The 126,310-nt window shown below is 43.4% G+C and overlaps 1 protein-coding gene and 1 non-coding gene across 2 annotated transcripts; one reads left to right on the forward strand and one right to left on the reverse strand.

The window, feature by feature from the left end:
• Positions 1-5,274: 5,274 nt before the first annotated feature.
• Positions 5,275-113,787, reverse strand: Arhgap31 (Rho GTPase activating protein 31). Its single transcript, XM_090345903.1, has 12 exons — positions 113,688-113,787; positions 38,411-38,513; positions 35,517-35,661; positions 28,028-28,110; positions 26,795-26,902; positions 25,804-25,946; positions 20,395-20,587; positions 17,090-17,214; positions 14,536-14,598; positions 11,734-12,309; positions 10,432-10,703; positions 5,275-8,510 (listed from the first exon to the last, which is right to left on the reverse strand). Exons 1-12 carry the CDS (start codon positions 113,785-113,787, stop codon positions 6,120-6,122), a joined length of 4,302 nt encoding a protein of 1,433 aa, XP_090202029.1. The 3' UTR covers positions 5,275-6,119.
• A 3,752-nt stretch (positions 113,788-117,539) lies between these two features.
• Positions 117,540-117,685, forward strand: LOC150069300 (small nucleolar RNA SNORA12). Its single transcript, XR_016538590.1, has one exon. It is a non-coding gene; the product is annotated as a small nucleolar RNA SNORA12 (small nucleolar RNA).
• The last annotated feature ends 8,625 nt before the right edge of the window (positions 117,686-126,310 follow it).

Raw genomic sequence — 126,310 nt, forward strand, 5'->3', positions numbered from 1 at the left:
GGCTTGAACTCGGCCTGGGTGCTGTCCCTGAGCTCTTCAGTTTAAGGCTACTGTCTTACTCCTGTGCCTTGAGACTCATTTCCAATTGACCACCAGAAAACTGGAAGTGATGCTGTGGCTCAAGTGGTAGGACAGTAGCCTTGAGCAGAAGAGCTTAGGGACAGTGCCCACACCCAGTATTCAAGCCCCAAGACAGGGAAAAAGTAGACTATAGTCATAAACACAGTCCCCCTGTTGGTTGAATTCTAGAATAGCAGGTGCAGGCCTAGTGCTGGCTGTTGGAATAGCAGAACACTTGCCCCTTTATATCTGGATGTGGAAGTATTGGGCATTGGAATCCTTCAGTTTGTCATGCTGCTACCAGTTCTTGTCTTTTGAAGGTGTTAGAAGAGGAGAGGGGAAGTGCCAGCTGCTTGGGTTAGCAGGCTGTGTAAGGGAGGCACTCCTTAGTGATGGTAGGAAAAGCATGGACCCTCAAGAATGCTTTTGTGGGTTGCGGTGGGAGTGTATTTGAATGGAAAGGAAGATGTACCAGGTGATCAGTTGGATGAGCCTGGGAAAAGGATTTCCCCCGTTGTGTGTGTGGCCTACAGGGAGTCGACGTCTGGAAGTAGAGACGTGGTTCCCAGGAACGAACATCATGGGAATGCTCCCCGATATCTTGCTTTCCCCCCACTTCCCAATCATCACCACCATTGTGGTCTCTTCCCCTCTGTCTTGCTCACTGGATAGTTAAGTGTCACATACTACTGGTGCTAGAGATAGGGATATTTAGAGTTCACTTGCTACTGGGAAGCAGATCGATCAGTTATCCTAGGAATGATAACATGATAATCCTTTAGGAAGGACCTATGGGACACTGGTGACAGAAAAGGGGTTACTACCTGCAACTCATTGTGGGTTCAAGCAAGTGGAGACAAATTGCTACCAATGATTTGGAAATATGGGATGTTGATTACTTTGTGGCAACAAAACATATGGTAAGAGTTAAAAACTATGCAGAAGCGGAAGTGAACTGGAATGTATTGTGACCCTTTATAGAAGCATACAAGAATGCAGCCTTGAGGGCTGGGAATGTGGATTTGTAGTAGAGTGCTTGCCTAGCATGAATGAAGCCCTAAGTTCTATTCCCTAGTACCACATAAACAGAAAAAGCCAGGGGTGGTGCAATGGTTCAAATGGTAGAGTGCTAGCCTTGAGCATAGAGAGGCTCAGGGACAGGGCCCAGGCCATGAGTTCCAGCCCAGGACTGGCAAAAATAAAAATAAAATTCAGCCTTCAGTATAGGGAAAGTTAGGTCCTCATGGGAACTCTTGAAACACAGAAGTGGTAACTACATAGTGAAGATTGTATACTTGTTCTTCCCGCACCTTTGAACCCCATCTTTGTGAGAAAAAAATTTTTTTTCCAGTCCTGAGCTTGAGCTCAGGGCCCTGAGCACTGACCTTGGGCTTTCTCAAGGCTAGAGCTCTACCACTTGAGCCTCAGCACCACTTCTGGCTTTTTTCTATGTATGTGGTACTGGGGAATCGAACCCGGGTCTTCATGCATGCTAGGCAAGCACTCTACCACTAGGCTAAACTCTCGGCCCCTCTGTGAAAGTTGCTACCAGGACTTTTGAATTCTCTTCTAAAGTACTGTTAACACGATCACTTCATTGTCCATCACATTCCAATAACAGAGAAACTGAGTTCACATCTCTGTAGTGGACCCATGTGACCCCTTTAACTGGGCTTATTTCACTGCAAATTCTGAGAGTAGTGCAAGTTATAATAATGGGAATATTGGTGAAATAGCCACAGTTGCTACAGTGAGAAGGTAAATTTGCAAACACTTAGGTATTATTAGATGTAAAGTAGCCAAAGCAATAAAAACCTGAAGCAGATCATCAGGATTTTCGTTGTGATGCCAGACCTTGAAGTAACGAAAGACGATACTCAACAAAGAATGAGTCTGATGCATATAATTTACTTCTCTGATTGTTCATTTTGAGTATCCCCCCATCATCTAGCTCTGAGTTCCATCATAGGCATTTATTTTATATCATTTATTAGAGTATATTTTAAAGCATAATCTTTTAATAACATGTCTTCAGTTTAATAATTACACTATTTGAGTAAAAAACATTTGAAAACATTTGTAGAGCTCATAAAACTGCAATCACGGCTTTCTAACAGACTCCTTTGAAAAAGTGCTTTACTTTGCAGTCATAAGCCAGAAAGTACATGGCATTAGTTTATGCATTGTGGTTCTTCCAGTAAATCCACTGCTACAGACATCATGAAGTTCTTGTAGTAGCTATGTCCTCTTAGCACAGAGATGTAAGCCCTGTGTTGCTCAGGTATCTCAGGGTTACTAAGGGATCTGCTATGTACCAGTCAATCTGTGTGACCCCTAAATAAATACTATCTGTACTGGTGCTGATCTCAGTCACCCCTCATTCATCCTGGAAAAGTCTCATCCCGCTTCCTGGCCCTTTTGCTAAGAAAGGTATTGGCAAAGGAGGACACATTGTTATTCTACATTTTAGGCTGACCTTTCTACTTTTTAGACGTTCTTGATGTGCCAAAAATATACCCTAAAGATTCATGTCATCACACAGGACCAACCATGACGGAATGTGGTGCTAACCAGTTCTGCTGGACCTGGACCTACTTCCTCCCCAATCCTAAACCAATGCGTCTTATGTTCTCTAGGACATGGTAGACAAATGATTGACCTGCCCAATTTCAGTGAATACAACAACGTGATGAACATTCTACAGGAGATGAACAATTGTTTTGAACCTGTGACTTCATTTGCAGCAGAATTAACTCACTTGGTGATGATCAGTGTCTCTAAAAATCCTTTCTCTAGGAGTGTGGGATGCTGATCTCATCCGGCCCATTTGTAGAGACCTAACAGGATGTCACAGCCAAACCAGTCAAGACTGTGCAAAACCCCAGAACTGCTTGGTCTTGGTTGCTTAGAACTCCCAATTTCTAAAATCAAACCAAGTGGTCAACACTGGAGTGACTCATCTAGTGGATTTGCAAGCAGAAGGTCAATGAAATACTAGTAATACTACGGAAAGATGCTTATTTAGCTGTACCTTCCCAGCCTTGCTTGTCATTTGGTAACCAATAATTCTCAACCTTGCCCATTCGTTGTTTCCAGGCTGCTTCACTTGCTCCATTTCTCACCCTTTCGCTTTAGACCCCTCAAAAATTTTGGTACGTTAAGGTCCATAAGTACAATACCACTAAGCTCTTAGTATTTCTTGAGAGTGATGCTACTTTTCAGTGTCCCTCAGAATCTAGGATTTTGATGGGTAATATTTAAAACAGAGCTCAGATTAGGTTAATAACAATGTCTTACTGGAGATCCTTGGTCAAGTCATTTCATATTTCAAGTGAGGCAGAGAATGAGAACTAAAAATATCCTCCATCTGGTGCAGTTCAATAAAAAGAAAATATTGGTACATGTATATATTTCACTTCAATTTCAGTACTTAATTGGTGACTTCACTTGGAGGGCTGTTGAAGAATTGCAAAAGCCCTCTCTAGGGCATGACAGCCTCCTGGAAACAGCCTTGTTCTACCCCTTCTCTGGATGCAAGTTCAGTCTTACTCCATTCGGCCATTGTTTTCTAGGAGGGAGGTGTCCAGTTTTCAGAATCCCAGGTGGTGACTGGAGGAGTAATCTCAGCATATTTGGGGGAACAATTGTTCATGGGCTAGAATTTCATCCGAGCCTAGCCCACAATGTGACCCTCAACTATGAGATGGTCAGAAGAGGATCAGTGAAGTTGTAACCTCCATCTCTTGTACAACCATTTGAAAATTTAAAAATACAAAATAATTTTAAGGGAAGACTACAGGTGAGCAGTAGAAGGTGCTTGCGAGGCAAGTCATTCCCCAGCCCTTCTGGAGTGGAACTGGCTTAGAAAAGCTTGGGGTAGGGAATATCTCCAGACAGCTGTCAGTGTGTCGCATGTTCATCAACAATGCCACATGCCTAAAGGTGATTCCGTAAGTGAGAAGTGTCTGTCTAAATCAGGAACATGGAAGTCATTTTATAAATACACAGAAGTGCCTCAATCCTCAGAACTGGAGACCCTTGTTAATATGTACATAAAGCTTCTCAGTCTACCCCAGCCAAAAGAAATATATTCTATATGTATTACAAACAAAACTTTCAATGGTCACAAAGTACTTAGCTCAGTTCTGATGGGGAAGTGCAGTATAGTTCTTGCCCTCTTGCATTCTAACTGGAACAGGAGCCTTATCAAAGCATAGGCACCACACTGCACTGAGACTGACACAAAACTTAATCTACCACAGTTTGTGATAAGGCAAGAATGTGCTCTTCAAATCTGAACATGGTCTTTCTCATGTCTCACCACAGTTATTTCTTCACTTGCTTGCCTGGGGGAGGGGGAGGAAGCAGTATGTTCTAAGACTTTTCTTAGGGGTTGGTGTCTCATTGGCTGTTGGTCCAGTATCTTGACAGATCACCCAATGAGAAAGCAAAAACACTAATCAGAGGCCTATTAAAAACCCTGTCTCATCTCTGTGCTCTCTGAAGACAGAACTCATTAGCTGACTTATCACAGATAAGCCACAGATACTGCTTAAAAGGCACAGGACAAGATAACAAAACTAGGACTTATCAAATAGTGCGTGTGTGTGTGTGTGTGTGTGTGTGTGTGTGCAATTTCTTATGGAGGGAAGTAACCTCAGCTCATATTCCACTCAGCCCAGGACTGGCCTTAGTTGTGAGATCTGCCTAGAGGTACTGCTAGGCTCTTAGAGAACTTTCTGCAAGAACTGACCTTTGGTCATTTTCTATTAGGTCCAGCCAGGCTTGAACCTGACAAGAGGGGCCTCATAAAGCCTTTTGGAGAGCATCAAAAATCTTCCAGTAGTTATGCTAGTCTTCCTTCCTTTCTCCATCCAAAAAGAATCACTGAAAATTCTAAGTAACTCCAAGAAAATCACGTTGGTTTATTGTGTCTGCTGGTATCCAAGGGAAGAGAGCCAGCTTGAATGTCTGGGGTGGGTGGTGAGTAAGGGGAGTGATGGAAGGGGAGAGGTGCCTCACATCTGCTCTTGAGCAAATGGAGAAAGAGGGGGAAGGGCCCCACGGAGCAGTGGGATTCATTATCAAGGACAGAAGCTTCAGAGCATGGCTGTGAGGGCTTGATCCTCCCTGTGTCCTTTCTGTTTTGCTCAGCCTAGCAGAGAAAGACGAACTGAACTAGACCTGGTTCTGGCTAATGCATCAGCAACATCAGGTCTGCATGTAATTGTGCCTGTGTGTAAGACTTTTCTCAGTGATCAATGACCGATGTGCTTAAGAAAAGATTCTGGTGTTAAGAAAGCTGATGGATAGCCACAAAGAAGATTCAATAGCAATCGCCAGCTCTGCCTGCATTGTTCTTGGTTACCAAGCTGATGAACGGAGGAGAGCGGCAGGAGCAGTTCCAAGTGAGTGAAAGCCACAGCCAGAAAGTCTTCATGATGGTGCCAGTCTCATTGTTTGCTTGAGTACAGTTCTGCTTCTCCATGCCAGTGTGCAGTCATCTTGGACAGGCCCACAGAGATTCCAGGGAAACAACAGGTGGTAACATATATCAACTTAGGTATCAAAGTGCACCCCATTTTGCTTTTAACAAAGCTTATTAGTAAATGGATATAAACATAGGCTTTAAAGAGTGCTACGAAGCATGGAGAAGAAGCCTTCAAATCTCAACAGCAACATGTCTTGACAAGCAATGAATTTTTCTTTCAAAGGATATTCTCACAGCCAGCTCTCAGCTGTTAACAGATAACAGTGGGGACAAATACAACTCACCCCGATTTCAATGGCAGCAAACATTCCATCCTCTTCCCTTACCTAACCTTTCCTTCTTGCTCATATGACCTCATCTCAATTTCACCTTTTGGTCTTTCCTTTGGCCACTCTTCTAGAAGATGGGATCATTAGTGAACAGTCAACGTCTGAAGAAAAGAAAAGTCAGAGGTCAAAATCTGCCCACACTTAGATAACCTGTGCCTGGGAGATGGCAAGATGGCCCTGTAAATAGCTTCCAGATGGATCATGACATTCTTTTGCAGACACCAGCAGGTGAACTGATCTCATTCTATTTGCCTCCCACTTCCTCCATCCAGAATCACTGATCTTCTCTGCGGCTGATAAAAACAGCTGGTTGATGTCTCCAGTCTCTGGCCGTTCTTAGGGATGGTCATCTTATTTCTAAGGGTAACCCCTTCTGGTGTGACCCATGTGTTTTCTGCCAGCTCTCCACAGAGAAGGCCCGGAGAAACTGTCTGGGTGGGACTCCTGATAGGGGACAGCAGGACCTTAGAATCTGTCACTGAGGATGAGGGGGGCAGATGGTCCATGATGGGGAAAGGAGGACTGAATAAGATTAAGCTCTGAGGTCTTCCAGACCTTGGCCTGTGGAAAGACTTAGGACCTCCAGAGGACCGCTCTATTTTTGAGGAATGAGGGTTGTCCCCAGATGGCTCTGTGTCTGACAAACGCTTTCTGCATTGCACTGTTGCATCCTGGGTGGCAACCAGGTTAGACAAGCCTGGTTCTGGTGAGAGACTGGGTCCTTCGCACAGACAGGAGGCAGTGGCATCTATCAATGAGGCCTTAACAGTTCCGGTATCTTGCTTTGATTTCTCTTCCTTTGGGCTTTCCAGGGAGGAGGGAGATTCATCTTTGGCTGGTTTCTGAGTGGTTCCACCGGGTGAACTAGGTTCTTCTTGGCTTTTCTCCAGAGGTTGAGCCCCGCTCTCCACGGTGTTCTGAGAAGGCAGGGGCTGTGGGATCTCTGTGTACTGAATCTTGGGTGGGATAACTGGAACTGCCTTGGCCTGACACATCTTCACCATGAAGGAAGTTCTCACGGCTGACACACTCACAGGAGCTGAGTTACGGCGACCGGAGAGGGTGTGAGGAAACACCTCCGGATCCTGGGTATCTTGAGGATAAACCTTCCAGGAGTCTGCTTTACATGGAGATGAAGTCATCCAGGGGACCCGGCGGTCTCCTGGCTCGGAGAGCTGCATTCTGGGTGAACTAAAAGAGGCCCCGTTCTCAAGCCGGAAGAGGTCAGCGATGGGAACGGCAGAGTCCAAGTTGAGAGAAGAAGGTCTGTTTTTCCCTTTCGAAGGTCCACCCTCAGCACTCTTCAGCTGTAACTTTGGGGGTTGCTCTTCAAGTAAAATGTGGTCCTGAATACCAGGGGAACTTTCCTCATTGGGTTCTGCTTCAGGGACATCACCTTGCTTCATGTGGGAGTTGCTGTGCCTCCGTGGCTGCCCCTGACCTTTTCTCTCCCCTAAGCTGATGGGGCTGCTGTCTGCTGGTTTGAGTTGTCCATTGTCTGCTCCCTTTGTGCTGGGAAGTCCTTCTTCCCCTCTTGGGCTAGAGAACTCTCTAAAGGACTTCAGGGCCCTCTTATCCCATCCCATCATCTCTCTCCTGGTTGGCAGGGGCTGCTGAGAGTCAGAATTCTTCTCAGAGTCCAGACTGGCACAGCTGCTCGAGAAGGAGACGTCATCAAGAGTCCAGTGGCACTTAACAATGGTCTTGCTATCCAGAGAATGGCTCTGGCGTAGGCTGGGCCTATGGCAGAGCCTCCTTTCCAATCGATGGCTCTGGGGGCCTTGGGGCTGGGACTCATGCACTTCTTTGAGGGTGGGAGAGTGAAGGGGACTGGTTACCCACTGAGGCTCCTCCCAGGGCTCCACCATCTCCAGGCCATGCTGAGCCATGTCTGTTACAGTGTCGTCTTCGTCACAGTCTGAAGGCTCTCGTACTGAATGGGCTCCGTCCCCCTTTCCTTGTGGTGAGATCTCAAGCTCTTTTGTTGAGCTGGGGAAACCAGAGCCTTTTTCCTTGGGAGCAACATTGTTTGAGTCCGGCTTTTCATTTTGTCTTGGAGCGGCTTCGTCTTTCTGACAGGGGTGAGGGGTGTCTTTGGACTTACAGGAATGGATCCTCAAAATCGAAGTGGGATCTTCACTCTCAGGGCCGCCCTTTGACAGCAGGCCTCCAGGAGGCTCCTCCAGAGGTGTTGGAGGGGGAGCAGCAGGAGGGAGTGGAGGAGAGACATTCTTAGGACTTTCCGCCTTCATCCTTGGGGGTGAAGATGACTTCTCGAATGGAACTATTGCCAGAGGAGCCAGACTTCCACGATCTGGACTTGAGGCCTGTTCAGGCGAGGCTTTAGGGAGACAGGTGGTTGGCTCCAGCTTCTCTCTTTTGGCTGCTGCGGCAGCCCCCTGTGTGTTCTGAGAGGTGGAGTCCTTAGTCCAGGCCTGAGGAGGGGTGGAGCCACAATATGAGATCCCTGAAGAAGGAAAGGGCTCTGGATTGGATTCAAGAACTGGCTGATTGGGGTTGATCTTCTGAGCAGGTGGTGCCAAGGTAGAGAGCTCTTCCTCAGATTCGATGATTTTCAGCTCCTGTTGAATCTCTGGCCAGATCAGGACATTAGCCAGATCATCTTCATCCTAGAAAGACATCGAGAAACTCATTTTCAAATCCTTCCACCTCTATCTCCACAGCCTGGGCTAAGCCACCATCTTTTCTCACCTGGTTTGCCACATCCTAACATCCTAAATGGCATCTCTTGCTTGTCTCTTACCCTCTCTAAGCCATTCACCTCCTGGAAGAATGGCCCTTTCAGGACAGAATTCTGAACATGACATGCTCAGAATGTTTTCCATTGGTTCGAAGTTCATCTCCGCTCCCACTCTTCAAGTGTTTCAGGCTCTCTTTTCCCAACCTTAGGTTCATAGCACATCTTGTTCTTTCTGCCTTTCTTTCCTGTCACATCCTCTACCCCTTTGTCAAGGCAGTTTCTCAACCTCTTAGCTATTCTTCAGAGAAACCCTCTCTGACCCTGGTGACACACTCTTCCTTATAACTGTGACAGTACATATAAAGGCTGGGAAGGCAATGAGAGCAAAGCTGCCCTCTCTCGAGGCACGCATGCCTCTAGCTATTACAGGATGGCCTGTTGCTCTGGAACAGTAGACTGATGAAGAAAGTGAAGGAAGGCCCAATCAGTGGACACCAGGACACTACCTCACAGTTTCTTTTCTTTCTTTTAAAAAAATTTTTTTTTTACCGGTCCTGGGCTTGAGCTCAGAGCCTGAGCACTGTCCTTGGACTTTCTCAAGGCTAGAGCTCTACCACTTGAGCCACAGCACCAATTCCAGCTTTTTTCTATGTATGTGGTACTGAGGAATCGAACCCAGGTCTTCGTACATGCTAGGCAAGCACTCTACCACTAGGCCAAACTCCTGGCCCATCACATTTTCTTATGTAAGTACATCTCATAAAATTCCACTGCTTGAATGGGTTGATGAGGCCTGGTACCAGTAACTTGTGCCTGTGATCCTAGCTATGAGATGGAAAAGATAGTGTTGAGGCCAGCCTGGGCAGAAACGTTACATGAGATCTTATCCTGAAAATGAGCAACAGCACCACAGGTCTGGAGGCGTGGTCCGGGTGGTAGGAAACCACTCGCAAGGCCCTGATTTCAAACCCTTGTACAACAAAATAATAATAAAAAAGCATCCCATTTTAATTTCTCCAGAAGCCACAGGAGAAGAGATGGATCCTGCCACCTGTTAGACTTCTGAAATAAGCGCCTCCCACTGCCCATCATCCAGGACATCTGAGAGAAGAGAACTGGTGAACGATCCCATCCGGGATTAGAATCCACACACAGTTGTGGACTGTTTCTGGGACTTACTGTTATTACATAACAAGAACATAACATTGGTTTATGGTGACCCCAGGCCAGAAAGACTTAAAAGTTGTGTCTGTCCTTGGGAACTTGAGCTGAATGGTTCTTCCCATCCCTGGATGACCTCTGAGAAATCCACAGAGAAAGAAACAATAACACGCTTGAGTAAAAGAGGCCTATTCCACATCTCTTTTTGAGAGTGTGTGTGTGTGTGGTGTGTTGCTACTGGGGCTTGAACAAGGCCCTGAGCTCTTGGTTTTTTGTTTGTTTGTTCAAGGCTAGGGCTCTAGCACTTAAGCCACAGCTCTACTTCCAGCCCTTTTGGTGGTTAACTGACGATAAGAGTCTCATGGACTTTCCTACCCAGCCTGACTTTGAACCTCAATTTTCAGATCTCAGCCTTCTGAGTAACTAGGACTATAGGCGTGAAGCTACTGGTATCCTGGCTACTTCCGGCTTTCTGCTGGTTAACTGGAGATAACAGTTTCATGGCTTTTGTGCCTTGAGCTGGCTTTGAGCCTTGCTCTTCAGCTCTCAACCTCCTGAGAGCCACTAACTCTCAGCTTCAGAATCAATTCTTTGCAGAATTCTTTTTAAAATCTACTTTCCATTGTATCATCAACCTTTGAAAACAAAGAGGTCTTCCTGTGACTGGAGAAACAGTGGGTCCACCTTACCGTCTCTTGGAGAAACATGGCTTCAGCTCTGGGCCTGGAACAGTCAGGGGCCGGGCTGAGCCCGCCTTCGCCATCTGGTGGGCCCTCCTCCACCTCCTTCTCCAACTTCTTCTCTAATTCCCTTGAATGTTGTTGAGCACTCAGGGAGGATTTGGAAGTATTTTTCTCCAGCGGGGCACCTGGCTCCTGGGAAAGGCCCTGGCTACATTCCACTGTCCGCGGGGATTCAGATGGCCTGCTGGCCTCAGGAGCTGCCTTCTTGGTGACCAGAGCTGCAGTGAAAATGGCAGTGGTGAGTACCAAGAGTTCCCATAAGGGAGGCTGTTTGCAGCCTCCTCTCCCTGCTGCACAGGGGAGAAGGGAAGGCCTACCTCGCTGCCCCTCACATTCTTTCCTCTGTTTCTGTCAGAGTCCAGCCTAATGCCCCAGGCTCACAGACTGCCAGAGATGAGAAGGTTCTGGAAATTATTCCTCCACTTTTGTTCTCAACGAGGAGACATTTTACTCATAACTCCTCTCTCCCCCTCAGGGGATATTGACAATGTCTGGAGACACTTTTGTTGCCTCATTTTGGGGAGAGTTGAGTGCTTTAGTGCGTTGGCTTCTAGCAAGGATGCAACTAAAAATTTCTCAACAGACTGGGTGCCAACCTTCCTCCAACAAAGAACCACCCAGCTCCCATTGCCAGTAGTGCCAAACGGAGAAACTCTGCTTTCCTCTAGTCTTTCATTTCATACATACTCAGGCTATCATAATTTGGTGCTTAGACAATCTCTCCTTCCTCCCATTTTCTGAGCTTCTCAGTAGCATATAATGACTTACTTTCATGACTGCCATCCCAGGTAAGCTCCTTAGGACACACAGCCAGTATTCAAATCCTAAAAAGTACCTGCTAATGACCTGGTTCTAAAGCCCTCAATCCTATTCACATTATCACAATGTCTACAAACCCTATTTTAACAAGTTCCAATGGCACTGAGGGTCACACCTGTAATCCCAGCTACTCAGGAGGCTGAGATCTAAAGATCTGGGTTTGAAACCTGTTCAGGCAGGAAAATTCTGTGGGATTCTTCTTCGCAATTAACCACCAAAAGCTGGAAAAGGAGACGTAGCTCAAGTGGTAGGGATACTAGCCTTGATTGGCAAAAGCTAAGGGATAGTACCCAGGTCCTGAGTTCAAGCCCCAGTAGTGACACAAAACCAAACAAAAACCAAACAACTATAACCACCAAGCCATGGTCAAGTGTGGCTTTGCTGTCTTGCAAGGGAAAGAGACCATCTACCATCTCTGCCATGTTTTACCTGTGGAAGTCTCAGCACCCTGGGGCTTCTCCTCTTCTGACCACCCTCCACTCTCTGAGCCCTGGAAAGAGAACTCTTCCAGGCTGGACAGAGACTGAAGCTCCTTGGGGGGTGTTCGGCACGGGGTGCTGTTGGTGCTGATGACAGCGGACACACGGAGTGGCACGGACACAGCGAAGGGCTCAGAGATGTTTAGTGCCTTGCGCTGGTGACGGGGTGAGGGCTCCATCTGGAAAAGGCTGCTGCTGAAGACAGATTTGCTGGGGCTGTCGTTGGAGGTGTAGAACATGCCAAGCATCTTTGGCGCTGTCTGCTCGCTCTCGGGGTCCTCGATCGGTCGGAACACCTTCAGCTGCTCGGGTGGAGGCCGAACCTGACTGCCCTGGGGTTGGTTCCTGTCACTGCTCACATCAAAGCCTCCCTCTGCCCCTGCCGGCATCCCCTCTGGACCCCACTCGCCCTCCTGCTTGCTGAGGTCACAGGAGCTGCCAGGGTTGTTTGAGTGCTTTTTTGAGGCTGGAATAAAAAATCCACCAGTGGTGACGGTTCGATGAAAATTGCCTTTGGTTTCTTTTCCTGGTGAGCAAAGAAGCAGCTCATGGTCAGTTCCTCCAGTGGCAGATCTCCAACCCTCACCCCTCCAGGAGCTAGGACATATGAATACTGAGGGGAGTTGCATTTCAGTAAAGCATGGGCCCCAAAGAAGACAGGGACAGAGCCTTCATTTGACTGGGAAAGCACTTCCCCCCATGCGCAGGATTTCAGCAGCTTGCCCCCGAAGAACCATTAGCTGTTATGCTCTAGGTATCAGTTTTCAGCTTTACAACTAGAGAGCTAAGATTGTCAAGTGGGGCTGACATCTTCCACGCATTAAATACAGATCATAAAGGAAGAAAATGGACAGAGAAGAGGTAGGAGGACAATGTCTGCTCAAAAATGAAAACAACAGGGCAAAACAATAGGATGTTAAAAAATATATATTTTGCTCACAATTAGTGTTCTACCACTTGAGCCTTGCATGCCTCCAGTGTTGGCTTTCTGTTGGTTAACTGGAAATAGGAGTCTCACAGACGTTCCTTCCCCAGGATGTCTTTGAACTGTGACCATCAGATCTCACTCAACTTCTTGAGTGGCTACAATTACAGGCGTGAGCAGCTAGCACCCAACTTGTATGCGTTTTCTGTGGCAGAAAACCCCAGGCAGGGTTTTTATCTTCCTAGCAAGGAAAGGCTAGAGAAATCTGCTGGAGGAGTTAAGTAAGCTGACAGGGGGCATCGCCTCGCCAGCAATCCGGGAAAGAATTTCTGACTTGGTTCTAAGCACCATGGCTGAGCATCTTCAGAGTATATTATGTCTAAAATTCTGATGACTAATGCTGTAAGGGGCTGTCATCATCTCCTTTCACACACGAGGAAATTGACTCAGAGCAAGATGACCTGCCCAAGCCGCCCTGCAAATCACAGAGATGGAATAGAGATATAAACGCATGTAAGCATTTTCCTAGGAGGTTTCAAAGTCAGAGAAAATGGATGAACATACACACGAGAAAATTCCAAGAGTACACAAGCAACTTACAAAGAACTGAGACAGCTAGTCACTGGTGACTCATGCCCGTAATCTTTAGTCAGGAGGCTGAGATACAGAGGACCTCTGCTGGAGCCTGGTCCAGTTAGAAAAGTTTGCTAAAACAACTAGCAAAAAAGCAGGTCTGGGCTGGGAGTTTGGCCTAGTGGTTAAAGTGCTTGCCTAGCATGCACGAAGACCTGGGTTCAATTGCTTGGTACCACATACATAGAAAAAAGCCGGAAGGGGTGCTGAGGCTCAAGTGGTAGAGCTCTAGCCTTGAGAAAGCCCAAGGACAGTGCTCAGGCCCTGAACTCAAGCCCAGGACTGCCAAAAAAAAGCAGGTCTGGAGGCATGGATCAAGTGGTACATTGTCAGCCTAGTGAGAATGAGGCCCTGAGATCAGACCCTAGCACCACCACTAGTGTTAATACTAATATTCATCATCATCATCATCATCATCATCATCATCACAGAGTATTTTACAGATTTAAACATTTGTAAGTTGTTTATTTTTTAAATTCTTGCATTGTCTGAGGATATATCATTTACCAAAGAGAAAAATACATCCAATTATTATCTCCAGTTAATCACCACACAGCTGGAACTGGAAGCCTGGCTCAAGTGATAGAACACTAGCGGTGGGTGAAAAGGCAGAGAGAGTACAGCATTTTGAGTTAAAGCTCCAGTACTAGCATAACAGCATAACCCCCTCCAAAAAAGAAATTTGGGGTGTGGAGGAGAAATCACACAGTAACAGCATTACAAAGTCATGAGATAAATATAGGGAGACTTTGAATAGTCAGCTGTCAAGAAGCGCCTGGTGGTACAACTGGTAACTGGGTTGGGCTGCTTAAAGCAGAAGAGATAAGTGGCAATGGATGAGGCAAGTGGGTCCTTGAGGTTAGACCTGTGTGAATGAATATGCTTAAATGCGCCTGACATGCAACTCTTTACACCCAGGGTATTGTGTGCAAACAGAGTACACAGTGTCTGACACAGAATAGGTAGGTGTTAGACTCAGGAGGGTGAGATCCAGGATCTTCCTTGGTAGACAATGAAGGAATGCATGTATCGATTGGAAACCATGGTTTGGCATGTACTGTGAAGGTCAAGGAGGGACTGAGAACTGGCTGATTGTGTGTGATCATAACTGCAGATGCACAGCTGGCAGCCTCACAAAACCAAGTCTGGGGTAAGTGCCAATCCCCAGCCCACATGCTAATTGTAAAATCTTACCTTCCACAGGCACTGAACACAGTGAGTCCATGCTTTTAGCTGGTCGAATAGCAGACTTTTCCACTAAAGACAAGAGGAAAAACATCCACGATGAGTGCATATTAAAAGAAACTAGCCCAGTGTCATGCGGCTCATACCTGTAACCCTAGCTGTTTAGGAGTCTGAAATCTGAGGATCACAGTTAGAAGTTAGACTTTCCCAAAAGTCTGTAAGGTCTTCAATTAAACCATGGAGAAAGCCAGTACTGTCACCAAAAGTAGTAATAAAGTAAAATGAAGTATTAAGAACAATAGGTCAGGTGTAAAGCACACACAGAAATAATTCCAGAAAAGTTTTCCATGTACCTTAAATTTATTCCCTTAGAAAACATCCTCCCACCCAGTGCGCTGGCTCATGCCTATAATCCTAGCTACTCAGGAGCCTGAGATCTGGAGATCACAGTTCAAAGCCATCCGGGCACTAAAGTGCTAAAGTTCGTGAGATTCTTATCTCCAATTAATCATTAGAAAATGGAAAGTGGGGCTATGGCTCTAGGAGTAAGATGGTAACCTTGAGCTGAAGAGCTCAGGAACAACACCCAGGCCCAGGGGTGGGGCCACAGTCTTGAGATGAAATGCTCAGAGATAGTGTGCAGGCCCAGAATTCAAGCCCCATGACCAACAAAAAAAGAAAAGAAAAGAAAACATCCTGTCACCAAACTCCTACTACCTTAGTGGGACTGACTTTATAGAAGTAGAGCATTCATTGATACAATTTCATTAATATTTAATAAAGGTAAATCCTAATTTTGTCAAACAGCTACTATCCAATTTTATTGACAAAAATAATTAAGGTGTCCGGGTGCTGGTGGCTCACACCTGTAACCCTAGCATCTCAGAAGGTCACAGTTTGACAACAGTCTGGGGAAGAAAAATCTGTGAGACTCAGAAAAAGCAGGAGGTAGTGCTGTGGCTCAAGTGATAAGAGCACTATCCTTGAGCACAAACACAGTTTGTGCCCTAGGACTGGTATAAATAAAATATAAATGAAAATATAAATAAGCAAAAACAATAAAAATATTTAAAGTTTCGTTTCACAGCCTTATGTTTAATAGCCCACACTGTTAATACCCAAGGGGTACAATCCATTGGCCCCCAAGACGTCCTCTTATTAGGCAGGTAGAATTCTTGGCTACAGTCATACCTATCAGCACCTAGGAATTCGGTGCAGTCAGGTGAGAGGAACTAAGGGAACCAGCTACCTTTCTTTCAAGGACTCTGAAGACTCCTCGTTCCTCCAATAATCTTACTCACCAACCTCTCCCTGGAACAGATCCAATCAAACCCAGCTTTTTACGAAAACCCTAGGCATCTTTGTAAGTGGCCATGGACAAGTTTTAGAAAAAGGTGGTCTAAACGAGTAAAACCTTACTCAGGCACAACAGTATTTAAGTCACATGGTTTGAGTGTGCCTCCCTTCCCTGGCCAGAAAGTTCCTGGGTTGAGATCTTAAGTCCTCAATATAGCACCAGATGGGAGGTGTCTGGGCCATGGAGTCCCATCTCTGATGAGCTCTCCGTTGCAGGAATGGATTAACTACTGTGAGACAAGAGCCCTCTTCTCTCTTCTGCAAGCACTGGTTCCTATTCTTTTCATTACGGATAGAGCTTTCATCAGAAACCAAGCAGCGGCCGAAGTCATGCTCATAGCCATCTTAGCCTCTAGGACTGAGTCAAAATTAATTCTTTGTTCATAAATTACCCAGTCTTGGGAAGTCTCTTACAGCAAGAGAAAATAGAGGAAGGCAGACATATTCACTAACACAATCTCTCTCTGAGGTTACTAAACTGGCTGGAAGACCATTACTCTGTCAGGTCTGTTTAGGGGATAAACAGGGCAACTGCTCTTAGGAGCTCCAGAACTTGAAGCCATTAAAATAACCAGACACAGACAGACCTGGACTTGAGTCTCAACTGGCACACTGCGGCTACATGACCTCAGATAAAGAACTTTCTCTTCTAAACTTCAGCTTTGTTAAAAATGTGTAGAAGGAGGAAAACAGACTATTGTGAGGACTAAACAAGAAATGACTACTAAGTATGTTTCATTCAATAGAATAATTTTCAATCAAAAATAATATTGTTTTCCCATTGCTGCTGCTAGTGGAAAACAGGGCTCAGCAACACAGGGGAAGATGGGAGGTTGTGTGTATGTGTATGTGTGTGTCTGTATTGGCTTGAACTCATGGCCAGTACTCTACCACTTGAACCACAGCACCATCTCTGGCTTTTTTATTTTTTTGATGATTAATTAGAATAAGAGTTTCATGGACTCCTCCTAAGAGGAGGAGTATGAGAACAAGGGGAAAGAAGGAGGGACTTTAAAGAAAAAAAGTAAACTTCAGTTGTGGTCCAGGTTGGGATAAGGCCAGTTCAGGCTTGTCTTTCTCCTTGTTTTCAATACTCTTCCTCTTAGGAACCTTTAACTCAGTCTTTTCACCCTCTCTGCCCAGGGACTCTTTCTGCCTGGGGACTCTGCCTGGGACTCCAGATGAAAACTCAGTGGCTGATTCTTACCTGAGAGCCGCTGTCCTCTCACAAAGACACTTCCATTTCTACTCAGTTTTGATTTGGAATCTGACCCAGATCGTCCCAGGTTGAATATAGATTTCCATTTCTTCGATTTACTGGAAAGTTTTCTCCTGAAACAGCCAAGCCATAAGAGATGAGTTTAAACTCGTCATTCCAAGTAATGTTCAGAGAAAGACGATTCCAAGCATGTTCTTAGTTATGAATGGCTCTGCTAGTTCAGGAAGGTTCTTGCTAAAACCGAAGTTGAGCCTGACTCACCCTGTATAGACCAAGCTAGGCTTTCATGAGTTACAGGAAAGACCTCTAACCTCAGGGCCAGAGGCCAAGTCATCTATTATAGGTGTTGGGACCAAAAGAAGCAGGGGGAAGTGGAGGATTGAAAGGTTACAAGCAATCACACAACTGTGCACTTGGCAGTAGTTGTGGTAAGCTTGGTTGTGAAATATACCAATTGTGTGTGTGTGTGTGTGTGTGTGTGTGTGTGTGTGTGTGTGTGTGTATTGGTCCTGGGGTTTGAACTCAGAGCCTGGGAGCTATCCTTGAACTTTATCACCTCAAGGCTAGGGCTCTACAATTTGACTGGTTAATTGGATATAAGAGTCTCATAGACTTACTTGCCCAGGCTGGCTTTGAACCATGATCCTCAGATCTCAGCCTCCTGAGTAACCAGGATTACAAGTGTGAACCCCTGGAGCCCAGCTCCAAGAATTCTTTTCAAAAGGTATAAACACTGAGGACCACTGACCCGAGTACTGTGACGCTTTCTGCGTGGTGGCCACATTGTGGCATATCCACACATGAGGGGAAGGCTACAAGATGCCTTGGTGGATGCAAAGGATGAGAAAGCCGACCTGGAGAAAACTCTGGCTTTATGTAGCTGGAGAGAGGTGTAGCCTGCTAGGTGGGGTGGGTGGTCACTGTGGAGAAATGTGGAGGGGTCAGTGTGCCAGGGACAACACTGTACTGGGTCGGGGAGAGCCTGGACCCCAGAAACCAGCCCAGCTGCTGCTCCACCTTGTCATGTAACTTTACAAAGAAGTTCAGCGTGAGATTTTTACAATTTGTGGGTCTCACCATGGACCTTTTCTTGTTGAGCTCTCATAGAAGGCTGGCTTGCAGGCCTAGCACGTCTTCTTTTGTTTTTCGTTTATTTTCACTTAAAAAAAACAAAGGTGATCTTGTTATCTGAAATACTTTATATGTGCTTAGTTGGTTATTTGAAATTGGATAGGGAAGGAGGGAAATCATGATAAGCTGGGGGAGGGTGGGAGGGAAATGGGGACCATGTCGTAAGAAAGGGTATCAATGTTTGTGAAGTTATGTACCTTCTATCTGGTGAATATAATGTAACCCTTCTATTAATCACAATAATAAAAACATTGGAAGAAATATCAATATTCAAGTAATATACTCAATACCTGACAAATGTAACTGTAACCCTTCTATACATAACCGTGACAATAAAATAAAGTTAAAATAAAGAAAGAAAGAAAAAAAACAAAGGTGATATACAGAGATTTGGGTTATTTTTAAGCCATACTTATATCTTTCAGAGAACTAAATTGGGATTAAGATATTTTTAGAAATATAAGGTAAGAGATTTGTTAGTCAACATTACATAGTTGTCATTGTCGTTGTTGTCCTCCTCCTCCTCCCCCTCCCCCTCCTTCTCCTTTTCTTTACCAATCCCAGACAAGCATGTCTTTTATTGTCATTCCAAAACAAGTCTGCAGTGCTTTGTGCTTTCCTTTTTTGCTTTTCCTTTTTTCCCCTAAGCACTTGGCCTTGCGGTGTATTGTGTACTAGATGATCCGCCTGCTGATACCTGGGGAAGAGTCTTATTCTCTTCTGATTTAGGGACAGGTACCGTGGGGTCAGTTTCAGGAACCCCACATTCTGGAGGGACTTCTCCCAGGGGGGTTCAGGTATGCCATTCCCCAGCATGGTGGCTGGAGTCTCCTGAAGTTGTACAAAGTACAGAGCTACTTGCTCCCTTCCTAAGTGGAAGCAGCTGGCCATCTTTTGGAGAAGACTGAGAAGTTTCTGATTTATGTTACTTCTTTTCACTCACTGTGGATGACTTCCTTTCAGAGAAAAGATGGCTCGGTTCTTTTCCCTACTGTTTGATTTAGTGTTCCTGCTTCAAACACTGTCTTCTTCCATAGTGGGGCTACAGAAAGCAGAGGTGGAAGGAGGAAGAAGTGAGAGAGGAAGAATCCTTACTCATGCAAATGATGCCTGATTAGTTTCGGAGGTGAGGACACACTGACAAATGGAGAGGCAGGAAGGGAGTCAGGGATGCTGTTTGCAAATGAGCCACTCAGAGTTCTATGCTGACAGTGGTCTCATTTGTCAACTTGTTTCTCTGACTTAAATTCACCTCTGTGTCTTTTGAAATGTAATGTGGGAAAGGTGTGTGTGTGTGTAGGTTTATTTCTAGTAAACTTGCTTTTGTAAGTAAGAAATCACTGGGCACTGGTGGCTCACTCCTGTAATCCAAGCTACTAAGGAGGCTGAGGTCTGATGATCATGGTTTTGAAACCAGCCTAGGCAGAAAAGTCTGTAAAACTCTTATCTCCAATAATCACCAAAAAGCCTGAAGAAGAGCTATGGCTCAAGTGCTGGAGCAAAAACAAAAACAAAAACAAAAAAACTAAGGGACAGCACCTAGACTCTGAGTTCAAGCCTCAGTACAGGCACAAATGAACGAACAATTACATAAATGAGAAAAGGCAGTAAGAGGTTTTTAGTAAGGGCTTTTATTTAGGTTCTAATGAATCCCCTGTGACTCCCATCCATATCACGGTACCTAGAGTCTCTGATGGAAGATGACTGGGGGGTGTCAGTGAGAAAGAGATGTGAGAAGCCGGGAGTTTGGCCTGGTGGTAGAGTGCTTGCCTAGCATGCACTAAGACTGGGGTTCTATTTCTTAGTACCACATACACAGAAAAAGCGGGACGTGATACTGTGGCTCAAATAATAGAGCTCTAGCTTTGAGAAAGCCCAGGACAGTGTTCAGGCCCTAAGTTCAAGCCCAGGACTGGCAAGAGAGGGAGAGAGGAAGAAAGAGAGGGAGAGGGAGAGGGAGAGGGGAAGGAAGAAAGAGTTGTGAAGATAGCTTCCTTCTGTTTGGGAACATTCATTTATACCCCACCTACTAGACTGTACCCCCGAATCCATACTGCCAACGTGGCCTTGAGACTATCTGCCTCCTCTCATTTATCTCCCTCCACCCACATATCCCTTAGAATTAAAAAAAAAAAAAAGAAAAAAAAGAAAAAGTTATGTACTTGTCTGGTAACTCAAGCACGGTGTGGAAGAGGGGGCCCATGGGAGGGACAATCTCAGGCAGGCTGTTCTCCCTCCTTTCTTTCCTAGCAGGGTGGTCTGTGGCTAGATTGCGGGCCTGCGCCTCCTCCAGGCTCACCAACTTCATAGGTGACAATGCTGGCAGAGTCAGGCTCTTCATGATGGGCCTGTCATCTGTAAAGGAAGGAGAAAGGCACAGATGGATAAAGCCAGCACAGGTTCAGCCAGATCTCTCATCCACAGTCCTGCCATCCTGACCACGTTACAGTGATCTCTCTTCGTATCTTCAAGTGTTTTCTGCCTACTTCCTTTCCACACCCCAGAAAAGGACACTTGGTCGTGTCTGGACACATTTTTATTTGTTACAAATACATGCTGGAAAACTACTGGTATCTTTGTAGGTGAAGGGCAAGAAAGATGCTAGACACCATAGAATGCACGGAAACCATGTGTGCTCTTCCCTCAAGAATTATCTAGCTAGGCCCAGGTGGAGAAATCCTGATCTAAGAAGAAAGAAGCTTAAGTTTTATTCTGTTTAGTCTTTGGTGATACTGGCAACTTCTGCTAACTTCCAAAGGCACAAAGAAACTTGATGTTAGCTCAAACCAGTGGAGACTACAGACTACTGGCATGTGGTCTAGGGCAGTCCTGTGCTTAGATGTGGCTGGCTGGTACTTCTCTGGGTGGAAGGAATCATAGCCACGGTAAAGGGCCTGGTAGACAGACAATGGAGACAGCATGTAATAGAAGCGTGTTTCAAGGGCAGAGAAGCCTGGCTGCCATTCTGCAGGACTACAGTTAAATGCATCCTGTATACATCTTTTGCTCCTGAACTTATTTCAGTAAAGTTCCTGAATTTAATCCAGTTTTCCAACTTAACCCAAATGAAGTTAGGACTGTTTAAATTTAATTTACTTTCAAAATTGAGAAATTCTAGGTTACTTATTATTTGTTATTAATTATATATTGTCTTAAAACATTAAGTCACTCTCTGGATGATTCTCTGGGTCACATCTCCTCAGGCTCCAGAGGAAGCCTGGACCCAAGGCCCACTCATCCCTGCTTAGATGGGTCACACACACTGCTAAGACAGGTATTGTAGTCTCTGTTTTCTGCACTGGTGAAATTCCCTTCTCACCTTCTTATCAGTGTATGTTACCACTCCATCATGATCTAACACCTTACTCATCTGCTTCTTTGAGGCATCTCTTCTCTGAGGCCCACAGCAAATCTTATGACTCTCCCTCCAAAGTATATTGTGGATGTATCCACTTTCTTCCCTTCTGCTGACACGCCCGTACAGTCACCTATGCCTCACCTGATTTCTGTAGTGGTTCCTTAACACGTGTCTGTCCCTGCTTCCAGCAGCAGTGTGCCTTTCAACCTTTCATATATGCACCCTAATGCTCAGATCCTGCACTCACCCCCTCACATGGCCTGAGACCTCCCTTTGCTTTCCTTCCTCTCTTTGCCTCTAGCCAGCAGTCTACAAAAAATATACAGTGAAAGCTTTTGGCTAGGTACTAGGGGTTCACACCTCTAACTCAAGAGGCTGAAATATGAGGATCACAGTGCCGATCCAAGAGACTCTTATTTTCAACGAACCAAAGAAAAGCCAGAAGTGGAAGAAGGGATAGCTCAAGTAGCAAAGCCCTAGAAACCCAAGCACTAGGGGGAAAAAAAAAAGCTTTTGAATGCATACTCCCTTTATATACATGTATAAAACATGCATACAGTACTATTAGTATAAAACTGAAAAATATAAAATAATAGACATTATAAAGTATAAGTCCAAAATTAATGTTTCAAAACTCATAGTTTAGTACCCACTGGGGTGAATGGAGTACCCTTACTTTGGAGACACAATAGCTCTTGCCATGCTGGCTTACTTTCTACAATACTCAGAACATCTCCACCTCAGAGCATTCCGCTCCACATCATCTGTCTCTGGCGCATCCCCTTCCCTTTGTCAGAACCTCACATGATTGGTTCTCTGTGTTGGTGCTTGAACTCAGGCCTCAGCACTGTCTTGGACAAGATTCAAGGTCAGTGCTCTGCCACCAGAGCACAGCGCCACTTCCGGCTTTTTCTGTGTATGTGGTGCTGAGGAATTGAATTCAGGCTTCTTGCATGCTAGGCGAGCACTCTACCACTAGGCTGCGCTCCCAGCCCCAGCGGTAATACATTTGTAAGATACACTGTTGGCCTTCCTGATTCAACAATGACTATCATTACGCATGGCAGGGTCTTGGCCATTTGTGTCCCCACTGTCTAGGACAGCACTTGATATATAGGAGGCATGCAGAATGTACTTATTTTTAAAAATAAATCTTGGAGATATCATTTTAGCAGTCAAATAAAGGTAATGGCTTCCCCCCCCCCCCCCAGTCTAGGGGCTTATAGTCAGGGCCTGAGTACTGTCCTTAGGCTTTCTCAAGGCTAGAGCTCTACCAGTTGAGCCACAGCACCACTTCTGGCTTTTTTCTACGTATGTGGTACTAAGGAATCAAACCCGGGTCTTTGTGCATGCTAAGCAAGCACTCTACCACTAGGCCAAACTCCTGTCCCAAGTAATGGATTTTTATGAGACACAAAATTGAGGTTTGTACATACAATCTTTTACTGTCCTAGATTTTTCTGTTAGATGAGGTATGTTTATTACTCTGGGAGAAACACACCCCTGGTAGTAAATTTCCCCTTGAAGAGATTATGCAGTTTATTTTCTATCAGTACCTCATAACCCACTAAGTTAGAAATAAAGAAGGGCTGATAAATGGGCAAGGGAACTAAAGAGAGACTTATCAAAAAAAGAGGTTAAAATGCAAAAAATATGAGAAAATGTTCATCATCCATGGTCATAAAGGAAATGCAAATAAAAACAACTGTAAGATACTGCCTTACCCCAATTAGAATGGCCAAGATTCTGAACTCAGACAACGACAAATGCTGGCAGGGGTTGTTGAGAAAGAGGAACCCTACTGCACTGCAGGTGGGAATGTAAACTAGTACAGCCACTCTGGAAGGCAGTTTGGAGTTTTCTCAAAAAATTAAAAATAGACCTTCCCTACGACCCAGCCATACCACTCCTGGGCATCTATCCTGAGCATCATAACCCAGGATATGATAAGAACACTGCTCAGCCATGTTCATCTTTACACTATTCACAATAGCCAAGCAATGGAAACAACCCAGATGTCCTATTACAGAGGAATGGATACAAAAAAAATGTAGTATTGGGCCAGGAGTTTGGCCTAGTGGTAGAGTGCTTGCCTAGTGTGCATGAAGACCTAGGTTCGATTCCTCAGTACCACATACATAAAAAAAAGCCAGAAGTGGTGCTGAGGTTCAAGTGGTAGAGCTCTAGCCTTGAGACAGTGCTCAGGCCCTGAGCTCAAGCCCAGGACTGGCAAAAAAATGTGATATATCTATATCTATATCTATCTATCTAGCTAGCTACACAATGGAATTGTACGTAGCCAACAAACTAGATAAAATGTCATTAGCTGGGAAGTGGATGAAACTAGAGCAAATCATGTTGAGTGAGATAAGTCAAGACCAAAGGAACAAAAAGCTCATGATCTCCTTGATATGTGGACATTAGATTCAAATAGTACAAGAGTGATGACTCAGTATTCGGATACCCAAGGTTACTGACATGTGAAATGGTCTTGGAGATATAAACATAACTGCATAGACATAAAAATCTATGGGCTATATACTCTATAGACATAATGTTTTATTACATATATTAATATGTATCTATAACATACAAACTCTTAGCTTAGTTTTAATTATGTTCTAAAAATCTATGTGCCAGTGATTGCATGTAGAGATTCCCTTCTTGAATATTTGTATGTTAAACATGATGTTTGAAATACGATGTAAAAATCAGTGTTAATAAAATCTTTCAATAAAAAAAAAGAAGGGTTGGGAATGTTGCTTAGGGGTAAAGTGCTCACTTAGTATACATGAAGCCCTGGGTTTGATTTCTCAGTTCCATATAAACAGGAAAAAAAAAAGATGGAAGTGATGCTGTAGTTCCCATAGTAGACCAATAGCCTTGAGCAAAAGAAGCTCAGGGATATTGCCCAGATCCTGAGTTCAAGCCCCGTGACCAGAAAAAAAAAATAGAAAGAAAGAAAGAAAGAAAAAAAAAAGACTGAAGAGGTAGAAGAACAAGAGACTAAAATTTATTGATAGTTCATACCATATACATATTAAAACAGGCTGGAGCTCTGAGGACGGAGGTTTCATGTCCACATTTTCTCCACTAAGCCATTTACATTGGTTGCTAGGTGAAACGGATTATTCAGATGCACATATTGATTTCCCTAAGTCTATTAGCTGAACCCGAAAAGAAACAACTAGCAAGCATTCTGAAGCTACAGTGCTTCTACATCACTGGTTCTCCAGAGTGGGCCCTATCCAGTGACATCAGCATCACCAGATGCACTAAGGTTACCAATACACCAGAGCAGCGGTAGCCCTGGTAGACAGGATCGGAAAGTCTGGGGATGAGTAATTTGTGTTTTCTTTTTTATTTTTTTATTTATTTTATTATTATTATTTTTTTAAATTAATTAATTAATTTATTTTTATTTTTGCCAGTCCTAGGCTTTGGCTCAGGGCCTGAGCACTGTCCTTGGACTTTCTCAAGGCTAGAGCTCTACCACTTGAGCCTCAGCACCACTTCCGGCTTTTTTCTATGTATGTGGTACCAAGGAATCAAACCCGGGTCTTTGTGCACGCTAGGCAAGCACTTTAACCACTAGGCCAAACTCCCAGCCCCTAATTTGCGTTTTCACAAGATGCACTCCAGAGTGTTAGAAGATCTTCATCAACTGGATTTCTGGATTCTACAACTAGGCTCATAGGAGCTCAAGTAACAATATTCACTCATTCCCAGGGTTTCTCATGTTATCATGAGATGTCCCAAACATACGAATGTAATCAATTTTTGTAAGTTTACTGACTGATACCAAGTTTACTGACTAGCACCAAGTTAGTATTCAGGAAATACCTATGAAGAGAAGGCATTTTGGGTATTTATGGAAGGGTGAACACACTATCATCTCTTATTGTTGTCATTGAAGACACTAGGCACGTCTTCTGAAATATCATTTGTCCAAGGAAAAAAATGACACTTCATCAATACAGATTAAAATGTTATCAAAGCTTTTACAAACTGATGCCAAGAGTAAGAACGCACAAGAATTAACAGAACAGTACCTCAGCTCTACTCTATATCATACCAAATTCATGTGTGTATACAACACACACATAATCAGAGGTAGAAACAAGCCTGCCCTAGCTTATTCTTGGGGCCCTGGACCAGGGCAGTAGAGAAGGATAGATATCCTGGTGGGTTATGTGCCAGGAAGAGTCATTACCATTGTTTTCCAGAGGCTGGGAAGCACCATTGTTAAAGATCTGATCCACATGGTTCAGTATGAATTCAATCACCACCTGTTGGACCCGGACTGCCAGGAAGGCGGCGTCTCCATTGCAGCCACTGGCTTCGATTTCTTTAGACCTGGTATGGAAGAAACATTTTCACTGAATGAGTCTACCTTACAAGCAGAAGCTGTAAAAAGGCACCAATGGGAGACATTTTACATTTATTACAGTTAATATGTAGATGATTTTAACTCTTTATGGCAACTAAAGGGTCTCTTGAAACACAGAACTGTTACCAGGCAGTATATATTGCAAGACTTATTATAAACACTACCTCTGAAATAATTTCTTTTTTTCTTCATAGGATTCCTCCCCAGCCCCTCAGCCAACTGTCCTGTGGGGCAGGCCATGATTTATAAAGTCACGTGAAGCAGCTGATTCAAGTTTTAGCAGCTGTGACCCCGCCAAAGACAAGAAAAGCCAATGAGACCCCAAAGACAAGAAAGGCCTTTTCAGAAAAAACGACAGCATACACATCCATAATTTTTATAGCCAACAAAAGCCTCTGGATCCTAGAGTTTCCAAGTAGGCCAGCAAAGAACTTGGATCGTTCAGATTACCTTGAATTCCTATGTGCTATAAAAGCTCACTTAGGCTAGGCGTGGTGGCTCATGCCTATACTCCTAGCTACTCAGGAGGCTGAGATCTGAGGATCAAGGTTCAAAGCCAGTGCAGGTACTAAAGTGAGACTCATCTCCAATTAACCACCAGAAAACCAGGAGTGGTGCTGTGGGGGTAGGGCAGTAGCCTTGAGCTCAGGGACAATGCCCAGGCCCAGTATTCAAGTCCCCTGACAGACAAAAAAAAAAAATAGTTAGCTTCAAGTTTGTCTTCAAGTGTTTCAAATTGGAAAAACCTACACTCCATTTCCACTGGTGGGCTCTGACTCTGCAGGTGGTGAAAAGGTGAGGGTATGGCAATTACCTGAGAAGGTTTGGAGCCCACACCAGGGCCAGGTTTCTGGCATGCATGTTGGTCTTGCTGCTGAAGGAGGCGATGTGGGTCAGGTGTCGAATCAGGTATTCCAAGGTCCTGCAATGGTTTATTTATTTATGTGTGATTTTTTTTTGACAAAGTAAGAAAACCCCTCAGTGGCCTGTGTGCGACCTGACATCTGGGGACCATTTCTAAGTTTGGTATAAGAGACTCTGTTCATACTGTATAAATTTTGAAGGAATATTGGCAGGAGGTCAAGACTAATGAATGCAATTTCCTTGGCCTCAGGTCCATTGGCCTAGGATTGGCACAGGGCTGAGCCTTAGCCCCAGCACCAGCCAGGGACTGAACCCAGGAATTCCAGACCTCAGAACCTGAGGGTGCTTAGTGGCCCTCATTTGGTCCTCATTTTACTCAAAACTGAATTTTCTCCCCACAGCTGAGTTCTCATCTAGGTTCATTAAAAAGGTTCCTCATATATATGTGAAGACAGAATAACTAAACCCACACCAAAGATTGTTTTTAAAAAGGGGAGAGGAACAGGAATAATGTTCAAAGTATACTGTATACATTCACACAATGAAATTCCCTTGTATTATATTAATCTATAGTTAATCCATGTGTAACAAACCCAAATGTGTAACTAACTTAAAAAAGAACAAAAGATCCAAAAATGTTTTCCTAGTTGCAAATAACTTGGTGCTTGCGAGGAAGTTGATTTCATGGGCAAACAACATTAGCTGTTCTTTTCTTCTACCCCATCACAACCTGCCTCTTTGTAAATGGTGGGCAGGGCCAGTTGTTAACATCTGGGAATATGTAGTAAGAGTGACACTGGAGGCTGGAGATAGCTAAGGGCTGGTAACTAAAGAGCAAGTAGAAACATCAGACAAAGGCTCAGTGGCCTCACTCAGCCATCTGTGAAGGTCATCTAGGTTTCCAGAGATTTAGAAATCTATGGAAGAACCAAGAACATCACAGTGAGGCTACCCTGTATGATTGAGATGACTGCCTGATTTATTCTTAATAATCTCCTTCCAAGTAGCGTGAAGACAGATTACCCTTTGCTGCCAACACGCTTGGCCAAGACACCAAATCACTCCCACAACAGTGATCTGTTCACTATTTCCAAAATGGCCCCAGGAAAAGGGGGCCAACTAGATCTGTTCCCTTTATCATGTCACTCTCCTCCTTGATATCATGCCATACCAAGAGTCTTACCTATAATGGGATGGAGGAAGCTTCTGGATAACATTTTGGATTCGAGCCAGTTGGCCTTCTTCTTGGCAATGTGACACTGCCTCCTGTGAAGAGCACACAACAAACTAGTAAGTGCCTGGTCTTATTTGGGCCCCTGGTACTCCAGCCTCACAAACTCCAGCCTAGAGATCACCCTGAAAACAGCCACGAACTATAATTTGTGAGGGCTGATTATGTGAAGCATTTGTTTGAGTCTCTGTGTGTCTTCCCTTTCCTCTAGAAGAAGAAAGCACATAGGACCTGGGGAGTGGCCTGCATGGCAGAAAGTGGCAGAGCCTCACGTTCTGAGATAAGAGACAGGACAAAGCCAGCTGTCTTCGTGTCTATGACCAGCCACTCCTATCACCTAGCAGTGATGCTTCTGTGACCTCAAGTTCTCTGCTGCTGCATGTCCTGGATGCCAAGAAGCAAGGAACATATGCTTTCCTTGGTAGAGATAAGAGCTTTCTCCCTGAGACTCTGGGCCTTACATCAAAACCTGCTCTCTGGTTATTCCCTGTGTGGATATTTTGTTCCTACAGCATCCTAGGCCAGGCAGTCAATGTGATGGCAGGCTAGCTGCTGCATCTTTGGAAGATTCCCCATAAGCCATGCGTCCGTGTCCTGAGAATCCATCTTGTTTGTGGCCCGGGTCACTGTGAGTACTCAGAAGCTGCCAGCAGGTGAGAACTACCTGGGTCCAAGGCAATGGTCAGGACAGCATTTTTGGACTTGATTTTGAGACAAGGTCTTCCTGTGTAGATCTCCCAGGCTGGCCTGGAACTTAGATCCTCCTGCCTGCTCCCTCTGTGTGCTGGGCTTAACAGGCATGCACCAGCATACCCAGCACATCGTTTTTCTTTAATTGGTATAATTAACATATGTTAGTAATATCATTTACACATTTAAGTTGTAATTCATGAGTGTTCTTCATAGGTACACACCTGGATAGCCCCAGCTAGACCAAGATACACTTTAAAAGGGGCTCCTGAGCTCACTTACATCTTTCTGGTCTTGAGTTCACAGGTATTTGTGGCTGACAGTCTTGTATTTTCCTCCTGGTACTTCAAGCTTCCTTTGTATTTGTATGTAATGCCAGGAATAATCATCAGATATATTCTTTGGTGTATGATTGTGTCTGAGCTGGTACTGGGACTTGAATTCAAGGTCTCTCACTCTCACTTGTTTTTTTTTGCTTATTAAGGCTGGTGTTCTAACCACTTAAATCGTATTTCCACTTCTAGCCTTTTGCTGGCTAAATGGGATTTGTCCATCTGGGTTGGCTTCAAATCTCGATTCTCAGATCATAGCCTCCTGACTAGCAAGGATTATAAGCATGAGTCACTGGTGCCCAGTTCAAACGCATTCTTTAATTTGGTAAGTACTACCCACTATAATATGAGCACAGACGAGAGTCTAATTTATGGGTTTGTAGGTTCTGAGGAGTTTGTTGGAGATCAGTGTATCTTGAACTTTTTTGCTTGGTCTGGCTTTGAACTGTGATCCTCAGATCTCAGCCTCCTGAGTAGCTAGGATTACAGGTGTGAGCCATCAGCTTCTGGCTCCCTCTTTAAAAGGAAATAAAACAGAAGCCTACTGAGTTTTCTTTTTTGTGGTTTGTTTGTTCATTGGCTGGTCCTAGAGCTTGAATTCAGTACCCAAGTGCTGTCCCTGAACTTTTGTGCTCAATGCTAGCACTCTACCCTTGAGCCACTTCTAGCTTTTTGGTAGTTATTTGGAAATTGGAGTCTCACAGACTTTCCTGCCTGGGCTGGCTTGCAACAGTAGTCCTCAGATCTTAGCCAGCCAGACTTGCTAGGACTGTAGGCATGAGCCACTGTGGCCTGGCTGAAGCCCCACTGTTTTTCAAAGCAGCACAATTTACCACAGAGAAAGCTTGAGGTCTCTTTTCCTGAGCGGAATGGGGGAGCAATGTGGGGTGTTGCAGTCACAGGTGTCCCAGTCTTGTGGAGCGTTTGCTAGGACTTCTTAGCTAGGGACTTCTTACTGTTGTGCTGGCTTTGTGAGACACAGGGATGGGGAGGGCCAGGGTCAGGTGGAGCCCCCTGGGTAAATCCAGACACCTCCCTTCTCTCACTCAGAGCCTGTATCAGCAAACAGGGCTGTGCAGCGGCTCAGGGCTCTGGCAGGCAAGGAGAGCCCCACTAGAGGAAGCCGGGTGGACACTCCAAGGCCGTTAATGAAGCACAGCGGGAGGCGCCAGAGGCTTCTTCTTGCTGCCCTGCCAGGATAAAGCTGCACAAATCACTGCTCCACTCCCGTTTTTGTTTTTAAAGTGTCTGGGGAATAAAGGTGTAGCTCTCATGGAAAGTTCCTTTAATACTTTAGGAAGTTGCTAATATCTTTGTTTTCTGAGTGTGTAGGGCAGGGCAGGCCCATCTGGTGTGGGAAGTTCTCAGTTGGGATTGGTTTATTATGTTATTTCTTCACAATCTCTCCCCATCCAACCCTTACCTTATCCCACGCACAACTCTTTAGATCCTAATGACTTTTTTTTTCCTCCTCGAGGGGTCTTAGCTTTATGTTCTCCCACAGGGATGGGATGTTAGACAACTGCAGTAGGGGAGGTAAAAATCTTCCCACCATAATTTTCTGTCTGGAAGACAATTTCACTCAACACAAAGCCAGGCCAATCTGGCTAATGTTCAAATCTCCAAAGAGCTAGGGTGAATATGATCTGTTATTATTTGTACTGCATCCTTTCTTGATATCTATAAGAACAACTTTTGCTGGTTAATTGGAAATAAAGAGTCTCGTAGATTTGCCTGCCTGGTGTGGCTTCAAACCCTGATCCTCAGATCTCAGTCTCCTGGGAAGCTAGAATTACAGACACGAACCACTAGCTGTGTTCTCACCTTGTCAGCAGAGACTTACTCTGGGTTATTCTGTTTTCCCCAAAGTCACCCTTCCCTTGAAGCTCAAACACTGCTACTTGGATAACCCTCCCTGGACCCCAACTGTGGTCTATCACAATCCTGGAAGATCTCTCCCTTCCAACTGTATCCCAAGGCTCTGCTTCAGGGTCTATTACTTACTTAAAAATCATAAAAACACTGTATTCAATTATAAAGTCAAAATTTTAAAAATAATTTGTGCATAGGATTTTTAAGAAATCAATGCATAAAAAATGCACAGAGGAAAGTTAGTTTTATATACATTCCCTTTTCTACTTGCAGAAGCAAGTACCAGAGCTGACAGGGTTATCTGTGAATTCCTTTGGTCCTCTTCCTACCTCTGCCCCTGGCTTGTTCTGTGCCAGCCACACTGGCTTCCCTCCAGCTTAGCACCTCCCCCCAAAAAAAAACAAAAAACAAAAAACAAAACCAAGGCCTTTATACCTCTGTACCTTCCTGTCACCTTCCTTACCCAGATAGGATCATAGCCAGTTACCACACTCTACCCTTGTCTCTGTTTAAATGTTGCTTCATAGAGTTGCTCTGATTATCCTGCCTAAAATAGCGATCTCCCTCTACCACTGGGAGAGAGGACTTATCAACAGTTCTCACTAGAGATCTATCGTCTCCCTCTCCTCCACTGAAATGCCAGATACAACAAAGCAAGGGTTGTATCTATTGTTTATTATTAAATCTGTAGTCTGTGGAGCTATGCCTGCCAACGACATGTAGTAGGGGCTTTCCTGCTCACATCTTCCTTACTAAACACATTTGTTGAGTGGAATGGATAAGTGCATGAGTCAATGAATAAGTGAATGAGTCAATATTTCGCTTTGTGCTTGATAATGTCAACCAGGCACATTTCTAGGACAGTTCTCTGCCTGGGACCATTTCCCATTGTGATCGATGCCAACTTTGCTGGGGCAACAGCACCTTTCCTCTCTAGGGCTCCTGGCAGGATGGCTACTCTGGTCTGGGACTGAGGGATTCCGTTCACATGGGAGCGGCTCTGTCCTCATTGGTGGCCATCTTGAGCTCACAGCCTGCCTGTCTTTGCCTCTAGCCAGGCATCAGGGGTTTATTTCAAGTGACATGTCAGATGACAAAACCTGCCAGCAAATGTTTGCCAGAGTAACAGTTCCATTTTTCAGTAGCTGGAAAGCAGGGGGAAGAAATGCAATAAGGAGTAAAATAAAAACAATTCCTGTCCTCCTGAAGAAGATGGACTCACAAAGAAACAAATTCATGCCTGTGACTAGTTACGCAGGAGGCTGATATCTGAGAGTCATCATTCAAGAACCTTCTCCCCACTCTCCATAACAGTCTGTGAGCCCTTTTCTCCAGTTAACAGCTAAACAAACAAAAAACCTGCAAATGAAGCTGTGACTCAAGCAGTAGAGCCCTGGCCTTGAAGAACAAAACAGCTCAGAGACTACCCCATTAATGGCAGAAACAAACAAAAAGAAACAAAGTCAGGCCTGATGCCAGTGGTTCATGCGCATAATCCTAACTAGTCAGGAGGATAACAGTTCAAAGCCAGCCAGGGCACTAAAGTCCATGAGTCTCTTATCTCCAATTAATCACCAGAAAACTGGAAGTGGCACTGTGATTCCAAGTGGTAGAGCACTAATATTGAGCTGAAGAGCTCAGGGTCAGGGAGAGCACCCAGGCCCAGAGTTCAAGTCCCACAACAAACCAAAAAAAGAAAAAAGAAAAAAGAAAAAAAAACAAGTACCAAGTCAATACCTTCCCTAAAGTTCAGAACCTGCAACTTCCCTTACTTTAATATAATGATTTCAGCCAGACCCATCTAAATAAAATCGTATTTTTCCAAAATGAAGTATCAAGTTTGGCTCAGTGGCAGAATCATATCCAATGAGATTTTTCCGAGGTTTTAATTGTGAAATGTTGTGCTTTTTCCTATTGATAATTAAAATGTGGAATTTAGGTTGAACAACTGCTAAGCAGGTCCCAATTTCTAGAATATGTCAGTGTTACCTCATATGGAAAAAGAATCTTGGAAATTTGACTAAATTAGAGACCCTGAAGTTGGGACATTTTCCTTGATTATCTGGATGAACCTTCATATCAGCTCTCAGTATGCTTAAAAGAAGGCTGTAGATGGGGGTTTGCCACAACCAGAAGACACTGTGACCCCAGAGAGAGTGGATGGAGGAGGAACTGGAGAGATGTAGTCACATGTCAAGGAATGCCAGCAGCTACCAGAAGCTGGGAGAGGCCAGTGGGTTTTCCTCTAGAACTCTGGAAAGAGCACAGTCCAGTGGAAGTTTGGGATTCAGCCCAATGAAACTGAATGCAGACTTCTTTTGGGTCTCCAGATCTGTATAAATTTCTGTTGTTCAAGATGGCTTTATAATAACAATAAAAATATGCTAAAAGTTTTGAGAAGCATTATAGGAAGTGACAATTTCACCACTGAATGTCTAAGATGTTTTCTATGTTCTTCTTATATAGTTCCTCCAGTTGAAATTTTCAAAAAAAAAAATAAAAAATAAAACTGACAGGTCTTTTCTTCTGAGTTTCTAGACACAAAACCCTTTCCACCAACAACTAGAATAGAATATACTTAAGAACAGACTTGTGCAAATCATAGCACAATGATATCCTATTCTATCTTAATGAGAAGAAGGTCGTCCTATGGACAAAAGGGTCACAAATGCAAACAAATAAGCAATAATGTTTATGTACAATTAAGATATCCGTAACATGGTATTTTTAGTTGATTCAGACTGGCAAATAATTTAATAAATCGAGACTCATGGGTGAGGCTAAAGGGAAGGAAAAGTGCTTTCCTAACCCTTTAGAGGACTATTTGGTAGTACATGACAAAATTTAAGACAAAAACTCCTGAAGAACTGGTGTGGCTTAAGTCCAGAGTACCTGCCTAGCAAGTGTGAAGCCCTGAGTTCGAATCCTTAGATCAACCAACAAACAAATCAACATAAACTGGAGCTGTGAGACCCAGGGATGAAGACTTGCAAGGTGTTCACTTTGGGTCTTGGATTTAATTCTTGGAATTGAAAATCCCCAAAAGTTGAAAAGGACATCTTTGTTAGGTAAATATACCCCAGTGATCCTTCTCTAAGGACATGTGTGCACACGATCATTTATTACAAGGTTTCTTTATTTATTGTGCCTGTTCTGGGGCTTGAACTCAGAGCTGGGTGTCATCCCTTAACCTTTTCATTTAAGGCTAGTGCTCTCCCATTTGAATCACAGCTCCTTTTCTGACTTTTTTTCCTAGTTAATTGGAGATGAGAGTCTCAGGGACTTTTCCTACTCTGTTGGCTTTCAACATGATCCTCAGATCTTTGTTATGTTTAGAAAAATAAAATGTTGAGGAGAAAAAAGAAAACAGTCAAGAACCTAAGTGTCTAATCAGTAAGAGACTGTCTTCAGAAATGATGTGCATGACAGCACATAATCGTGTCTCCATTAACAGAAAACATAGCCACATGTGTGAAAAAAGGGTGTGTGTGTGTGTGTGTGTGTGTGTGTGTGTGTGTGTGTATGTGTGTAAAGGAGGGAGGGAGGAAGGAGGGAGAGGAGGAGGGAGATGGAGGGAGGAAGATACAGAGAGACTAAGTGTTATATACTTACCTGGGATGTGGAACTTCTTCTTTATACCTTGTATTTCTTTAATTTTTGCAGTAATGGTTTGTTTTGATTTGGGAAAATAAAAACACCATGCAAATAATGGAAGATTGAGGAATGGTAACATTGCATCTCTCTTTGGTTTGTAAGGAGAGAGAACGCAGAGAGCTCCTTTCTACTTTTCTCCTTTTTCCAAACAGCCTTTTGTTGAGTATGATTACTTTGCTATTTTTTAATTTTTGTTAAGACTGGGGTTTGAAACTCAGGGCCTTGTGCTTGATAGGTAGGTACTCCGATGCTTAAGCCATACTCCCAGCCCATTTTACTTTAATTCTAGCTGGGATTACAGGAATATACCACCATATAAAGCTTATTTGTTGAGATGGGAGTCTTGCTATCTTTTGCTTGGGCTGGTCTTGCGCCTCCATCCTCCTTCTGAGTAGCTGAGACTACAGGTGTTTATGGCCATGCCTGGTCTCTAGTCTTGTTCTGTCTCCCTTTGACCATCACCTCTTCCCCCAACCTCCAAAAGAAACACAGAGGGAATGGCTCGGTCAAAAAAGAAGCCGCAGGGTGTGAAGCACTGGGGGTCTCAGATTCCTGTTTTGCCTCTGCTATGTGACCTTGGGCCAGCTACTTTACCTCTCTGGTTCTCTGCTTCCTCCCTATACAATGAGGCACATTCAGATGACTAAACATGGAAATAATTTAACCCAGCTCTTCAAACAAACAACATGAAACTCAAAATTCAAGAAGGCAAAATCAAGCCAACAGTTTCTACCACCCTCCCTTCCTCCCCACGCCATCCTCCTTCATCGAGGAGCAAAGAAAGATAATGTCAGCCAGCTGGCCAGTTTTATTATTGTTATTTTAGTGTCAGAATGCTTTCTGGCCCATCCATGCCTGTCACCCGTAACCACAAAGGAAATGCAAACACTCACCGTGAACTTGTCATAGAGCTCATAAGTCAGGAGGGGGTTGGGCAGCTCACGAAAGTAGAGCTTGCAGAGGGAGCCCACACAGTGGATATCCTGCAGGTACACCTCCTTTGTCAGATCCGGACAGTGATCAGAGACAAACTCTTGCCTGAAACAACACAGATGACATATAACAACTCCAGGTCTCAGCCACTTGGCAGCGTGGCTTCTTTCTTGAGACAAGGTCTTTGCTCTATTAGCCCAGGCTGGTAGTGAAACTCTGCCTCCTGAGTGTTGGGATTACAAGCATGAGCTACCACACTCAATCGATCTGTACATATATATCTATATGCATATATATGTATACAGCCATTCTTGGACTTGAACTCTGGGCCTGAGCACCATCTCTGAGTTTCTTTTCCTCAAAGCTCTACTACTTAGGCTACAGTTTCACTTCCAGCTTTTTTGGGGGGTCAGGGCGGGGGGTAGTTTACTGGAGGTAAGTATCTCATGAACTTTCCTGCCCAGGTTGGCAATCCTCAGATCTCAGCCTCCTTACTGACTCTATTCTTTTATCTTAGTTCTACTCCAGGCACAAGGAAGACTTGCCAGTGCAGATCTGGGTTGTTCTAGCAAAATCAGCTGTGACCTGAAGGCATAAATCTCATTTACAAAAGCTTTTCCCCTAAGCACTATATCTGCAAGTAAGTCTTGGTTGGAAGCGCTGGGGAAACTTGAAACCAATCTGCAAGAGGCCCATTAAGATTTCAGTTTTTCCAAAACATTGCACAAAGTGAACTTCACTTTCTTGCCAGATAGGCACTCTGTAGGGCAGAGCAGACCCTTATCACTCATCGCCACAAGCTCTGGGAACAAACCCATTTTATCTGGAGACTCTAACCCAAGGTTTGGGAAAATTTTAATGAACTATCTCTTGATGCCCTAGGCTGCCTGGTGATGACTCCTTCAGGATTTCCAAGCTTATAAACGTCGTAGGCAAGCAATAGTGAGAGTCTGAGAACACCATCTGATTCTAGGTTTTTATTTTATTTTTCCATACTTCCTATGTAACCCTTGCTGATTTCACACTCCTAACCCTCCCTTTGCCTTAGCTTTCTAAATGCTGGGATTACAGGTATGTACTTCCAGGCCAGGCTCACCCCTGGTTTCCCCTTCTACAACATATCCTAACACCTCCATGTTAATAACTTGTTTAAAAATGAGAAATTTAGCTGGCATTGATGGCTTTCACCAGTTTCAGGTGTCTGAGAGCTGAGGATTGTGGTTTGAAGCCCAATTGGGTAGGAAATTCCACGGGACACTTACCTCCAATTAACCACCAAAAAGCCAGAAGTAGAACTGTGGCTCAAGTGGCAGAGGGCTAGCCTTGAGTGAAAAGACTCAGAGACCTCACACACACACACACACACACACGCACACACACACACACACACACGCACTCTCTCTCTCTCTCTCTCTCTTTCTCTCTCTCTCTCTCTCTCTCAACGCACATGAAAGAGAGAAATTCGAGTTGTAAAATATGTTAGGTTTCTTGGCAATAAAAAGAACTAACATTTTCAAAACTGCCTACTGCTAGTTTCTACTCTGGTTCTGCCCTTTTAGGAACTGGTGGGAGCCAGGAATGCTATTTTATGTCTGTAATAGCTGTACGCAGAAGCCAAAGGTCAGGAAGCCTCCCTTGGAAGCCAGCACACACAAGAGTTAGCGAGATGCCATCTCAGTCAGTAAGCAGAGTAGGGTCTCCTGCACCCTATCATCTCAGCTATGGAGAAGCCATGGTAGGACTGAAGTCTGATTTTGGCTCCTAGGCAAAATTGGGAGTCCTTATCCAACAAATTGATAAAGTAGAAAGAGAGCTAGGGGCATAGCTCAAGGGCTACTGCACCTACCTTATAAATGGGAGACTTCACTTTCAAACTGCAGTACTGTCTGAACAACCATGTCACATTCATAAATTAACAGAAACAGGTAAAGATAAACGCATTGAAATGTATGGCCACCTGGGATAGCTCAGTAGTTTAGCACACCAGGGTTTGATCTCTAGCACCACAAAGGAAAACAATTTATGCTGTGATGAACAGATTCCCTTTCTCTTCTTTGCTGGTTCTCGGGTTTGAATTCAGGATCCTGAGTTTGGTCAGCTGGCACTCTACCACCTAAGCCATACCTGTAGCTCTGGTTTTAATTGGTTATTTTGGAGATAGAGTCTCACAGACTTTTTTGTCCAAGCTGTCTTTGAACTGTAATCTTCTGGATCTCAACCTCCTCATAAGTAGTTAGAATGATATACATGAGCCACCAGTATCTGACCAAACTTTTCTGCTTCCCCAAGAGTAAAAAGGATACTTTCTCTCTATGGTATAACTGTATTCCTGTGGTGTAACAAGGAAGATTTATAGAGTAGGGGCAGAAACCAGATAGGAGGAGAGACTGAAAACTGAGTTGTATTAAATCTTCCATATTTATCTTGTAATAAGAATGGTCTTGGGGCCAGGAGTTTGGCATTCTGGTAGAGTGCTTGCCTAGCATGCACAAAGGCCCAGGTTTCATTGCTCAGTACCACTTACATAGAAAAAGCCAGAAGTGGTGCTGTGGCTCACATGCTAGAGCTCTAGCCTTGAAAAAGCTCAAAACAGTGCTCAGGCCCTGAATTCAAGCCCCAGGACTGGCAAAAAAAGTTTTTTTTAAAAAGAATGATCTTCATGTTTTAAACGTTCTTTTATAATCAAAGAACATATAATTAAAAACAACACTGATGGCAGTCCTTTTGTTTTTAAAAATAATATACAAAATACCTAAGTCTGCTGCTTTAGTAGCCCTAGCACTGGCAGACAGAGATTAGGATGGACAGAGGAGGGCTCATGGGAGAATTCTTCTAGATTATTCTCTTTACTTACTTCAGCCGCTGTATGTTTGAGGTGACTCCTGAAAGCCGGTAGACCCCATCCACAATGCCGTGAGTTTCTATAAATTCTGCACAGCTCTTCAACACATATGGAACTAAGCAGAACAAAAGAAAAAAATTGTATTAGATGTAAATCTATCCTGAAAAGATATCCTTTAAATAAAAATTCAATTGACTTCAAGGAGAAACAATTATGGGCCACTCAAGAAATATCAGTGGAGGGGCCAGGAGTTTGGCCTAGTGGTAGAGTGCTTGCCTAGCATGCATGAAGACTGGGGTTCAATTCCTTGGTTCAATTCCATATACATAGAAAAAAAGCCAGAAGTGGTGCTGTGGCTCAAGTGGTAGAGCTCTAGCCCTGAGAAAGCATAAGGACAGTGCTCAGACTCTGAGCTCAAGGCACAGAACTGCCAAAAGAAAAAAGAAAAAAAAAAGAAAAGAAATACCAGTGGAAACAATTACTGATAAGTCGTAGTGACTTTAACAAGAAATTAATAAAATCTAAAATTTGCTGGGAATGGTAGGGCATGCTTGTTATCCCAATTACTTTTGTCCTGGGCAAAAACCACAAGACTTTACCTGAAGAACAACTAAAGCCAAAACGTATGGTCCAAGTGGTAGAGCTTCTGCCTAGCAGGCTGTGATACGATGAGTTCAAACCCCACTGCCACACAAAGAAAAAGAAAGAAGCATGGGGGGGGGAAGAAACAAAGAAAGAAAGATGGGAACCCCAGCCACATGTCTTCTCCAGTCATTTATTTAATGGGCAGACAACAAGTAGCAGAGGGATGACTCGGCCTTTTATACTCTTGCCAGTCCACAGGTTCAGAACCTGAGTAGTTTGTGCTCTCCACTCTATGGCACTTGACTAGATGAGTGATTAGAGGGCAGGCACAGGCCTTTTGGATATACAGAATCAACAGCAAGTCCCTCATTATCCTGTGAGTCCCTGGGAGAATGCAGCCCCCTACCCAAGTCTTCAATGCCCTGTGGAGACCAACAAGTGACAAGGAACCTCCACGAGTGGAGGCCTGCTTTAGCATCATACCAATGCCTCCAACACATAGCTATTAGATTCTACCACTGCCATGCTCACCCTCCCACGAACCCCAGACCAGACCGCAGGTGCGGATGTAACAGGTGTTCAGATCCTACATTCTACTCAAACTTTCTTGTGTGGTGCTGGGGATGGAATTCAAGACCTCTAAGCATGCATGGCACACACAGTCTAGGCTTCTACTGGTCTCCATGACAACCCTAACCCTGCCTCCCTGCCTGTATACTTCTGCATCTGCCCATTTACAATAAGAGCCACACCCCTCTAAGGACCTGTCTGGGGTTTTGTCTTTATGCTCAAAGCAAAGGAACTAGGTGTGAAGATGCCAACAGCTTGTCTTCCAACAGAAGAGCTACAATTAGATCTGTTTCATAAAATAGGGCTGTCAGTAAGACTGTGTCTCCTACCTTCATGCAAATACTTAGAAAAAAATTTCTAGACTTAATTCTCTCTTTGTCTGTCTTTCTTTCTCTGTCTCTTTCTCTTCCTCTCCCTCACCGCCCCCCCCATCTTAAAATCCTAGCTGTGTCCAATAGTTCAGAGTCTTAAGTAACCAAGTGTGGTCTTAGGCTAGGAGTATAGTCTGGATGTCATGCTGTGTTTGTGAGCTGTGGTGAAGTGTATAATGATTCTGTGGTTTGTTTTCACATCTACTCTAGGAAGATGGTGATGTCTGCCTCCTAGGTAGGACTCAAATAACACTTGTGATCAATTACACAGACATAGAGAAAGCATCTCACAATGCTGGCTATTACTTTTACCTGCAGTGTAGCTATCACGTAAATTTATCTATCTATACCTGTAATGGTACTTGAACTAGGGACCTGGGTATTTGCCCTTAGCTTTTTCAAGGTTGATGCTCTACCACTTGAGCCATATCTCTATTTCCAGCTTCCAGCAGGCTAGACATAAGAGTCTTGTACTTTTCTGCCAGGGCTGGTTTCTTCGAACCACGATCCTCAGATTTCAGCCTCCTGAGTAAGGATTATGTGTGTAAGCCACTGATACCTGGCTTGTAAGAGAGTCTTTATATTTTTTGTTTCTTGGTGAAGACAAAGTAGACCATCCTTCTATGCAATGGGTTCTTCCAGTCAAACATAACTCTCTACCACAGCTGCTGTGACCTTCTTTGGAAAAGATTTCTATTTGGAAATCATTTTGCTTCTGCAAGGTCTCTGCTTTGTGCATTTGGGTATATTTTGTAGCATGAAGGCACTGCTTGTTTTAGAGGTGAGGAAAACACATTCTGTTTTCTCTGGCTTTGACCAGAGGCCCTATGGCCTCTTGTTCACAGATCTGTTCAAGCAGATGGCGATGTTAAAACAACCAAAAGATAGAGGCCAATATCTCAGCCTGTATGGAGCATTCACATTCCTGGATTCTTAGCCTGGTTGAGTTGGAAGGTAGAGGGGTTCCAGTGACACCCAGTTATGGCTAAGGGTTCCCTTCCTCTCTGCGATCATTTAGAGAATAGGTCTTCAGACCATGGTCCTTGCATCAGGTCCTCCAGTGCCTCAACAGAATATTCCAGTTGATTCCAAAGTAATTCAGAGTGGAAGAACAACTGGTTTAGATTCATCATCAAGTCACCCGGGGATCTTACAAATGAGCATTCCAACTGCATAGGGAAGTAGGTGGGGCAAGGGTGGGGAATCTGAGCTTCTACCAGGTTCCCAGAGGATCAACGGTCCACAGGCAAGCCAAGGCAGAATTTAGAGATAGTACTGAAGAAGGCAGTCTACTGTCAAAAAGCATTGGAAATCACCAGCCTATGGCTCCAGGAGTGCAGGCAGATGGAGTACACCCTAGGATTCTGGGCAGAGTAGAATCTTGATCCGCAAGAGCTGAACAGTTATAGTTGGGAAGAAAGCTCCCATCGTCAATGGGAGGCCTGGGAAGTTGTGGCAGGGCAGGTGGGAGTCATAGAGCTGGTTTTGTGGGATTCCTCCCCCTCCTCCTCTTCCTCTCCCTCCTCCTTCCCCCTCTCCTCCTGCTCCTCCAATCTACAAAGTGCTGGTAGGATGGGACAGACTTTAAACTATTTCACAGCTGGTTCTCCAGCTCTTCCCTTGGTTTAATTTTATTTCTTTCCTGGATCAGCCATCTTGTATGATGTATTTGTAATCTAAGCACAAAATACATCTTTAAGGGAAAAAAACAACCAAATAATGTTTCTAAAAGTCCCCAAGCGGGGCATGGTAGCTCACACCGGTAATCCTAGCTGCACAGGAGGCTGAGATCTGAGGATCCCAGTTCAAAGCCAGCCCAGGCACAAAAGACTGTGAGACTTTTATCTCCAATTAATCACTAGAAAACAGGAAGTGGGGCTGTGGCTCCAAGAATAGGGCCATAGCCTTGAGCTGAAGAGCTCAGGGACAACACCCAGACCCAGAGTTCAAGCCTCAGGACCCACCAAAAAAAAAAAAAGAGTCCCCAAGACTCATGTGGAAGGATGAGTCTTAACTAAATTTTAAGATGAAAAATCTAGACTGTCGCAGAGGAGATGCTTCTTGTTTTTGAACTTATGAGAAAGAATATGAAATAAACATGAAGTCTATTTTTCTATTTATAGTTTATTAATATGTAATTATACATCTTTTGGCTTATGTTATTATATTCTTGTGTTTATTTTTTCTATAAAGTCAAAATGATGAGCAAAACATGCATCTTTAAAGTCATTTCTGATAGAAATAAATATCTTGTGGTTGATATGGAGGAGAGTACTCTGTCCCATGTGATATAACCCAGTAGAAGTAAAAGACATTTTGCAATTATTGCTAGGTATGGGCGGCTCTCAATTCCTAACCTCCTGAAGAATGTACTGCAAGAGGGGCAGCAGTGACCTCCCTCTCTGTATATCTGGATCAGAGCAGATCTGGAAACAGTCCCAAACAAGCCAGTACCTCAGACTGAATTCAGGTCCTCTAGCTTACCTGGGGCTTAACTTCTCAGGGGAAGCATCCTATCATTTGGGCCATGCCTCCAACCCATCCAGCTGCACTCTGGCCTTTCCGAGGTCTTATATTACTCCCATTTCTCAGCTCTCTGAGCCTTGCCTTTCTGACCTTCAAGGTGAAGGCTAGTAGTACATTCATGTAACAGAACGCAACTCAGCAGTCATAAAGGAGTGCACAGGAGTGCATCTCTAAGACACCAGCCTATTAGGTGATAAGCAGTCTGTTAAGGAGTATACCTTGTACAATTCCACTTATGGAAAACTCTAGAAAATGCAAATCAACTGGCTGTATGGGAAAGCAGAGAGAAAGACTGACAAGGGCTAGAGGAAAATTTTAGGCCTGTTAAGAGGCTCATCTGGTTACAAGTAATGGTGAGGTGCAGGAGACACTGGTGGGTGAAGAATGGATACCTGTAGCGAGGGAAGAGATCTTGTGCGAATCCTTGGGCTGGGAATGAGCCCCTTCCTGGCATTTTCCCATGTAATTTGGGAAAAATTAGAATAGAAAGGCCTTCTCCATTATTCTGGGCTGTTAATACAGAGCTTCCTGGACGTGTTTCCCAAGATCTATGAGCTGTCACAGTGGCTGTCCACAGCTCTGTCTCTTTGCCAGCCCTGGCTTTTTATGCCCATTTTTTTCCTGTGCCTCTTTCACTGTCACTCTGTGCCATGCCCCTTCCCAGCTGAGGTGTGGCTTCCCTGTCCAGGGGTGACCGGCCCTCCCTCCACTCTTAAGTTCCTCTCTGATTCTTTCTCCTGTCTCATCCTTTAGTAGAAAAGCTAAAGAGTATTTTGAAAATCTGTGGCATTTATTTAACAAAGTACAGTAAAATTTTTCTTGTTCTATAAAAAATGAACTACTTGGGTCGGGAGTTTGGCCTAGTGGGAGAGTGCTTGTCCATACTCCAAGACCTGGGTTCAATTCCTCGGTACCACATACATAGAAAAGCCGGAAGTGGTGCTGTGGCTCAAGTGGCAGAGTGCCCTAGCCTTGAGGAAAGCTCAAGGACAGTGATTAGGACCTGAGTTCAAGCTCCAGCACTGGCAAAAAACAAAACAAACAAAATAAACAAAATAAACACTCTACTTTTTCTGACTTCATAGGGAAACTTTTTTTTCTCTCTTGTGCCAGTAACAAGGGCTTGATCTGAGGGCCACATGCTCTTGCTCAGTTTTTTTCATTCATGACCAGCACTCTACCACTTGAACAAGTCCTCCTATTTTGTTTGTTTTGCTGGTTAATTAGAGATAAGGCTCTTGGATTTGTCTGCCAGGCTGATTTTGAACTGTAATCCTCAGATCTCAACCTTCTGAGTAGCTAGTATTTATAGGCATAAAACACCCACGACCTGGCCAAAGTTTATTCAGGATTGAGATTTCAGGCTGAATGTAGAGTTTACACATGTAATCACAGCTTCACAGGAGGAGGAGACAGGAAGATCATGGTTGGAGGCCAGCCCATGTAATGTTAGCATAGCACTTTATCTGAAAAACAAGCTAAAAGCAAGACTGAGGCTGGGTTGCAAGTGGTAAAGTACTTATCTAGCAAGTGAGAGGCCCTAAATTCAATCCCTACTGTTAAGAAACTAAGTAGATACATAAGTAAATCTAGATACAATCAAACATCATAATACACCTTTTTTAATATTTAAAAGTTAATCAATTAACTAAGTTAATCAATCACACTAATTCCTGAACCTATCATCACCCTGTAAAGAGCTCACACTACCCAGTCTCCTCATTCCACAGCCCCTGATTAACCTTGGTGTGTGTGTGCGCGTGCGTGCGTGCGTGCGTGTGTGTTGGTAATGGGGCTTGAACTCCAGGCCTTATCCTCTTACTTGGCTTTTATTGCTCATGGCTAGTGCTCTACCACTTGAGCCAGACTTCAGTTCTCCAATCAACTAACTTCCTGTTTTTCTGGCTTTGCTTGTTGTAGACACTTCATATACATGGAATGGTTGTGACTGGTTCCTTGTTCTTAGCATAACTTTTTCAAGATTCATTCATGTTGTAGTATGTGTTAATACTTCATTTTTAGAGGATGAGTATTATTCCAATTAGTAATATTCTAAATATATTTCTCATTTTTGATGAAAACTGGAGTTGTTCCCACCGCTTGGCTAATATGAGTGATACTGCTGTGAACCCTCATGTACAAGTTTTTGTATGGACATGTGGTTTCAGATTTCTTGGCTGTGTATTTGGGAGTGGGATGGTAAGTCTGACTTTCATTTACATTTTTTTAATTACTAAGCGGTTAGTACAAAGAGGTTACAATTTCCCAAGTACAGTTCTGAGTACAATGCATGTTGATGAGTGTCACACTCTCATTGTTCTCCTCTACTTCCCTCCCTCTCCTCCCTCCCCTCAAGTTATGTAGTTCAGCTTTTACATATGTACCTGGGCTGTGACTGCATTTGTTCACCCTGCCTCTCTCCATTCTTGTACCCATTCTTTTTTTTTTCTTCACTTGCCCTCTAACATACTTCAGCTTTGCATTTAATTTTTGAGGGGCTGCCAAAATGTTGACTATTTTCCAAAGCAAGGATGTCATTTTACATTCTTGCCAGCCAATATATTAACATTCCAGTTATCTATATGCTTGTCAAACTTATCATCTAGTTAAATCTTTTTATTATAGTCATCTGTAACTTACAATTGTAGAAGGATGTGAATTGGCTATTTATTTAATGTGGTTTAGGTTTTTATTTCCCTGATAACTAATTGATAAACGTCTTTTCATCTCTTAAGTCTTCTTGGAGAATATTTGGATACTTGGTCCATTTTTAGTTCATCTTTTTTTTTGCTGAGTTCTTTATATATTCTGAATTTTAGATATATAATTGGAAAATATTAGCTTCTATGCTGTGGACTGTCTTTTCACATTTAAATTTTAAATTTGTATTTATTTATTTATTTTTGCTGGTCCTAGGGCTTGAACTCAGGGCCTGAGTTCAGTCCCTGAGCTTTTGTGCTCAAGGCTAGTGCTCTACCACTTTGAGCCCCAGTTTCATTTACAAATTTTTGGTGGTTAATTGGAGATAAGATTCTTAGTTTTGTCTGGGCTCAGTGGCTCACACCTGTAATCCTAGCTACTCAGGAGGCTGAGATCTGAGGACTGCAGTTCAAAGCCAGCCTGGGCACTGAAGTCTGTGAGACTTTTTATCTTCAATCAACCACCAGAAAACCAGAAGTGGCACTGAAGAGCTCAGGGATAAAACCCCAGGCCCAGAATTCAAGTTCCACAATTGACAAAAAAAAAAAAAAAAAAAAGAGAAAAAAAAAGAAGAAGATTCTCAGTTTCCTTCCCAGGCTGGCTTTGAACCATGATCCTCAGATATCAGCCTCCTGAGCAGCTAGGAACCCAGCTCATTTTAGCTTTTAATTGACCAGCTACTTACAAATATTTATAGTGTTGTTAGAAGTACACATTTCAAATTCATGTACTTCTTTTTTGTTGTTGTTGTTGTTCTTTTGTGCTTTTAGTATCAGGAAAAAAATCTCATTATTGTGTGAGAAGTAATACACTTAACTACCTGGCGAATGTAACTGTAACCCCTCTATACATTATAATAAAAAATTAAATTAAAAAAAAGAAAAGCTCACGTTGATATTATCTAAATCTTTTGGTCTTTCAAACCATATACATAAAATGACATTATAAATAATGTGAAATGATATAAGCAATTTAACCAGTTCTCATGGTCACAAATCAGATCCTATAAATCCACGAAAAGCATTAGCTTTTGTGAAACTAAGCCATAATCCCTGTCAAAACATTTCTAGAACTACTGTTTTGAGACTTGCTAGCTGTAAGTCATATATTTGACACTATAAACAACTCAAGAGTTGGGCTGGGAGCATGGCTTAGTGGTAGAGTGCTTGCCAAACAGGCAGAATGTCCTGTGTTTGATTCCTGGGTACACATACACAGAAAGAGCTGGAAGTGGTGCTGTGACTCAAGTGGTAGAGCACTAGCCTTGGGAAAGCTCAGTGCCCAGGCCCTGAGCTCAAGCTCCAGGACTGGTAAGACAGACAGACAGACAGACAGACAGACAGACAGACAGATAGTCACTTGAGTGACTCAAGAGATACCTTCCCCTAAAGTAAAAAAGAGGAAGGAAGAGAATTAAGAATGTTAATATTCTCCCATTTTCCTTCAAGATTCAGAGCAATAGTTTGTTATTATTACATTTCCAACTTCTCTCCTGGAGGACGGGTTATTCCATTAGTTTTTGGAGGCAAGCTGACTTCAATTTTGTAATCCTGCCTCTACCTCTTTTTTTTTTAAATTTACATAAATTAGTTTAATACTTATCTTTTAAAAAAAACAACCATTGAGGAAAAGAGAAAGAATGAGTGACATCAATCAAAAGAGAAATGTACATATTATCTGAAATGTGAAACGGCAGCCCCTCTATGTAACACTTTTTTAATAACAATAAAATTCTATTTAGAAGGAAAAAATTTAAAACCCAGCCATGTGGTAAAGTACGGACAAACCAAGAGTATCAAGAAGTTCAATGCAGACAGGGATCTGAAATACAAAGAGCCTGCTGCTGCCTCTACCTCTTAAGTACTGAGATTACAGGGGTATACCACCACAGCCTGAGAGGATTAGTTTTAATTTGGTTTGATGTTTAGTTTTTACTGATCAGGGCTATATTTTATTTTTTGAGAAAACAGAGATTGATCATGTTTCAATCCTGTCTAAATGAGCTCCCATTCTACCCTCACTGGGTAAAAGTTCTATATTCTGGCCATCCTCCAGTTTGCACCAGTTGCAATCTTACTGGGCGTGCTATCTCTCTCAACGTGCTCTGCAACGTTACACTTACCTTCTTGACCTGCAGGGGACGTTCCTGCCTGAACACCTGCCTCTTCACTCTCTCCTTACATTTGTTCTCATCACCTAACCCCTTCTCAAGGCAGAACCAATTCTCCTTCCTCCCTGGGCTCATTCTTTGGCACCTTCTAGAATTGTCTAAGTTCAATTCTAAGGAGAGTTAGAACAGCACCCATGGATCATTTTTTCACTCTTCAGATGGCCGGAAACTTGGGTCTGTTGCCACAGTGTGGTAGTCAGCCTATGGGGAAACAAACTGCCTGCTGCTACTAGTGTCAGGGCAGACTGGTACCAACTCTAGACAGTAACTGGACATCATCAACTAAAATGACCAACACACATACACATTTCCTTACTTGTGTAACAATATATTCACAAGGCTATTCACTGTCTTTCTTGTGAGAGTACGTGATGGTCCGCTGATAAACAAAAATCACTCTAACGCAAATGATAAATATTTGCATAGTCATTTTCGTCCCACAAAGAAATGGCACTACTTATTATTTATTTATATTTACAGTGGTGGTGGTGGTGATGGTTCTACTGTGAACCTAGGTCTTGTTCTGGCTAGGCTGGTGCTTTACCAGTTTAAAGCCATACCCCAAGCCCTTAGAGCTCTGAAAAAACAAGTTTCCCTAAAGAAGCCAGAAGAGTTTCTAACATCACGAGGTAACTTGCAAATATTTGCTGAGGTCCTTCCAGTGACCCCCACTGAGGTAACTACCTCTCCTTAAGCAGAAGTATTTGCCTAACCTAGTAACTGAGTTGACTGGCCAGGAACTGATTGGCTTTGCCATTCTGCAGAGATGCCTCCCATGACAGATCAGATTCAGCAGTCTCTCTGCCTCATTGTTTAGGGTGCACCTGGGTCCCCCATCACACTCACACTTCTACTTCTCAGATGCCCAGTCCAGTCTCCTCTTTCAGCATCAACAGCTGGGTTTCTTGATTAGTCCTCTCTCCCTCCCCCTCCCTACCCCCCCACCATCTCTCTCTCTCTCTCTCTCTCTCTCTCTCTCTCTCTCTCTCTCTCTCTCTCTCTCTCTCTCTCTCTCTCTCTCTCTCGCTCTCTCAGTGCATGCACACACTGGGGCTTGAGCCACATTGCCACTTCTGGTTCCCCCCTCGATTAATTAGAGATGAGTCCCACAAACTTTCCTGCTCTGGCTGGCTTTGAACTACCTTTCTCACATCTTAGCCTCCTGAGTAGCTAGATTACAAACGTGAGCCACTGCACCCGGCTTAACCCACACTCTGCTTTCATTCCTATCAGAGTCCTTAGGTCTCTGCTATCAGTTCATCTCTCTCCTTCTTGGTGGCAATTGGCCCAAAGCAGATGCACACAGGACCTACCTAGCCCGAAGGACATTGAAAGAGGTGAATATGATGATTACCTTCCAGAAACTGACATGAGAACAGAAAATTATTGTGATCCAGTATAATCCTCATAGCCACTTATCAGGGAGGTTATCCTTGCTCCACAAATGCAGAAATAAGCTCAGTGCTAGCAACTTGGCCAGTATGAAAGGAAGAAGCAAATATGTTAAGGGCTTTGAACAGGCACAAAAGAATGTGCATGAGTTCATTTAGGTAGATTGCATGTGGTGGGGGAAGTTAGGCGAAATTTTTAGGTGTTGGAGAAGTACAGGAGTCCTGTGCCAGTGGTTCACACCTGTAACCCTTGCTACTCAGGAGACTGAGATTTGACAAGAAGGAAAGTCCACAAGACTTTCATCTACAAATAATCACCAGAAAGCTGGAAGTAGGGTTGTAGCTCAAGTGGTAGGGTGCCAGCCTTGAGCAAAAAAAAAAAAAAAATGCTCGGGGACTGTATCCAGGCCCTGTATTTAATTCCCAACACCTTCCTCCCTATAAGTTCAGGAAATAGTATACATTTACTGAGCCCTGACTGGAGAAAGGGATCATGTCAAGGAGTGGTGATAGAATCCTCAGAACACACGAGCTGGCTGTGTCATGAGCCAAGTGGATAGAGGAACACAGACTAAAGGGGAGTCTTATTTCTCTGATGCTGGTACATCACCATGGGATGGAATTATTGTGTGATGTTATATATATATATAGTAATATATGCATAATGCTTCATTAAGCACCTAGCATAAAATAAACACTCCATAAACATCACCCACTTTCTGGTTCTGAGGAACAGAGCATAGTTTAAACAAGGTGGCAAAATAAGAAGTAATGTGGTGAATTCCAGGAATGTTGGCTAGACCAGTCTCACAGAAGAGAAGGCCTTGGGTCAATTGAGGGTATTTAAAGTGATAGCCAAGGAAGACTTCCTTCTGTCTGAATCTCTACAGCCAGATAAGTCTACCTTTGATCGTAAAGTTCCCCTGTTCTAGAACAGTCCATGGGTCCCCCATGGCCTATAGAATAATGCCCAATTCAAGCAGCTCTGGGACTTGACCATCAAATGTCACATTAGAATTAATACCAAGACTTTGTCCCTTCCAGGAAACAGGCATTTGAGAAGGGTATGGCACGTGGGGAATAATGTGGAGGAAAGACACACCACACACAAAACCTAGCACTAAGATGTCCCTTTGGGGTCAGTAGAGAGGACCCCTAAGCATTCGATCAAGGATGAAGGATTCTGACTCTTGGCTGGTAGAGGGTGCTGAGAGTCTCAGTGGGTTAATGAGGCTGGGGAGCAGCCTGGGAGATCTATCACAGGGTGCCTCTGAGTGTGTGTGTGTGTGTGTGTGTGTGTTTGGGGTGGGGATGGCTATGAGGAAGGGTGGGGTGAGATGAGGCTATATACCCCAAACAAACCTGTTCAGTCCCCACATAGCCTGGGGCATAGCATGGAGCTAATCCTCCTTGTGTACAGAGGATTCTTGTCCCCTGACTGGAAATGGAAGTGGTGGCACTTTGTATGTTTTATAAAGACTTCCTGGGTCCACCCTTTTCACTATCTGGCTTTTGGTAGCAAAAGTGTGTTTTGTTTTGTTTTGGATCCTTAGCTTTTATGCTCAAGGTTAGCACTCTACCATGTGAGCCACAGCATCACTTCTAGAGTTTTCTTTGTTTTGTTTTGGTTGCAGGGCTTGAACTCAGGGTTTTCGCTCAAGGTTATCTCTATCACTTTGAGATATCAACGTCCAGTTTTAGGTGATTAATTGGAGGTAAGAGTCTCATGGACTTTCTTGTCTTGGCTGGCCTTGAATCACAATTCTCAGATCTCTTGTTAGTTGGAGGAAAGAAAGATTCTCCTGGACTTCCCTGCCTCTGCTGGCTTCAAGCAGCGATCCTCAGATCTCAGCCTCCTGGAATATCTAGGTACCCAGACAAAGCTTTGTTCTCCAAACATCCCTCACACAGGACAGAGATACTGGTGAACTCCCAGACATTCCCAGGCCCAAGTGCTAAGCAACAACAGATCACTTAAAACTTTCAATGTAACTGCATAAAGAGCATGGTTTGAGTCACCTAATAAGATTTTTCCATCTATTTTCCACCTGGTCCTTGGGATACATGAGTGGAGGCATTTCAGTGGTAATGGATCAAATTGAAGGTCACAAAGCCCTCTGGAGTCCCAGGAGAGAAGAGCTGTGAACTAAGGAAACTGCATGCTTCACTCACACCAATAATCTTAAGAATGAGGATGAGAGAAGTTTTTATTTCTCCTCTGAGTGTGTCCAGGCCACCTTTTTATTGGTATGCCTTGAGGGTGGTCATAGGGACAGACTGACCAAATCCTCTGTGCAGTCCTACATTATTTTATTTAATTCTTACAATCCTGAGATGCAGGCATCATTGTGCTTCCTATGTTCTAGGCAGGAAGCTAAGATTCCATGTGGCTAGATGACTTGCGGTGGGTCCACAGCTAATGATAGAGCTGGGGTGCCATTCTAAGCCTGTCTGGATCCAAAGTTCCGGTATTTCTCAGTCCAATTTTACCAGTACCTACCACCTACCACCTTAGGAAAACTAACGCACAGCCCAGGAAGATGACCAGAAAGTGGTAGAACACATCTAAGGAACAAGGAGAGAAGGGAAAGGACAAGGAATAAAGATGCCTGGGCTCTTAACCTGTTGCATAGGTATTGGATTTAGATTTCTGTATATAGAGTAATTCTCTCTGCATGGCCCTATGATCTCTCAGGAACCAGGCAGAAGAAGGGTCTATGTCACTATGGCAACATGAAGGCGCTGGGACTTCTGAGTCTATCGGATATTCCTAACCTCAGAAGGAAGGTCTGGGTCTCTTAATATCCCCGATGCCTCCTTGGCCTCACATCCCAGGATCTATCACCTTCCTGGGTGAAGCTGGGAAGTGCAGCCGGGCTAGAACTTGAGAAGGTTGATTGGGTTTCTACCTGCCTCCTCCTTCCTCCTGGCTCTGGTTTACATGTAAGTCTTCCAAGACCAAAACAATAGGGATGGGTTTTGTTAGTTTTATTTTTGTTTCACATTTATAGTCTCCACCACTCTCCAACTCAACTCCACCCATAGGAACGGAAATTGCTGTTGAATAAAATATCAACTTCATCCTCAGAAGGTTTCTATGTTTCTCCTTTGGTATGGCTAGACTTTTTATGTTGATAGAGGCTGAAGTCCTCCGAAGATTTAGCTGGAAACAGTTCATCTGGTCCTGTCCTCCCACTGATGTGATCATGCCTTCTGCTTATTGTACCCTCTGGTCTCCTGGGCAATCCTGTTCTTTAATCGTTTCCAGACTTATGGCACAGTAGGGTTTTCATATTTCTGTATTTCTTTTGTTCCTAAACCAATTTTTATGGATGGTAGGTGAAGAGCCTTTAGAAACACACACACACACACCCCTCACACACAATCTCATCGTTGGGAGGCTAAGTGGGTGTGTCACAGAGACAGGTAGTCCTTATCAGTAGCTGTGCTCTCTGCACTGCCCCCACCCCCCCAGCATCCTTTCATTTCCTGCCCAATATTCCTGAGCCACAGGCAGCCATTGTTTCCAGAACTGCTTTGCTTGGAAGCTTTGGTCCAGAGGCTTCCCAGTGCTTCCTGTGTTACAAGGCTTCTTTTTCCTGCTGAAAACAACAGCACTTCCCTGCAATATGTAACCCTTTTCAGGCAAATCATTTCTTCCCTCCACCTCCCCCATCCTCCACTCCAGGCTGGTTTTCAAAGTGTTGGCAAATACTAGGTGTTCATTACATTTATTTCGTGTGTTTTCAAAATTATACTACTGCACATTCTTGGTAGGAAACAAAAAAAAAAAAGAGGAAGAGCTACAGGTAAGCAGGAAGAAGAAGAAGTCATTAAGTCACCAAACAAGTCATTAAATGTATCTCATGTGGCTCTGCAAGACATTGAGATGTCTTTGACGTTCACTGAATGCTATGCATTGACATCCACAGATGTGTTCGTAACACTAAGGCTTGGGGCTTGCAGTCAGTTATCCCTGAGGACAGACTCCTGGCGTTTCTCCTCTATAGGTGTGCAAGGGGAAGCTCACACAAAGTACGAACTCCTAAGGAAAGTTGTCCCCTGAAAGACTTCAGATATACCTTTAAAGAAACGTTTGAAAGAGACTCTTTTTAAATAGCTGAAGAAAAAATTCTGCCTACCTGTATAATCTAAATGAACAAACAAAGGAGAAGAGGAGCTCATAGGACAGCTGAACACAAAAGGGTAAGCGAGGAAGGAGCGCAATATTGTTGAGATCTGAGAACATCTGAGACTTTTCTCTCTGTTAGAGGCCATTTGGAAATTAAACACACACACACACACACACACACACACACACACACACACACACACACACACACACACACACACACACACGATCTGACTTGGTTTGCGGTCATAGGGAAGGCTACGTTTTTGTGATCCCTCTGCCAATACTGCTCTCTAGTGGGGATCCACTCCCCATGGTCTGTGAAGACCACCTCTTACTCCTTTGAATTCTCCTTTCTCAGAATCAAATGGCCCCAGGAGATGCTCAGGTCTACTAACGCAGCTGACAGAAGCCAGGTCCTGAAACCAAGTGGAACTCCAAGCTTTGCTGCGTGATCTACATTTCTCTTTTTCTCTTTCTTGAATTCTTTCTTTCCCTCCTTCCCTCCCTCTTTTTAGATCCTGGATCTTAAAATTTGGGCCTGGGCACTGTCCCTGAGTTTCTTTTTTTGCTCAAAGCAAGTGTTCTACCACTTGAACCACAGTGCCACTTCTAACTTTGTTGGGTAGTTTATTGAACATAAGAGTCTCACAGAGTTTCCTGCCCAGGCTGGCTTCGAACCATGACACTCAGATCTCAGTTTCCTCAGTAACTACGATTATTGGTGTGAGCCACTGGTGCCTGGCCTATGATATACATTTCTACACAGAAATTTATGGTACAAGTCTTTCTCTCTCTCTTTGTCTCTGTCTGTCTGTCTGTCTGTCTGTCTGTCTGTCTGTCTCTCTCTCTCCTTCTCTCCCCCTCCCTCCCTCCCTCCCTCCCTCTCTCTCTCTCTCTCTCTCTCTCTCTCTCTCTCTCTCTCTTCTCTCTCTCTCTCTCTCTCTCTCTCTCTCTCTCTCTCTCTCTCTCTCTCTCTCTCTCTCTCTCTCTCTCTCTCTCATCTACTGAGCTTCTGTTTTGCAGAACAGCATTCCTTCTAGTGATCTCCACCTTGCTTCTGGATCAGCAACATATCCCAAATAGAGAGATGACACTTTTGCAAAAAGATCACCTTTTAGCTTTGCAGATAATTAATTTTCTCTCATGGAAAATCAGGAGAGCACCAGTAGCAAAACAGCAAGGGACAATGATGTTCCTGTAGTGTTTTATTTATTTATTTTTTGAACTAGGGTTTCCCACTGTAGTTTGGGCTACTTTGAACCCAATGTCCTCCTGCCTTAGCCTCCCAGGTTCTGAGATTACAGACTTGGACCACCACACTTGGTTATTTTGAAGTTTTGTGGCTAAGGATCTATAAAATGTGTGCATGATCTTTAAATAAATGTTGGTATTTCAAAGGATCTGCTTTCAAAAATTCAAAAGTGATCTTTGCCAGATATATTTAGGATGGAGCTCATGAGAATTGAGTGGAAGGGTTGTAAGATCACTTTGTTGCATTTGCTTGGCTCAGTGACAGGAAATTCAGATCCAAGATCTCCCAGCTTGATAGGACAAAGCCCTAGAGTTGAGAAGTGAGAGGAAAATAATAAGAGAAGTGATTAATATTCCCTTTCTTTCTGCATATTAGTTACATTTACGGATACCTCACTGAAGAAGGAAGTTATACATATACAAAGGGCACAGAGATCTCTGAAGAAAGGGATAGTTTGCCATCAGACACTCCTATATGTGCTGGATGAGTTAGGCATCTGCAGCTTCATTTTGTTTTCAATTTGTTTCCTCTTGTCATTGTTTCAGAGCTTTCACCTTGGAATTTTCTGCTGCTAGAAATAGTGTTAGAGGTCAGATCTGATTCAAGGGAGGACTAGGGAAGGGTTTACAAGATAAGACCTCTATTCGGATTCCTTTTCCTTGGGGATAAGGAATGCGTCAGGCAGGAGTCAGAGGTATTTCTATGGCCTTCCGGACACTAGCACAACAGCTTGGAAGTAGAAATGGGAAACTATCCCCCAGCTCACATGCAGGGTAGGTCGTATTTCCCACCCTGTGCTAGGACTTTCCTCATGGGAAAGAGGGATGGCAAGACACTGGGATTCTAAGTGACCTGTTTAGGATCCATTCACAGTGGAAATCCATAACTAGGGTGATCCAGACATTGAGTGAGTCATCTGCTGGGCACTTCCTCCAGGAAGGAGTGCAGAGTATTTGCTACACAGACTCAGAACAACTTGTACACAATTACCAGTTGGTTGCTGTGTGTGCGGTGTACGTGTATGTGAGAAAGACAGAGAGACAGAGACAGAGAAATGGGGGGGCAGAAAGCACTCTATTACTTGAGTCAGCCCTCCAGTTGCTGCTGCTACTTCTTAAATAAACACCTGCTTTTCCTCTATTCTGTAAGCTATTTGTTTTGCCTTTATTCTGTGAGCTATGTCTATCTCACTTAACTTACAAGACACCAAAACCTCCAACCTTGATTTGTGCTCTATTAAGTTGCTGAGTAGTGCCCGGAACAAGGCAGGGTGGGTGCACACACAGATGAGGGTGTAAAAAGGCTGTCCCAGAGGCACAGGCATCAAACCAGCACCAAGCAGGATGTGACCTATGGCATGAGGATGAGGCAGACGAACGCAGAACTGCCTGTGCAGGGGACGGACTTCCAAGGGTACTGTGTCTCCGGTGCATTTTCCCTTTGTAGCCAGCCACTCCATCCCCACCCCCAGCAATCTACTCCACACTCTTCCTGTGGATCCACTGTGGGTCCTTGGCAATCCTGGAATGTCTGTGGGAGGGACCTGAGGATCACCTTGCTCAACCTGCCTGACTCAGTGACTGGAATGTGAGGCCCCAGGAAAGCCAGGAAGGCCCCAACTCTGCAGTGGCAAAGCCCATGGGAGAGACTGAAAAGAAGGGAGAGGAGTAATTTTGAAGTGATTCAGCTTTCCTTTCTTTCTAATTTTCAGGATTAGGGAGTAACTACCTGGTAGGTTTCTTCTGTCCAAGCTACCACTTTGATGCCAGTGTAATTCTGAGTATGTCAGCTTAGACACACCCTTAGTGTTCAACTTAAATTAATTATGTTTATTGGCGCTCCACGAATGTAAAACACTGCCGGAATTTTTAGATTCAAAGGAGTATCTTATTAGACGTGACCCAACTCCCAGTCTACATTGTTCAATTACATGCAGTAAAATTATGGGTAGAACCAAAATATGATGGAAGAGCCCTTTCTTCTGGGTTTAATGATATCTTTGTGGGAAGAGTGGAAAAAGACTCTGCTGTCAGAAGCTGTCTCTCCATGACCATAAACTTGTTCTGTGTTCTTAAAAAGTCAGTAGCTGCAAGGCAGAAGGATTTGTTTATTGTGTTAAGGATCTCTTGATTCCTGTTTAAAGAGGATACGGGCTTGCCATGGACTGTCCCTGTCCCAGGCTTAAATTGATTGGAGATGGAGGGAGTCGACTCTTAGGGTATGGCTAAAGCTTGGGAAGGGGTGGCCTCCCAACTGCCCAGGAAATGCAACCCATTTTTCTCTCTGGAGGATCTGGGCTGGGAAAGACAGGCAGAGGGAACCTGAATGCTCGTGTGGAGGAATTGAGCAAGGGCTGACACACTTTTTTTTTTCTGATGGTTTTAGTGCAGATGTCCACTTGATTCTATCTCAGCATTGAGGTTTGTAATTGAGTGCTGAACCCATTAGTGGTCCATCCCTCTCCTACTGGACCCTAGAATCAGGGAAGGTCTCGGAACAAAGAGAATCTCACTCAGGTCTTCTGCATCCTATCCCGTCCTTTCCTCAAAGGCTTCATTGCATATTTCTTGGGACCTACTTTCTGTTGGATAACTGGGGACAAAGTGTCAAAGACACAAGGAAAAGCAAAACTGGAAAGTCCAGCTTCAGGGAGCCTACTACTATTGATAGGAAGTTAATTTACTGTATCTCAACCTCTGATGTTCCTGGTTAAGGAGACTTGTTCTGAGGCTACTGTGCCTGGGATCTAATCCACCTACTACCACTCTCTATCAATGAGACCAGACTTTGTCTCCTCCAAGTAAAGGAGACCTCTCCTATCCTTGCTAGCAAGTTTGCAACTGTTAGCCTCGACCATTAAGGATGAAACTAACTTTCTTTTTAAAATAGTTCATGTTTGGCTGGGTGCTTGGCCTAGTGGCAGAATGTTTGCCTAGCATTCATGAAGTTCAATTCCTCAGTACCACATAAACAGAAAAAGCCGAAATAGTGCTGTGGTTCAAGTGGTAGAGTGCTAGCCATGAGCAGAAAGAGGCTCAGGAACAATGTTCAGGCCCTGAGTTCATGCTCCAGGATTGGCACAAAAAACTAAAATTAAAAGTAAAAAAAGATAGTTCACATTCTGGGTGAAATAAAATCACAAGGTTACCTCACTTACAAGATTCTTTTCTGTCCTTTCCTTCCTTCCATCAGTCTGTCTTTCCTTTCTTTTTTATTTTTGCCAGTACTGGAGCTAAAACTCTGAGCCTTTAACTCTCACTTGCTTTTCTTATTCATGGCTGGTGTTCTTCCTCTTGAGTTACTTCTCCAGTCCCCACTTTATTATTATTATTATTGTTATTATTATTATTATTATTATTATTATTTTGCCAGTCCTGGGCTTGAGCTCAGGGCCTGAGCACTGTCCTTGGACATTCTCAAGGCTAGAGCTCTACCACTTGAGCCTCAGCACCACTTCCGGCTTTTTTCTATGTATGTGGTACCAAGGAATCGAACCCGGGTCTTCATGCATGCTAGGCAAGCACTCTACCACTAGGCCAAACTCCCGGCCCCCACTTTATTATTTTTAAGCTGAAGTTAAACATTAAAATCTACCACATGGTAGTTTGTGTCTTAATAAGCTCCCAATAAGCACAAATATCTGCAATTGTAACTTCCATTTTGCTTTCTTCCTACTGGATTTCAGACATCTATTTCTGAATGCATCTCTCTGATTAAGTAGTATTGTGTTTGATGCCATGCCCTGACACAGAGGAAAAGTCCAGCTCCACATCTACTCGAGGGCTTGGGCTACAGATTGCTGCCACACTGTGGCATCTTTATAGGGCAGCAGATCAGGGGACTGTCCAGAGGTGCCATGTCACATCTAGTTTTAGCTCCCACAGAGGCACAGATCAGTGGTGGATACTCTTCTCACTCTTTCCTGAATAGAGTTGGCAGTGAAATACAGGATTCAGAGCCAAGTGTGAACTTGTAATGAGTATTCCTTTTATTTAAAATATGTCTCTAATATTGTATAAAACCTATATTAAAATGTGACTTTAAATGATTTGAAGCGCAAATGTAGTTGAGTGTCTTGCCTTCCTATTTGCTCACCATGGCAACTGACTTTTAGATCTTCCTTCTACTCCTGGCTCCCTTGCCTAGCAGCAGTGTTCCATCTATGCCTCATCCTTATAAACCCACCCGACAGTCCCTCAAAATGTTTACCTACAGCTACCAATACTGGTAGGTATATGTCTCTGGACTAGGACACCTGTCTCGAATTAGCTTTCCCAACAGGAGGACAAATAGGAAGCAGGGTTGGGCAGCTCTATGTGGTAAAATGCAGACTGTCCCTGAAGTTCAGACTGGCTGAAGAGGTAAGAAGAAGTTATTTCTCTTAGTCTCCAGGAGAAAAGAAAAAGCAAGGACAAAGGCAGCCTTACACTCCTAACTAGACTTTCCCTGCCTGTGATTGCCCTACCTTCTCCCTCCATTTCATGTGTTCCACTCCAGTGGCACTTTCCCTTGACACATTATAGGTCATATGACTGTGTAGATCTTTGGCACTCTTTTAGAAATGGCAAGAGGGAAAGATGGAAGTTATCTGAATTCAAGGAATATAAATGTTCAAATGATAACCTTCCCTTGCTCCTAAATTTTCCTTGGCAAATTTATGGGAAGCTATCATCATTGCTGTGGAGTCACAAGACAATCATCATCAAGACAATCCATTATTAGGATATCTATATATTTTTGACTTAAAAATTTATCAGATTAATCAGTGATCAAATGATTTATGCCTAACCAGCAGGATGGGGAGAAGGGACAAGAAAGGAACAAAGTGGGTGAATTTGGTCAAAATATATTATAATCATCATGTATGAAAATGTTACAATGGGGATGGGAGTTTGGCCTAGTGGTAGAGTGCTTGCCTAGCATGCGCGAAGACCCGGGTTCAATTTTTTCGGTACCACATAAATAACAAAAAGCCAGAAGTGGTGCTGTGGCTCAAGTGGTAGAGCCCCAGCCTTGAGAAAAAATCCAGGGACAGTGCTCAAGCCCTGAGCCCAAGCCCAGGACTGGCAAAAAAAAAAAAAGAAAATGTCACAATGAAATCCTCCCTTCCGCCTTGTACAGTGGGTAAGAACTAATAAAAAAAAATTCATGTCTGTGAATTTCATAAGAATATTTCATGTTTGTTTTTAAATGAGCATGTTTTGGTTGTAGGTTCTGGGTTACATAGACCTTGACATTCTTGATTTCTTTTTTGTGTTTATTACTGCTAAGTTTGGGGGGAATACAAGGCCTGTGTAATTCAGGAGTCAGCTAGCTTTTTTTGGGAAATTATCCTTATGGGATCTTACTTCACAGCCTCTGTCTAGTCCCTTGCTTTTATTATTATTATTTTTTTTAACGAACTTTACTGGAACATGCTCTGGCCTTCAGTAAGTAAGTAACTGTCTGCAGAGTGCTGAGGATTCCATTGAGAAATTCATTTCTTCTTTTGATCTTGCTGTACACATTTGGCATTAATTTTTTTCTTGGTGTGTTTTCATTTACACATGAATGACCTCAGTCTGTTTTTAGCCAAGCTAGATGAAGATGCCAAGCTTATTAACAGAAGTCCTTGAAGCTGTTGGCCTAGGTTACAAATGCTTTTTCAAAGCACATACAGTTATAGAGCATCTTCTATCAAACACACACACACAAACACGCATGTACGCACACATGCACACACAAACACCATCACTGGACAGACATCATGTTGTGAATAGAAGACTCAAAGGAATGTGAAATGATTACAAAAATATTAACTAAAACAACTACCATGGTAACAAAAGAAAAGTGATGGAAATTGGGTTAGGTATAAGCTGTGACATCAGGACAAGGATGGTTTCAATCAACATTCCAAAAGTGTTCATAACCAATCAGTTCCTTGTCAGAAAGTGAGAGGACCTCTGGGAGGCCTCTGAGAGGCAGTAAGAATGTCCTGCATGCAGACTTTGGTTGACGTGTATCAATGATGAATTTCTCACTTGTGTTTGAGAGGTCCCTAGCACCAGTACAAATATGCTGCAATACTGGAGTAGTTCTCTACAAGCCCACTCACTCATGTGTTGCAGGGATATATTTAAGAAGATAAGGGCACATTGTTCTCAGCAGATGGAACTCAATCTTCATTAACATTATATTTCAAGGGCTAATGATGGATTTGTTATTTGAGGGAAATTTTTGTTCTTATTCGTTACGTGATCATGCATGGCTTTTTTTTTGCCAGTCTTGAGGCTTGGACTCAGGGCCTGAGCACTGTCGTTGGGCTTTCTCAAGGCTAAACTCTACCACTTGAGTCACAGTACCCACTTCCGGCTTTTTCTATGTGGTACCGAGGAACTGAACCCAGGTCTTCATGCATGCTAGGCAAGCACTCTACCACTAGGTCAAACTCCTGACCCTCATGCGTGAATTTCTTTTTTTTTTTTTTGCCAGTCCTGGGCTTTAGCTCAGGGCCTGGGCACTGTCCTTGGACTTTCTCAAGGCTAGAGCTCTACCACTTGAGCCTCAGCACCACTTCCGGCTTTTTTCTATGTATGTGGTACCGAGGAATCAAACCTGGGTCTTCATGCATGCTAGGCAAGCACTTTAACCACTAGGCCAAACTCCTAGTTTGGTCCTACAACAGTGTCTAGCATGTTAAAAAAAACCAGGTACAGGCTTGCCAGCATCATTACCACCACCACCACCACCACCACCACCATCACTGTCAGCAGAAGCAGCAACCTGCAACTCTAACTTAATCTAACCATGTATATTATTTTCTCTGCAACTTTCCCAGGTTTCCACAATTGGAATCGAATGCTCTTCTCCTCTCCTCACTTGTGTGGCCTCCAACATCTAAACTCATTTCCATATTTGCTATTTATGCCCCTTTCCCCACGTAATCCTCACCAACATCATGTACTGTTCACTCTTTCTAGCATCTCAGTAACAGCTTGAGAAGTGATGGTTTAATTTCAGTAGTCTCTTCCAATGCTTGGATGTGTCCCGTCTCCCTGACTCATCTGTCTATGATTTCCAAGTATTCTCCTGGCTATTAAAGTGAATATGGCTTTCTCACTCCCCCAAAGCACTGAAACACATCTTCACTCACAAAATATGTAAAGGCATTTGCTCTAAACAGGACCTGCCAGGCATTGGTAAGAAAAAAGAAAATCCAGTGCTATCTCCCATGCTAATTCACAGAGAAGAAACAGCTTCTCTAGCCAGCTACGTGACCAAGGGAAGAAATGGGGTATACAAATGTAATCTTGTATGTGGAAGGGGGACCCACAAGATACGTGCTCAGACAAGCATTAGCATACTTATAAGAAGAGCAAGGCAGAACAATAAATCTGGGATCGTCTCAGAGGTCTTTGCCATATGGCCAACAAAACTAAACTGCTTTAGCAGGAGGTTCATGGAAGTTCTTCCTGGAGACTATAGCCCTGGTTTGTTGTGAAATGGCCCCCGTGAGCTCTAGGAGCTCTAGGCTGAGGACATCATTTCCACAGGGTCTGGTCTGATCCTTACAACATCTGGTATGTAAGAATTACCATTCTCACTTTGGAGGGGAAAACTATCCATGGAACAGTTTCCTCTTCGAGAAACCTATTCCAACTAGGCCCATGCTCTGTGTATCTAGTGTAGCTGTTTTGTCATGACTGCTAATTGAGTCAAATGGCAGCAACACTAACCCTAACTCTGTACCTAGTTAGTCTCCTCATTCTATTGGAAACACATGTGGTGTCTGGAAGACATTCCTCTGGAAACCTTCACAAATCTCTAATTTTCAGAATGCAATCAGAATACTTAATTTATTGGAAAAGTTGTGAAGAGAATAGGTCAACTTGAGAGAACCAGTCAAGTCAGCTCAGCTCTTTTCATTACTAATAGCTACATACGAGATCCTCATCTGTGCTATGAATGCATAGCCAGTGTTCAGTCAAACAAGAGATAGTGTAAGACCTGTGTTTCATTGTGGTTTTGGATTTGCATTTCTGTAGTGGCTAAAGATGGTGAACATATTTTCCTGTGCTTAACATGTGAAACAGCTGACCCTGTCTTTAGCCATTTTCTAACCAGATTCTTTGATTTTTCTTTACTGCTGAGGTTTCAGTTTCATTTATATGTTCTAATATCCTATTGCTGTGCCAGATTTGTGATTTGCATGTATTTGCTCCTCTGTAGCTTTTTAAAAAAATCATTTCTTAATGGACTTTTTGTAAAAATGAAAGGTTTTCGTTTCAATCAGGTCCCATGTATCCATGTTTCTGTTTGTAGATCACATTTCTGGTGTCGAGTCTAAAAATTCTTTGCCTAGCTCCTGATTCCAAAGATTTATTTTTTTTAACAGTTTTAAAGTTTTGCATTTTATACTTAAGTCAATGATCACTTCTAAGTTGATGTGATGTGAGTGAGTGTGTGTGTGTGTGTGTGTGTGTGTGTGTGTGTGCACTAATGCTGGCTGGGTTTGATCCCAGATCCTTAGATCTTAACTCCTGAATGGTTCCTGGTGCACAGTCACTTAAAAAATTTCAGCTCATTGGAAATATAACTACACAGACATAAAAACCTATGACTCTATAGACATAATGTTTTATTTCATAAATTAATATGTATCTATGATATACAAACCCTTAGCCTAATTTTGATTATGTTCTAAAAACTAAGTGCCAGTGACTGTATATAGAGATTCCCTTCTTGAACACTTGTTTGTTAAACATGTCATTTGAAATATGAGGTAAAAATCGATGTTAATAAATTCTTTAATAAAAAAATTTCAGCTCATATAGTAAGCACCAGGGGTTTAGAATACAAACTACACGTGAAACCAAGTGAAACTGTCCACATTGGTATGTATTTAACTAGTTCTACAAATTTTGAAGACTAAGTTCTCTGAGTAGTGTTAAATATAATACAATATGTATAAAATGGTAAATAATAAAAATGTACTTGTTTATTAAAAATAAAAATGACAAAGTATATTTGTGCATATATTATTAAAATTGACAATCCCTCAAAAATGTTAGCCTAGAGTTACTATATAGTTCACCAATTTCACTCCTGGTGTGTATATACGTATATATGCTATATATATACACAATATGTGCCATATATATGATATGCATTACATATATATGCCATATCTAATGCATATACATTCCGTGTGTCTTTTTGTCTGAAACTGGGAGTTGAATTCTATAGCTGAGGCTTTTGCTCACTGGCTGACACTCTACCATCTGAGCCACTTCTCCAACCACTATCTGTCTATCTATGTATCTTTATCTATATCTATATCTATCTATATCTACATCTCCAAGGGAAATAAAACCATACCTCCAAGGATGGGGGCATATAACTCAGTGGTAGGGCACTTGCTGAGTTTTATCCTTACTGCCACCACTCCACACACACACACAAATTTTGCAACCAAATACTGATAGCAGCATTATTTGCAACAATCCCTAGTTAGAAACAACTCATACATCCATATGATGGACCACTGGCCACACGAAGAATGAGGGTACCACATGCTTCAATATAAATGGCCCTTTGATGATACTAGGTTAAATCACATACAAAGGTTACCTGCTTTGTGACTCTATTCATATGACATGCCCAGCATAGGAAATCTGCAGAGAGAACAAGTAGGTTAGTGGTTGCCTAAGTTATCTAGGTTGCCTAGATAGCAAGTGGGTTAGTGGTTTAGAGTATGAGGAAGAATGTGGGGGATGGGACCTGACAGTTAAGGTAATAAAAATGTTCTAAAATTGATTATATTCATGGTTGCATAGCTCTGAATATTCTAAAAGCACTGTCTTGTATATTTTAAATAGGTAATTGTTGGTGAATTCTATATTAGAAAAAATCCAGAACTGGGTAGACCCCACTTCCCATTGGTCTTACTGTCATAGTTAACTTCTTTGCAGACTGCATATCCCCTCATTTCAGGAAAGCTGATACTCCTCCTCCGCCCCCCAGCATCTTAGAACATCACTGTGGACCTGTTCAGTCTAAGTCAGAGAGCCACAACTAATACAGTGATAGGCTGATAGCTGTTGTTTATGTGCAGAGAAAAGTCTAATGTGAGACCTATAAGGAGCCTGGAGCAGAAAAAGAGATAATATGCTTGCCCCGCTTTGGGGAGGGAGAATGGTGAAGAGAATTTAAAAAATGAAATAAAGCCTTTTATCTGGCAAGTCAGTCTTCTGTACACTTTCTATTCTGAAACTGAGTTGACTTGGTATCTAAATTTCTTGTGCTTTTGGGTGGCTTCTGATGCCCATTTCTCAACACTGACACTGACAAAGCTGGGAATAAGCATAGGTGAAAATGCCTACACTCTTTGAAGCCTCTTAGTAGTGCTAGCAGTTTATAATCCTAGCTCTCCCCACTCCGGCCACAGATCAATGCCCCTGCTTCTTAGAATCTCAATCCTCTACTGCAGCATGCCTCTTGGTCTCCTCCTGACACCCTGCCTCTCCTGTGTTGGCCTTCTCTCTACTCACCAGTCCCCTGGACAGCACATCATCTCAGAAGTTCCCAAGTCTGTCCTTGTCAATCTTCTCACTACCCCACTCAGGAGAAAGAGTCTATGTCACTTTAAAAACCAGAATTAAATACTAGGATTCTTGGAAACTTTACTGGCTACCTGGCAATGTCATACATGGTTACCAGTTGTGATAGCATGATGAATACTGGATTTCCTTCTTCTTTATGTTTGTTTGGTTGGTCTGGGGCCTGAACTCAGGTACTTAATTGGAGATAAGAGTCTCCTGGGGAAGGGGGGCAAGAAGCATGGCTAGTGGGAGAGTGCTTGCCAAGCATGCATGAAGACCCAGGTTCGATTCCTCGGTACCACATATACAGAAAAAGCCTGATGTGGTGCTGTGGTAGAGCACCTGAGTTCAAGCCCCAGGACTGGCAAAAGAAAAAAAAGAAGTCTCATGAACGACAATAAAATACATTTAAAAAAAAAATTCGGGGGTGGTGGTGGTGGTGGAAGATTCTTACAGTTTTCTGCCCCGGTTAGCTTTGAGCCACAATCCTCAGATTTCAGCCTTCTGGGAGCTAGGATTACAGGCAAGAGCTACCAGCACCTGGCTATGAATACTATTATTAAAGGATTTTGATATAATATCTTTTGTGATTCTTCAGTTTTTACAAGCTAGATATTATGTATGTTTGGTAGGACTGAGGCCCAGAGAGACTGTATTACTTGTTCAATCACACAGTAGTCAGTTATGTTAGAGAGTATGACAAAAACAAAACAAAATAAAACAAAACGAAAAACTATGGTTCCTATTTCCCGTCCCAGTTTAGCCTTGCACAGAGGAATAAACCACAATGAAATTACAGTCTTCATAGATTTCGCTGGGTAGGCTTAGAGCCTAACCACCATTTTAGACCTTTTTTTTTATAAACCATGGGAAAATGCATTTCAAATTCTAAGCAATCAATGTATATGTCTTCTTCTAAAGCATAACTAATTTGGGGCCAGCTGTATTGTCTCCTCACCAAAGTTTTGTTTTTGTTGACTACATTATCATACTGGTCAGGGGACAAAGAAAGAACTAAAAACAACAACAACAAAGCTTTGGCCTCCCATCACTTACCAGAGGTAATTTCAAGCTAGTTCTTTTTATTTAAATGAAAGATTTACTCACAGAGTAAGAATTCCATTCTTAAAGTTTGGTTGATCTCAGTGCCAGGCATGTAGCAGGTAAGGTCTTAAACATTTCTGTTGTTGGTGGTGGTGGCCATGGGATTGAACTCTGGGCCTAGGCGTTGTCCCTCAGCTCTTCAGCTCAAGGCTACCACCCTACCCCTTTAGTCACAGTGCCACTTCGGGTTTTCTGGTGATTAATTGGAAATAAAAATCTCATGGACGTTTTACTGCCGGGGCTGGCTTTGAACCTCAATCCACAGATCTCAGCCTCCTAAGTAGCTAGGGTTACAGGTATGAGCCACCGTGTCGGGCTAATAAACATTACTTTGATTTACACTTAAATTTTCAAATTTCTGGGGAAATACTAGAATTTGAACTCAGAGCATGGCACTTGCTTAGGCAGGTAGAATACCACTGGATGATTCTCTTAGTCCTTTACTTATTCCTTGAGAATAACTTGCTGTATACTCAGACTGACCTGGACTTTATCCTCCTCTTTGTGCTTTCACTGTAGTTGGGATAACAGGCAGGTGCCACTTTGGCCCAGCAATTGGTCAACAAGGAGTCTCATAAACTTTTCTTTACCTCTGGTTAGTCTTGAATCCCCATCTTCTATTTCTGCCTCCCAAGTAGCTAGGGTTATGGGTTGATATACCATGCCTGGCTTACATTTTAAACATTTAAAATTTTAGCACACACAGTTTTCATACATATTTATAGGGTGGACTACACATTTCAATACATGTATGGACCATGTAGCAAGCAGGTCAGAAACCTAGCTTATCAATCCCCTCACACATTCAAAATCCTTTCTACTATTTAAGAAACTTATTTAAACTCTGAGTCTTCTGTCTCTAATACAGACATCATTATGCAGGAGGCATGATGGTAATAATAAATAAATGATGCACACTTGTTAAGTGTAATGCCAGGTGCAGAGCTAGCCTATGGTAAATACAAACTGTTTAATGGGAGTATCAGGCTGACTGATCAAAAAATATGTACCTGAAAATCCAACCTGTTTGTTCCCATTGGCCAGGCATTGTCCTTGCTTATCTCCAGAGAGCAGGGGAAATTATTAACAGCACTCTTTTCCAAAGTTAAGTTCTCCCTACGGATGATCAATGATATGGTTAACTCTGCCTGGTAAAGGGTGGCTGGCAGGGTCCAAAAACTGTAACGTCAAGAGTACTGAAAAACTCTAGGAAGACTCCTTAGTCACACAGAAAGATGACTTCTGTCAAGAACATTTCAGCAGGCAGCTGAAACCTACCATGTGGATGTTTCTAGAAGCAATTTCAAGGTATCCATTCATTGTATCAAGCCAGGAAGAGAGCTTGCAGGGTTAAGTGAATCCAGTCAAAGAATCAACAGACATCTAAGAGTGTGTGGTCAGCCAGGAGCTCAGCCAAGGAGCCAGGCCACAAGGGCTGGAGAGGGGGCCAAGACAGCAAGCCAAACAGGAGGTGACAGGACACCAGTAAGGAAGGTCAGTAAGGTGCCGGAAGGGCGCTGGGTCTCCCTGTGCCTGCCAGGAGGAGAGGAGGAACGCCAGGGCATTATGGGTTCTCCCCTGGGGGGCTGGCTCCATCCTTCCTGGTCTTTAAAAGCAGTTGGGGCACTGTCTAAGGCACATCCGGGTCACACCCTATGTGATGCTGGGCACAGATGTCAGGCTAGATCAGTGCCTCTGAGAAGACTGACAGTGATAACAAGGACCAGACACAAAGCAAGTAGCCAGAGTGCCATTTAGACTCAAGGCATCACTTCCTGCTTGTCAATCTGGCACATCTAATAAGCACAGTTAGCAACTCAGTTCAGTTTTGCCCAGCTATTTAAATTCTCACAAAGTCTTCACTATGTTAACGCAGTTCTTAAAAATGAGATATGACGAGTAAAAGCCCTATGGAAGCTGGAGGTACTATGGAGAGAAAGAAGGCATGATGGGATGGGAGGCAGAGCTAGCTTCTGTCCTGAATCAGCATCTTCCTGACTCAGAATCTTATCAGCAGTCAACTGGCCTTTCTGCACTCATTTTCTTTCTCTCTTTCTTTCTTCCTTCCTTCCTTTCTTTTTCATTCTTTCCCTCCCTCCCTCCTTCCCTCCCTTCCCCCCCTTTTTTTTTGTCAATTCTGAGGCTTGAACTCAGGGCTTGGACACTATCACTGAGCTCTTCTACTCAAGGCTAGTGCTCTACCACTTTCAGGCACAGTCCCACTTCCGGTTTTCTGTTGGTTAATTGGAGATAAGAGTCTCATGAGGACTTTTCAGCCCTGGCTGGCTTTGAACCCTGATCCTCAAATCTCAGCCTTCTGAGTAGCTAGATTTACAGGCGTGAGCTACCACTGTATACTCGTTTTTATCTGTCAGTGCACCTCATTGTGGTCTTGAAGGAGGAGAGAGTACAGGCTGCAATGTTACTGACTGGTGTGGCATGAAAATACAAGATGGACAGCACTCTAGCAAGAGTGATAGAGGAGGAGGAGTTCCTCAAACAAATCTTTATCATTTATCATACACAGAAAGCAAACAATATTCCAGAAAATGACATATTGGAAAAAGAATGTTGCTAGGGGAGGGGTAATGAACAGATTCTGATCAATTCAAATCAGGAGAACTTCAAATATTAAGAAATGCCCTTTGAGGGGCCGGGAGTTTGGCTTAGTGGTAGAGTGCTTGCCTAGCATGCACAAAGATCCGGGTTTGATTCCTCGGTACCACATACATTGAAAAAAAAAGCTGGAAGTGGTGCTGAGGCTCAAGTGGTAGTGAGCTAAGCCTTGAGAAAGTCCAAGGACAGTGCTCAGGCCCTGAGCCCAAGCCCAGGACTGGCAAAAAAAAAAAAAAGAAAGAAATGCCCTTTGAATCTAATGCCAGTGGCTTACATCTATAATCTTAGCTATTTAGGAGGCAGAGATCTGAAAAACATGGTCCAAAGCCAACATAGACTGGAAAGACCATGAGATGCTTGTTTCCAATTAACCACCAAAATGTAGAGCCATGGTTTGAGTGGTGGAGTACTGGCACCAAAAATATACTTACTATTAAGTACATTAATAGTATTAGTACTTAATGACACTTCAAAATAGTGTCTATTAAGCAAATAATTCTTCTATTTTTATTCTTTTACTTCAAGTTGTTGTAGGTTCAGAACCTACTTGAGCGGGAATGCAGGTCTCTCTCCATTCCCTCCCACAAGGACTGGTTTGCATCCTCTTTTTCCTGCAAACACAGCCATGCTACATCAGGCAGCACAGAGTGTGGCAGAAATGTGATACAGGGCAGAGACAATGTTTGATTTTTGGGGGGCCTGGGAATCCTGGGGTGGGTGTAGACCCTATGATCCTAGCCACACACTCCTTAGAGTGATTTTTGTCCAAGGCCAGACCATCAGATCATGAGAAGCAGATGTTTGAAACATGTCAGCAGTTCCAGAGGAGCACCCAATGACATTTTAATCTGAAAAATTATAAACAACCTCACTCCCACCACAGCCATGCCACCTCCTAAAGAATGTGCAGCGTGGTGGATCTGAAGGCCCCATTGATAAGGAGGAGAGCTGTACAGTGCCCCGGGAGGCGAGATTCTGACAGCCAGGATTAAGCTGAAGGCTCTCAAAGGCACACACTGTACAGAGAGTCAGCCGATGCAGAGCCTAGATCTACTTCTAAGCTGCTGGTTTCAAAGTCTTTTAAATGGCTTCTCAAGACACTATTCCTTCCCATCCAGCATCATGGAATGTTCTAGTTGCCAGACACTCTTGGAGACCATTTTCATCGCCCTCATCTTTTTTTTTTTTTAGATGAGAAAAAATGGTTTTTCAAGAGAGGAAGGTAACTAGCTTAAGGCTCACCTACTTAGACCTGGAATCCAGGTTTCTGAATTCCTAGTTTATTATGTGATGACAGAAACAACTGTGAAGCAACCCGAAAAGCAGGCAAAGCCACTGGTGGGCCAGGCGACCTAGGTTTTCTCCCAGCTAACGAAGGCACATCCCACTCGTTTTTCTCGTCACTAACACAGACCAAACGTGTTCACATTGGGTCACGGACCCGTTCTGGGATGTCTACACCATGTAAATCCACACATGAAGCCACACCAATGTGTGCCTTTCTCCTTTTCTGGTCACAACAGTGACCAGAATGATTACATCAGATCCAACAATCTGGTTGAATGGAAATGTCTATTGCAACTGGCTCATTGAGTCACCGAGGCGAGTGGAAAAGCCGCTCCACCCAGACACAGCTTCATTCTCTTCTCCTCTTTGACTTCATCAGTGTCTTTGCTTGTTTCCCCAGACAGGGTCTTCATTTACCCTGTTTCTCAGCACCAGGGCGGACTCTCACAATGAGGTCCGAAGCCACCGAGGATGGAGGCCTCTCAATCTGCTCATGTTCAGCCTTAGAACAGTCTGTCCTTTCATGGTCCCGTGGAATAAGCGCCAGCTCTGTGAGCAGGCTCGCAGGGCATCCTCTGTCTGGGAGCCAAGGCCTGTTCCCAAGTTCCCCATGGTCGCCCTGGAGACGACTGGAGGGGGTGGCAGGCCTGTGAGAGGCCTTTGTCCCTGGAGACTCCATGGAAGGAGGATTATGGACAGCTGGGTTCTGGGTCCACAAAGGAGGAGAAAGAACGGGAAGAGAAACCAGAACTTTTGTGGCCCCTTCAAAGAAAAGATGGGCCAGGTATAGGTTCACTTCAATAAGGACTCCATGCTTTCTAGCGCCCCTCCCCCCACGTTTTTCAGCTGCTCTCACTTTCAGGATACAAGGATTCTGCCAGAAGGTTCAGAAGCTTGAGGTGTTTGTGTGGCACAAACCTGTCATTCTGATCATATAATGGCACCATCAGGCAATTCACGCTATCTGGTAACTCGATGTAGGCTGTGTTGACAAGTGACTCATCAGAGTGAACAGTGGCAAAAGATAGTCTTGGTAACTATTTGTCACACTCTAAAGGCAGTGAAGTAACAGGGACCCCCAAGTTACAGAAATTCCCAGCCTGTGCATGCTGGATGCACCCACATCCTCCCCCAGGTTTCCTTGTATAGAACTTTTCAGTCCTTTCCAACGTCTGTGAGGAAGGGCTGAAGGCTATAGCTCAAGTAGGAGAGTGCTTGTCAAGCAAGTGTAAGGACCTAGGTTCAATCCCTAGAATGTCCACAAAGCCACCCCATGCACACAAAAGAACCATATAATCATGGCAGGAGATCCTAGGCCAGTGATTTAATTATCCAATAGATAGTTCTTGGGATTATAAAATTATTCAGTTTTTCCAAGATTTATCATTTAAATCATGTATTACATGCCAAATACTTAATTTCCATTTTCTTGTTTCATTTCCTTTCCCTGACAATCCTAGAAATTGGATATTGTAATTCCCTTAAAAAAAAAGAGAGAGAGAGAAAGAGAGGGCCGATAGAGTGCTTGCCTAGCATGCATGAAGACCAGGGTTTGATTCTTTGGTACCACATACATAGAAAAAAGCCACAAGCTGTGCCATAGCTCAAGTGGTACAGTTCTATCCTTGAGAAAGCCCAAGGAGAGTGCTCAGACCCTGAGTTCAAGACCCAGCACTGGCAAAAAGAGAGGGGGGGGGGAGTAGAGGAGCATAATTGGAAAGGCACAGAAATGTTGTTCTTACCTAGGACTCCCTGTCTCCAAAGCTAGTATCTTTTTTTTTTGCCAGTCCTGGGCTTGAGCTCAGGGCCTGAGCACTGTCCTTGGACTTTCTCAAGGCTAGCACTCTACCACTTGAGCCTCAGCACCACTTCCGGCTTTTTGCAATGTATATGGGGTACCGAGGAATCGAACCCGGGTCTTGGTGCATGCTAGGCAAGCACTCTACCAGTAGGCCAAAATCCTGGCCCCCAAAGCTGGTAGCTTTATAATAATACATGTAGATGAAAAATTGGTAAACAAGCACTACATTCCATATAAAAATACCTTATACATATTTCAGTTTTTAAGTCATGCATTCAATTTTGGTATCAGTGGGGTTTTTTTGTTGTTGTTTATTCATCTCTGAGGGCACAATGCCTTATCCTAATGGTTATATTAATCAAGAAGCACCCTATGTCCAAAGTACGACAGAGCCACACAGGAACAGATGTATTATGGGATGCATCACTTGGAGTAGTGTCCTGAGAGAGGAAGGTTATGCCTTTACACTCTTCAGTCTACACCAGCAGCACTATTTTTGAGGCACATTCTGGAGTTCCATTCTTGGGGACACAGTTAAAGAAGGACACTGACCATCTGGCCTTTCTGGGGACTCTTGAAACATTCAGGGGAATCTGATTTTGAAGGCAAGCAGATCCTACATGGAAGCAGAAAAACTATGTAGAACATCTCTAGAAAAAAACCTGAGGAGCTAAGGCAATTTGATTTCAAGAAAAGTAGAAGTTTCTGTCCAAATGTTGTGATCAGAATGGGTAGAGACAGGAATGGTATCTTTTAAGTTTGAAATGGTATTGAAAAGAAATTCCCATGTGGTAGGTAAATGAAAACAGTCCTAGAATAAAGACGGAGAGATTGCTAGCTGTCCAACAGAAAGAAGTATTTGGAACTGTTCACACTTGGAAGAGTCAGGCTGCCTTGTGGGTTTATGAGCTTTCTAGCCTGTATTATCCAAGCAGATGCAGGCCTGGGTGTCTGCCTGATAGAGGAGAGTTAGGCATCAGGACCTGCAATCCCCCAATTTCACAGTCCTCATGAATGGCCTCTGTGATTCTTTCTCCCTCTTGGGATCTCATGTGCAGGGAGACATTGATTAAAGATGCATTGTACTCAGAAATCAACACATTACATTGAAAAAAAAAGTGCCAGTGACTCAACAAAACAAAATAAAGCAAAACAGAGAATCTCATTTGTATACAATCTGCTATACTTGATGGCTTTTCCACTTTCTTTTCACTCAAGTCATAACTGTATTGTAAATACTTCAATACTAAGCTAGACAGTGATGGTTTTATGAAGTTTTCTGGAACTGATTTGTTTCACATACGTGTGTGTGTGTGTGTGTGTGTGTGTGTGTGTGTGTGTGTGTGTGCGTGTACACATCAGTATCAGGGTTTAGATTTTTCTCTCAATACTGGCACTTTACCACTTGAGCCATACTACTTCTGGCTCGTTGGTGGTTAATTAGGAGATTAGAATCTCATAGAATTTTCTGCCCTAGCTCGTTTAGATCTCAGCCTCTGAATAGCTAGGATTATGGGCCTGAACCATCAGCATCTGGTATCTTGATATTTTTTTTAAAAGATTATTATTATCATAAAGGTGATGTACAGAGGGGTTATAGTTACATAAGTCAGGTAAAGTATACATTTCATCCTGATCTTTCTTTTTGGGGGGTGGCGGGGGCTTTAACTCAGTGCCTGGGTGCTGTCCTCAGCTTCTGTGCTTAATGTTAGTGCTCTACCACTTTGAAGGACAGCTTCACTTCCATTTGTGGTGGGGTTAACTGGAGAGAAGAGTCTCATGGACTTTTCTGCCCAGGCCGACTTAGAACCACAATCCTTAAATCTCAGCTTCCTGAGTAGCTGGGATTATAGGCATAAGCTACTAGTATCCGGCTATCCTGATCTTTTTGATCACACATTTATACTGAATTTCTAACATGAAATATTTAAAAGAAAATTTCTTGTCAACTGGGAGGGCAAATCATATTTATGAGTGCATTACTTTAAAATTTTTACTGAATGATCAAATTCTGTCATAATTTCCTCTTCTCAAATGGAAGAGAAGTAAAAGGGATTCTTTCAATTTCTCCTGGCCCCGAATGCTTACTGTACTTGTGCTGATAACCTCTACTGTGTAAATATTCAATTCAGTTCATTTATTTATTCAATGAATGCGTGCAGTATCCAACATTATTCTAGGAATTGAGGACTCAGCAATGAACAACACAAAACAACTTTTGCTCATGCTGATACTGGGTCTGGAACTCAGGGCCTCATGCTTTCAGTTGACTTTTTCACTCAAGACTGCCATTCTACTACTAGAACCATGCCTCCTTTTCCAGTTTTCTGCTGGTGAATTGAAGATAGTCTCATGAACTCTGTTTGGGCTAGCCTGGAACCATGATCATCAGAGCTCAGCTTCCTGAGTAGCTAGGATTACAGGCCTGGGCCAACACAGCATCATGGCAAGTTACCAGGCAGTAAACAAGATGACACAGTAAATATATACAAGGTGAAATACATATGAGATGGTGATACACTCTCAAGAGAAGATGAAAGCAGTGAGAAGTGAGAAGATATGCCATTTCAATGGAGGTGGTAAAGTCCTTTTGAAATTTATTTAAGTAAAGGGAGCCTCACTAAGAAGGTGATAGGGGAGGCAGGAACCCACGGCCCACGCCTATAACCTTAGCTACTCAGGAGGCTGGGATCTGAGAATTACAGTTTGAAGCCATCCCAGGCTGGAAAGCCCATGTGATACTCTTATCAGCAATCAACCACTATTAAAAAAAAGCCAAAAGTAGAGCCATGGCTTAAATGGTAGAGCACCAGCCTTGAGCACAGAATCTTTGGGACAGTGCCCAGGCCCCTAAATTCAACCCCAGGACTGACAACAACAACACAAAAAGAAAGTGGCAGGGGATTAGAACTCAGCGCATACTAGGTGGAAGGACAACAGAAGCAGCCTGAGTCATGTCCTGAAGTCTTGCTGTGGGCCTAGGATCACGTGTGACAAACAGAATTGAACCCTTGCCTGCTGAACATCAAGACCTTGGAAGAGGAAAGAACACATCTGCACCCAAAACAATAGGCAGTTCACTGCCAAGTGCTAAATCGGGGAGCTCAGCTCACTATCCTCTCCCCTGTAGTTATACTATAGCAGCCATTGTCCCCTGACACACACAAGCTACAACACTCTTACACTTTGGCAGTGGAGCTTACACTGGTCCAAAGACAAACAATCCTATCCCCCTTTGCAAAGCACATCTTGACCCAGGCCTCACCACCCTGCTCCCTACTCACCCAGCATCCAGTTTCCTTTTCTGAATCCAGAAGGTAATAGGCCTTACCTAATCTACACCAGAGCCTGGGTTTCAACAAGATCTACATGTGACCAGTGCACCCTGGAATAGAAGAAGTACTCTTCTCCATCTCTCATCCTACTGAGTAAGGAAAAGCCCTCAGACGATTTTCAGAATTCCCATGTCTTCTTTTGACTTCAGTCATTCTCTGATTTAATCAGTAAGTGAGAGCTGGTCTTGAGATTATTTTTTACCCCCCTCAAAACTCCCCAGGGGATTCCAACATACAAGTCAAGCAGTTCTTCTCTCCTTTCTCTCGAATTCTCCTCTCCATCAGTTTTGCCCTACCTAGGAAACAGCTTAGTAGTCATTCATTCATTCATTATTTTTTTTTCTGAGATGGATCGTTAAGTATACAGCACCAGGAGAAGCGAGCATCCTCTCTAGCTTTCCTCTCTGGCTCAAGGCTCTGGTCAAGGCAGGGTGTGGGTGTGGGTGATAGTAACCTCTCTGCAGGGGAAACAACAGCACCTGTCCATTCTCCCTCATGGAGGGCCTTAGGAAGAGCAAGAGAGATCAGACATAAAAGCATTTTTAAAACAATGGTAGGAACAAACAAAAAGACTAGGAAAACCAAAAGCTGGAATGGTTACCTGTCCAATAGACCCAGGATTTTCATTTCAAACTTTAAAAGCAAAATAACAGCAACAACAAAAAAAAAACCCTTCTTTCTCTGACTTCACAAATCTAAGCAAAGAACTGTAAGCAAAATTTTATCTCAGTATCTACAGGAGAAGAACAGGCTTGCTGGTCTCTGTAAAGTTAGATAAAAGGAAATGTGATTTGTAACTTGCGGCAACTCCACTGTTCCATGGTGATACTATTACTATCACTGTCTGTGACTTTAAGATGTTTTAACTGGCACCAAACTCTCACAGAGTGTTTAAGGCCTATTAATGAATGTGCTTCAACTTGAGATGGTAACAAGTAAGTCCACACTGTGCTTATTAACCGGGGGGGAGGGGGGGAGAGAGGGGGGAGGGCGGGGTAGGACATATCTCTTCTCCATCACATGACCTTTAAAGGAAAACTGTAACAGCTTCGTTTTAACCATTCCGCTGAGTTGCAAACTGAAAGGCCAAGAGAATCTGGCATATTCAAAACAGGTTCTTCGTTGTACTAAAAATATGGCACAAATTTCTTCTAAATAACATAAAGACAGATACATCTGTGTACATCAAGAAGTTAAAAGTGTGGAAAGGCTCTCCTCATTTTCTCCTCATCTACCCCCAAAACATCTGTGAGATTCTCATTCAGACAGACATTTGTTGTTAACATATACAACAACTGAGAAGGTCAGAAAAAGGCAACAGTGTGCGGGTGGCTCATGCCTGGAATCCTAGCTACTCATGAAGCTGAAATCTAAGAATTGAGGTTCAAAGCCGAACTGGGTATGAAACCCTATGAGACTCTTATCTCTAACTACCAAAAAAAAAAGTCAGAAGTGGAGCTGTGTCTCCAGTGGTAGAGTGCTAGCCTTGAGCAAAATAGCTCAGAAACAGTGCCTGAGTTCAAAGCCCAGGACCAGCACTAAAAACAAACAAAAGCCCAATAAACTAACAAGGCACTGGTACCTTGACGTGAATCTGATATTCAGCAGAGCAACTGTACTCAAGCCTTTTAGATTGTACAGATCACATTTAAAAGATTTTGGCAGTTCACATAGGATGGCTAATCTTTTTATTTCCTTGAGAGAAAAGAATAATAGCAACTATCATTTCATTGAAAGAATGGCTAATCTTTTTATTTCCTTGAGAGAAAAGAATAATAGCAACTATCATTTCATTGAAAGAATGGCTAATCTTTTTATTTCCTTGAGAGAAAAGAATAATAGCAACTATCATTTCATTGAAAGAATGGCTATATAGTCTGTTTTGTTTTTGGTAGTCCTGGGGGTTAAAATTAGAACGTGATGTGTTGTACTTGTCAGGCAGGTGCTCTACCATTTAAGTCCCCAGCACTTTTTGCTGTGGTTTTTAAAATTTTACATTTTATTGTTATTATAGAGGTGATGTACATAGGGGTTCCAGTTACATAAGTCAAAGTAGAGTATATTCCTTTCCTTTTCTTTTTGTGCTTTCTCAAGGCTAGAGCTCTACCACTTGAGCCACACCACCACTTCTGGCTTTTTCTATGTATGTAGTACTGAGGAATCAAACCCTGTTCTTCATGTATGCTAGGCAAGCACTCTACCACTGGGCCAAACTCCAGCCCCACGAGTATATTTCTTTTTGGATAATGTTATACTGTCCCTCATCTCTCTCTCCCATGTAGTTTTTTTTTCATTTATTTTTTTTATTATTGAGGTCATGTATAGAAGGGTTACAGTTACATTTGTCAGGTAGTGGGTGCATTACTTCTCACACATTAATACCCCTTCTTATGTTTTTGTCCCCATTTCGCTCCCCGGAAACCCCTCCCAATCATCTTGTTTTTCCCTTCCCTTTCCTATTTCTTTTTTTTACCATATATTTTTATTGTAATTAATAGAAGGGTTACATTATATTCACCAGATAGAAGGTGCATTACTTCACAAACACTGATACCCTTCCTCATGACATGGTCCCCATTTCCCTCCCATCACCTCTGCTCCTCATCTTGTTTCCCCCTCTTCCCTATCCAATTTCAAATAACCAAAAATGCATATATACAATATATCAGATAACAAGGTGAAATGCTGTAACAATATGAGATAACCAAGGGACAGCAAAAGAGATGAGAGATAGCATAGTACATCACTCATTGTACGGCTTTTGTTTCTATATTCTGGAGGTCCTTTCATTTAGCATCATTCTAAATGGCCTTATGTATCTAGGTTTTGTTTTATTGTAATTCTCTGCTAGTAGAGCCCAAGGTTTCTACTGATTATGACAAATGAGGAAAACCATTGCACCTATGTTCCTTTGAGTCTGGCTTACTTCACTTAATATGATTTTTTCTAAGTCTTTCCATTTCCTTACAAATGGGGTGATGTCATTCTTTCTGACAGCAGCATAGAATTCCATTGTGTACAAACACCACATCTTGTTGATCCACTCATCAACTGAGGGACATCTGGGTTGGTTCCATATCTTTGCTATGGTAAATAGTGCTGCAATGAACATAATTGTGCTAGTGGATTTAGTATGTCCTTGTTTCTGGACAATTCCCATGTAGTTTTTGAATAGGCTCAGAAGCTATGTTTGGGCCAGCCTGGACTGGGATTCTTTTATTTAGGTCTCTTCTATAGTTAGGATGACAAATATATACCATCACACCCAGCTTTTTCTTGGTTAATTTAAAAGTCTTCAGAAGGTTTTGTACCAGGCTGGCCTCAATCTGAGATTCCCCCTATTTCAACTTCCTAAATACCTAGGAAGGACAATTACAATGATAGATGGATAGATGGATAGATAGATAGATAGATAGATAGATAGATAGATAGATAGATAGATAAATAGATAGATGGATAGATATTTCACATCACTTTAGCTTTCCTCTGGGTCTGCTTTTGTATGCCTGTAGTCTAGAGTGCCAGGATGGTATGAACTGAATTGAATCAAGGTGGTTGATGTCCTGGAAATGAAATATAGGCTAAAGATGAGGTTATATCCTTTAAAAAATGTTTTCAGGAAAGACTATAATCCTAGCACTCTGGAGACTGAGGCAAGATAATCTGGAGTTGGTCAGTCTGGTCTACATGGGGAGATCTCATTTCAAAACAAGTAAACAAAGAAAATGAGCTGGAAGGCTGAGATCAAAGGTCTGAGAATAGCAACTGGGAGCCAGACAGGACAGACCAATCTGCATGACTCTTATCTCCAATTAATCATCAAAAACATGGAAGTAGAATGCTGGCTGAAGTGGGAACGCACCAGTCAGAAGGGAAAAAGCCTTTTAAGATTATGAGTTCAAGCCCCAGTACACACACGTACACACACACACACACACACACACACACACCAGCAAATTTAAAAAGCAAGGAAAATGGGATTTCCCCCAGGATCACAAACAAATACACAGATAATGGGGTGCCTAGGATATTGGGGAGGACCAGAGTTTCATCCCTAGGTTGTTAACAAAGATAGTAGGAAACCTATCCACACTACCACATCCGTGGTGCCCCACCCACAATATGTCCTACTCCCCCAAGAGAAATCTCACAGTGGCTGCTAATTTATTCACCAGTCTACCTTCCTGTCCCCTAGGATCCTTCTCTCCATTCTCAGGAGGGAAGGGGAAAGGGAGGAGGGAGAGGAGAGGAAACAGTATCTACAGTGGAACACAAACTAGGAACTTAAATAGGGGAAGGGTTAATAACGTTTCTTACTGACTTCACAGACTCCTACAATAAAATCTCAACTTCAAATGACAGAAACATTTTCTGCTTAAAATGATCCCCATTTCTGTGGGGACCACCACGAATGTTTCCTTTGATGTCTGTAGCAACTTATACATTCTGTCCTGGGAAGCAATTTTCTTAAGTCCTGATGTTTCCCTCACCCCCTCCTGCCCCTCCCCTGCTTATTTCCTTTCATTAACCAGGTTTCTCCTCTTCCTGGATGTGATACATAAAACAACAACCAAAAAAAAATGGTCATCATTTCTGCTGTGCAGGGTTGCAACTCCCTTCATTAAACCCTGGCGCCTGAGAAGCCACACAGAGATGGACTTGCATCACGGGGTGCCCATGGGGTGTAAGCCTTCAAGGCCTCTAGGCACCCCATTCCCTGCACTGTATAGGTGCGCTCCAGGCTGATCTGCTGTGTGACTCACAGGTCCCTGAGGGCTGGCCAGGAAGCAAACTGCAAGAGAAGTCGGGGTCCAGGGCTTTCCACCACTGCAGGGCCTGGTCCCCAGAGGCCAGCCTGGGGTTGGAGTTGAAAATGGTTGAGAAAGAGTGTGGTGGTAGGGCATCCTGGAACCTTTTCTACCCCACTTCTCACCACCCGCTCCAGGCCCAGTTGGGTGTGAGCTCCCCTCGGCAGCCTCGTCCCCTGACCTGAAGCCTGCAGCCTCACAGGTCTGACTGCAGGCCTGAAGTCAGTCCACCCAACTCGTGACTGAGGTGCAGTCTCAGGAAAGCCCTGCAGCAATGAGGGCAAGAGGGGGGATGGAAGGCCTCACAGGCCTTCTCAGCCTTTCTTCCCAGGCTTCTCAACACCCAGATGGGAGGCTGGGTTTGGGCAGAGCCTTAGGGGTGGAAGCAAACATGAAGCCTTGTCTGGAAGTCAGACTTTGGGGAAGTTGGAGAAGGAGATAGGTGGTAGAACCAGGGACATGGCCAACCCTTCAGGTGAAAGCTAGACAGGGTGCTAACTCAGCTGCCTTGCAAGGCAAGCTCATAAGCAAAAGCCAGGCTCCAAAAAAGACAGTGTGGATTGCGCACGGCAAGTACACAATGTCTATTCATATTTACCTCTAAGGCAAATGTTCATTGTAGACACCAGGAAAGTCAAAAATTCTAGTCTCACATCCAAGGTCCCTGATCTCCTCCCCCTCCCTTCTTGGCCAAAGCTTGGTAATTTAAATCAATATATCCCTCTGCCCCTTTTTGCTCAGGTTAGTTTGAGTCTCTTCACTCACAACCAAGACTGTCATTTTTATTTTAATTCTTTTTTAAAAATTGTAATTAACAGAAGTATTACAGTTATATTGGCCAGATAGAAGGTGTATTACTTCACACACATTGATACCCCTTCTCATGTTTTTGTCCCCATTTCTCTTCCCCCATCCCCTCCCCTACAACCCAGATTGTCTTAATATTTTTCACCTAGTGATTTATATATAGTGTGAATCATCTCTATAATTGTATTATCTATATTCTATATTACATATATGATGTGATTCATCTAGTAACCTATATAATGTATATGTATGCATATATTATATTTTAAACGTTACATATAACATATACCTCAAAACTTCGCTGTGGCTTTATGCTATTAAAACCAAAAACATCTTATAACAGAGGAAGCAATAAATGGGTACAATATAATAAAACTTTTTTTTTGTTTTTTTTTTGCCAGTTCTAGGGCTTGAACTCAGGGCCTGGGCACTGTCCCTGAGCTTCTTTTGGTCAAGCCTAAGTACTCTGCCACTTGAACCACAACGTTACTTTCATCGCTTTCTTTATATGGTACTGAGGAATTGAATCCAAGGCTTAATGCATGCTAGGCAAGCACTCTACCACTAAAAGCCACATTCCCAGCCCTAAAATAGGGTTTTAAAATAATGTTCTATGTAGTTATTGAGAACAAGTAAAAGCCAGATTATAGTGTTAAATAAGACAGTGAGATACAAAATTTCCTACATATATTATGTATAATATAACCACAACATGTAGAACTTATACTTAAGGTCACTAGAAGCAGATCTGCCAAAATACTGTATCTTTGGGTGATACTACTTTTTCAGTTAACGTATTTTTCAGTTTCTATACAGTTAGGATAAACACATTAATTAGCTACTAAATCACTGATATCAAAGATTTTAGATGGGTGAGGGGAGGGAAATGGGGACAAAAACATGAGAAGGGGTACCAATGTGTGAGAAGTAATGCACCTACTACCCGACAAATGTAACTGTAATACCTCTATACATTATTCCGACAATAAAGAAAAAAAGATTTTAGATATAATTATTTGTACAATGTATGCCCACATAATTTCATATACGAAATAGATATTTACAAATGTCTATTTCATGCATATGTATATGTATATATATAAAAAATCTCTGAATGAAATCACTGTTGAAAAGAAGTCACTAGGCCTGGGTACAAGATATTGTTGGCAGTTTTTCTATTAACTGAACAATTGTCTATAATTTAGAAGGGTACATAACATTAAAGGAAATTGGTAAATATTTATATGTCCAAGATGCAGGATAGGAAAGGAAAGGCCATACCACAATGGGCCAGGAGGGAAAAACATCTGAGTTTTAGACTTCACAGACAGGAAATGGTGGGACCATAGCTGGTTGCTTACTCATAGGTGCGAAAAAGAAGACTATAATGGGATTTTCAAAAGAGGAATACATGACACAGGGAAGGAATCAAGTGTGTAATGGCAAAGGAATATCTTTACTAAAAAAATGCCCCTTTAAAATATACAACTATTTTATATTTATCAAGAGAATTCTTCTAATCCTCAAATGAATTTATCATCTGCCCCAGGGTTTCTGATGCCAGTATTTTTATTTTAGCTCAACTTAAGAAAAATGACAATGGTGATGGTGATGATGATGAGGATGATGATGATGCTCAGAGTTTGAAAAGGGAAGTTGTCCCTTTATTTAGGGCCTGTTCTACAGAGAGTGAAGGGAAAAGATCCAAAGAGACTTGAATCTGCATCCCTTGTATCCCAGAAGGTCCTATGTAGTAGAGAGTACGTACAAAACAGTAAGCTGTCTTTCATTGGAGAACTGTCCAATTTTATGTAAAGATCTGAAAAGGCAGCAATATCTTCCAATCACCTAATGGTATATACTGTGCTTTGAGCAACTGATGGAACATAAAACGGTGTGGAAGATTTGTTATAATTAGAAAGCAAAGCTCTTGTTGACACCTGGGAGTCTGTGGATGGTGTATGTAGAATTTACCAACCAATACACAGAACTTTCTCATGGGCTTTGAACAGACTCAGGAGTCCTAATTTCCATCTCTGATTGTCTCCTATAAGTAGGGCTCCCTTGCCACCTGTATCTGTCCAGCTGGTCTCACCACAGATGGGTGTTTGGTCACTGCCCTCTCCCTACCTATTGAAGGTTGTGCTCTTTAACTGGGGATGAAGTGAGAACTAGACTCAGTCCCTCCTGGATTCATGATCTTGCTCTAAAAACTGTCTACTTCCTCTATGTCATCTCTCTCCAGTTTCCTCAATCTCATCATGTAGTTCCAATCTCTGGAAGGCATTACGGGAGACAATGAAAACAATCACACTATTTTTTGTTGGTCAGTCGTGGGGCTTGAACTCTGGGCCTGGGCATTGTCCCTGAGCTTTTCAGCTCAAGGCTACTGCCCTACCCCTTGAGCAACAGTGCCACTTCCAGTTTTCCAGAGGTTAATTGGAGATAAGAGTCTCACAGACTTTAGTGCACAGGCTGGCTTTGAATGTGATCCTCAGATCTGAGCCTCCTGAGTGGCTAGGGTTATAGGCATGAATCACTGCACCCAGCTACCAACACACATTTTTTTTTTTTGCCAGTCCTGGGCTTGAGCTCACGGCCTGAGCACTGTCCTTGGGCTTTCTCAAGGCTAGAGCTCTACCACTTGAGCCTCAGCATCACTTCTGGATTTTTTCTATGGATGTGGTACTGAGGAATTGAACCAGGGTCTATGTGCATGCTAGGCAAATATTCAACCACTAGGCCAAACTCCAGGCCCCACACTTTTAAGAGGAGAAGCCTCCTGCAGTCAGATGAAGGATGTCTTGGCCCTAGGAAAACATGAGGTTTTCTACTCATGTTTGGTGGCCAGATGAAGAGACAGAGAATATGACATTTAGGTTGGATAGGATTTTGCATTGGTGCCGAGATGAAAGCTGGGTGAGTCTTGCTGGAGATCCTGCAATTCATGGAATGTAGAGTTCAATGTTATCATCTTAAGATGTCTTATGCAGCAAGGATTTCCTAATACATTCCACCAAAATCATACTTAAAAATCATCACAGTACAACATAATAGGATTTCTCTTCACTGCCTGGAATCGAAATACCAACATACGCACGTGAGCGACACTTGGGTTTTATAAAATTTAAGAATTGTCTGGCTTTACCTCCTCCCCTCCAAAAAAATAAGTCATAACCAACTCTCTAAAGACTACTTTTAAAAAGTATGTGATAAAATCCAGAAGGGGCTTTTTATCGCCTAACACCCGTTACCAGAAGATTAATCTCTGGTCGGTGTCTTGTTCTGATTGGAAATACATTTGAGCCTGGCTCTGGAATCCTCCGTGGTTGGAACATCTGCTCGACAGTTGTTAATGTTTGTTTGGTAGTGCCCAAAAAGAAGGCAGCACATGCAAAGAATTTTTAACAATGAGTCCCAAGATACACTTAGACCAGCAGCAGTGCTTATTTTCAAAAGACATGACCTGCATGTGAAAAAAGAAAAAGAACAGGTCTTTGGACCAAGAGATGGATGTCCAGCTCAGGCTGGAATGTAGTTCAGCTTGTTTTCACTGCTTCTCAAGTTTTTCCCAGAAATAGTTGCCCATGCTCAAAGGGCTTATTTTTTTATTGTTAAGAGATTAGAACGTTTGACTGAAAATAATCATGAGATTGACTTTATAATATTGAATAAAAACTGTGCAAGAATAAAAAGGGTTAAGCTATCTCAGCACAAACATCTACATGAAATATGTAACTATGGATGGGTCATTTGTTAAGTTCTATCTTAGCCAAGAAAAAGGTAATTGTTTTTCTTTAGACTCCCGGAAACTGGACTAAATTGTTTCCTAAGAAAGAAAAATAATTTAATTTGCTAAGACAAGGTACAAGACAAACTGAGCTGATCTATATGAATTAGCTGAGTAAGTAAGTTACATTCAGGTCAAAACACAAATCACTGGATGTTGCTTTCAAGAAAGACCAGTGTGCAACTTGACCAGTACTGCTACTTTTAAAATTATTAAACATCCAATAGAGAAATGTATTTAGATTTTGAGTTCTCATCAGTGAAAAACCATTGAGAACTAACATTTAAAAACTCCCTAGAAACAGCTGGGTTTCGTTTCAAAACTAAAATTAAATTGAAAGCGGGAAAGGCCCTAATCCTCAGACCATCTGTTCAAAGAACAGTGAGGAAAATGAGAGAGCTTTCAGTTGGGGCAACAACAAAATCCCCTTCCCCAACATCACCAAGCCTTGTCCTTAGCAGGATTTTACCTGGCCTTCCCTGCATCCCTGGGAGGTCTATGAAGCAAATCATTTATCATCACGTTACATATAAAATGAAGTTTAGCCAGGTATGGTGATGCACACATATAATCCTAGCCCCAGGAGGGAGGCTAATTGCAAGTTCTGGGGTACTTAGTGGGAAAAGAGGAAAAGGGAAGGGACTGAAGAGAAGAATTTTACTTCATATCACATCGAACATCATTAACCAAGAGGACTCCTGTTCATCCAACTGTTTCAAAAAATTTTAAATTACATTACACTTTTCTGTATCCCAATTCCCATTCTGCTTTTCTATTTTCCTTCCTTTGTCTCCAGCTTCTTTTTTCTTTCCTCCTCCCACATTAATTAATGGGGTACATCTTTAGTTGTAGAACTTATTCTGCTAACATTCACATAAGAAACATATTCAATTCTGGCACAGAGAAAGAACAACAGTTGTTGGTAGAAACCTAGAAGCGGCCATTTGACACCAGACTAATAATTCTGCTTATTAGTTTCACTTAACATATCCTAAAAGCCATGAAAGAGCAGTGCTGACCGGTGTCTGTCAAATGGCTGACATAGATGTGTACATAGATGTGTACGTTGTGCAGGCTTTCTGTGAAATGCAAACTAACGCAGATGACATGCCCTGCCCAGAGGAAAGGTTCCCGAGCAGGCTTAAGGGCTGAAGATCTCACAAAGGAAGAGAATTCAGTGAGGCTGGGCAGAACAAAGATCTTATGAGGCCAATGGCTAGCTGCATAAGCTACCCTCAAGACACAAAAGTAAGTTTTGTTGATGATTTGCACATTTAGGCAGCAATGCTTTTCAAACTCGGTCCTTAAAACAAAACATAATGTGCTTTGTTTGGATAAATTTCATTCCAACACTTAAGACAAAGAGCAGTAAAAAGCAGAGCTAGACTCTACCTGAAGCCAGATGAGAAACCAGCCTATCCCCTCTTGTGGCCCCTGCTACGGGAACAGTGTAAGCAGAGTTAAGATGATGTGTTCCTAAATTATATTTGACTTCTGCAGGGCAAAAACAATTCCTTAGGATCAAAGCATGGGTTCCACAGCAATATGTTATTAAGAAGCCCTGAACCCCAGCCCACTGCAACTCAGGGGCAGTCAGCCAAAGATCTCTCTCCTTCCTGGAAACAGAATTCCTAATCTGGCAAAGCTGAATGGACCTCACTTAGCAGGACAAGAAGTATGAGAATAGAAACTTTGGCTTCCTATACAAATGGCAGAGATTTTGTATAAGCTTAGCTCAGTCCTAAAGTAACAATTCTGTATAGAGAAAATTATTCTCCAAAATGGTTCCCTTCATATGGCATGGGAAAACTGTCTGCTCCTGTAGTAACTCATTATTCTCAAAGCATAATTTTCTAGGGACCTAAGATCATATCAGATTCCCATCTCCCCTGAGGCAAGCTGCATGCTCTCATTTTCAAAGGTTACAGATGAGGAAACTGAGGCTCAAAATTAGGAAAAGAATCCCCTAAAGTTCATGCAACTTATATATAGGGTTTCTGATTTCTATCCAGAGCTTAAAATGTGTGTACAATGTATATCTGTAATCTAGAATGACAATAAAAATAGACTAACAGTTCTGCATCCTTAGGGACATTCATTAAATATCAGGTCACCTAAATACTTGCTTGTTTATTTCCCAGGACTTTGTGGAACAAATGAGATAATCAGGTGAAAGTACTTTGTAATGTGCTAAGGGGTTATTCTTCTCCTTCCTCTACCCCAACATTTTGGCAGGTTCTCTATCCTTCTATGAACTTGGACTTCACTTTTACAAACCAAGTGAAGTTGTTTCACACTCTGTTGGTATTGAGCAAGCAAGTCTCTTAACTAATGTCAGCAGTTGGCCACTGGCCAGTGCTAACAATGCCTTAGCACAATCGCAAGCCAAAGCTCTTTTCTTCTTATATGGGATTCAAGGACATACTGTCAAAGAACTTTAAAGCTGCTCTACCTTGAACCCTATCTTAAGGGAGACTCTGGCTGGAGCTTCTACAAAGACATAGATTCTTGACCTCAGTATACTTTTTAAGCTGCCAACTCCTTACTTTGTTGATCTACCTAGATAGGTAGGACATAGGATATATGACAGTGACCACAGGACAGCAGGTCAGGTTGGATGTATCTTAGCAAAGGCCTTAGGGAGGAGGCAGAGGAGGGTGACACTGGGTATCTGCAGGTCTTTGGGGCTTCAAGGCCAGGGTTTTAGCTTCTCTGTGGAAGAACTAATAACTTGTTTTAAAAGTTCAACCAATGTGATCTCCGCAGCTAAGTTCTGAGGATTGATCGCAGAATCTATGGCATTTTAATATTTTTAACAGTAGGAACTCAGCTGAGCACCTCTGGTAGGTCATGCCTGTAACTGTAGCTGCTCAGGAGGCTGAGATGTGAGGATCATGGTTCAAAGACAGTCTGGGCAGGAAGGTCCATGAGTCCTTTTTTTTTTTTTGGTCAGTTGTGGGGCTTGAACTCTGGGCTTGGGCATTGTCCCTGAGCTGTTTTCAGCTCAAGGCTTCCACCCTACCCCTTCAGCCACAGCGCCACTTCTAGATTTCTGATGGCTAATTGGAGCTAAGAGTCTCACGGACTTTTTAGTGCCCTGACTGGCTTTGAACTGTGCAATCCTCTGATCTCAGCCTCCTAAGTAGCTAGGATTACAGGCACCCAGCTTCCATGAGATTCTTATTTTCAATTAGCTACCAGAAAAAGCAGAAGTGGTGCTGTGGCTAAAAGTGGTAGAGTGATAGCCTTCAGCAAAAAGAGCTCCAGGACAGTGTGTCTAGCTCCTGAGTTAAAGCCCCACAACTGACAAAAACAAACAAAACAGAGTAGGAACTCAAAAAAGTAATTTTTTGGATGTCTGCTGGCACTGGGGCTTAAACACCAGAGCTAAGCACTGTCTATTTTCTGCTCAAGGCTGGTGTTCTACCACATGAACCATATAGTTCCACTTCTGGCAGTTAATGAGAGATAAGAGTCTCACAGATTTTCCTTCTGGGGCTAGATCTGAGTCACAATTCCTCACTTCTTGACCTCCTGAGAAGCTAGGATTACAGATATGTGCCACTGGCATTTGCTGCTGTTTATTTTCTTTCTTTTGCCTGTCCGAGGATTTGAACTCAGGGCCTGAGCACTGGCCTTGGACCCACTTGAGCCACAGCACCACCTCTTGCTTTTTCTATGTATGTGGTACCAGGAAATCGAATCCAGGTCTTCAGGCATGCTAGGCAAGCACTCTACCACTAGGTCAAACTCCTGGCCCCTGCTCTGATTATTTTTGAGATAGGGTTTTGATTTTTTTTTTCTTTTTGCCCAGCCCTACAATGGGATAGTGATTCTCATACTTAAGCTTCACACCATAGCTGGGATGGCAGGCACATGCCATTGTGCCCAGCTTCTGTTGAGATTGTGTCTTGCAAACTTTTTTCTTTTGGCCCAGGCTGGCTAGAAACTCCATTCTCCAGAACATAGCCTCCAGAGTAGCTAAGATTATAGAGGCATGAGCCACCACAATTGTTTTAGCCATTTCTTTTTTTAAAACTTTCTTTTTTTTTTTTTGCCAGTCCTGGGCTTGAGCTCAGGGCCTGAGCACTGTCCTTGGACTTTCTCAAGGCTAGAGCTCTACCATTTGAGCCTCAGCACCACTTCCGGCTTTTTGCTATGTATGTGGGGTACCGAGGAATTGAACCCGGGTCTTCATGCATGCTAGGCAAGCACTTTAACCACTAGGCCAAACTCCTGGCCCCTGTTTTAGCCATTTCTTTATGTATGAATCTTTCACTTCTTCAGAGTTGCCATAAAGCATCTCATTGTTTAAATCTTGATTAAGTATCTATTGGATTATTATATGAGCCACTGATCACTTCCATTGTTAATTTGTATTAACTATAGCTCACTGAATATTAATTCCCATTCTCTTTGCTTTCAGTGAGGGAAGATTTGCTAGCCTACGTATTTTTAATTATAGCTTTAGCTTGTTTTCCAGTATTTATGAGGGATTTGGTCGGATCAACTGAGACTCTGTCAAGTGGAGTTTAGGCCTAAAGTTAAGGATGAAGCTGAGAGCAGAGGACAGTTAGAAGCTGTAGCCTACATCTAGGTGTATTTATGACATCTTGATCACAGTGGTTACCTGAACCAATCTGACATAGACCACAGAGGCCAAAGTACAGTGACAAAGTAAGGAAATGATAGCCTAAATTGGAAAAGTATAGCAAGGATGAGAATCTACATCTTTTGTAGAAGCTCCATCCAGAGTGTATCATAAGGTAGAATCAAAAAACAGCAATCCCCATGGATTTAAGGATACTTTTGTTTTTATGAGACAAAGGACATATGTAAGCAATATTTCATATAGAATATTATATATATATACGTACACATCAGCTAGTCTAGAACTTACTGTATAGCTTAGAGTGGCCTCAGACTTGACATCTTCCTGCCTGAGTCTCCTGAGTGCTGGGTTCACAGGTGTGCACCACTATGCCTGGCTCCTCATAAATTCTGGGTCCACACACACCATAAAGTACAATGAATCTTTCACACTCAACACACCTGTCTCCCTCAGCATCCTCAATAAAAGCAAACTCCCCATCTGAGAATGAGTCTTGGCCACACCCTACTTCTCATAGGTCCTCAAGCCTGCCATATTTCTTTTCACTTCATGTCTCTGTACCTGTTCCTTCCTCTTTGTGGAACACTTTCCCCATCTCTCTTGATGACTCTACCTCAGAATTTGTCAACTCCAACCTGTCTTTGAATTTCAGCTCGGATATTCCATCTTCTAGGACACCTTCCCGCAGCCCTCAGAGGAAAAAGTGAGCAGTCGTTCCCTGAGCTTAAAATTTAGCCTGCACTGCCCCGACAGTGGTCTCATAACACTGAGTAATGCAACATGTTCCCTTCCCCCCGTCCCTACTTCAACCTAGGCCCTAGAGCATCTTGAGTCAGCTGTGTGAGTCAGGAACCATGTGACTTGCTTCATCATTGTGTCACCAGTGACTAGCACTGTTATAAATACACGCTGAATGAATGGCAGGATGGCTAGGAAAAGGCCTATCTTACATGTGTGGTGATGAGGTAGGATGGGGCAGTATGCTGTGTGTGAACATGTTGCATACTGTGTGTCTGTGTGTATCTCTGGAATCTGGTGGTGGAAGAAGGACCCACCAATGGAGCAACTGGTTGACTCTTTTTTCGGCAAATAATTGTCATCGGGTCTACAGAAAATCAGTACAACCTCTTACTCTCAATTTCATTCATCTATAAATAGAGAATTGAAGATTAGGTAACACATAGAGCAGGGATTTTAAAATAGAAAATAAAGGGCCACAACCATCACAATGTTCAGACACTTGTGCATAGGAAGGGGTGACTTACAGGTTATATTTTGCTACTGAGCTATGAATCTGATGTCTCCTGGAAACACCACCACTGCCATATTGGGAAGAAATCAAAAGGACTGGGGGCATGACTCAAGTGGTAAAGTACCTGCCTAAGCAACAATGAGGCTATGAGTTCAAGAGAGACATAGAGAAACACCTGGAGAGTTGTGTTCTGTAACATAACCTTCCTGTGCATTCTTTGCCTACTGCCAGCTTCAAACATCTGCTACCAGCATTGGCTCTTCGAGGTCTTCAAGGGCATCCTCAAGTGCAGCCTGAGCTCCCCATGGTGCCGGGATTATCCTGTGCCAAGACTAACATGGAAGAAAATGAACTAGAAGCTAGCATGTCATTTTAGAGCCAAAAGTATCTAAGAAAATCTCTATTCAAACCTCGTTTTATTTTTTAAACACAATGTGAACCTGAAGCTCCACAGAGAAAAGTCATTTGCCTGAGAAGATGCAGCTGGTGTCCTGGCTGCCTGTTAGTGTTGGCAAGAAATGACAGGACTGTGAGTTTCTCAGAGCTGTACGGAATGGGAGATCCAGGAGTGGGGGAGAGGAACAAGGCTCAGATGATGGCACCTTTACATGAAAAGGCTCCCTCACAGCTTGAAAACAATATCCTTTTCTATACAGCTAGATAAAAGGATGACATTTAATGGCATAGAAAGAAGTCCAGAAACACATTAAGTAAAAAAAAAAAGAAAGAAAAGTTTATACAACAGCCTATACAGTATAATTCCACTTTACCCAAATACACATCTGTAAGAATAGACTCATAAACATTAACAAGGGCCTTCTCTGGGTGCTTTTCTTTTTCTTCAGCATGCATTTATGTGTTTCTGTATAGTCTAAATGTTTTTATTGTTGATATTGTATCAAGAAAAATGCATAATGTTTATCCTATGAAAAACCAACAAGGTTGTTTTGTTTTATCAAAGCATATACAGTACAGTCTCTAAATTTTCTTTACTCTGACTTTATTTACATTGAAAAAAATTTTGTCATCCCAATTCCTGCCAGGTGCCAGTGGCTCATGTCTTTAATCAGTTACTCAGGAGCCTGAGAGCTGAGGATCATAGTTTGAAGCCAGCTTGGGCTTCAGAGACAGAGCAGGGATAGCAACCAGTTCTGGATCTGACATGCATGTTTTCTCTCTCTCTCTCTCTCTCTCTCTCTCTCTCTCTCTTTCTCTCTCTCTCTCTCGCACACACACACACACACAGTGGAGCTGTAGTTCAAGTGGTAGAATACTAAGCTTGAACAAAAAAGCTAAGGGCAGTGCCTAGGCTCTGAGTTCAAGCCTTGATACCAGCACATAAATAAATAAATAAATAAATAAATAAATAAATAAATAAATAAGCAAGCAAGCAAGCAAGCAAGCAAAAAGGGCTGGAGTGTGGTTTAGTAATAGAATAATGGCTTTAGCAAGTGGGAGGTACTGAGTACAAAGCTCAGTTAAAAACACAGTAGTATTTTTTATAAAAGGTATGCATATTTGTTTATATGCACATCAAGAACCATAGAAATATTTCTAAGAAAATTAACACTAGTTGTTTCTAAAAGATAAACAGAGAGCTGTGGAGATTTGCTTTGTTCTACCATTTAGAGACTGTACATTTTTAACCACAAAACCATGATCACTGATTTTTAAAAACAAAACAAAAACCTAACACAAAAAGAGAAAAGCAAGCAACCATTGAGTTGATCAGTTAAAAAAAAGAATACAGGGAACCAGGTGCAGTGGCTCATGACTGCAATCCTAGCTACTCAGGAGGCTGAGATCTGAGAATTAAGGTTCAAAGCCAGCTCGGGCACAAAAGGACTTCAGACTCTTATCTCAAATTAACCCCTAGAAAATGAGAAGTAGAGCTTGCCTCTAGGGTAGGGTGAAAGTCTTGAGCTGAAGAGCTCAGGAATAGCACCTAGGCCAAGTTTAAGCCCCAGGACCCCCCCCCCCCAAAAAAAAAAAAAAAAAGAATTCAAGGGCCTAGAGTTTGCCCTAGTGGTAGAGTGCTTGCCTACCATGCATGAAGACCAGGATTTGATTTCTTGGTACCACATATACAGAAAAGGCTATAAGTGGTGCTGTGGCTCGAGTGGCAGAACTCTAGCCTTAAGAAAGCTCAAGGAGGGGCCGGGAGTTTGGCCTAGTGGTTAAAGTGCTTGCCTAGCATGCATGAAGACCCGGGTTCGATTCCTCGGTACCACATACATAGAAAAAAAAAAAAGCCGGAAGTGGTGCTGAGGCTCAAGTGGTAGAGCTCTAGCCTTGAGAAAGTCCAAGGACAGTGCTCAGGCCCTGAGCTCAAGCCCAGGACTGGCCAAAAAAAAAAAAGAAAAAGAAAGCTCAAGGACAGTTCCCAGTTTGAGCCCCAGGACTGGCAAAAAAAATACAAGTTAGAATCACAACAGTGAATAACTTTCACAAATCTAGTTATCTCAAAACCATGTCTTTCAGAACATCTCTATCAGATAGCTTTATTTTTGTGGGGAAAAAAAGAAAACCATTTGGCTAATATGTTTTTTTTTCTTTTTCATTACACGCAGCAAGGAAGATCTGTGCAGTGTCCAAGCTCTGATGTATGTTGAAATAAGTCAGAAGGAAAAGTGCAGTTCCTTAGCAGAACCCCCTCCAATGAAGGGCCCAAGGGTCCCCGGTGGCCAGTGACTGCTCCAGTGCACATGGAATGTGGTTTCATCCTTGCAGGAAGTTCTACTGCAAACTGGTCTCAATGAGTCAGCCCAGACCACAAACTCACCAATGGGTCCACTGAAAAGTGAGATGTGACTATGAATATTTGTACATTTCTGTACTCCTTTAATTATTTTATTTTGTAATTTTGTGATTTTTTTTACAGGTGAAGATGTAGGGCTTGTACTTATGGCAGGTACTTATTCATTATAACTGCATCACACAATTTTTTTTTGTAATTCTGACATTCTACTCAGGTGATTTTGTCACAGCCAAGAGTTGCCAGGGGAGTCTGTATTAGTTTTGCAAGCTACAGTGAGATGCCTGAGGCAGGTTAACTTTTTCTTTTGCCAGGGGCCTGAGGTTCTTACCTGTTTTTGTTTTTTGTTTTTTTTCCTTTCAAGGCTGGTATTTACTACTTGAGTTGCAACTCCCCTTCTGCCTTTTTGCTGACTAACTGAAGGTAAGACAGACATTTCTGTCTATGCTGGCTTTAAAATGGGATCCTCAGACCTCAGCCTCTTCAGGAGTGAAGATTTCAGGCATGAACCACCAGGGCCTGCCATAACTTTCTAAAGAAAGAGCTCACAGTTTTGGAGATTGAAGGGTGTGGTGTTCTCATTAGCTCCATGCAGCTGGAGGCCCTGAGGCATCCTGAAAGGACCTTGGTGGAAGCAGGAGATCAAATCAGGCAGTGAGGCAGGAAGCCAGAGCAACCAAGACTCCCTAATGCCCCTGGGGGTTCACACCCACAAATGACCTAAGGAATGTGCCGCCCTGAGGCTCCACTTCTTCATGGTTCTATCACCTCTCCAAGTGTGTTGGGACCTGGACTTCAGCGTGAATCCTCTGTGTCTGCAGAATTTATTCTGATGAGAGAGTAAAGAAATGAGCATAGGTTTATGAAGGGCCTCCCAGGCTATGACAACCACCATCCATAGTCTAGTCTTGCTTTTGCTCTGCTTTTGAGAAGTAAAAGGCTGACTGAAGACGTCAAAGGCTGAGTTGCTTTGTACTTCTCGGAACTCTGAAATCTGTGGGGATGAGGCAGGTACCAGATTGGGAAACACAAGGGACTCAGAAGTCTCTCAAGATACAGAGACTTGGAAAGGTGGGAAAGAGCACTGCTCCTACTCTGATGGAATAGAGCAGTGAAGAACAGACTTAAATGCCATGTTGGCGTAGAACTGGAAATCTGTGGTGAAACTCTGTGGCTTCTGGAATTGAAGAAATGAGGAAATGGAAGAGAAGGCTGGAAGGGAAAGACATATGTGGGGAAGAATGACCAGGAAGCAGGTAGAAAAGGTTACAATGTTTTGCTCCTCACAGGAAACTTGGGATTTGAAATGTTAAACATCCTTCTGGTTATCCTCCACAAGACAGAGTAGAACTAAACTTCCTAAGAATATAAATAAGTGGAACAAACTTTGAAACTGTGGTTTATAGTTGGCTCTGGGCACTTCAATTATGCTCACCTGATGGAGGAATTTTCTTCCTTGATTAGGGTCAAGTGACTTTTTCCAATAACAACAACAAAAGCAGCCCTCTCCCCCCCACTGGAATATAATGAAGGAGGTGAATCATTCCAGTATATTGTGTACACTGATCACTGTTGAAATGATTGCGATGAAACAACACCCATTTAGTATTATTACTATTTTTGGTGGTACTGAAGATTGAATGTAGGACCTAACCCTTGCCAGGCAGGTGGTACTTTATCACTCAAGCCATGTTTCTGGCCCTTTTTTGGGCATTGGTTATTTCAAGGTACGGTTTCCCTTTAGATTTCAATCGTCCTAACTGTACATCCTTAGGAATGACAGGCATACGTCACTGTGCTCAGCCATTGGTTAAGATGAAATCTTACGATTTTTTTTTTTTTGGCCCAAGATGACCTCAAACCTCAATATCCTTATCTCTTTCTCATAGATAGGTAGGATTGCAGGCTTGAGCCACTGTGCCCAGCTCCTTGTATTATTCATTATGCTAACTCAAAAATAAAACTGAAATGAAAAGTAACACAGCAAAGCTGCGAGCTTTTTGTTTTTTGGAGATTCTTCTTCCTTCATCAATCTAGAGTTAAATGGACATAACTGGCTTCCCAGTTTCCCCCCACCCCGCCCCCGCCACCTTTCTGGGAAGATTTAGAATGGTCCATCAGTCAGATGGGCCCACCAACATCACATCATCTTTGTGCTCTCCTGAGACTGTGGATCCTGTGATACTGTTTTATATCTTTATGCAGTCTTTCCTTCAGAGAGAGACCATTCCCGTGCACTTAGGAGAGTCCCCTCTTCTGAGTCAGAACTGACATCATCTACTTCCTTTGGTAGTGGTATGACAGCCAGTTAGCAATGTGTCTGTCTCTTACTTGGGAAGGTGATCCTCCTGAGAGACGGAAAAGTGTGTCTCCAGCTGATTCATGGCCTGGCACATAGAGTTGTGTGAATGCTGATGGTACATCGGATGATGTATATCTTATCCTACACCTCCCATAATCACCACCCTATCCCTTTTGCTCAAGTTACTGATATCAGTTGAGTAATTGTCTCTTCCCCTGAAAAGAGGACTTACATCCTTATTCCTAGAATCTATGATTTTTGCCTTATATGGCAAAAGGGACTTTGCAAGTGTGACCAAGTCAAAGATCTTGAGATGGGGAAGTTATGTTGGATTATGTACATGACTTTTTTGTAATCATGTGATCTTTAGAAGGGAGAGGCAGAGATAGAGATCCTGGAGAAATGAGGGGAACAAATGCCATGGAAGAAATCGGGGGGGGGGGAGAGACACAAAAGTATAAAGATAGCCTCTAGAAGCCAGAAATGGCAAGGACACAGATTCTTCCTTACAGATATTGGAAAGGAAGCAGTCCTGCAGGTATCAAATGCACAGATGAACAGAGAATGGTCCCAGTCTTCAAGGAGTTCATTTTCTTTCTATTCAAGGAAGGAAACAACTCAGAAATCTGTGACAAGCAGTTGGAAGAGGCAAAGAAGGTTTTCACTTGGGTAGATGCAGTGGGATGAGGAATAACCAAGCAGGGAGATTACCAGCTTTAGGATGAATGGACGGTTGGAGGCTGGAGATAGAGTGAGGCAGTCTAGGTGCTTCGCTTTGGACCTTCTATTGATTACTTCCTGCCACTTTGGATTTCACCTAGCTCATCTGAAGATCCATCCTTCAAAACTGTCTTTCCCCCTCAAAAAGCACATTTATTTGGTTAATTCCAATTTGTCATTTGGTAGAAGAAAGCTGACTAGAGTAATTCCTATTAAGATAAAAACAACTGATAATGTCTTTAATCTTCTCAGGCTGTTAGAACGATCTAATTCAAAGGGCCCTGTCTCTGACTGGTGATTCTCTGAAACTTATCACTGAGGCAAGAACTCTACTCAGGTAAATCTCTGGTTAAGAGTATCTTCTGGGCCAGTTTGGCTTAGTGGTAGAGTGCTTGCCTAGCATACATGAAGACATGGGTTTGATTTCTCGGTACTACATACATAGAAAAAGCTGGAAGAAGTACTGTGGCTCAAGTGGCAGAGTTCTAGCCTTGAGAAAGCTCAAGGAAGTGCTCAGGCCCTGAGTTCAAGCCCCAAGCTTGCCCCCCACCCCACCACCAAAAAGACTATCTTCTGGGAGCCTGGGAAACTGTGGCACATACCTAAACATCCTAACTTCTCAGAAGGCTGAGTTCTGAGGATCACAGACCAAAGCTAGCTAGGGCAAGAAAGTCTGTGAGACACTTATATCCACTTAACCACCAAAAAGCCAAAACTGGAGCTGTGTGGCTCAAGTGGTAGAATAATAGCCTGGAGTTAAAAAAAAACCTCAAGGACAGTGCCCAGGATCTGAGTTCAAGCCCCAGTATCAGAACAACAACAACAACAACAAAGAATACCTTTTGGGATTTGGATTTCCTTCCCAGCATACCAGTGGATGATTAGAGTATTTTTGCATCATCTGTGTCTATTTCCCTGAAAGCTCTTCCATGTCAAGTCTAACCAGTTTGTTCATTTCATCTCTGAGGACTGGGATCCCTGTGTGGCTAGGAATTGTTACTCATTGTTGTTGACTTCTCTGTAGCTAGCTTGGGGGCAAAAACCTCTTTTGCTTGACTAGAGGGTAAGTTCTGAAAGGATCATGCCTCATACATCACAGAGATGCTGCTCACATCACTTCTTTGAGCCGCTTTCTCATCTGAGAAATAGCAGCATTTGTAATACCTGTTTCCCACCACACTCCCTGACTTCAAAACACACAAACAAGCTGGGTGCCTCAGATCTCTGAGATAGGAGGGTTGAGGTTCAAGTCAGACCAGACAGAAAAGTCTATGAGACTCTCACTCCAATTACCACTAAAAAGTGGGAAATGGAGTTATGGTTCAAATGGTAGAATGCCAGCTATAAACAAAGAAGTGAATCTTTTTACTCCAGGTCCTGAGGTCAAGTCCCTGCCTAAACATGTTTGAGTGCATAGGATCGATCTCTCTCTCCCTCTCCCTCCCCCTCTCCCTCTCTCTCTCTCTCTCCCTCCCTCCCTCCCTTCCTCCCTCCCTCCCTCTCCCTCTCTCTCTGTAGTATCTCTCTCTGTCACACACACACACACACACACACACACACACACACACACACACCATACAATCTAGCTATAGTAACAAAAAATGGCATGTTTGACATAAAAACAAACACAGACACTAATGGAACACAATACAGTTCTCAGAAACAAATCCACACATTTACAGCCAAATGCTTTTCAACAAAGGCACCAAGAATATTCACCAAAGAAATGACAGTTCTGGGAAACTGGGTTTCTAAATACAGAAGAACAAAACTAGATCCTCCGCTCTCCACATACATAAGTCAACTCAAAATAGGTCAGAGACTTAAATGTCATAACCCAAATTACAAAACAATTAGAAGTAAATACAGAGGGGATGCTTCAGGATATTAGTCTGTACAAAGATTGTTTGGCTAGAAACCTCCATAAACATAGGCAACAAAAGTCAAATTGGACAAAACTGGTTACAAAAACTAAAAAGTTTGGGAGGGGGTAGGAGAAGGGAAATGGGGACAAAAATATGAGAAGGGGTATCAATGTGTGAGAAGTAATGCATCTACTACCTGACAAATGTAACTGTAACCCCTCTAGACATTATAATGTATACATTATACATGTATTTTATCTATACAATAAAAAAACTAAAAAGGTTCTGCTCAGCAAAGGGAGTGATCAACACAGAAGAGAAAATATCTGCTAATTTCATCTGATAAGGGATTCGTATTTAAAATATATGAAGCACTATGAAAATAACAAAACAATCCAACGCATGGTCTGACTATAAAGCATGGGCAAATGATCTGAACGGACAATGTCTCAAGACAGGATAAATAAACAACCGAAAAAAAAAGTTCCACCTCACTAATTATCAGAAAAATGCAAATGGAAACCACAATGAGATGCCACCTCACCTTATTAGAATGCTGTACAAATAGATAAAACAACAACCAAAAAAAAATCTAATGCCTGGGGGACACAGAGGAAGATATAGAATGTCCTTCAGAAATGGCCTAGACCTTGATCCTTGGAACCTATTATATTTCCATATCTCAGCAAATATGAATTGGTTAAAGGCCTGGAACTAAGAGTACTTTGGAGGTGGGCCTGACTTAATCTGTGTGTCCTTGCAAGTGGACTTGGTCTCGCAGCTGGGGTTATTTAGACGGGGAGGTGATTTTGGAAGGATGGTCAGGGAGATGTAATGCTGCCAGTGCTGGAGATGGGAGAAGTTGAAGGGGGCGTGCAGGTGGCCTAGAAAAATGGAAAGGTAAAGATATGGATTATTTTCCAGAGCTTGCAGAAAAGAAAACACTCCTGACTGTCACCTTAATTTTAGTGAACTCTGTGTTGGACCTCAAAGTTAAAAAACTGTAAAGGGGGAGATCTGCTGTTAAAGTGTGTGGCGATTTATTACGGCAGCATCAGGAAAGCCAGAGGTACTAGCAGGAGGATTTTGAACACTTGGAGCCGGTTTTTACTTCCTCATTATAATGAACACCATTGCAACCTCACCTCTCATCTGTAGCATTTCTTTGGGGGGCAGCAGAACTGGGGCTTTTAAAATCAAAGCCTTGTGATCATAAGGTTGGAACTCCACCATTGATCTATGCCTCCAGTTTGTTTTTGAGCTGGAGTCTCGATTCCTGACTGGTCAGGAATGTGGACTTCAGTCCACCTATTTTAGGTTCTAAGTCACAGCTGGAATGACAGATGCATATCACCACACCCAGTTTCTTGCTGTTGAAATATAGTTTCATAGACTTTTCTGGCCAGGCTGGTCAGGAATCATGATCTTCTCATTCTCTGACACCCAAGGAGCTAGTACAACAGGTGTGAGTCACCTGTGCCTGTTTCATCAGCAACATTTTACAATCCATCATTATTCCAACTTCCTAAATGGATTGCTGTGTACGAGATTCCTCCTTAAAAGGGAATGTGCAGGGGTAGGTATGGTGGTTCATGCCTGTATCCTCAGCTACTCAGGAGACAGAGACAGAAGGATCCTTGGAGGCCGACCTAGAGTGAGAGTAAGACCCTATTTGGAAAACAAACAAAACTCAAAAAGAGACTAGGTATGGTTCCAGTGGTAAGTGTAAGGCCCTGAGTTCCATTCCCAGTACCATAAAATAAATAAAAAGAGTATGTTTTAAAAAATGGAGCACAGAGACCTAAGATTCTCCCACTCATTCAGTCTGCCTTCAAGAAACAGTTATGACTCAGTCAGTGCAAGTGAGATGTCACATGCCCAGGAATACGTTACTGCTCTGTCATTGGTGGACTGGCTTGTCTTTCAGATCTGAAACCCTCCTACCACACAGATAGACACCACAAGGCTGGGATGGCAGTCACTACAGTGATGGCCTGGTAAAGGCTATGTCACTCCCCATTCATATACACACTGCCTTTGCCTTTTCTTTCCTGTTTTGGTTTTAGATTCTTTTCTTTTTCCGGTTCCTGAAGAAATGTGAAACTTTGAAAAGTCTGCCACAGTCCCACCCCAGATATATTTATCAACAGATTAAAAATCTTAAAGCCATCATTTTCATGTAAGAAATGATTCTGGGTATATAAACATTTTTAAAAAGAGGAAGTCCATTTAGTTCTTTGACAGCCTTCAAACATGCATTCTGAGCTCTTAATTTCCGTATCTCAGGTCCCACACTCTGATAGTGAGGCTGAAACAGGGTGAACTTTCCAATCACCAAGGAAATCATCACTGTGGTTGGTTAGCACCTATGGGAAGGCACTAAGCCACAGAGCACTAGTGCGTTTGATGTTCATAGAAACCCTGTGTCATAAATCCTATAATTATCATAATGAGGAAACACAGGCAGAAAGCTTTTGTAGCTTGTCTTTTTTTCCAAACCTTGCTTGTGGTAGTGTTGGGATTTGAATCAAGGCAGTCTGACAGCAAAATAAACAATACTACCCTGTGCCGGTTAAGGCAGGAAAGCAATTAGACTCCCCCTATCGTAAGAATGAAAACTTCAGGGATTCCAGAAATCTATTTTCATAATAATCCTAAAAGATTTGTTTTCTGGTTTAAAAAGTAAAAAGATTTCACGATTACCATTGATGTTTTGGCCAACATTAAATGCATAATGAGGTCTGGGTGCTAGTGACGCAGATGGCTGGATAAAGGAATTGAAGTTCAAAGCCAGCCCAGGCAAGAAAGTCTGTGAGATTCTCTGTAACATTCTAAGAAAAGAAAAGGAAGGAAGGAAGGAGGGAGGGATGGAAGGAAGAAAGGAAGGAAGGAGAAATAGAAAGAGAGAAAGGGAAAGGCAAAGATAGAAAAGCGAGAAACTGAGAGAAAGGAAAGAACTAGAAAATGGAGCTATGGCTCAAGTGATAGAGTGCCAGCCTTAAGTGAAAAAGCTAAGGAACAACACCCATGCCTGACTTCAAGGCCCAATACTGACACACTAAATAGACAATAAGTGGCAGAAAGTCAGAGCACACTCAGTAAAAGACAAGTCATGTTCTTTCATTTAACTGCTGCTTCTTATGAAGCTAGGGATGTTTCTCTAAGATCTGCAGATGAAGATAACAGAATCCCCCAAAGCACATCTTAAAAGTGGGGCTTCTCACCCAACCCAACAGGGTAAGACTCTCTGGGGAAAGGGGCATTACAAGCCATAGAACTTTACAGTCTGCAGCCCTGAAACTATAGAGTCCCTTCAGCATAATCACGTGTCTCCTCTGTGGACCCAGACAAGTGATCAAGAGACCTATACAAATCATCATTTCAAGCACTCTTTAATTTGTTTCTAGGAATCCAAAATGGATTTTCAAAGAGTTATTTGGAATTTTAAAGAGTTATCTCTAAGAGTACATAGTAAATTTGGATATTATTGCTTTATTTCAAAATTTAAACTTAAAAGGAAAATGTACACTGTGTGTGCGTGTCTGTGCACATGTCCGTGTGTGCATGCGTGTGTGAGTGCGTGCGTGTGTGTGTGTGTGTGTATCAGTCCTGGGGCTTGAACTCAGGGCCTGGGTGCTGTCCTTAGGCTGCTTTTCCTCAAGGCTAGTGTTCTATCATTTGAGTCAGGTCCATTTCCAGATTTTCCATGGTGAATTGGAGATATGAATCTCATGGACTTTTCTGTCCAGGTTGGTTTCAGACCAAATAATGATCCTCAGATCTCAGCCTCCCAAGTAGCCACCAGCACCTAGTGAGCTCATGCTCCACTACAGTCATGGCGGAAAGGGGAGAGAAGCAGATTTTTCGTATTTTTTGTCGATTGTGGGGTTTGAGCAGATTTTTCTTACTTTCTGTCGATTGTGGGGTTTGAACTTTAGGCCTGGGCACTTTCCCTGAGCTCTTCAGCTTAAGGCTCGTGCTCTACCGTGCTGAGCCACAACACCACTTTCGGTTTTCTGCTGGCTAATTGGAGATAAACGTCTCAAGCACTTTCATGCCCCAGCTGGCTTTGAACCACATCCGCAGATCTCAGCCTCCTGAGTAGCTAGGATTACAGGTGTGAGCCATTGGTACCCAGTGAGAATCAGAATTCTTTTTTTTTTCCCCACCAGTCCTGGGGCTTCAACTCAGGGCCTGGGCACTGTCCTTAGACAGTTTTTTCTCAAGGTGAGCACCCTACCACCTGAGCCACAGCACCACTTCCGTCTTTTTCTGTGTATGTGGCTCCTGAGAATCGAATCCAGGGCTTCGTGCATGCTAGGTAAGCACACTATCACTAGGTCATGCTACCACTAGGCCATGCTTCTGGCCCAGAGAATCAGAATTCTTAAGACCTAGAGATCAAAACTTCCACCATCCCCAGAGAACCCACTCCCTTCCATTCTAAAACCCAATTGTCTTTAAGGGAGGTAAAGAAAAGGGACTGTGGAAATTGTGCCCCATTGGGAAGTCCAGCTTTGGATGGAGAAACACACATAACTTGGCAATGGTATGTTTATCTGACCTTAAGCTACAGGCTCAGTGCCCAGGTCAGCCACAGTATTCATCTAGCCCTGCAGGGCCCCGGAGCAGGACTTATGTCCTCAGCTCTTAGCAGACTCAAGCAACTTGCTTTCAGTAATAGCGTTCCAGAAAGCAACATGGTTCTTCCGTAATAATACCAGGCCCACATTCTATTAGACAAACAACAAAAGATTGTCCAAATAAGGACCCAAAGGAGTGTAGACACTTTGAAGGGCATAATGAAACTTAAATAGCTAAAACTAACTCTAAAAGAAAGAAAGCCAACCACCAGGGCCCAAAGCATAAGTCCCTCGCAGACCAGCGCAGACAAAAGCCAGAAAAAGGAACAAAAATATGCATTGTAGGGGAGGGGCAAGAGGGGAGGTGTGGATTTACATGGAAGAGCTGACATCATTGTTTCCTAATAATACTCAGCAGGCAGGAAACAGATGGGGAAGAAGTGGTGGAAGGGGCAACTTTGGTAACGGATTCTCTCTGTTTTCAGTGTGGTCTTTTGGAACCTATGTATTTTACTTTGAAAAACTGGGGAAGGGAACTCTATTGTACATGTTATTAAAGTTGAACTAAATCCTACTGACTTACCTGTAAATGCACAATGGAGCTCTGCATATGAGACTGCATTTTACTGAGAGCAGAGCTATTTGGGTCCACGGCAGACAGAGCCATGAAAGGAGAATTAAATATTGAGGGGATGGGTGGGGCTAGATGTGATGAGAGAGAATGACAGAAGGGACCTGGATCAAGATGCATTGTACTCACAAACTGACATGGTGAAGTGAAACCCTTTGGCACAACTACTTAAGGATAATAGAAAATGAACAGAGTAAACATTGAATAGATATAATTTGATTCTTCTTTAGGTCCTCACTAATATAATGGAGACAGAACTTTCCACACATGGATTGCGGGAAGAGGCTATACTGTATTTAATCAAGAAACAAAATGAGATGGTCACTGAACTCTTTTCGGATTCAGTTTCACTGTGTAAACCCGGGCTGTCCTTGAATTCAAAATCCTCCTGCCTCTGTCTCCTGAGAGCTGGGACTGCAGGAGTGAACCAGGACACTCAGTACTTTCAGTATCATTTAAAAAATTTTTTATCTTTTAATAGACTATCTCTTCTGTGCTGGGGCAGGACTCAGATACAGCCGTAACCAGCCACACCAAGGGTCATTCTTGTTATTACTAGCTGCTCTGTCCTCTCCTGAGGGCAGGCTCACTTCCCTATCCCTGAAGATAGGCATGTGTTATCCCCACTAGGTTCTTCCTCACTCCCAGCCCAACATCTGTCCATCCTCTGCTACCTTTCCAGAGTTGTAGCATCCCCTGCCCTAGGCTTCAGGAGGGTGTGGACAATTCTGAGTGTGAGGCAAAACTGTGGTTTCCTGTCTCTAGAAACCGCCCGCCTCTCACTCCATTCTTGGGACCTTCCTCACAGTCAGATGATCTGTTCTATTGATTGTCCCTGCTATGAACAACCCACTCTGTCTCTTCCCTTCACTGGGATGCTTTAGATGTTAGCATCCCTCACTTTTATGCATCCTCTCATCCTTCCTCTTTCTTTTTCATACATTTGTTAGCTGTTCTTGTCTTGTGAACCCTCTAGGCCATGGAGAAGATTTTTAAAATCCCAACAGGGACTAGAGCTTTAGTGTTCCTTTAAATACTTATTGCACTGAATTGAAAGCCGTTTATAAGATAGTTGTAGACAGGAGCTGATGGCTCACACCTGTATTCTCAGCTGCTTGGAAGACTGAGATCTGAGGATCACGGACGGTTTGAAGACAGTCCCAGCAGTAAAGTCTGTGGGTCTCTTATGTACAGTTAACCAGATGGCTGAAATGGTAGAGTGTCAGCTGTGAGCAATAAGCTAAGAGACAGCACCCAGGCTCTGAATGCAAGCCTCAGTACACACACACACACACACACACACACACACACACACACACACACACACACACACACACACAATGATTTTAGATCAAAACTGTGAAGAGCCTAGGAAAGAATTATGAAGACATCATTTCAATGACTATAAAGCCATTTCTGCTTTCCATAATCATAGCTTTAATGTCAAACTACATTCTAGTATTTGTAGTAGTGAGCTGGTATATGTTGGAGTGTGACATTCGACCCTCTCCCCCTAGAGATGGAAGGGGGAACACCAAGGATAGTCTAGGCTTGATTTAAGCCATGGGCATGGTCACAGGCCTAATTCACATCAGCCAAACTTGAACTGGAACAAAGAGTGCCTGAGACTCAATCCCAGAAACTTAGTTGGTTCTAAGTCCCTGCCAAGAATGTGGTTCATACTAAGGAGTGCCTGGCTGGTGAGGTGCTAGAAAAAGAAAAGCAGTATTTTGGGGAGTTCTATGCAAAGCCTGAGTTAGTGCCTATGGGGAACAGCTGAGATCCCCTCCCCCACTCCAGAACTCTGGATTTCCACAAAGCAGATTTGGAGTCCTGGTAACCTAGAACATGTGCAAGTTCCCATCCTGAGCCTCCTAGAAGAGCTCTGCTCCATCTCAGGTTTGCTCAGGAGAAAACGGCTCAGGGAGGCTACTGACCAGTGCCTGCCACAGGCTCACCCACAGACGAACAAAGCTGGCAATCAAGCCTACTTGCAGTGCCAAATACCACTGCTTTCAGCCTAGCTTACATCCATGTGTACCACCGATGCCAGTTAGAGAACCAAGCAGCAGACAGAACAGAAACAAATTAGATACCTCAGGCTTCCAGGCCATGGATAGTCTAGAGAAAAAAGTGTTCTGTGAAGCAGGCAGGAAGGATTTGGGAGTGAAGAAGCCATCTATCTTGCTGGACTTGAAACTAATGGTTTTAGATAAGTGTGTGTGTGTGTGTGTGTGTGTGTGTGTGTGTGTGTGTGTTGGTGCACAAAGCACCTTGAAGAGGGCAAAGTCTTATACAAACGTCAGTTGTTAGGAATTGCCCGAATAGCCTAAGGGAGAACAAAGAAAAGGAGAGAAATTCATAGGGTTCTTTCTTTGAGAGAGCAGAAATGATAAAGCAAGTAAGAATGAAACATCTGGGGGATGTGATTCCTGAAGACCAGGATCTTGGGTGTCAGAGCTGGATTAAATCCTGCCTTTTCCCTCTGGTAACCTTGGTAAATGCTTTCACCAGTGGAACCTCAGTGTTCTCCTTTGTAAAATACCTAATTCTTAGAGGTGATGAAAATAGGGCATTTTATGTGTAAAGCAATCAACCTCAATAATAACTCTTACTACTGATAAGGAGCAAAAAGATGTGAATTGGGAGCTAGCCTTCCTTTCTCCCGTGTCTCCTCTTAGATTTCTCTATTCTCTTCCTCTTTTCAACCACCTAGCAGCCCCAGGTTCTCATCTTTCTCTCTCAAAACTTGTTTTAAGGGAAATACACACACACACACACACACACACACACACACACACCTCATTTCTTCCCAGTGCTCCTCCCTTCTTTCCTCTGTGTGTGTGTGTGTGTGTGTGTGTGTGTGTGTGTGTGTGTATGCGTATGCATGTGTACATGACCATGCCAGTACCAGGGCTTGAGCTCAGGGCCTTGTACTTTTTTTTTTGTTGGTCGTGGGGATTGAAACTCTGGGCCTGGGCATTGTCCCTGAGCTCTTCAGCTCCTGGCTACTGTCCTACCCTGGAGCCACAGTGCCACTTCCAGTTTTCTAGTAGTTAATTGGAGATAGGAGTCTTACAGTCTTTAGTGCCTGGGCTGGCTTTGAGCTACAATCCTCAGATCTCAGCCTTCTGAGTAGCTAAAATTACAGGCTTAAGCCACCTCACCCAGCTTCCACATCCTTCTTTTGGATGGGTAACTGGAGATAAAAGTCTCATAGACTTTCCTGCCTAGGGTGGCTACAAACCATGACCCTCAGATCTCAGCCTCCTAAGTAGCTAGGATTACAAGCACTGGCATCAGGCTCTCCCAGCAGCTCTACAAGCCTAAGCTAGAATTGCACCCTGGGGAGAAAACTCAACAGGGAGACAGACATGGTTTGCTCTCCACACTCCTGACTTTTTTGCAGACTGTGGCCTACTTAATCCAGTACTAAAGGGCAGCCCCTAGAGGAAGAAACATTCCCATCAGCTCAACTCAAGTATATCATTTGTGTCTGGGGCAGAGAGAGAAACAAAGCAGAGAAATAGATAAGCCAAAGGAACATCAATCGGGAAAGGTAGGAAGAAGTGGGACGATTCTCCATTTAATTTAAATGCCAGTAGTGAATGGGAAACAAGCCTAGCTCTTGGTCACAAGATTAGTCTGGAGGAATCACTAGAAGGAAATAAGAGTCCTGAGACCCAGAGTCCAGGGTGAACTCACAGTGTGTTCTGGAGGGGATGAGCAATAGGTAGCCCCAACCAGAGAGTTCTATCATTGCTTTGTTCCAGAAACATGAGTTACAGTATCTAGTAGCAAAGGGGGGGAGCGTGTGACTGTTTGCATCCCAGCCTGAATCTTTCCAGCCCCTTTTGCCTACCAATTCCACAGAACCACCTTCAGCCAAACAAGTCTGGGGAGGCTTTGCACAGGGAGGGAACAAAGTACCCATAGCACATGATTCTTGATCAGCTAACTTCCCCTCCTACACACACACACACACACACACACACACACACACACACACACACACACACACCTGCAGAAAAGGTTCCCACATTAGCCCACCGATAAGGAATTAAGGCAGGGAGGAGCACAAAACAACACACCAAATACCACAGCTCTCCTGGGTGTGTTTGCCCACTGCATAGGGACTCATTTATGGGAAAGTGTGCTCTTACTTTTAGTGTGTTTTCTAAGACTACCCCTTCAGTTCTCCTTTCCCAGCAGATGGGTCTGTGCTGGGCAGACAGGTCCAGCAGGGGATACAGGGAGTGAGTTTGTTCAGTGGCATTCATGTCTGGGCTCCCTGAAGCTGGAAGGCAACTGAGTGGATGGATACCAGGGCAGGTACACAGAGAAGGAAGATTGCAGCTGTCTCTGTGGTCAAGAGAATCCTGATCAAGGTTTGATCAATAGGCAGAAGGGAGGCTGTGGTACACAGAAGAAGGTATTTTTCATACCCAGACCTACAATGCAGTTGCAGCCGAACTCAGATTTTAAATCTGTATCCTCATCTCCTGACTCTTCCTGTTCCACTCTAGGAGTTAGAGGTGGGAAAGCTTCCATCAGCCAAGCCACAAGGTTCCTAAGCCATTTCCACCATCCATGCACCCAGGAATGGAACCGTTTCTTGGTTCTCTGGGGCCCAACGGTAACCAGCTGTGTCCGCTCTTCTGAGTTTCAGATTGACATTTCACTTTTTCACACCTATACACTGATGTTCCACTCACAGCAGATCTGGGGAATCCTTGCAAACTGACCTCTCCACCAGTATGGCAAGCAATTCTGCTCTTATCTCTCTGGGTGTTGATTAATATCCCTGCAACTCACGTCTACATTCATTAGTTATTTCACCAAAGCTTCATGTAGTCATGGAGATCGTGGTTGGATGATTCTTGTGCATCATGATAGGAAAAGCTTTCCTCTATTATCTCATTTAGTAGTACATATCAATCCCAATATCCCTATGTCATAAGACAAGAAACAGGCTCCAGAGAAGTTAAGTAACTTCTTTCAGGGCTGCTCAGCAGGGAACAAGCAAAGTTTTGATTCTATCCTTGGCAGTGAGCTTCCAGCAGTCCAAATGGGAGTCCCAGCAAAGGCATCTAACTTGGACCAGGGATGGTTTCCAGAACTTTCCAAAGCTGAGACCCACAGGATGAGGAATGAGCCAAGGAAGGGGTAAAACCATGACATCCTAGCCAAGATGCTGAAAAGAAAACAACCAAGCCACAGAGAATACTTCTGCCTTTGTACTCCATTCCCCATAGAATCTTATCTTGAAGAGAAAAACATTTCCCTTCGCTGATAAGCCCTTGTTCCAGTCTATGTTTGAGTATCTGATATATGTAATCATAGATCAAAGTTTTTGCATTTTCCCCCTTGCTAACTTCAAAGTGAAATGAGCCATTAGTCTCCTGACTGCACATTATTTTTTTTTTTACCTTTTCTTTTTTGTGGTGCGACTAGGGGTTGAACTCAGGGCCTTGCCCTTGGAAGGTAGACACTCTACCTCTTGAGCCACACCCCCGGCCCATTTTGCTTTTGCTAGTTTTAGAATACATTTGGGCTCAGGCCAGTCTGGACTGTTATCTCCACCAAGTGCAACTATCAGTCAAGATGGAGTCTAGCTAATTTTTTGCCCCCGGATGTTCTTAAACAATGATTTCCCCTAATCCTCACCTCTCAAGTAGCTGGGATGGCAGGCAGTGGGTGTCACTGCACACAGCCCAATACATTTCCCAAATCTAGGGCCCATATTTTCTTTCTCTTACAGTGCCTAACACTGTATCTTAATAAATATTATTGTTTATTGAGTTGAATAAACAAAATAAACAATGAAATGGCTAAATGAAATAATGTGATCTTTTAGCCTAAGAAATGCAATAGAGCTATATCTAAAAATTTCCATTGTCATATTTTGACCTTTGAAATAATAGGATCATTCTCATCAAGGTTAGTACTGGTCTGTGTGTGTGTGTGTGTGTGTGTGTGTGTGTGTGTGCACGCGCGCACGAGCGGCGCACACACAGTTCAGGTGTGAATTGGAGATTAAGAATATCTTAGATTCCTGTGCCTGGGCTGGCACTGAACTGCAATCCTCAGATAGCAGCTTCCTAAGTAGGTAGAATTACAGGTATGAGTCACTCATGACACATTTATTTACTTGTTAGGAACCTTCTGTCATCTCTCAAATTAAATACTTATGTGTGTGTGTGTGTGTGTGTGTGTGTGTGTGTGTGTGTTATACTTAAACATATACGTAATAGGGTATATGCTTGTGTATTTATTTGTGATAGTAATACTAGGGACTGAATCATCTTGCACTTGCTAGACAGGTGATCTACTATTTGAGACACACTTCTAGCCCTTTTTGCTTTAGTCATTTCTCAGAGTCTTTGCAAACATTAGCCTTGTCCTACAATCCCATAACAGCTTTCTCCAAAGTAACTGAGATCACAGGCATGTGCCATCATGTCTCTATCTATATCTCTGCCTGCCTGCCTGTTCTCTGTCTGTCTCTCTCCCCCTCCCTCCCTCTCTGTCTCTCTCTCTCAGAGCTACACTGAGATACAATGGAGTACTGGAGTGGCCAAGGCTGTCTATCTGGGAAAACAGGGTTTGAAAACCCACATTCTGCAGTGATTCTCCTCCCTTCCTCCTTCTTTCCAATTAGATTTGGATCTACCTGCTCTGAGGAGAACCTGGGTGGCAACATTTCCTCCCCCCCCCCCCCCCCCCCCCCGAACATTCCAGGTGATTGCGATGTGTTACCATCATGGAGAATGCCACTGGGCAATGTTGCTTTTTTACCATGGTGTAGCTACAAATGAACAGAGATGGCTCAGAACCGTGAGAAAGTCCTTGGCCAATCTGGAGGAAGAGGACAGTTTGCCTTTTAATAGTCTCTAACTTGTTTCCTGGTCTCAGTGTCTCCAAGCTCTGCTGGAAAGCATAGAACAGTCAGTTCATTGAGGGAGATAAGAAATGATCAGAGATGGACTCCAGCCTCAGAAGACTTTTGCCCATACTCACCCCACCACAGTCAACAATATGATGTGATTCTTAATCACACAGCTGCAAGAAAAGCCACCCCCCCCCGCTTTTTTTACACAGTAGAAGAAAGTAAAAAAAGAGTGGGTTATTCCTATGATTTTTAGCTACTCAGAAAGCTGAGACCCGTAAGCCTGAAATTCAACCAACTTGGGCATTAAAGTCTGCAAGATTCCATCTCCAATTAACAAGCAAAATTCCAAACTGGAGTCATGACACAAGTGGTGGAGTTCCTGCCCTGAGCATGTAAAGAGAGGGCAAGATCCCGAGTTCAAGCCCCAATATGGCCACACACACAAACACAACAAAAAGAATAGAAAGGAAACTATATTCTTTTTAACATTAGCACTAATGAAGGGATGAATCTTCTCCCTCTCTTCTCCCAGACAGGAAGAGAAAGCTAGCTGGTTCCCAGGGGGAAGCTGGGGGTTAGGGTACCGTGCAGAAAGGAAGTGAAAGAGTCTTCCAAGGAAGCACTTTATATGTCCTGCTGGGCCGCTCTCATCAGGCCACAGAAAAGGGATTAAAGAAGAGGTGTGTCTCAGTAGCAGATGCTTGCCTAGCATGCAGAAAGCCCTGGGTTTGATCACCAGCATTGATACAATGGAGGTGTGGGGGTGGGGGAGTTGTCCCTTTAAATCAGGCTTACATGCTGCTAGATGATGAAACTAGGATCTGAAACTGGCATCTCTATAGATGTCTGCAAAACTTGCATAACTGTGTGTGTATGTGCACATGCACAGGCACACATTTCTAAAGCCATTTTTTTTAGCTTCCCAAAGACTAAGGATGACAACTGGCCCTGAAGCAATATTTACTCTACACCAAATAAAGCTTTTTTACTCGTACACTCCATCCCATCAAATTTGTCCAACAGAAGGTAGCAGGAGTAGGTGCAGCAGATAGCAGATGTAGCTAACACACATCCTCTGTTCTCTGCCTCTGTATGCCTAGAGTGCATCCGCTGAAGGCAGTAACTTCTTCATACTCAGATGGCCCAAACACAGCCAAATGCCACCCACTTTGCCCTGCCTGGAAGCTTGGGGCTTTCTTCCCCCTCTACAAGCACAGGGGCTTTCTGTTCCCCCCTTTCTCTGATCTTTCCCTGCCTTTGAGCTCCCAAACTTGAACTGTCTTCCCTTGGCTCTACCAACCTCCCTTGCTATTCCCTTAATCCCCAAAGCTCAGTGACCACCATCTGAATCTGGAAAAGCCCCCTCTTAGCCCCCTGGTTATCATTCCAACTTGTTACTCACAACATTCTGGAATGTTCTTCCAAAGTCTTTGCTTAATTTTTTTTCTCCCTAGAAATAGAATCCAGGTCTTACTTACTAATGCATGCTCTGCAAAAGGCCATGAGAACGCTAGATTGAGACTAGGGAAAAAAACACACACACACACACCAAAAAAAACATTAACACTGACTTCCTTTATCGTTGTTATACTATAGCAAAAATATGGGAAAACTATCCTATGACTTTAACTATGGGAGAAAAAGCAATTTCAATTACTCTCATTTGTACTATGCCTTACCATGCATGCCTAATTTCCACTTAGCATGGTAAGGGCATGCAGACCATGAAGCAGATCTTATTTTGAAGCTAAACTCTATTCAGCTATATCCAATCTTGAAAAGGTTGCTAGGCCTAGAACAGAGCTGCCTGCTTTCAATTTAAGGGGAAAAAATCATTAGAAGAGAATGTTGGCTTCAACATAGGAGCCATAGAGAGAGACACAGCAGTCTACAAACTCAAGGCCCTCTGCAGCCTTCACCATTAACTATATCACCCAAGACAGGGCAATTTACATCTCTGGGCTTCTCTTCCAGCACTGGCTTCTGGCTTCTCTTTGATCTCATGCTGGGGCTCAAATCCAGAAACTTGTACATGCTAGGCCATCAATCCATCACTCCAGCTATGCTTAGGGCACCACTTTTTTCTCAAGCAGTAGTTCCCTTGCTTTTACATTTTTCCTTCTAAAGGAAATACACAGAAGCCCCAAAATACAGAGCAGGTTAAAGAAGGGTACTTCTGCAGGATCTTCAGAGAACTATAGATTCCACCATGATTTAAGATTTTGTAAGACTCCGGCAGGGCTGGCATAACCACATTATGCAATTCTCATAGCTCTGGTGTGAGGGCCCAGAAAAACATGGCAGAAGGCAACTCTAGTGTACCTGGATGGTACCCTGAAGACCCCTGAGAAAACAGGAGAGAAACATTTTTTTTGAAACTTTCTACTACAGTAGTTCAAGCACATTGATGGAATACCCTTACACGCAAAAGAGCTCAACCCAAGTTATTATTTTTAATTCCAAGTCGACCACTCTGATTGTTAGGGAAGAATTCAATGAATAATAACTTCAGTTATGCTTCCATTTCAAAGAGGCAGTTTATAAACCTGCGGTTGCCCACTCTCTAAAATGCAAAGGCATTCGTCCTAATGACACAGCACTCCCAGGAATACCACAGGAACATCACACCACTGCAAATTACCAGGGGTGCTGAGTCTTCAAAAAAAAGGGAAGCAAAACAAAAGCACTGCAACTCTTTTTTGAGATGCATATTTGATAGGGACACATGGAATGCTTTTTTTTTCTTTTCAGATTGCTTTCCCAGAGGCAGAATTATTCTGCACAGTTACCCAGCCTGTAAGTTTTCCCTTTGTTGTATCTATCTATATATAAACACACAGGCCATATGAAGGGCTATTTTCTCTCTCCCTGAAGCTTGGGAAGACAAGGCCTTTTTGTCATGGGTAAGTGCAGGACTAGTCAACCTTACAAAAGGAGTCATTTAATGCTCAATTTCCCCAACTTTCCTATGATTCAAAAACTTCAAACCTCAAACGCGGTTATTGTATGTGAGACAGTTTTCTTTCTTCCCCCACCAATGTTTAAATTGTCTCCACGGAGGGGGAGGCTGGATTCTGGTTTTCTTTCTTTTTTTTTCCCCAAGCTGACCTTGAAAACTGAGACATTCTCCTTTTTCTCTGATGAACCCTGAACTATTTAAAAAATCGAGGCCCTCTGACCTTTTACACACACACACACACACACACACACACGCACACACACGCACGCACACATCTTGCCTCACGTAGCAAATGGTAGATTGAAGGCCAAGACAAGGTAAAAGGGTCTGGGGCGGGGACAGGGGTCCGCTGTATATTTGGCACCGGCTCAGAAATTCAGAAAATGTTTGTGCAACCACTCCTCCCGGCCAGGATCCCCCTCCACCCCCGCCCCCCCTGCCCTCCAGCACGTTCACGGGGAAGGGTGTGAACGGATGACTCCGGAGGGGCAGCTCAGGCGGTCACCGCGGTGCGCGCGCGCTGCGAAGCACCCTGCCACACGTCCCAACTCACCCCTCCCTTCCAGCACCCCAGGTTTAGGACGGAGCCTCGGGAGGCCCGCAGTGGACCCGTTCAACTTGTCAAAGACACTTGCTAAGATCGATTTCGCTGAGCCACGCGAGAACTGACAAGCCGCTGGATGTCGGGGTGGCACTGCCCGTCCCACCTACACCACTGTGCGCGTGCCCTCAACCCGAAGAAGGAGGAAAGCAAGCCCGAGAACGAGCGCACCGGCCTGGAATACATTAACCGGAGGAGAACTGTATCCCACACACCCCAGGAGAATCCATCGCTGCCTCAAACAAAAAGGAGAGGGGAGGGGGGGACGGGACGGCGAGAGGCACCCTACCATCCTGTCCCGAGCTCTCCAGGTACTCCGTGAGGTCACAGCCGAACGCACCGCTGGCTCCCTTTCGTTTCAACTTCTGCTTGGCACCCTTGTTCTTCATGAGTTAGTCCCAGAGGCTGCCCCTCCGTCCTCGTCCTCCCTCAGCTCGGCTCCACGTGGACGATGGTCTCGGGGAGAGGGTCGGGGGGCTGTCAGATCGCCGACGGCAGCGTGGCGCCGGGGGTCCGCATGGATCACCGCCGGGGGCCGGGCGCACGGATCCCCCCGCGGGGCGGCTTCTGGCTGGAGGGCTTCCCCACGCGCACGCGGGTCAGGGCGCGGCGGCGGCGGCGGGGCGCGCACGGCCCGGAGCCCACCGAGCCTGCGATCCACCCAGGGCGGTGTGCGCCCTCTGGGGAGAGGGCGCCCGCGCCGTGCCGTGCAGAGCCCGAGGCCGCTCGCCCCGGGGAGGTGTCACTTCCTCACCGGGACTCCCCGGGACTTCCAGAGGCTCCGATGCGAAGTCTTCAGTCTCGGGGGCCGTTCCTTCCTCCCGTCCGCCTCGGCGGGTGTCCCGGAGAGGAGCGCGGGGCGAGGGGACAGCCCCGGGGGCTGCGCGACGTCCTCCTGCCCTGGGCCCCGCCGGTCTGCTCTTCAGACGGCTTTGCCAACGCCAGAAGCCAGCATCCTGTCTCTTTTGCCCGCCCTCACGCCTCCTCTCCTCTCTCCTCTTCTTCTTCTTCTTCTTCTTTTTTTTTTTCCTGTCTTACGAATCCGAAGATCATCCAGCTCAGGAAACGCTGGAAGGAAGTTAGCTCGGGGAGGGGGGCGGAGGGTGGAAAGTTTTGGCCGGCCGGGAGCTGGAGTGTGCGGAGCGGGAGGAAGTAGGTGGGTGGGTTGAGGAGTGCGGGCTGGGGCGGGACGGAGCTCTCTGGAGGCCAGCCTGCGCCTCTGGAGAGAGACAGCTCGGGGCCGCCCCGGAGGAAATCGCCGCTCTCCCAGGGGGTGGGGTTGGGGTGGGGTGGCGGGCACCCGCAGCCGCCCCGCCGCTTCCTGCCCGGCCGCGGGCTCCCCTACGAGAGGGCGTTCCGCAGGGAGCGCGCGGGACGGGGCGCGCGCGCGCACCGGCGCACCCGCCGGGTCCATCCCGTCCTTGACACTTTCCATTTCGGGGTCCGCCTTTCTCCTCCACAAACACTTCAGGGTAAGTGACAGAAGTCAGGGACCCCAGGCAGGGAGAGAAATCTTGACAGGCCGCGGGAGACAGGGGAGGGTTTACACTTGGTTACGCCTCACCTCCTCCTCCTCCTCCTCGTGTGTGTGTGTGTGTGTGTGTGTGTGTGTGTGTGAGAAACGAGTCCACGTACCCCAAGGCCCCCACCCCACCCCAAGGCTCCCCTTTCCCCCACACCGAGGTAAGCATACCCTTGGGCCACTGCCTCAGGAAGTCAGATTCCTGGTTACAGATTCCTGTGCACACACAGTAATATGGAGAAGTGTGCACAGGGAGGTGATTTTAGGGCACAGCCCCGCACTTCAGAGGCCTCAGGTATTTTAGTGTAATGTAGAGGACAGCCAGTCTCCAGAGCTGCTTGATACTCAGGAGGTCATGTTTTTCCTTTTCCACTTAGGGTTGGAAATTCTTTGACTTCTGTGTATGCAGCACACAGCAAGCACTCAAATTCTTGTGATTGAACCGTTTGAGAAGTACATTAAAACTTCCTGTATACATTCAAATCCATAGAGAGGTTTTGGGGTGGGGGTGGGAGCATTTTAGAAGCTTGGACTGCTGACAGCAATTTCATGTAGAGCGGTTTAGTTACTGAATCCCTTTACTCTCATTTTTATCTCCCTGTGACAGTTTGTGAACTTTGACCCCTGACCTGATAGCTAACCCACCAAATCTGGCCCACAGATGTGCTTTAGTTGAGGAGAAAAAAATAATAATAATTAGCATCCAACCTTAAAGAGTGAGTTCAGATATTTTTACATCAGTGATCTGGTTTACCGCCTTCTCTTGCAAAAATGAAGCTCTGGTTATTCCACCATGTCAAATCCTGACAGCCCCATGGAGACCCCCTCTTTAGAGATGAAGCTTCCCCCCAAGAGTGCAGCTCCCACTGCCTCTGCCTCCACCTCCACCTCTGCCTGGCCTTTGGAGCCTCTATAATGTGTACCCGAAACCCCAAGCTTGAGGTATATGATCTCCTCTTCCTTCCCTTTTATTTTTCATCTGACTCTTAGTGACACCAGCATTTTCCCAGTCATCTTGGCTAGACATCTTAGAGTAACTATTGACTCATTTCTCTCCTTCCATCCTTATTTCCAAACTAGCCCTGTCTTTACTGATGAAGCCTTCAAAATGCCTCTTAGCTGGGAGATTGTCTTTGCCTGGTCAGCTCAGAGAAACTTATCTACCCCTCAACTAGAATAACTCACAGGGGTATTGGATGAGTCCACCCCTTCCTTCTTCACTCATCCTGGGTACCAGAGGCCCAAAGTTCTTCTGGAAGTATTGCTTTTCGGAATCTGCCCGTTTCCTGCTCCCAGAAATTCCCAACCATTTTCTAAGCTGCTTGGAGAATCCAGCTGAATGTTTAACAATATGATTTGTTTCTCCTGTTATTTATAGAAAAGGCTTTCCATATGGAACTATAATTATCCCTACTCACATTTGTTTAGGAGTTTACTTTAGCAAAGAACTTCACATTTTCCTACTTGTCTTTCTCTGTGTTTACTGGAATCTGATTCTTTTAATTTTTTTTAAGTAATAAAAAAAAAGTGGGAGAAACTCAGATGTAGGTTCCAAAGAGTTTTTCTATTGGGCTGCAGATTTCCTAGGATGCAAGATTATCTGGAAATAGTACAGGGATATTGACTGAAGGAATAAATAAGCTATTGGGCCATAATGCAAATTAGGCCTGGTGCAAAACTGACTAGAAAAGTATTTTGCCTATAGGGATATAGAGTTTTGTGTCAATCTGCATTATCTCTTATCTGCACCTGTTGAAGACAAAGAGCTATCAAAATAATTACCTGCTTCTTTCATCGCTGAGGATGGCGCTTACCTTTGCTGTAAATACAGAAGACAGAGCAGGTATGGAGGGTAGTCTTGGTGTCACTTATGATTATGAGAACCTAATGGATGAGAAATCTACTTGCTGGGAGAGAAGAAATGTAAAGGAGAACCAGTGCCCTTTCTACCCCAGGTGGCTTCCAGTGCTCTTCCATTTGAAGCCAGCATCACCTCAAAAGGGCTTCTGGAGACAAGCAGGTGCCCTGGTAAGGAAAGAGCAGGCAAGGCAAGGGCAGACCTTGTCTTAGTATATTGATCTCTCTCTTGTTCTCTCATTGTATATTTCAGTTCTCTTTTGGTTCCTTGAGTGGTAAAGCTATATTAGGAGGGAGAAATATCACACACACATTGTACACATCATACATGTATCATATAAATACATCATACATATAATACACATATTACACACATAGAGATACTGCTTTATACCCTAATTTTCCATCCTTAGAACAGAATTTAATGTCTTTGCCATCAACTAAGAATTGGGGGGATAAAAAAAAGAATAGTTAAAAAATACATTAAGCTGGGTACTGGAGGCTCACAACTGTCATACTAGCTACTGAGGAAGCTGAGATCTGAGGATTGCTGTTCAAAGCCGGTCAAGGCAGTAAAGTCCATAAAACTCTTATTTCCAATTAACCACCAGAAAACTGGAAGTGGCATGATGTCTCTAAATAGTAGAGCACTAGCTTTGAGCAAAAGAGCTCAGGCACAGTGCCCAGGCCCTGAGTTCAAGCCCCACTACCAACAAAACCCAGGAACGCTTTACTATAAAGTCTCACTTAAAAACAAGTAAGATTTGTGGTGGTTTCTTTCTGGCCCATTTGTTAAGTTTCAAATGGGTCTGACTCTGCCACATACATTATATAGGAGCTAGCAAAGGCTTGAAAACAGAGAATTTTTCTCGAGCATTTTCCTACATCTGAGATTGGCTCCCACATGTAGCAGGATGTCTCACAAGTTTAAGTCCTATGACAGACATAAGCTGTCTGGCTTAAGGAAAATCTGTGCTGAGGGGTATTTTTCTACCCCTGTGATGGATTTGCAAAAAAAAAAAAAAAAAAAGAACTTAATTGATCAATCCTCTATCTCCTAGTTCAGAGACTCAGACTGATTAGTGGAGGGAAAAGACACTCGGTACTTAAGACTGGGATCTGGCAGGGAGGAAAAGTCATTTTTGCAAAACATAACCACTACCTCTCTCCAAAATCAAAGACCATGTCAGAGCTTGTAGGAGGAAATGTCCTTTGATGATACAAAATTCAGGGTTGAGCTGGGTACCAGTGGCTCCTTGGGAGGCTGAGATCAGGAGAAGGTAGGTCCCACACTAACCAGGAGCAGAAAAGTTCACAAGACCTCTTCTCTACTGAGAGTCCACAAAATTGCCTGGCTGTCAACCCAGCTACAAGGGGGAAGTCTAAAATAGATTGCAGCTCTGGTTCATGCTAGGGCAGGAAGCAAGACCCTATCTCAAAAATGACTGCAACAACAACAAAAATAGGGGGCTGTAGGTGTGACTCAGTGATAGAATGCCCAAGTGCAAAAGGCCCGGAGTTCAAACCTCAGAACTGCCTCCCCGACACAAAAAGGACTGAGTAGAAGCTGACAGGTTAGAATGAAATATCTGCACATGGTATTTGAAGTTATTTGCAAAATAAGATATTTATTTATGCATTTATTTACTTATTTTGTCAGTCCTGAGGCTTGAACTCCAGGGCTAGCTCAAGGCTAGCATTCCACCACTTGAGCCACTCCTGCTACTTCCGTTTTGTTTTTTTGGGGTTTTTTTGTGTGATTAATTGTAGATAAGAGTCTCACAGAATTCCCTCTGTGCCTGCAGGCTCTGAACTGTGATTTCCAGACCTCAGTTTCCTAAGTAGCTGGGACTACCGGTGTGAAGCCACAGGCACGGGGGCACAAAATAAATATTTTTTTAAATCATCAATATTTTAGTTCTCTAATTTCTTTTGTGGGATCTTTCGTGTTCTAGTGAATGTTAAGCAAGCAGAGACACATAACATCTGAACCCTATGCACAGTTGTGGCATTAAATGAGTTTTGAGTAACCCAGACACGAACAAACCAGACAGCACAGAGACCCCTTGTCCCATTCCATCATGGGCATTGAAGGTTGCCAAATAGCAGCAGGACACTTCCTTCCTGGAGCCACGTGGGGGCGAAAACTACTTCACAAGGTTAGGCAGGGAGCCAAATGCCCTTGGTAAACCACTATTATGCCTAGGGCTGACCCTGTACAGGGCGTAGTCTCTCAAGCTCTAAATCAGAATTTGGGACCATTTGTATTGAGGCATCTGTTTGGTGGGGCCAAAGGAAAGATTGGGGATCAGGGAGGATGGCAGCCTGGGGAGAGGTGTTCTGACGATCTGGTGGCAATCTATTCTGGGGTCCCTGAGCAGCAGGGTTTAACATACTTTCCCTTGCTCGTTGTTCTCAGTGGGAGTCTTTGGAGAGAAACTCGTCCATTCTTTATGGAATCTGGGGGCCCTCTGGATCCAGATGACTGACTTGCCTGTCTGACTAATTCAGCACTTCTGGCTTGCTTTTGTTACTTCTACTCTGCCTCTCTCCCCATCCTTCCCCTTGTGCTCTGTCGCACCACCTTGGGCCATTGCCTTTATTGTTGTTGTTGTTGTTTTATGGCAAGAAGAAAGAAAACCATGGAAGGCTCAGAACCTCACTTCTGTGCCTCCTCTCCATCTGTCTGCCTCCAGGCCGCTGCACACTGGAGCAAGCCATTTTCTTAGGTGGGTGGGGACCTGCCCCCGCCCCGTTCATTGTGTCCCATAATTTCCTGTACACTGCCTGTAACCCTTTACCAATCTGCCAGGCGCCTTTTCACACAAAAGGGAGGGGGGAGGTGTAGGGAGGGCTGAGGAAAAACATCCCTATAAATAGCCCTCTTGAACAAAATTGTTTTCCCAATACACAGTTGCTGTTAGGCCTCTTCCTCCACACTCTCCTCCCTTTCCATGCTAGTTTTCCTCTCCCCACCAGACTTTTCTCCTCTGTGCTCACTGAGAGATGCAAGAGATTGGGCTGCCTCCAGCCCTGGGCACACTTTCTGGGGTTCAAGTAGACATGGGACCCCAGATTGGCTCCACTAGTTATTTGTTCCTTGACCTTGGGTGGCAAATGACTTAACTTCTTTGAACTTCAGTTTCCACATCTAAGCAGGGGTGATAATAACCACTTGGTGACTCCCTGCTGGAAGGATTAAGTGCTCAGCACTTAGACCATACCTAGGCAGGTGCTAGGTAGAGACACAAGCGTGGTTTTTAATTACCTTTACATGAATCAACTCTTCTGTTTTCTCCATTATCAAAGTTTCTTCGTTTTATTTTTGTATGTTCCCATCCTGGTTCATCGTCTCGCAAAAAAAAAAATTGTAAGACTTTTAAGATGTATGTATGTATGCATGGACTCGTGCAGAGGCTGTAGGTATGTATGTATGTGCTGAGGGAGGAGGTAGGTAAGTGAGATTTGTGTGTGCTGTAAAATTGAGTACATGGAGTGTTCTCTGGTGGGAAGCCATGGAGAATTTAGAGGAGCGCAGTGTCAGCTAAATCTGGCATTGGAAGGATATTGGAGAGGAAGACAGGCTCCATGCTCTCACCTTAGTGAGAAGTAGAAATGCATTGTGGTTCAATGCTTTTAGTTTCTGAAGTGAAACTACTTGCAGTTAAATCCTGGCCCTGGCCCTTGCTTTAGTTCCACAGTTTTGCTTGTTTGTTTGTTTTGTTTTTTGCCAGTCCTAGGCCTTAGCTCAGGGCCTGAGCACTGTTCTTGGGCTTTCTCAAGGCTAGAACTGTACCAACTGAGCCACAGCATCACTTCTGGCCTTTTTCTATGTGCATGCTAGGCAAGCATTCTATCACTAGGCCAAACTCCGGACCCCCTAGTTCCACAATTAATTTTAAAGGCTAGATATAAAATCAGATGGTCTAATCCAAAGAATTTAATCTACCTGCTTGCATAAATACACTATTTTACATGGAAAATAAGTTGCAGTAGATTTTTTTTAATGGTGGTACTATGAGTTTACCTTCTATTTTTAGAAATTATTTGTAAAGGCCATCATCACAAAGTTAGTATTCATACTTTTTTTTTTTTATTACTGATCCTGGGACTTGAACTCAGGGCCTGGACACTGTCTCTGACTTCTCTGTGCACAAGGTTAGAGGTTTACTACTTGAGCCACAGCACCACTTCCGGCCTTTTCTGTTTATGTGTTACTGAGGAATCGAACCCAGGGCTTCATGAATGCTAGGCAAGCACTCTACCACTGAGCCACATTCCCAGCCTAGTGTTCATATTTCTTAAACTGTATACAGTGTCTTAGCCTTTTAGGAATTAGGCCTGAATCATTTAGAGTGCCCTAGACTTCCAGAAGTAGGGGGATTACAGTAATTGTCAGTATTTGAGATGTGGGTTTGCCATCTAGTGGGCACCTTTGAATATGTAGGCAATAGAAATACACCTCTCTCTCTCTCTCTCTCTCTCTCTCTCTCTCTCTCTCTCTCTCTCTCTCTCTCTCACACACACACACACACACACACATACACACACACACACACATTTCCACCAATAGTTCTTTATCTTTTTTTTTTTTTTTTTTTTGCCTGTCCTGGGCTTGAGCTCCGGGCCTGAGCACTGTCCTTGGACTTTCTCAACCATTTCTCTACCATTTGAGCCTCAGTACCACTTCCAGCTTTTTGCTATGTATGTGGTACCAAGGAGTTGAACCCAGGTCTTCGTGCATGCTAGGCAAGCACTCTACCACTAGGCCAAACTCCAGGCCTGTTCTTTATTCTCTCTTCTCTTCTCTTCTCTTCTCTTCTCTTCCTCTGCGCGCGCGCACACACACAGACACACACACACACACACACACACACACACACACACACACACATACACACAGTGTGCAAGTTCCAGAGCTTGAACTCAGAGTCCTGAGATCTCACTAGGCTATTTTGCTCAAGGCTGCCAATCTACCATTTAAGCCACACCTCCACTTCTGGCATTTTGCTGGTTAACTGGAGGTAAGAGTCTCTCAGATTTGTCTGTTCAGCTGGCTAGAAACTGTGGTGCTCAGATCTCAGCCTCCTGAGTGGCTAGGACTATAGGCAGGAGCCCTTCAGCTCAAGGCTAGCACTCTACCACTTGAGCACAATTCCACTTCTGGTTTTCTGGAGATAAGAGCCTCGTGGACTTTAGTGCCTGTGCTGGCAGCGCTCAGCCTCCTGAGTAGCTAGGATGATAAGGCGTGAGCCACCTGCACCTGGCTTGGTTTTTTTTTTTTCCCAATTATGGGGCTTGAACCCAGGGCCTAAACACAGTCCTTGGACTTTTCTCAAGGCTAGAGCTCTACCACTTCAACCACACCACCACTTTCAGCTTTTTTCTATGTATGTGGTACCGAGAATCAAACCATGCACTCTATCACCGTGTTAGGAGTCTAAGAATGTTTACGACGTGTGTATTTACACACACACAGTAGAGAATGTCAACATCACATGGAGGCTTTTTGCTTTCTGTTTTTCCTTTATACCTCCACATCTATCTTGCTTCACCGAGGATTACTGACCCAGAACAAAGGACAGAGAAATATATCACACTGTAGAGACATGGTATTTGTCACACAGTGGACACTCAGTCAATATTCACTTCCCGCCTCCGGTTCTCCCATAAAAGTGGTGTTCCAGATGCTAGTAGCTCATATCTATAACTTTAGCTACTCAAGAGGCTGAAATCTGAGGCTTATGGTTCAAAGTTAGCCTGGGCAAACAAATCCAAGAGACTCTTATGTCCAATTAACCAGCAAAAAGCCAGAAGTTGGAGATGTGGATAAAGTGGTAGAGCACCAACCTTGAGTAAAAAAACCAAGAGAGAGTACAAGGCCCTGAATTCAAGCTCCCATATGGGCACCAAAGAAATAAAAAAGCTGTGTTCCAATGTGTTTCCATATGTACTTGGTGCATGAAGTACTCCACTAGCTTAGTGAATACAAAGATGAATAGAACCCAGTACCTATTGTTTAGGTGCATAGAGTATGAAACTTAGAATTTTGCAACTAGATTCCAGTAGGTTGTTTCTAAAAAATACTTGAGATAGACATTCCTGAAATTCAATTTTTAAAATTTGCTTTCCCAGTATTAACTATAATAACACTCGTTTTCCTAGAGTAAGAAGGATTTTATAGAAAGTGATGAACTGGATACGGCAGAAGCCTGATTTATGTGTGATAGGAAAGATAATATGTCCAGAAAGGGAGAGAAGTAGGGAGCATAGGCATAGAGACAGTGTGGGGTGCATTTGGCACTAGTTTGAAGGGAGGAGCTCACGTGGTGTGAGATCCTGAGAGAGAAGGGTTTAAGGTTTTGTTATGTGCTATGAAAGGAATCTCCCTTTGATGTTTTCATGACATGGCACTGAAGATTTAAATTGCCTTTCTGTTATTTTTGGATGTGGGTTAGTAGTTCTTGGGAAAATAATACCCGAGACAAGGCTGTGAAGTGGCCAAAGATTTATCTGGAAAACATCAGTGTTTGGACCATAGTGCGTTAAAAAGACATGTTATACTTTCCTCATGTGCCTTAAATCTAAAATTAAACAAAAGTAAAATGATAAAATTGAACAAGAAGTATTTTAAAACCAATATATGTATTTGATTTAAAAATATATTTTTAATATACAGAATGGCATGAAATTAGAAAAGAAAAAAGTATCCTATGTCAAAAATTGAAGTCTGTGCTTAGGCTGCTATGCCTTGACTTACCCAGTTTGTTTTATATGTACTAACTCCATCTATGTCACTTCTCTATTTCCTTCCCCCTCATGAATTTAGTTATTTATACTGTTTTCCCACAGTGTCCTTTTGGTTAGCCTTATAAAACTTAAATGCTATCTTAAACTTTGAATTCTTATCCTAGTAATAGCACTAGTGTCTTGGTCAGTTTTCTCTGGCTATACAGAATACTTGAGACTCTAAAGAAATGATATTGTTGATATTGGTCCATGGTTTGTGGTTCTGGAGGTTTTGAAGTTCAAGGTCAGGTATCTAGATGTTGTTTCAAAATATAGTAGAAAACAGGGGCCCAGCCCAATGACTCCTGCCTGTAATCCCAGTTACACAGGAGGCAACAGATCACTTGGAGGTCAGCTTGAGCAAAAAGTTACAGACTCATCTCTACCCAGAAAATGCGTGTGTTGTACGGGCAGGTTATCTCCTTTGTACAGGAAGTGTAGGATGCTGTCTGAGGCCAGCCCCAGGCAGTGGTAGACAGGGGTAGGGGAGAAAGCAAAAGAGGGCTGGAAGCATGTGGTTTCAGTGGTGGAGTACTTGTGAAGCCCTGAGTTGAAGCCTTATAATGGCAAAACAAACAAAAAAATACAAAACACAAGAGGCAGACTCTTTTTATAACAAACCACTAATTTGGACTTTATAACAAGCCATTAATTCTCCCAAGAATTAATTTTGTCTTGTGAGAAAGACAATCCAAGAGAAAGGCAGGGTTTTATTCCCGAGGGCTCTACCATCTTAACTTATGCCCCTGTCATTAGTCCCCTCCTAACACTTCTGCCCTAGGGCCACACCTCAACATATGATGCAATCCCTTCCAAAGCAATTTGAGAAAATCTCACTCCACATTCCTCCTCACCTCTCTCTGACTTCCTCCATCCCAGCCTCTGTCTACCTTCCAATTGTCTTTTATCTACTGTTATTTCTGTAATATTAAGGTTTCAAATACGCATGTTTTGTTCTATAAGGGTAATTAATTTTATGAAGTTTATTTGCCAATTGATCCTAGTAACTGAAATCAATTAATATATGGTTATGCGCTATTATTTTGAACAGAATGCTCAACACCAAGCCAGTTTCTCCAAGTCTTGGCTCTACAAGGGAGAACACTGCCAGCCAAAAGATCAAGTGGATTATTCATCCTTGTGTTGCTTGGCTTGCTCCAGTCACATGACATTATGTTTTGCTCTACATTTTATTCTGTTTTTTTTTTCTTTAAAATTATTTGATTTTACTGGGAATTTGTAGTTGTGGTGTCATATGCTTTTCTCACTTAAACCACTAAGAATATCTAAATCCAATTATGTTGTTTTTCTCTTTATTGGTGTACATTAACAATACAAGGAATTTTCAATGTGATAATGCTAAAAAAATTCATGCCCTCTCTCTATTATATTTTCTTAGTTTTCATTCCCTCCATGATTTTTTTTATAAAATATTTGGTGGGTTTCATTTTACTATTTATATATATATGAAGAATAAAGTTTAAAAAATTGTCGTTTATCTACTGTTATTTCTATAATATTAAGGTTTCAAATACGTGTGTTTTGTTCTATAAAGGTAATTAATTTTATGAAGTTTATTTGCCAATTGATCCTAGTAACTGAAATCAATTAATATATCGTTATGCACTATTATTTTGAACAGAATGCTCAACACCTGGAGATCTGTGGTTAAGAAGCAAAGAATTTGCCTCTGCACTCAGGGCATGAGGCTCTGCTCAAATCCAGGTGAACTAGCTGGAGTCTCTTGTAGAAGGCTTGCCTTCCTCTAGGCTTTCACTGTGGAGTCAGACAGGCTCACATTTGCTCCACATCACTCCTTCCCTCCTTTGTGTCCCCAGAGGCAGCAAGTATCCAAGCTTTGAGATGACCCCTGGATGCCTCAGGGGGTACCAACAGAGCACCTAGTGCTTCACTGGAGAAGTGAAGGAACTACTCTATGTCTTTCATCTCAGGGATGACAGACACTGCCTAGCAATTCATCTCCCATTGTGGATAAGGAGGATGTGGACGTTTATGATTCCAAAGATCTGGACCCCGGGGCCTCCATCCTAATGGTCAGCACACTCATTCCAGTACGCTGCACTTCCCCAGTTAGGGCTCAGTGCTTTCAGGCCTTGACTGAAATATTAAGCCAGTTCAGGCTTAGTACTAGGATTGATCCACCTGGCCTTCTACCACCTCAGTATCCTTTTGCCAGAGTTCCCTGCTACTCCAGATCATTTCTCTGTCCTTCACAGCCTCTCATGGCTAACTGCCACCCTAACTCTGTAGCAAAGTGTCCCAAGACTCCCCAAGCCATTGTGTTCCTTGTCTTCAGGCTCGCAGATTACCTCAGTCTCAAACAATAGAGCTCGTCTCAAGATGGCTTCATGTCATCACTGTCCAAGATAAGAGGGGCACAAAGTAACTTTCTTCACCAAGGTTAGCTTTCCACGTCAGAGCAATCACTCGCTGTCCCATGGATCCTTGCACTGGGTTTCAGGATTGTGGGATGTGTGGGGTTCATCTTGTGGTTAGAATTGCCCATCTAGAATTACCAGGGCTTACTTTGTGATGGAGACTTGAACTCCCTTTCTTCTCCTGGGAAGCTGTAAATGGGCTTGGAATCATTTGCTGTTGCCTAGACTTCTTCATGTTTTCCTGCTCTTCGGCTACCTTTTTCATGGTTCCCCAATTTCTGTTTCTCTTTGTCTGTTGGTTTGGGGGGGTGGGGAATAATAGTCTTTTTTGTGTTATCTGTCTCT

This window comes from Megascapheus bottae, chromosome 1, assembly GCF_031878675.1.
Source record: "Megascapheus bottae isolate mThoBot1 chromosome 1, mThoBot2.hap1, whole genome shotgun sequence".
In the NCBI taxonomy this organism is placed as follows: domain Eukaryota; kingdom Metazoa; phylum Chordata; class Mammalia; order Rodentia; family Geomyidae; genus Megascapheus; species Megascapheus bottae.

Excerpts from the sequence above, each read along its gene's own strand:
- Arhgap31 (XM_090345903.1), bottom strand. The coding sequence starts at position 113,787 with ATGAAGAACAAGGGTGCCAAGCAGAAGTTGAAACGAAAGGGAGCCAGC. Across the intron at positions 17,215-20,394 it reads GTGCTTGAGTTACCAGACAA|GAGAAAACTTTCCAGTAAAT; the intron begins GTACATAACTTT and ends TGGCTGTTTCAG. Across the intron at positions 14,599-17,089 it reads GAGAGGACAGCGGCTCTCAG|TGGAAAAGTCTGCTATTCGA; the intron begins GTAAGAATCAGC and ends TCTTGTCTTTAG.